Here is a 144179-nt window from a genome sequence, read left to right on the forward strand (position 1 = left end):
GGAATTAATCTAACAAATATGTGAAGGCCTCTTAGAGGAAAAATTATCTAAGAATTTCGAGATTTTCTTAAAAGCCTAAATAAGCCTGATTATATATGCATGTATATACAAATATCTATATAATAACATATTATTATACTAATATATATTCTGTGTTATTACTATGTATTGATATATTAATTTTAAAACATTATATGAAAGTTCATGTAGTTTTTCAGGTTGAAAAGCAATAACACAAAGATGTCCATTATTCCCAAATCAAACTTTAGATCCAATAATATAGTAAAATTTTCAGTAAGGTTCTTATGGAGCTATAAAATATGGTTTTAAATTTTACATGAGAGCATCAAGAGCCAAGAAAAAAAAGTAGCTAAGTACCTAAGGAAGATGATCAGGGAGGGATAACTTGTCCCGACAGAATATATATCCTAGCAAAATATATTAGTAGTTAAGATATTGCATATAGATGTATCAGTATCAAATCAGACAATGTAATAAACCTGAGGCCTAAGGAACAAATCAACACATCTAAGAAACTTAAATACATGAAAGATATTGCATTTAAGGCCATTTCCTATATTGCATAAGGGAAAAGAGGTGCTTATTATTAGAGCTGATAAATGCATTAACAATATGACCTAAGATGAAATTGGATTTGTGAACCACATTGTATAGTCTACCCAAGATGGACTAACATTACTGTTTTCACAGATATATCACAGATATATCACCACTCCTCATAAAAATATGTACATCTTGAAGTAGGACTGTATTTTTTTAATTTAAATTTAATTAATTAACATAGTGTATTATTAGTTTCAGGAGTTCAGTGATTCCTCTATAGTCTTATAAATACCCAGTGCTCATAACATCATGTGCCCTCCTTTATGTCCATCATCCACCCACACATCTCCCCTCCATCAACCCTCAGTTTGTCTCCTATGGTTAAGAATCTCTTATGGTTTGTCTCCCTCTCTGATTCCATCTTATTTTATTCTTCTCTCCCTTCTCTTATGATCCTTTGTTTTATTTCTTAGATTCTACACATATGAGTGAAATCATATGATAATCATCTTTCTCTGATTGACTTCTTTCACTTAGCATATGCCCTCTAGTTCCATCCATGTTGTTGCAAATGGTTAGATTTCTTTTTTTGTGTGTGATGGCTGAGTAATAATCAATTTATATATATATAAATATATATATGATATATAATAATCAATTTATATATAAAATATATATTATATATAAATATATATCACATATTATCACATATATATATAAATATATATATCACATATTATTCATTCATCTGTTGATGGACATCTCGGCTCCATACTTCTTAATTAAAAAAATTTAATAGTCATAAAAATACTCAAATATTAATACTTCTAAAACTCTATCAGATTTTCGGATTTGGACTGGATTAACAGGATGTCATATATATGTATGTATATGGACACTGACCCACAAACACATAATATATGGAAGGAAATTTGGTTTCATAAAGGAACATAGACATACACCATTATGCCTTTATTTCATAATAAAAGCATAATGTACTTTTTATCATAAAATAAAAGCAGAAGTAGAGACATAGAAAAGTTCAGTGTGTTCCTTTGATCTCCCATTATCTTATAGTCATGCTCAGGCTGGCCCAGTTAGATGCAGCAAGGAAAGTTTTCCAAGAGAAATGACTGCATGACATGTTGAGTATTTAGAGGGAAGTTGTAATTGGGTCAGGAAATGACTGGTACATTAGTACCAAGATTCTTCTTTGTGAAAATGGCTTTGTTGAAAAGAGTGTGACTCTGAACCTCAGACTATGGTATTATCAGGTTTTATATTCCTTGGGCTAATCTAGACCTAGAGAGATAGAATATTTCTAAGATGCCATTATGAAGTAAGAAATAAACCTCTGATGTTTTTTTCTTGCACCCTGGGGGGATTCAGAGACAGTTAAGTATAAAGAAATAAAAGGATTAGGGATGTTGGCTTCAAAAATGAATAAAAAAAACATAGAGCAATAGCTGGCATAGAAAGTGTAGCCATTAAAAGAAAAAGAAAGTGTAGCCATAGTATTTTTTTCTGATTTGAGAAATAACAGGAAGACTGTTAAGTGAATAGAATCATTTAGTACAAAGCAAATAACTGATAATATGAGAGAGAATAGAGAATTCTAAATCACTGTTCTTAACAAAAAATAGTAGAATATAGTTTTGAAACTGAACAGTTTTAAAAAGTATCAGTTTTAGAAAACCTAGTGTGTAACAAGCAGTGAGGCAAAATAGTTGGGGAAGTCTCGATAAATTTATAAATGTGAGAGAGGTTGCTATAGGCATTCTCTTCTGATGAATTGAATTTTCTCAATGAAATAGAAAACATTATGGGATGGAGAAAAAGTCTTAGGCATGTAAGAAGGAAGGAGAAGATGTGGAATAGTGGTTTTGTAGAGTGGAAGAACATGTGGAGTAAGGATGTAAATAATATCTTCTGTTGTCATTAAAGTAACATCTGACATCCAAACTATGAATCAAGAATGAAGCTCATCATTATAGTCTTGCAGCTTTCTCCAGGAATATTCAGCCACATAGAGCTCCAAGCATATATCAGAGAAAGAATTGAACTTAATCATATTTTTTTTGTTTTCAAACTAAGAAAATAAGAAAAAAGAAAGATAAAAATGTCCCTGGGCTCCAAACTCAAGAAAGGAAAAGATTGATGATTCTTTTGCCACAAGTAAACAAAAACAAATAAAAATAACACCAAAGCTAAGTTTAAGCCCATTCTATATGATCATTGGCAAATCTACATCAATTGCCAATATTCTGAATTCCATACAATTAGTGGCATTCTCTCACTTCTGTAACTTCACCATCAATCAGCATCAGCCACACTTCTTTAACTATAGTTTATCTGTTGAAATTCACCATTCCTAAATATCTCTCCTTTTGAAATTCCAAATTCTACATAAGTAATATAATTTGCTTCATTCACATACATTGTGTTCCACAAATGCAGTTCTCCCTTGATTAGAATCAATAAATCTAGCTTTATATCTTGTATTTCTTTTGTAGCTCTCCCCTGAGTCCCCATCCCATCAGAGTGACCCAGAAGGGGCCAAATAGCATGGGCATCTGTAGTGAGGTGCAGTACAGGCATCATTATTATGTTAATGCAATAAAGCATGTATAAAACTATTTCTTGGTAATATATAATAAAATGAACAGAGAATTATCTAGAATATAACATTTTCATATTGCTGAGATATAAGATAACAAAATTCTGTATGTACAAGAGAGTGATTATGGTGATTTATCATGAAGTTTAATTTGAGCAGAGTATAGTAAGAAGATTGAAGGAAGTGAGGAACAGTGTAAGGGAGTAGGAGAACAATTATTGGAGCTGAATTCAAAAAAGCAAGTGAAAATATAATGGTTCCCAGGTTAGCATACATGAATTTATGATTATAGCAAGTTTTCAATTGTATGCACTCTGGGAGTGAAAAGCTGAGGTGAGGAGGAGGACCTGATCATATATTGAGCCTAGAACTAAATACATTAAAAATGAAGACAATATCCTGCTGATTGGTGCATCATACCACAAATAATAGGGTTCATGTGTCACACAACCTGACAACATAACACTAAAAACTAAGGGATCCTACTACACCACTGAGGATTAGGAGAAAGATTGATTGGAAAGTGACCATGAGAAGCAAGAGAGACCTCTTAGCTGCATCCACGTTCAATGGCACAAGAATTAAGGGGGGAAGTAGGAAAAAATTTTTGAGAGGGCTTTATGAGAAGTGTTTTCAGGAAAGAAATAGATTTCCAGAGCAGGAACTTGAAGGAAATATCCAGAGTAGTGGTGGAAAATGTAAATCTTTCAAGTAATGGATTGTGAGAAGTTCAAGAGTTAAAGAATACTGGAATGGAAAGAATATTGGAATGGAAAGCAAAGAATATGTATGAAGAATTATAGGGTTAAAACTTGGGAAATGACCAAAAAAAAAAAAAAAAACTTGGGAAATGAGGATTGAGTTGGTGGATCTGGGACTTCTGGAGACTATTGAATTTTGTGTATCTTATATCTCAGCAATATGAAAATGTTATATTCTAGATAATTCTCTGTTCATTTTATTGTATATTACCAATGAATAGTTTTACACATGCTTTATTGCATTTAACATAATAAAGATGCTTAGTAATTATATCTTTATAGTCTTTATCAGAAGAGGTAAAAAAAAAAAATCACCTGATCAATCAGCATTCAGGATCTGTATTGATTTTTCTCCACAAAAGACACCACATCTAGTGCAGGAGATACAACTGGATTTACCCCATGAAACAGTTTATTATCCACATAATTCTTCAAAACTTGTTTTTGTCCTTGCTAAACTTAAGAATTGAAGAGACTTCTGATTGAAATCGAAACCTCTGCATCTGTAATGGTTTTCTGGTAGAACTAAACTTTGCAAGTTCTTTGAACATGTTGTATTGGTATCGATTGGCTACTTTTGTTGGTATGGTGGCACTAGTATCTTCCACTTTACGGTTCTTACCGTGATAGCCTTTTTCTTCATGAGATAGAAACCTCTTGTGAGCATTTTTGCTAATTGCTGAGCTATCAATTCTTACTAACCTTGCAGGAAATGGGACAATAGTAACTGGTGTATTTGCAGACTTGCCCCCCAATCCTGGGGACACTGTGAAGTGAAATTTGGCCAAGACGCTGTCTCCCCAACTCCACCTACTCTTTATGTCTTTTGGAGACAAAACCAACAGCCCTATATAAGATAAGTGCTCTAAATTCTGATATTTTTGCCTGTACTGCACCCCACTACAGATGCCCATGCTATTTGGCCCCTATGGGGAGAGATAGATAGATAGATTATTTGTGTATTCATCAAATACAAGATATTGTTCTGGCTGCTTCCCACTCCACCCCTGAAGCTCCCCTAATGAGTAATAAACAGTTTTTGTCTCTTATTCAAAAATTTGTGTTTCCCATGAGTCTAGGAATATGTTTTCAGTGTGTAGGTCTAATATATCTTTTGTCAAGTTACGCCTGGACGAAGGTTTATATGCTATATTTTGAAACTATTGTCAATGCCATTTTGTCCTCAATTTTTGTTTGTCTTTAATGTTGATAATACAATCAATCTTTATATTTTAAGCTCATATTCGACAATCTTGCTAAACTGTCTTATTAGTTCTATTAGATTTTTGGGAGATTTTTTCAGATGTTCTACATACACCATATGTCATCAATAAATTAAGAGAGCTTTACTCCTTTCTTTGCAAGCTGGTTGCTGGTTTATTTTTCTTGCCTTGTTGCATTGATTAGAATCTCCATTAAAATGTTTAGTAGAACCAGTGAAAATAAATATCCTTCTTGAGCTTAGGGGAAAAGCTTTCAATCTTTACAATTAACTATATGACTAGTTGTACTTGTTTTTCATAATGCCCTACTTTGGTCTGAGTATATTTCCATCCATCCCTAACTTGCTAAAACTTTTTATAAGAAAAAGAAACATTTTACAAGAAAAATATGTTGGATTTTGCCAAATGTTTTTTCTATTTCTATATCTATTGATGTGATCATACCATTTTTACTTCTAAATATTTTAATATGATGAGTTGCAATGATTGAGTTTCAAATATTAAACTAATCTCTTCTCTGGATAAACCCCACTTGCTTACAATGCATTGCCGTTATAATATATTGCTGGATTTGATTTATTAAACTTTCTTTTAAACTATCACCTCTAAGTTCTTAGAAAAATTTTGTCTGTAGTTTAATATTTTCAGAATAATAGACCTGTGAAATGAATTTTTGGAATTATTCCTTCTTTGGAATTATTCTTTCTTTAATTTTCTACAAGAGTTTTGTGTAGAATTGACATTATTTCTCCCCCAGATGTTTGGTAGAATTTACTATCAAGGCTATCTGGACCTTTCTGGAAAAGCATCTCAGTGAAAATTAATCTTACAATAGATACAAGGCCATTCAGTTTATCTGTTTCTTCTAGAATGAACTTTTGTAATTTATGTCTTTTCATAAATGTATCATCTCATCTAAATTAGCACAAAATACAGACGAATCAGCATAAATACCCCTTCTATCCTTTTAATACCTCTACAATCTGCAATGACATCATCTTTCTTATTCCTGTTATTTGTTACATGTATCTTATGCATTTTTCCTGATCAGTCTGGCTAACGGTTTACCACTTGTTTCTGTTTATTTCATTATTTTTCTATATTGATTTGTACTTATTTCCATTTTATTGATTGCTCTCTGTTTGTTATTAATTCCTTCTTTTTGCTTACTTTGGATTTCATTAGTTATTTTTATTTTAGTTTTTTAAGGTGGAAAATGAGGTAATGGTTTTGGGACTTTCTTTTACCATATGGGCACTCGGTGTTGTAAATTGTCATTAAAGTAGTGCTTTAGTACCATTTCTGAATTTTAATATATTGTATTTTCACTTGCATTCTATTCAAAATGCTTAAATATAATTTCCATTTTACCCATGGGTTATTTAGAAGCGTGTTACTTAGTTGTGTTTTTCTTCTTCTTCTTCTTCTTTTACTCAATGGTTATTTAGAAGCATGTTATTTAGGGTTATTTTTCCTACTTATGATGGGGTTTTATTAAATGAAGAACCTTTAATTAAACCTCTTGTCAACACAGAAAGAAAATGTTTTAGATAATCCATCTCATTTCCTTTTCTTGGGCACGTGGTTTTACTGAAGATCCAATTTTCTACATAGACACACATCATGATCATGTCTCAGTTATCACTGTAACAATTTTATTAAAGAAATCATAAACCTGAATTGGAATGTTCCAGTGCCTTCTCAAGGTAAAAATTTCATGTTCATTTGATTCATTTGAAAATCCCCAAATCTAACACAGTTGGTGACATGTAGTAGACACGAGTAAATATTTAGATAAATGAATGTTTATATGACTTTATAAATATATATGCTTTTTAAGGCTAATAATAGTTCAATTATGTATTTTGTTTTAGAAATGATATCCTCTTTTATAAATGTAATGGATTTCTTTAAGTTTCAAATTTGTATTTAAATTCTAGTTAGTTAATATCCAGTGTAATATTAGTTTCAGGTGTAGAATTTAGTGATTCATCACTTGTATACAGCACACAGTGCTCATTACAAGTGCCCTCCTTAATACCCATCACTCATTTAGCCCATTCCTTGTGCACCTCCCCTCCATCAACCCCCAGTTTGTTCTCTATAGTTAAGAGCCTGTTTTATGGTTTGCCCTTCTTTTTTCCCCCATGTTCATTTGTTTCTTAAATTCCACACATGAATGAAATCAAATGGCATTCGTCTTTCTCTCACTGACTTTGTTCGCTTAACATAATACTGTCTGGTTCCATCCACATCATTACAAAGGGCAAGATTTCAATCTTGCCCTTTGTGTGTCTTTATTTGTCATTAGTGGATGGACATTTGGGCTTTTTTCATAATTTGGCTGTTGTTGATAATGCTGCTATAAACATCGGGATGCATGTGCCCCTCAAATCACTATTTTTTGTATCCTTTGGGTAAATACCTAGTAATAAAATTACTGAGTCATAGGGTAGTTCTATTTTTAACCTTGTTAGGAATCTCCATACTGTTTTCGAGAGTGGCTGCACCACTTTGCATTCCCACCAACAGTGTAAGAGGGCTCCCCTTTCTCTGCATCCTTGCCAATACCTACTTTTCCTGTGTAGCTAATTTTAGTCATTATGACACGTATGAGGTGATATTTCATTGTAGTTTTGGTTTGTATTTCCCTGATAATTAGTGATGTTGAGCAGTTTTCATAAGTCTCTTAGTCATCTGTATATCTTTGGAAAAATGCCTATTATGTCTTCTACTCATTTTTAACTGGATTATGTTTTTTTGGTTGTCCACTTTAATAAGCTCTTCACAGATTTTGGATACTAATCTGTTATCAGATATGTCATTTGCAAATATCTTCTCCCATTCTGAAGTTTTCAATACTTCAAAATTGTTATGGTGAGTTTTATGTATCAATTTGACTGGGCCACCAGATACCTAGGTATTTGGTTAAACATTATTTCAGTGTCAGTGAAGATTTTCCTGGATGAGATTAGCATTTGATTTGGTAGACTGAGTAAAGGAGATTGCCCTCCTCAATGTTTGTGGGCATCATTTAATTCATTGAAGATCTGGAAGAATGAATAGGTGGAAGAAGAGATAATTCATTTTTGCTTTCTGACTGTTGAGCTGGAATATTGGCCTTCTTTTGCTCTCAGACTTGAATTACACCCTTGGCTTTCCTGATTCACGGGCTCTCAGACTCCGACTGGAACTATGTCACAGGCTCACCTGGGTCTCAAGCTTCCAGATGACAGACTGTTTGGACTTATAATAATGTAAGCCCATTTATTATAATAAATTTTATAACAAACCTCATAATAATTTCTCTCTCTCTTTCTCTGTCTCTCTCAGCACTATTGGTTCTGTTTCTCTGAAGAAACCTGCTATAGGGATTTTTCCAGAGATTTCTGGTATTGCTTTCAACTTAATTCCATGGTGTTTGACAAGCATACTTCTTATGACTTGAATGTGTTCAAACTTATTGAGATTTATTTTATGTCCCAGAATATGGTCTATCTTGATAAATGCTTGATTTTCATTTAAAAATGTGTATTTTGCAATTATTGGGTAAAATTTTCTATAAATGATACTTACATCATTTTGGTTAGCAGTATTATTGGCAGTGTTGTTCTTCTGTATCCTTGCTAATTGTTCACTTTGTCTCTCTTTTACTAGGGAAGAGTTATTGAAATAATGCTCAAAGTGTGTGGATTTTTATTTATTTCTCCTTGAAATTCTATGATATTTTGCTTCTTGTATTATTTAACTCTGTTATTAGATACATAAACATTTGATCCTGTTATATATTCTTGATAAGTCAGCACCTTTTTCATCATCAAATATAGTTCCCTATCCCTGGTAATATATTTGCTCTGAAATCTATTTTTTTTTTTATATCGAGAGAGCCAAGCAAGCTTTATCTTGAGTAGTGTTACCATCATATAATTTTTCTGTACAAATAATTAGCTGTTTTTTTTTTAAATAAATCCAATCTATTTCCTCTCATGCTTCCAGGTGGTTCTATCTCCAGCCTCAGTTACTTTCTTCACAGGCATGCAATTATCACTACTCTATAGAATATTTCAGGAGGACCCTCTGCGGATCTCTAAAATTGTTTTGCTCATAGTATTTTTTCCCTAGTACTCTGTTATGAATGCTCTAGACACCTGGTCTTCCTAGATTTTCACCTCCATCCTCTCTACTCCGGGAATCATTGGGCCAAGTCTGGATTCCCCCTTGGTGCAACAGAACCTGGAAATTCTCTCATGGCAGTAAAATGGGACAATGATTGGGTTTACTTCATTTGTTTCCTGTCTTTTAGAGATGGCTGTACATTTTTGTTTGATGTTCAAAGTCTTGAAAACTGTGTATCATATAATTTTGGGGGGTCTTTAAGTTGTTTCAGGTGAGAAAATAAACTGAGTACATATTAATCCATCTGAATCAGAAGCAGATATATTGAAAAAAAAAGAAGCAGATATATTGTCCTTTTCCCTTTGTTCCTTCTTCTTTTCCTGTCTTTTCTATTTAAAGTGAATGCAGTTAGTATGGCATTTTAGTTATTCTATTAGTTTTTTAATTATTCTTACACTATTTCTTACAGTGGTTTTAGGGAAAAAATTCTTTATTGAAGTCAATTTAGAGTAAATATTTTTCAGCTTCACTGTAAATGTGAGAAGCCTGATTCAATACAGTTCTACTTAGACCCATGGATTGTTCTATAGCTGTCATGAATCATATATCTATAGTATCTACATACTTTATAAATTCCTCAACATAGGGTAGTATTATTTCATTTAAAGAATAAAACAGGGTAGCCTGGGTGGCTCAGTGGTTTAGCGCTGCCTTCAGCCCAGGGTGTGATCTGAGAGACCCCAGATTGAGTCCGGCATCAGGCTCCCTGCATGGAGCCTGCTTCTCCCTCTGCCTGTGTCTCTGCCTCTCTCTCTCTGTGTCTCTCATGAACAAGTAAATAAATCTTTAAAAAATATATTTTAAATAATGAAAAGCAAACTTTATAGCCTATTGTGTGTTATTCTTATTTATTATTCTTTGTATTCTTCTTTATTTCTGATAAAACTAATTGTCTATACTTTGTTATTTTAGCTCACCCTGGAGATTTTGCTTTCAAATTTCATGTAAATCTGTTTTGATGATGATGAATTCTTTCAGATAGCAGACATTAAAAATTTTTATCATTTTATTCTGTTTTGAAAATTTTAAAATGAAAATGGAATTATATGTTTACATATTTTTTCTTAAGAATTTTAATGATTCCATTCCATTGTGTTCTTTAAGTTGTTTTTATATATGAAAATGAGTAACTCTCTGTATCACTTTTCCTTAATATATACTGTAGTGTTTTTTGTCTAACTGCTTTCAAAATGTTCTCTTTATTTTTATCAGTGTGATATGTTACACCAATTTACCTAGGTATTTTTTTCTGTTATTCTTACTTTGGGTTTGCTGCACTTGTTGTATATGAAAGCTTATGTTTTCCACAAAATTTGGGAACTTTCCAGCCTTTATTTTTAAATATATTTTGTTTTCTTCTCCCTTGTTCTAGAACTCTAATAGCATGTATGTTAAATATTAGATGTTTGATATTCCACATCTTAGTGATGATTTAATCTTTAAAAAAAAAAACAGTCTTTTGGTGAGGTACCTGGGTGCTCAGTTGGTTGAGCACCTCAGTCTTGGTTTTGACTCAAAGCATGATCTCAGGGTCATGAGATTAGCATCTCCCATCAAGCTCCCCATTCAGCAGGTGAAGTCCACTTGAATTCTCTCTCCCTCTCTCTCCTCCTCTCCCCTCGCCCTGCTCACACACGTACTCTCTCTCTAAAATAAATAAAATATTTTTTAAAAAAAATTTAAAATCTGTCCTTTACATTGGAAATCTATAAATTATCATCAGTTTCAATTACCCATTTTTCTGCTGTCTCCAATCTATTGTTCTTTCTATCCACTGGATTTTCCTTTTCGGGTACTTCATGATTTTTTTTCTACAATTTACATTTTTGTTGTTATAGTTTCCATTTCTCTACTGCAGTTACTAATGTGTAAATCCATTGTAAATATATTTTGCTTTAACTTCTTTAGTGCTTATCCTAATCCATTCTCCAATTCTAGGTCAGTTTTTATTGACTGCCTTTTATCATAACTATAGCTTAATGTTTCTCGTAGTGCCTAGTATATTTGCTTGTTTATTTTCTCCTTGTAGACTAAGCATTATGAACATTTGATTTTTAGAAAGATTTCATTCTGTTATTTTCTTAACATATATTAATGATTTTTTTTTTTTTTTTTTGGTCTACTTGATATTTACCTTGACTGGACTTAAATTTCAAACATTGCTTTTCCTGTGATAGGCAACTGCTTAGATCTTTGTTTAGTCTTTTTGGTCTTCTATTTTTCCCTTTAGATTCTTGGTATCTCTCCCATTTATGTGGGGCTTTTGCCTTTTATGATCCTTCCCTTACTAGATTCTTTTCCCTCATTTCACAACAGCTCCAGAAGCTCTTCAATTTGTTTCATCCAGCTTTCAGTTTCAACCAGCAACACTATAGCTTTGTGCTGGATTTCTATTTACCCTCTAGTATGCAGCAAGGGAGGCTATGTTTTCATGTGGAAACTCATACCAATGCAAATATTCCATTGTATAGCTTCCATTTAAGCATCTATTCTTTTCTAGCCATTTGTTTTGTTTTGTTTTCCTTTTGGTTGTTCTCCAGTTCCTTCAGATATTTGGTGGTTTTTTTGTTTTTGTTTTTGTTTTTTGTTTTTTTTTTAAATCTACATCATTCACATTGAATATCTGGAAGCAGAATCCAAAGTCATCTCTTTTTTATTTTGGAAAATAAATCATTGCAGTGCTGTTGTCTCTTCTCAGATCTAAGAAAAGAAATCAGCCTAAACTGTGTTATGTAAACAAACACATAATTAGAATATCACTAAACTAATGTGATTATAATTAATGTAGCACACCTGCAAAGTGATTACTTAAATCAGTTTAAATTAAATGTCCTAGATACTTACATTTACCATTAACGTAAAATCAAAACTTAATGAAGTAATACATCTTATATTTTATTTTGTTTGCAGGAAAGGAATGACTGATTTGAATTTGGAAGTCCCAAAATAGTTATCATTGTTGTGATAAACATTGGCAGTATCTCTAACTGTGCAATGAGTGTTATTTCATTTCTTATATAATTGGAAGTACTCATAGGCTATTAAGAAAAATTGTTAACATTTATGGAAGCAAGAGAAATGTCTTACTTTATGTTTAACATCTCCCCAGAATGGTTAAAAAAAAAAAAAAAGTTGACAAATGATAGAAAAAAATAGGAATGCTCACAGAGTTTGTGCTGTCTCAGGGCAAATGCACAACATATCCATGATTTATATATATTATTATCCTCAAAAAATATTTCCTGATACAAAAACAAGAAAATCCTTCACTTAATGGTGACCTATTTTTACCACTCCTTCCATTACTATTACTAAGCAACCAAAAAAACCTTAAGAAAAAAGATTTGTAACACTTTCACATATATCGTGCACAGTAAGATACCCCAAATGTGTTCTATATATTGAATAAAAATAATGTTTTTGTGTTTGTGTTTTCTAGGATTTACAGAGTTGCCACAACACTATATACCAAAGTTTTCTATCACAATATATTTTACAGACAGTTTTACTTGAGAAGGAATTTGTTCATGTGACAGCCAGAAGATTCCATTTCCTTTTCTTTTCTTTCCTTTCCTTTCTTTTCTTTTCTTTCTTCTTCTTCTTTTCTTTTTCTTTTTCTTTTCTTTTCTTTTCTTTTTCTTTTCTTTTTCTTTCTTTTTTCATTTTTTTCTTTTCTTTTTTTTTCTTTTTCTTTTCTTTTTTTTTTTTTTTTTTTTTTTTTTTTTTCTTTTCGTTTCTTTTTTTTCTTTTCTTTTTCTCTTTTCTTTTTCTTTTTCTTTTTCTTTTCTTTTCTTTTTTCTTTCTTTTTTTCTTTTTTTTATAGAACTCGTACTATGATTTAAGTTGCCTTTGTCTCCTTCCTGATATCAAGTAGTAAGAACACTAATGGTCCAAAAGCCTTCTGTATTCTTTCTGAATACCTCCCAATTTCACACTTTCTTTTGCTTTATACATCCTACTCAACTCCTCTAGTATATTTTATTAATATTGCCTTCTCTTTAAAGAAAAACAAAAACAAAAAACTACGACCATTCTAGCAATCATAGTCTTAGTACCTGGTGGAAATCAGATCCAGATCCGCATTTAGCATAAATTCAGATAGGACCTTGCTACTCAATAATAAACTCTTTAAACACGTCCTGTGTAACATTATAATCATTTGTCATTATTTCCGTATATATTTTTTTCTCTTGATCAAGATTAAAACATAATTTTATGTTAATTGTGAGCATATAAAGAAAAATAACTATCACTAGAATTATGATGACAACTTACTAACAGTAGAGTATGGATCTCAGTTTTATTTTAGTGTTTCTGTTTTGTTTTGTGTTTTGTTTTTAACATTTAACATTTAGCAGGACATGGAAAAAATCAGTTTCTTATGGTTTGTTTCAATATAATCTTCAGCTCAAAATTTTCTATTGAAATCCTTAACACTCAGAAGCCCTGAACCAATAACATCTTTAGCAGTAGCATAATTTTCCCCCTATGTTTTAAAAGCCAAGGTGAGAGTGATATGTATATATGATAGAAATGGAGGTGTCAGTAAGCTGAACATTTTAATTTAGCACTGAATTTTAATAATAATTTAAGAGGTATTTAAAAATGTATATCCATGGTTTTACCAGATAATCAGCACTGTAAGTATCACTGAACTTTCACTTCATTCCTGGATTTTCAATCTGTTGTTAAACCTAACCCAAGCTATTTCTCATCTAATTCTATCCCATGAAGTAGGGAGATAAAAGATAGCCTGCTGTTTTACCTGCAAGACACATTTATCACCAAGGAACTCTCATTCTTTATATTGAACATAATCCAATATTAGCCTCAGATTTTATAGTGTTTTCAAGTGGTAAGCTTTTCAGAGATTTCTGCAAATTCCCTGAATCTTGAATTTTATATTTCTTCAACTTTGGCTTCTGCAATATCAAATGTTATATTTATACCACCTTGCAGTAGTTAGAACAAAAGCTAAGCCACTATACTAAAGACTCATGCAAACTCATTGATTATTGAAGATAATTTTTTTAATTGATATGTAACTGATTTGATGTGAATGGTCCAGGTCTGCATGCATCTCTACATTGTATGAACTCTTAAGGACTCAAGTTTCTTCCATACTTAGCTCCACCTTCTAAGGCATTCTAAGGCATTATCCTTGTCAGGCTGTTCAAAAAAAAAAAAAAATGACATCATTCTATGTAGATTTCTGCTTCTTGGATCAAGAAACAGAGGGAAGTATATCAATGACTTAAGATTCTGGGGTATCACTAGTACTATACATTACTTTTTATTACAGAAAAGGAGAGCTGGTAATAAAGTGTTCCTGGAAAGCTTTGTACCCCAACAATTAAAATTCAAAAGAGGAAAAGGGAAACAAATTGTGTGTGTGTGTGTGTGTGATGATAATGGTCTCACCATAGTTTTCTCCTCTGAATCAGTGGGTATAGAGTATATTTTTTTTCCCATGCTTAGAGTATATTTTCTTTCTTCTGAAATGAGAAGAACAAAATCCCATATAGTTATTCTATCCACTTCAAATTCTAATGATCTGGATGATATGCAAATCTATTAGTTTAGATGTGGCTTCTCATGACCCCCCAAATTTAACCCGCTTTTAATATATAGTAACCCAAAACTAGTTATTCCTCTCAGTATGTAGTGTACAGATAACCTTAAGAAGCAGTGAATTAAAAATAAGAAGACTGGGAAACTATTATTAATTTAATAATTTAATTTAATCCTAATGCTTATAGTACTATCACATTGAGGGTTAGCATTACAACATATGAATTTGGGGGGTACCCAAACATCTTTTATATATTGAATATTTTGCTTTTGCCTTTTGTGAGAATAAATAATATATAATAATATTTGTCTTTTGTACTCTATGACCTCTTTTGAAGTAGGTGTTGGAAAACATGCCTTGCTTTATGATCTTTAGGGTGGGCTATGCATGCCAGGCTTATTATTTCTGTAGCATACAGTTTACAAAACTTAGCCAACTTCTCCATTTGCTTTAAGTCAGCACTATATGTTAGTAGTGGATATAATATTTAAGTTTACTTATTTGTTGTTGTTCTACTCTGTAGTCATATTTTTCTCTCTCACTTCAGGGGAAGCTACCTTATGCCATCAAAAACACTAGATTAAATGGGGAAGGCATATTCTTAATTTGACGTTTGCCACAGAGGTTCCTCCCTTGTGTGTATGTGTGTTTGGTTTAATAGTCTATATAAGCACTTAAAAATATCTCTTTTGAAAATAGGCACATTAGGTTTTCTGAAACTCTGGGCACCAGATCTCTAAATTCAATTTCCTTCTATTACTGTTTAATAACTGGCACCTTTTTGCCTGACTCATTTCTTTATTTTGCTTCTTTGCTAAAGTAGCAAGGAAAAAAACAATTACTGCTAATATTCTAGTTCTTTCTATATACTTTCCCTATAGCTACATGCTCACTAAACACATGGTACCCACTGATTCATAACCAGTAAGATATTTTTGCCACGACATAAGAATTCTAATCAAGTCCAGAAGTCCAATTCTAGTTTTCAATATGTCTCCTTTGTGTCAGCAACTTTCAGCCAATTTCAAATATTTATTTTTTTCATATCACCTGGCTTCTAGGTTGAATTTCTCCATTAGAGTGAAGGGATAACTACCAAAAGAAGAGGACTGCATGTTAGTATCTGAATGAATAAAATTTTATTTCTTTCTCATCCAATGGTCCTGGTTTCAGGAAACCAGATTTCTTTCATTTGAGGTTGCCAACACTCTTTTAGAGTAGGGGCTCACAACATGTGGCCCACAGAATCCAGGGGCTTTCAGAGACATTTACAGAACCTAAGGTCAAAATGATTTCATGATTGTATTATTTTTCAATTTTTATTTTATTTTTTAAAGATTTTCATTTATTTATTCATGAGAGACACAAAGAGAGAGGCAGAGACAGGGAGAAGGAGCCCAATGTAGGACTTGATCCCAGGACTCTGGGATCACGCCCTGAGCCAAAGGCAGATGTGCAATCGCTAAGCCACCCAGGCATCCCTCATGATAGTATTAAACATTATTTGCCTGTGTTGATATTTTCTATGTATATATATGCATGGAACACCATTTTTACTTGAAAAGTAATCGACAACTTAAATACAGCCTAAGTGATTTGATATGTAGTTTTTGATATTAACTTTTCGCAAGGAGAAATGACATTTTTTTGTTGCTAATAATAAAATTGGAGCTTTTAAAAAACTTATGTCTCCCTCTGTGAGCTTAACAACTTTGCAATACTTAAAGACTTTTCTGATGAGATTGGTAGAAATATTTAAAAATATGAATAATTGTTATTATCTTAACAATTATTAAGGAAATGTGTCAATGTTAGAACTGCATAACCTACTAAGACAAAATTTCCAAAAGAATAATGCATAATTGTATCAAAATCATAGATACTTAAAACATAATGTAATAAGGTGGGAAGATATCTTTAATGTGGTTTCTAAGTCCATATCATAAATAATTTTTAGGAAACTAGCACTTGTCAAGTGTTAAAAGATTATCAAAAATAATCACAACTATCTGATAGGCTATTAAAATATTTATCTCTTTCCGACTGCATGTCTGTATGAAATCAAATTTTCTTCAAATTATTTGATCAAAACAATATATGTGATAACAAGTTGAATAAAGGATTAGAAATGAAGGGCACCTTGATGGCTTAGTCAGTTGAGCATCCAATTATTGGTTTTGGATCAGGTCATGATCCCATGAGTGGTGGAAATTAGACAGCTTGCTTGAAAAATTCTCTCTTTCTCTCCCTCTGCTCTTGCTCCTACTTGCTCCTTCTCTCTCTCTCTCTGGAATAAATAAGTAAATGAAAGAAAGAAGAAAAAAAAGAAAGAAGAAGAAAGAAAGAAGAAAGAAGAAAAGAAAGAAAGAAAGAAAGAGAAAGAAAGAAAGAATAAAGAAAGAAAGAAAGAAAGAAAGAAGAATAAAGAAAAAGAAGAAAGAAAGAAAATAAGAAAGAAAGAAAGAAGAAAGAAATAAGAAAGAAAGAAGAGAAAGAAAGAAGAGAAGAAAAAAAGAAAGAAGAAAGAAAGAAGAAAGAAAGAAAAAGAAAAGAAGAAAGAAAGAAAGAAAGAAAGAAAGAAGAAAGAAAGAAGAAAGAAAGAAAGAAAGAAAGAAAGAGAGAAAGAAAAAAGAAAGAAAGAAAGAAAGAAGAAAGAAATAGGAGTTCCTGAGTGGCTTAATTGGTTGGGCATCTTGCTGTTGATTTTGGCTCAGGTCATGATCTTTGGTCCTAAAGTCAAGCCCCAAGTAGGGCTCCACACTCTGCATGGAGCCTGCTTGGGATTCTCTCACCCCGTCTGCCCCCTCCTCACTTGTGCTCGAGCTCGCATGTGTGCACCCCCCAACATAAATAAATAAAATAATTTTTAAAAAAGAATTAGCTATGAGAATTCAGCTTCCTCCTATTAAGCCAAGCATTAATGAGATTTGAAAAATGGAAAACAGTGCTATTCTTTTTCCCAATTTTTTGAGAATATAATTTTTCTTCATAATAATGTGCTATTTACTGTAACACATAATGGATTCATTGTTATTTCAAATGAATGAATATACCCATGTTTTAAGTTTCTCAGTTTTTATTTCTAAAAATGCAGAAGATATTACCCACATAAATACGAGCTCTTGAAGCCCTCGATTTTTAAGTGTGAAAGGAACCAAAAAGTTTGAAAGTATTGGTGTCATTTGTGTGACTGAACATGACTTACATGTATATGATTACTATTGTCAGGAAGGGGAAAGAAAACATGAAGTAAACATACATTTTCTCTTAAAGATGGTAGTTATGAATGGTTTGCATCCTTTGGAAAGACCTTAAATGCATGACCACAACCATCAGTGAGAATCTAAGATAGATATTGTAGCTGAACAACCAAGTTCACCTGCAAACTTATTATTATTTTAGTGGAAAGCTATATCTATCACACATTTTACCACGGACTGACAAAGGTAGGCTTCCCTAATTAGATTCTTCACCATTCACTAAATATATTAGTGGAAAAAGTTGCTTTTTCTCATGACTACATAGTAGAAGTAGAAGGTATTCAAGAAAAAAAAAATCCAAAACCAAAAGGCCTAGATTAGATATTTACCATCTCCAAAATTCTTCATTGGCTGCCCACCCAACAGTCTATATCACTCTCTGACCCCTTGTCTTTCAGTACTTGGACTCACTGACCTCTGGTTCTCCATCAGTGTGATGGCTAATTTTATGTGCAACCTGGCTGGGCCATGGTCCCCAGATACTTGATCAAACATTGTTCTGGATCTCTTTGTGAAAAATTTTTGCGATGAAATTCAAATTTATATCTGTAGGCTTTGAGTAAACACATTTCCCTCCTTAACAGGGCTAGACTTCAGCCAATTATTTGAGAGCCTTAATATAAGAAAAACCCCACCTCCCTATATCCCTATAGCCTATTTTATATCATGTATTATTTTTCAGTTTTCTATAAATTGGTTAACTTCGTTTTCTTCCTGCTTTCCCCATATTCCCTTTTATTTAAAAGAAAGAAGAAAGTTCTTTCTTTACTGATAGGCTGATTTTAATATTTACTGAATTTATAAAAGTTTTGCATTTATTAACTTATTAACTAAACATTATATATATGCAAAAAGACAAAAGTGAAAGAAAATTTTTTTATAAGACTTTATTTTTCTCAGTGTAAGTTTTCTCTTTTTCTCCCACTTCAAATGCATAGTTTGTGTGTATGTGTATGTGCACATATGCATATAATTTTATAGCAAAGGGATCCCTGGGTGGCGCCGCGGTTTGGCGCCTGCCTTTGGCCCAGGGCGCGATCCTAGAGACCCGGGATCGAATCCCATGTCGGGTTCCCGGTGCATGGAGCCTGCTTCTCCCTCTGCCTGTGTCTCTGCCTCATTCTCTCTCTCTCTCTGTGACTATCACAAATAAATAAAAATTTAAGAAAAAAATTTAAAAAAAATTTATAGCAAAGTAATGGATATTATATTTTATGTTATGTTATATTGCATTAAAATTATTTTTCTAATTGATATGTTTTGTAAAAGACTAATATCTCTGTTAAAATATAAATATGTTCAAATGGAATTTAACTGTGTTTTATGAAGGTTCTTTCCTAATACTCTCATTAATATATTAAAAAATCTGTTTAACACACTCACAGTACAAATGTGCATTGAGTGGTATTTAATGTTTCTGATTTCAGAGATAAAATGTGTCTACTCCCCAGATCTATAAAATATAATAAAATTCCTTTTTCCTCTACATTGTCATTTTATTTTGCATAAATTGGATACAATAAAATCTCTAATATTAGAATACTACCTTAAATTCAATGAAAATCTCTTTTAGATTCCATTTGAAAAGTTCCATATGAATAAATAGAAATATGGTTATTAAATCAGTAGCTCAATAGATTTTAAACACAATCTTTCAATAATTAGTGAATTTATAAGTCCAACTGTTTATTGATATAAATATACTCCAAGCAAGGAAGTATGTTCATCTCTGTTCTTATTGTCATTTCTTACTTTCATTTTAACCAAAAATTATGATATATATATATATATATATATATATATATATATATATACATATCACTATTTGAGTAGTATTTTTATTCAGAAGATGTTTCAAACATATCCATCTTTTGTCTGATTCAAGCTGGCAGATGTGACAATTAGCTATTGCTAGTAAAGCCTTCTTTGTAGGCTTTTCGTTTCACTGATATTTTCATTTTACTTGGCATATTCGATGACATATCTATGATTTTATCTCAACTAGATTTCCATATTTTTTGTGATTATCTTCTTACCTTTATCCCTCATATTCAGTATGCCACATTTTGATATACTCTCTTTTCTAAAGCCTTAGTGTTTCTACTTTATGAGAAATTCTCTAATTTTTTTTAGTTCTATAATATTGTAATTTGTTCCTTCTGATATAGGTTTTTGGTTTACTTTGAAATTTGTTCACAGAATATATATTAATCTGCACATTTTGCACATGCTTCAAGTTATACTTAGGGAATTTGTACCCCGTAGAATTTTAGGCATATGACTAAGTCCAGGATTTCATTTTTATAATTTTACTTTGTAACATCTCTCCTTCTAGCTATTTTTCTTTCTTGAACTTCAATTTCTGAAGTAATCAACAGCAATTAAATTGAATTAGGAGATTTCTTAAACTTATTCTTTTTTTCATGTCAGTTTAACAATGCTGTGTTTCTCTCATGTCTTACTGAGACAGAGCTAATTTGCAGTCTACTGTGGCATAAATTTGGATCTCTGATTTAGTAATAATATTATTTTTGGCTCAATTGAAACATTTTTTTTTTTTTTGGCAAAACTCATTCAAAGATAATCCCATTTGGCTGCTGGTTATTTGACATTGATTAGCTTATTTTGTAGCTTGGCAGAACAAATTGAATCTACTATGGAAAATGTATTAACATCATATCATGAACAGATTGGTGATATAATAGTATCAGCTATACAATATCTAGATTGAAATCTAAAAATATTTTCTGGATTCCTTTCTTTGAATTGAAAGATAGATTATTTTAGTCACAGTTTTAAATATAGCAGTTATATCTAAATCGCATATGTTGAAGCCAACTAATAACACCATTTTATCATTTGGTCACTTTTAACATATTGCAATATGTTCTTTGTAAAATTTCTAACAAATTAAAAATACAGAAATCATAAACATACAACTGGATGCATTTTTACAAACTGAACACAAGTCATGAGCACTCAAATTAATAAATCAACATCACCAGAACTTCAGAAATGCCCTTGTACCTCTTCCGATCACTATGTCTCCCAAGGTAACCACTATTTCTGATTTTTAACATTATAGAACTGTTTTAGGACTTTAGTTGAGTGATTTTTGAACATTTGATGTGCTTTGTGTTTTATTTCTTTTCTTCAGCATTATATTTGTAGGTAATAACTGTTATCACTGTATGGAGTTCTAGTTTGTTCATTCTCATTGTTTTGTCAATTCTGAATATTCCACTATGAACATTCTTATAATTGATTTTAGTGAATATGTGTATTTCTGCACACAAAATATATGACTAGAGATAGAATTGCTGGATCATAGCATAATTAGTTCATGTTTTTATCTCTTTACTCTCCAACCAGCATATAAGAGATTTAAAGTTGTTATACATTCTCAGTAATACTTGGTATTATTATTTACCATTCTGACAAATGTGTAGTTGTATATCATTGTGACTTTAATTTGCATCTCCCTGTTGACTAATGAAATGTCTTTTTATGCATTATTTAGCTATTTAGATATCCTCTCTAATGTGAATCACCTACTAAGTTTTTCAGCCTTTTTTTTTTTTTTTTTTTTTTTTTTTTTTTTTACTACTGTTGCTTTGTCTTATTAATGTTTAGGAATTCTTTGTGTATTATTATTATGGTAATAAGTCCTTTGCCAGATACCAGCATCATCTCTGAGGTTTTTGTTTGTTTGTTGGTTGGTTGGTTGTTTTTTTGTTTTGTTTTGTTTTTTTACTATATCAATGGAACATTTGATGACCAGCAGATCTAATCAGTAATACAATCAATGTTATAATTTTTCCTTTTAGGGTAAGTGTTTTTGTGTTCTATTTGAGAAATTTTTGCTTACCATCTGTCATAATGATTCTATTTTATGTTTGTTTCTTAAAGTTTATTGCTCTATCTGTTACTTTTATAGTCACAATCCAAATAAATTCTTATTTGTAAGTGTTGTGATTTAGGAATCCAATTTTTTCCCTGAAGGATCCAATTGCTTCAACACTTATTACTGAGAAGACATAATTTTCTTATTATAGCTATACTGATTATACCATAGGTAAGTTGATTCCATACATAGGAATCTCTCAAGATATTTTTGAGAATATATCAAGATATTTTCATATTTCATTTATTTAATTTCCCATTTTATTTTCATCTTATTAATTTGGGTCTGATTAGCTCATTTATATCTTTTAGGTCTTTTTCAGTTTCTAAGGAAAGAAGGATGAAATTTTGTGACTTATGTTTGTGTATTTCTTATAATCTTTTAGTTTTATCAAGTTTTGCTTTATATGAATTTAATATTTTTAGAGTATATACAGATTTGGAACTTGAATGTCTTCCTTTATTTAGACTTAAAATAAGAGAAATTATGATATTACATTACTTTGTCTATAATTTTTATAGCAGAGACTTAACCCATTAGAATCTAGGTAATAAAAATTAGGTCATTTCCTTATTTTTTATTAGCTAGGCAATATAGATATTATGTATAAATAAAAGATAAAACCTAGATAAGGGATCCCTGGGTGGCGCAGCGGTTTGGCGCCTGCCTTTGGCCCAGGGCGCGATCCTGGAGACCAGGGATCGAATCCCACGTCGGGCTCCCGGTGCATGGAGCCTGCTTCTCCCTCTGCCTGTGTCTCTGCCGCTCTCTCTCTCTCTGTGACTATCATGAATAAAAAAAAAAAAAAAAAAAAAAAAAAAAAAATTAAAAACCTAGATAAATACAAATTCAAATAAATTAATTTAAGCAGAGAAATATATAATATCCTTTTTATTTTATTTTTTTTCTTTTATTTATTTTTATTTTTATTTTTTTATAAATTTATTTTTTATTGGTGTTCAATTTGCCAACATACAGAATAACACCCAGTGCTATAATGTCCTTTTTAGGAGTCTGAATACACATGCTAATTATTAATTGAAATATTTTAAAAGTAATTTTCATTAAAGTATTTTAAAAGATTCAGCAGTGAGAGGAAAACATGCAAGGTAAAAGCAAATGCATTTTCAACAGCTCTCAGTTGGGAAGTGGGTTATGTGTTTAAAGAACAGATTGCACAGCCTGAAGGATGAAGAACAGAGAGGTTTTGTACAAAGTTATGTTAGAGATGCAATGGCCATGAATGCGTGATCTTTCACATCACACTGATACATTTAAAATATGATCTAAAAAACGAAAAGTAAATCAATAAACATTTAAGTTTGGAAGTCAGATACTCCTATTTTTTATATTAAAAACATAAATTGTCCTTATCTTTGGAAGAGATGAGAACAAAAAAGAACAACCAGGGACCAGTTAAAATAAAATAATCTAGGCATGAGAAAGGGTATCTTTACCTGGATGGCTTTGATTAGGTTGACAACACTGGAAACTCATGAAAGTGACTAAATTAAGAATGTATGTGGTGGAAGAACTTTTATGAGAATATGTGAACTGGAGATAGGGATTGTATGAGCGAGAAATATCAAGAATTATTTCCAATATTTTGATATTAACAACCAGATGATAAAGGTACAATGGAAGGAGTGTCTTCTTAAAAATTTGGAGGGCAGGAAGCTCCTTTAAGACTCAGATTAAACTTTTCACACATATCTGTACATATTTTCAGGAAACATTAAGGTATTTATGTCCTTGAAAACTGCCCATTGAACCAGAGTTCAATGAATACAATTATGGCATGTAGTTATTAATAATGTGCTCCTCTTTTCTGTGTTTGGCTGTATAAATGGTTGCTCAGCCATGGATTTTATTTCTTAGCTACTCCTACAGTTAGGGGCAAGTCTGCCATAGGTACCGATCAATTGTGTTGTAATGAAAATTACATAGGCCCTACTGATTAAAAAACTATTCAAATGCAATCGCATTTGCTCATGCACCATGTTTTCTCCCTGCTTTTTTTCCCAGCTCTGTGACTTATTTTATAACTGGAAGCATTTCAACCTCTTAATGCCCTTTACCTAATTCAATAATTCCTACCCTCTTCACCTCTGGCAGTTTGTTCTCTGTATTTATGAATATTTCTGTTTTTATTTTTTGCTCATTTTTTTTGTTTTTTAGATTCTTCATAGAAATGAAATCATATTATTTGCCTTTTTCTGTCTGATTTATTTCACTTAGCCTATTGCCCTCTAAGTTTCTAGAAAAATTAAAAATAAAAATAATATATGATCCAGTAATTCCATTATTTAGTATTTAGCCAAAGAAAATAAAAACACTAATTTGAAAAGATACATGCACCCCTATGTTCATTGTAGCAGTATTTACATTAGCCAAAATATGGAAGCAGCCCAAGTGTCCACTGATAGACGAATGTATAAAGAAGTTGTTATATATATACACAATGGAACCATAAAAATAAAAATAAAAAATAAAAAGCCATAAAAATAATGAAATCTTCCTTCTCTTCTTTCTATTTGAAATACATACATGGCAGTGGCTGTATTTTGACCATATGCTATAAAAACTAGCTTAAAATGATGAAGCAAAATAATGGAATCTTATGCACAGCCCATCTACTCCTCTTAGATTAGACTACTGTGTGAGAGACAAATAAGCTTCTACCTTATTTAAGCCTTCCCCACCCAGTGACTTAAAAAAAAAAAAGGCTATTAGCTAATACTTGTTGAAATATATGAAAAATATTGAGTTTACATGGACTTTCTGAGGAGAGATTTTATAACTTTAATCTGATTTTCAAAGGTCCCAATATGATTAGTTATTCTTGCTAAAAACACTTTGAATATTATATTGGGAGGATGAAATCCTCTCACAAATAGATCACTTAAATGTACAAAGTTCTCTATGGACCATGGAAAAATAAAAACAACATAATAATAACGATAAAACATTGGCAATTAAAGCTGCTTTAAGTGGTAATCTCTTCTTCTATAATTTACTGTAGCAATGTATAAATTAGCTTTGGTTTTCATGTTAGCAAATACAAAATCAACAGACCTTATTCTGAACACAGATGCCTGCTTAATGAATTTGGAACTGGCATTGCCACAGGTGCACAGTCTACGAATGCTTAATTGCTTGTTCTTGCAAAACCCTGGTGCACTAAAGCCAATATGTTTCGCTTGCGTATGTCACTCAGAGAATCTTGCTTTTTCAAGCAAGGTCCCTATATCTTCCACCTGTGCATATCAACATGTTGTGAGAATAAGGTTGTTCTGGATATTGAAAGCAGTAAAAGAGCTTGTCAGTTTTATAATACAGTAAAAGACCAAAGTATAATATAGACTGGCTAATTCCAGGAGCTCAGCTTTTTACTGCTTATGCTGATTCTCACCTAACTAAAATTTCAAAATTTCATATCTGTGATGTCCATAAGAAGTATTGCTAAATTTAGTTCAATAATTTCATTCTTGATCAATGAGGACTAATAACTTGTGCTATTTTTTAGTCTAAATTCCAGATCATTCTACATATTCCATGAATAGTCTATTTTGGTAGGGTAATGGAAATCATTATTAATAAACTTACATAAACATCAGAATAACTTAACATCTACTACTTCCATATTTTCAAGTAAAATGAACATAATTCACTAAGCTTTTAGCTTAACCTAAGTAAGTAAGGTCATCTGGAAGTGAAATTGAGGAATGAAAACAAGAAAATTATATGGCTTCTCAATGGAAATTTTGCTGTTTACTGATCTGTAATGCATTTCACAAAAGAATGATAGCACTGGCAATTCTGTGATAACGTATTAAGACATATTACTGTGTTAAACACATATTCATGTGCATACATTTATGTATATAAATGTCATATAATGTCCATTATGAAGTAATATACATTATGACAAATAATATCCATTAAGTAAGTTGTATGTTCAGTAATGTATAACTAATATCTGTAAATTTCTTACTCTTGTTAAGAAACCTGGGATACTCTTCATGAAGTAGGTTACATCTCCTTTTACCTACATTTCTCTATTTGCTTCTTATTATTGATTTTCAAAACCTGGAAATGATTATGGTACTCTATATTTAGCAGTATACTTTTCTAAGTTATGTTAAAATAATAATGTATTTTTGGCTATTTTTTCTTGACTATGGTTTTAAAGTTAAACCTTAACATTGAAGTAGATCTTTGTAAATCAGATTGAAGAAAGGTTCTAAATTTAAACAATCCAAATTTGAGATACTCAGAAAGAAATATCTCCATTTTTTTGTGTATTGGTTATATTAAGGGTTTTAACTGGTTATATTAAGGACTTTAATGAGAATTCATTGAAATAATATATCCAAAAAACAGTTAACAGAAGTCTAATATATTTTAGTACTAAATAAAAGTATTTTCCCTCATGTATTTTACTTTTCTCACTGGTCAAACACAGTGGTGTGATTTCAACTAGGAATCTCCAAAGATTATTATGGGACTCAAACCAACTTCAGTTGTGACAGATGTATTTTAGGAAACACCAGCCCTATTACCCATGGGTTGCTACTGATGCTCCCCCATTAAAGTGTAAAAGTAGTGAAGAGGAGAATCATCCTACAGCATGATAAAACCTATATAGTGCAAAATGAGAATAAAATCTTTGAGAAACAGAAGTATGAAAGTATGAAACAAATTCATCCCTTTCCCTCAAACACTGTGTTAAGAAATGACAGTGGTCAAACGCAAAATAGAATAATTAAGAGAATAGAGGATCTAAATATGTTAAATAATTCTGGAACAATGAAAGGAAAATATACTGGGAGAATTAATAAAAACAAAGGAAATGTCTACCAATATTGTTTCTCTTTGCTCTTATATAACATGAAGATTGAAGCAAAACAAAATAAGCAAATCTGTATTTCTCATTTATAGCAGGGAGGAAAACAATGCCATCACAAGGTAAGATTTTGTAGGGGTCCAGTTGACAAACACTGAGAGTTTCTGTTCAAGAAGAGATTATATAGTTAGATACTTAGATAATATAGATAATATACAATATTATATAGATAACTACAGGATACTGTGATTTAAATCATGGTTAAAACAATATCAGAATAAAGTCAAGATTATTTGAGGACCTTTTGAAGAAATGAATTATATGGTGAGACTGAAAGATATCTCATTTTTTCCCCTCAGGTAAAGAAAAAATAATTTGCCATGTGTTTTCTTGTTGAAATATCCTTAAAGAAGTTCAATGAAAGTATCAGACAAATTTTTTTAAATTTATTTTTTATTAGTGTTCAATTTACCAACATACAGAATAACCCCCAGTGCCCGTCAACCATGCACTCCCACCCCCCGCCCTCCTCCCCTCCTACCACCCCTAGTTCGTTTCCCAGAGTTAGCAGTCTTTACGTTCTGTCTCCCTTTCTGATATTTCCCACACATTTATTCTCCCTTCCCTTATATTCCCTTTCTCTATTATTTATATTCCCCAAATGAATGAGAACATATAATGTTTGTCCTTCTCCGATTGATACTTCACTCAGCATAATACCCTCCAGTTCCATCCACGTTGAAGCAAATGGTGGGTATTTGTCATTTCTAATAGCTGAGTAATATTCCATTGTATACATAAACCACATCTTCTTTATCCATTCATCTTTCGTTGGACACCGAGGCTCCTTCCACAGTTTGGCTATTGTGGACATTGCTGCTAGAAACATCAGGGTGCAGGTGTCCCTGCGTTTCATTGCATCTGTATCCTTGGGGTAAATCCCCAGCAGTGCAATTGCTGGGTTGTAGGGCAGGTCTATTTTTAACCCTTTGAGGAACCTCCACACAGTTTTCCAGAGTGGCTGCACCAGTTCACATTCCCACCAACAGTGCAAGAGGGTTCCCTTTTCTCCGCATCCTCTCCAACATTTGTTGTTTCCTGCCTTGTTAATTTTCCCCGTTCTCACTGGTGTGAGGTGGGATCTCATTGTAGTTTTGATTTGTATTTCCCTGATGGCAAGTGATGCAGAGCATTTTCTCATGTGCCTGTTGGCCATGTCTATGTCTTCCTCTGTGAGATTTCTCTTCATGTCTTTTGCCCATTTCATGATTGGATTATTTGTTTCTTTGCTGTTGAGTTTAATAAGTTCTTTATAGATATTGGAAACTAGCCCTTTATCTGATATGTCATTTGCAAATATCTTCTCCCATTCTGTAGGTTGTCATTGAGTTTTGTTGACTGTATCCTTTGCTGTGCAAAAGCTTCTTATCTTGATGAAGTCCCAATAGTTCATTTTTGCTTTTCTTTCTTTTGCCTTCATGGATGTATCTTGCAAGAAGTTACTGTGGCTGAGTTCAAAAAGGGTGTTGCCTGTATTCTTCTCTAGGATTTTGATGGAATCTTGTCTCACATTTAGATCTTTCATCCATTTTGAGTTTATCTCTGTGTATGGTGCAAGACAGTGGTCTAGTTTCATTCTTCTGCATGTGGATGTCCAATGTTCCCAGCACCATTTATTGAAGAGACTGTCTTTCTTCCAATGGGAAGTCTTTCCTCCTTTATCGAATATTAGTTGACCATAAAGTTGAGGGTCCACTTCTGGGTTCTCTATTCTGTTCCATTGATCTATGTGTCTGTTTTTGTGCCAGTACCACACTGTCTTGATGACACAGCTTTGTAGTACAACCTGAAATCTGGCATTGTGATGCCCCCAGCTATGGTTTTCTTTTTTAAAATTCCCCTGGCTATTCAGGGTCTTTTCTGATTCCACACAAATCTTAAAATAATTTGTTCTAACTCTCTGAAGAAAGTCCATGGTATTTTGATAGGGATTGCATTAAACGTGTAAATTGCCCTGGGTAACATTGACATTTTCACAATATTAATTCTGCCAATCCATGAGCATGGAATATGTTTCCATTTCTTTGTGTCTTCCTCAATTTCTTTCAGAAGTGTTCTATAGTTTTGGGGGTATAGATCCTTTACGTCTTTGGTTAGATTTATTCCTAGGTATCTTATGCTTTTGGGTGCAATTGTAAATGGGATTGACTCCTTAATTTCTCTTTCTTCAGTCTCATTGTTAGTGTATAGAAATGCCACTGATTTCTGGGCATTGATTTTGTATCCTGCCACGCTACCGAATTGCTGTATGAGTTCTAGCAATCTTGGGGTGGAGACTTTTGGGTTTTCTATGTAGAGTATCATGTCATCGGCGAAGAGGGAGAGTTTGACTTCTTCTTTGCCAATTTGAATGCCTTTAATGTCTTTTTGTTGTCTGATTGCTGAGGCTAGGACTTCCAGTACTATGTTGAATAGCAGTGGTGAGAGTGGACATCCCTGTCTTGTTCCTGATCTTAGGGGAAAGGCTCCCAGTGCTTCCCCATTGATAATGATATTGGCTGTGGGCTTTTCAAGATGGCTTTTAAGATGTTGAGGAATGTTCCCTCTATCCCTACACTCTGAAGAGTTTTGATCAGGAATGGATGCTGTATTTTGTCAAATGCTTTCTCTGCATCTAATGAGAGGATCATATGGTTCTTGGTTTTTCTCTTGCTGATATGATGAATCACATTGATTGTTTTACGGGTGTTGAACCAGCCTTGTGTCCCAGGGATAAATCCTACTTGGTCATGGTGAATAATTTTCTTAATGTACTGTTGGATCCTATTGGCCAGTATCTTGTTGAGAATTTTTGCATCCATGTTCATCAGGGGTATTGGTCTGTAATTCTCCTTTTTGGTGGGGGTCTTTGTCTGGTTTTGGAATTAAGGTGATGCTGGCCTCATAGAACGAATTTGGAAGTACTCCATCTCTTTCTATCTTTACAAACAGCTTTAGGAGAATAGGTATGGTTTCTTCTTTAAACGTTTGATAAAATTCCCCTGGGAAGCCATCTGGCCCTGGACTCTTGTGTCTTGGGAGGTTTTTGATTACTGCTTCAATTTCTTCCCCGGTTATTGGCCTGTTAAGGTTTTCTATTTCTTCCTGTTCCACTTTTGGTAGTTTGTGGCTTTCCAGGAATGCGTCCATTTCTCCTAGATTGCCTAATTTATTGGCGTATAGCTGTTCATAATATGTTTTTAAAATCGTTTGTATTTCCTTGGTGTTGGTAGTGATCTCTCCTTTCTCATTCATGATTTTATTAATTTGAGTCTTCTCTCTCTTCTTTTTAATAAGGCTGGCTAATGGTTTATCTATCTTATTAATTCTTTCAAAGAACCAACTCCTGGTTCTGTTGATCTGTTCCACAGTTCTTCTGGTCTCGATTTCGTTGAGTTCTGCTTGAATCTTTATTAACTCCCTTCTTCTCTTGGGTGTAGGATCCATCTGCTGTTTTTTCTCTAGCTCCTTTAGGTGTAAGGTTAGCTTTTGTATTTGAGTTCTTTCCAGTTTTTGAATGGATGCTTGTATTGCATGTATTTCCCCCTTAGGACTGCTTTTGCTGCATCCCAAAGATTTTGGATGGTTGTATCTTCATTCTCATTAGTTTCCATGAATCTTTTTAATTCTTCCTTAATTTCCTGGTTGACCCTTTTATCTTTTAGCAGGATGGTCCTTAACCTCCACGTGTTTGAGGTCCTTCCAAACTTCTTGTTGTGATTTAGTTCTAATTTCAAGGCATTACGGTCTGAGAATATGCAGGGGACGATCCCAATCTTTTGGTATCGGTTCAGACCCGATTTGTGACCCAATATGTGGTCTATTCTGGAGAAAGTTCCATGTGCACTTGAGACGAATGTGTATTCAGTTGAGTTTGGATGTAACGTTCTGTAGATATCTGTGAAATCCATCTGGTCCAGTGTATCATTTAAAGCTCTCGTTTCTTTGGAGATGTTGTGCTTAGAAGAACTATCGAGTATAGAAAGAGCTAGATTGAAGTCACCAAGTATAAGTGTATTATTACCTAAGTATTTCTTCACTTTGGTTTATAATTGATTTATATATTTGGCAGCTCCCACATTCGGGGCATATATATTGAGGATTGTTAAGTCCTCTTGTTGAATAGATCCTTTAAGTATGATATAGTGTCCCTCTTCATCTCTCACTACAGTCTTTGGTGTAAATTTTAGTTTATCTGATATAAGGATGGCTACCCCTGCTTTCTTTTGAGGACCATTCGAATGGTAAATGGTTCTCCAACCTTTTATTTTCAGGCTGTATGTGTCCTTCTGTCTAAAATGAGTCTCTTGTAGACAGCAAATAGATGGGTCCTGCTTTTTTATCCAGTCTGAAACCCTGCGCCTTTTGATGGGGTCATTAAGCCCGTTCACATTCAGAGTTAGTTTTGACTGATATGAGTTTAGTGTCATCATGATATCTATTCAGTGCTTGTTTTTGTGGATTGTTCCACTGAACTTCTTCTTAAAGGGGAATTTTAAGAGTCCCCCTTAAAATTTCTTGCAGAGCTGGTTTGGAGGTCACGTATTCTTTCAGTTGCTGCCTGTCTTGGAAACTCTTTATCTCTCCTTCCATTTTGAATGAGAGCCTTGCTGGATAAAGTATTCTTGGTTGCATGTTCTTCTCACTTAGGACCCTGAATATATCCTGCCAGCCCTTTATGGCCTGCCAGGTCTCTGTGGAGAGGTCTGCTGTTACCCTAATACTCCTCCCCATAAAAGTCAGGGATTTCTTGTCTCTTGCTGCTTTAAGGATCTTCTCTTTATCTTTGGAATTTGCAAGCTCCACTATTAAATGTCGAGGTGTTGAACGGTTTTTATTGATTTTAGGGGGGGATCTCTCTATTTCCTGGATCTGAATGCCTGTTTCCCTTCCCAGATTAGGAAAGTTTTCAGCTAGGATTTGTTCAAATACATATTCAGGCCCTCTGTCCCTTTCGGCGCCCTCAGGAACAACAATTAAACATAGGTTTTTCTTCCTCAGGCTGTCGTTTATTTCCCTTAATCTATCTTCATGGCCTTTTGTTTGTCTCTTTTTTCCTCAGTTTCCCTGTTTGCCATCAACTTGTCTTCTATGTCACTCACTCGTTCTTCCACCTCGTTAACCCTCATCGTTAGGACTTCTAGCTTGGATTGCATCTCATTCAAGTGATTTTTAATTTCTGCCTAAATGGATCTAAATTCTGCAGTCATGAAGTCTCTTGAGTCCTTTATGCTTTTCTCTAAGCCACCAGTAGCTGTATAATAGTGCTTCTAATTGGCTTTCTGACATTGAATTGTAATCCAGATTTTGTAACTCTGTGGGAGAGAGGACTGTTTCTGATTCTTTCTTTTGAGGTGAGGTTTTCCTTCTAGTCATTTTGCTCAGTGCAGAGTGGCCAAAAGCAAGTTGTATTGGGAAAAGGAGAAAAAGAGAGGAGAGAAAGAAGGAAAGAAAGGAGAAAAAGAAAAAAGAAGGAAGAAAAAAAGAAAAAAAAAGAGAAGAAAAAGAAAGAAAAAAGAAAGAAAGGAAAAAAGGGTGGGGGAAGCAAACAGAAATCAAAAAGAAAAAAAAGAAGAAGAAAACAAAACAAAACAAAACAAAAAAAGCACGGGGTGTGTCTTCTGATTCTGTGTACTTTAAGTCCCTTGACTTCCCCTCGACCTTGTCCGTCTAGCTGGTCTTCTGGGGGAGGGGCCTGTTGTGCTGATTTTCAGGTGTTAGCACTTGGGGGAGCTGCTGTGCCCCTGCCTGGTGCAGGGCTCAGTGGGGGTTGTTTACCCCGTGAGGCCCCAGGAGGAACAACCGCAGTGGCGGGGCCAGCTCTGGAGCCCTGGAGTCAGCCCCCGCAGTAGCTCCGGAGCTCTCGGTCTGCAGGGCCTGGAGGCTCCAGGCGGGGCCGCTGATCTGCTCAGCTGGGGCAGGAGCGTCCTCGCTGTCCTGGGCCCTCCCGGCCTCTGCCTGTCCCGGGGGAGGCCGGATCCTGGGCTGTGTCCCGGCGCCCTGGGCTCCCGGGGCCTGCGCAGTTGGATTTGCGCTCCCGCCCCGCAGCCCCCTCCGCGGAGCCTCCCCCGAGCCCCCCGAGCTGCTCCCGCCCCGCAGCCCCCTCCGCGGAGCCGTCCCCGAGCCCCCCGAGCTGCTCCCGCCCCGCAGCCCCCTCCGCGCAGCCGCCCCCGAGCCCCCGAGCTGCTCCGGGTCCCCCGTGCGCGCTGCAGCCCTTAGGGAGCTCGGCGCATCTCCCGGGGCGCAGGTGTCTGTTAGTGTCCCCGGGAGCCCGAGGGCATCCCCGCCCTCCTGGGTCCTGCTCCACCTCCCCGCGAGCCCCTTTCCGCCCGGGAAGGTCGGTGCAGCTCCTGCTCCTCCGGGACGGGGCTCTCCTGTCCTGGGGACACTCGCCCCGGCCTCAGCCCGGCTCCTCGCGGGCCCCTCCCCCTTGGAGGCCTTTTGTGTCTTTATTTCTTTTTCCCTGTCTTCCTACCTGATGGAAGCGTGAACTCTTCTCACTGTAGCATTCCAGGTGTTCTCTCTTTAATTCTCAGGCCGAATTCATAGATTTTCAGGATAATCTGAAGGTTTTCTAGGTAATTTGGTGGAGACAGGTGATTTGGGGACCCTACTCTTCCACCATCCTGCCCCTCCTCCTCAGTATCAGACAAATTTGGTATAAAAATGGAATGCTATTGCCAAATGGAATTTGGTTATGGAGGAATAAGAGAACTCTCCACTGAGGAACTTTCATTCAAATAAACAATGGATCCTCAGATAAGCCACAGGCAGAACATAATTAAAAATGCTGCCATACAAGCGTTTTAGTTTTGAAGCCTAAGGGCATACTTGTGCTTCCCCCAAAATAGAAAAAGAACTTAATGTTTTAAGAAATGATGGATAAGTGGAGAGGGCAGAGTAAGAGCTATTTTCTCAGACACTGTATATATAGTAAAATTACCTAAAAGTGGGGTGAAGACAATGGAGAGAGCACTTCCAATTTTTAAAAGTTGTTCTTAGCACTCTTAAGCATGTCTTTATTCTAAAATGAAGATGTATGTTTGTACAAAACCTGCACATAAACATTTATAGCCGCTTCTGTACAGATTTTTCATCTGCTTGGGAGATGATTTTTCAATTTTGGTAATAGCCAAAGGCTGGAAACAACAAAAATGTCTGTCAGTGAATGGCTAAACTGAGTGTGGTACATCTCCACCATGGAATATTGCTGAGCAATGGAAGAGAATGAGCTACTGATATACAGAATAACTCAGATGAATTTCTAGAGCGCTATGCCAAGAGAAGAAAAAGGCAATTGTGCATGATCTCATTTATAAAATATTCCTGAAAGGAAAAAATTACAACAATGAAGAACAGATTGGTGGTTGTCAGAAATTAAAGAAAGGGTATAGGTAGAAACTGGGTATGACTATAAAATATTAACAGGAAGGGGTGCGCCTGGATGGCTCAGTCAGTTAAGTGTCCTACTTGTGATTTCAGCTCATGTCATGACCTCACAGTTGTGAGATTGAACCCTAGGTCCATCTTTGGGCTGAGTGTGGAGACTGCTTGGGATTCTCTCTCTCCCTCTCCCCCTACCAAATTTTTTCTCTAAAACAAACAAACAAACAAACAAACAAACAAAAGGAAAAGGGTAGAATATTTCCTTTTGGTAAAGGAAATATTCTACATCTAAATTGTGTCAATGTCAATATTCTAGATGTGATACTTTCTTAGGGGAAACCAGGTAAAGGGTATGCTATTTCTTATAACTACATGTGAATCTATAATCATCATAAAAATAAAATTTAGTTTAAAAAAACTATGTAAAGTTTTCAAGAACATGTCAATATTTGGCACATATTTTGGCCAAATATGCAAACATTCACAATGAAGAGGATATAGGGAACAAAAGATGTGGACACAATTTTTTTTTTTAATTTGGACTAGTGCCTATATGAGAAGGAAGAAAAAAAATTAAAAATGTAAAAAGGAGAAGGAAGAGGGAGATTTTAAAAGGAGTTATGATATATATAAGACAGCATGCTATCAAAGGTAGATTCCCGGGATCCCTGGGTGGCGCAGCGGTTTAGCGCCTGCCTTTGGCCCAGGGCGCGATCCTGGAGACCCGGGATCGAATCCTACGTCGGGCTCCCGGTGCATGGAGCCTGCTTCTCCCTCTGCCTGTGTCTCTGCCTCTCTCTCTGTGACTATCATAAATAAATAAAAAATTAAAAAAAAAAAGGTAGATTCCCAAGCAAAGCATAAAGACAAAATGAAATATATTTTGAATTTTTATGTATTTGTTTTAGTATTCTGAAAAAGAAAGATTGAGTTGAAGAAACACCTGGGGCTATTATTATTGTCTTAAAAAATGTTTTACTTTTACTTCTAATCCCAATCCTTAATCACCACCAGTATCCTATCTTTTGTGTGTAATGATTATTTAGCTTTGCTCATGTGCAAATGCATATACACACACATCCCTTCTCAGATATCTTTACATACACACATACACACTTATATTTTCAAAAAAATCAATCTGTGTATTTACAGTGTGAATAATAATTTGTTGTGTAAATAATAATTTGACATAAAGTAATTTCCTGTTTATTTTTTCCAAATTTTATTTTTATTATCTGCTTTTATTTTGATATGAACAAATGTTCCTTCCTTCTGATTACTACATAATATCCTGTCAAAGCATAGATATAAATTGCTTCATCATTATCCACAACAAGCAGGTAGGTTAACCTCAACTTTGTGCTACTAGACATGATATGGCAATAAACATTCTAATGCATGTCTTTTTATTCCCCTATGCACTATTTCTTTGTAAGTAGTTATATACTTTTCCATATTTAAAAAATATGCTCTCATATACAAAGCTAAAGAATTACTTACTGAAAGATGTGTTTTTTTTAAAAAAGGTAATATAGCATGAGCAAAGTGAATAAGAAAAATGTTATTATAACTAAAGACAAATTGATGAGAAAATAGTAAGATAATGAAACAAATTAGTATTTTATCTATAGTGATTTTACAAAGGGTAATTGGAACAAAGAGAAGGTAGTAACCTTCAGATAAAATCATACAGGTTAAAGAAAAATATTGGGGAGAAAGAAATGTTTAAGGATGCATATTTCATATAAGTGTAGGGATTAAAGAGTATGGTGAAATGTGAGGTAAAAAAAACTGTATTGAAAAATTTAAGAATATTAAAAAACTAGGCCAAATAAACAATATTATTAAAACAAGAACTTCTTACGTTAAATCTAATACCAAGGAAAGACTTTTCTTTAGAGTGTTCTGGGAGTAAAAAAAAAGATAAATCATTTTTTGAATTAGCAATTGTGGAAAATTATATTTCTATTTGGATACAAGTATGATGTTCTAAAAGTTGGGAAGATAGTCAAAGTTGGATTACTTAGGTAAATACTGTGAGGTTTTTTTTTTTAAATCTAAAACTAGGAATTAACTCTAAAAATGAGAAAAACATGTTAAAATAAACAGTAACTTAAATAAAATAAGAAATATAAAACAATTGAGAAACAGTAAAAATATGGAATATCTTTTAAATAATACACCTTCTCTGACAAAAATGATTATGGATTTCTTAAGAATTCAATTAGCATTAAAACAAATACATTCATTTTATACTAAAGTCTGTGAAGAAAACATACCTGAATATAATTATTGAATATAATAATAATTGAATATAAAAGAAATCACAAATATAAGTTTGGGATACATATCCTTTTATATGAATATTTTCCAAATGTTAAAAAAGACAAGATTTCACAGCTAAGCAATCTCTTTTTATGAAAATTAGTACATACTATAATTAAATGGACACAGAAAAACAATAAAGTGGTTTAAAAAAATATAGATAAATTGGATTTAGATGAATAAAATGTAATAAATGTGTTATGCAATTTATAAATACTTCTATTTAAAACCATTATATGAGTGAAATGAAGGGGCACCTGCACCCCAATGTTCATAGCAACAATGTCCACAATGGCCAAACTGTGGAAGAACCTGAGATGTCCTTCAACAGATGAATGGATAAAGAAAAGATGCGGTATATATACAATGGAATATTCCTCAGCCATCACAAAGGATGAATACCTACCATTTACATCAACGTGGATGGAGCTGGATGGTATATGCTAAGCAAAATAAGTCAGTCAGAGAAAGATGATTATCATGTGATTTCACTCATAGAAGAATATAAGAAATAGTGCAAGGGACCATAAGCGAAGGACAGAAAACCTAATGGGGAAAAATTAGAGAGGAAGACAAGAAAGAAACTCTTTCTTAACTCTGGGAAACAAACTGAGAGTTGCTGAAGGGGAGGTGGGTGGAGGGATGGGGTAACTGGTGGTGGGCATTAAGGGAGGCACATGATGTAATGATCACTGGGTGTTAGACTGATGATTCACTGAACTCTACTTCTGAAACTAATAATACACTATATGTTAATTAATTGAATTTAAATATAAATAAAATAAAATAAAATAATAAAATAAGACAGTTATATGACCAGGTGAATTAAAAATAAAATGCTATTAAAATCATATCTGTATAAAATTTAAGATATTTTATTGAAAAAGTATTACACAAAAATAAGTTGAAATCAATTGAACAACCTTTATTTTTATGCTTACTTGACTTTTTTTTCACTTTTAAATTAACTGTGCTTAAGATACTTGAAACTAGTGATTTTAGTTCAACAAAAAGTAAAAGCTGGAATGGACCTATCATTTTATTTTTCTTTTTTCTCTTCTAGAAAATCATCGATTTAAAGTTGTACCTTTGCTGGCTATGTATCACTAGTTAGTTAGCCTTTTCATCCTATTTTCTATCACTCCAGTAATAACAGTACTTAAAATAGCCTTAAATTTGATCTTTGCTGAATCAGGAAAGCAAAGTAAAGTTGGGGAACTGGTTGTGTGTTAATTGAGATGAGGAAAAATTAATTCTCTTCCACTCCAGAATTTGACATCACTTTTCTAAGTGACACCGTAGGAAATGGTCAAAACTGTATTGATCTATTTTAAAAATGTTCTGAAATCATAAATGACTTTATTCTAAAAGTTTTAGACATTAATGATTTTGTTACTCCTTTAGCTTATTAAACATTTCAGAATATCTTGTTAGGTAAAATTATCAGAATTTTACTGTAGCATATGTTAAAATATTTAACAGAATATTTTAATTGTCTAATCTCCAAAATAGAATTGTCATTAAATCAGAGAATTATAAATTTTAGTGCATGGAATTTTTTTTTTAAGAAGAACAAATCTCAAAAATATTCTGCTGGCTAATTATAGCACTTATTGCTAAATCAAAAACATGACAACTCTTCAGTTCTAATATATATGTTTAAGACCCTTTTTGAAATTCTGGGCATTTTTTAAAATTTTTATTTATTTATGATAGTCACAGACAGAGAGAGAGAGAGGCAGAGACACAGGCAGAGGGAGAAGCAGGCTCCAGGCACCGGGAGCCCGACGTGGGATTCGATCCTGGGTCTCCAGTGATCGCGCCCTGGGCCAAAGGCAGGCACTAAACCGCTGCGCCACCCAGGGATCCCCTGGGCATGTTTTATACACATAAGTAGATATTTTTTTCTATCACAAAATATATCGTGAAAAGATACCCACCTTTTTTAAGACCAGGAATACACAGGAGAATTATAAAATTTTAAAATAACCCACAGTGCTTCCTCATGACACCTGTTTACACCTACTTTCCCAGGTTGGCTTGAAGCCAATGATGATTCATGTAGGAATTTTCTCATTTCTGGATAATTTTGAAGGGTCATTTCATTTCCAGAGCCTCCCCTTGGGATAGCTGAGGACTTCACTGGAATTGCATTTTCTCTTTCTGCCCAATCCTGATTTTTTTTTTTTTTTAATGTAACTTCCACAGATGTTGAATCAAGAGAAAGATGGAGATCAGACTAAGGACTGAATGGTAAGTATCCAAGTTCAAAGAAGGTAAATTCTCAATGAGAATAGCTTGATCTATCAAGGTCTGGGTTTTGATTATTAAAGACTAAGACATGAGATGATAATTACTGGATTGATATGCCTGGAAATCTTGAATCTCCAGAGTCCCTTGGACATCATGAACCTAGACAACTGACTCATTCCCTCATTTTGATAACTAGTGCATCTTTTTTCTTTGGAGGATTGCTCATGCAAGGCAGCCTATACTCCCAGAAATTTTATGTATTCTCTGGTTGTTGGTAAATTTCAATAGATTTTTTGATCAAGCTTGAAAGTTTTATTATTCAAACATGCTATATAATTAAATGTTTTTTAAAGATTTATTTATTTATTTGAGAGAGAGAGAGAGAGAGAGCATGGAGGGAAGGAGCAGAGTGAGAGAATGGGAAAGAATTCCAAGCAGACTCCCCAGCCAGCAGGGAGATGCAGGGCTCAATCCCATGACCTTGAGATGATCACTTGAGTCACCCAGGTGCCCTCCTTAAGTGTTTTTCCACTGAAAAGTTAATTATTGAATTTTCTTTTATTCCATTTATCTTGTCATTTCTTACCTTTTAATTCTACATATTTTGATGCTATGAATTTTGATATATAAGTATTTACAAATGATTCTTGTTAAATTGTATATTTAATCAACATGAAATATTGCCATTGGTAATATTGTAAGATCTTTAATTTTAACTCTGTTCTGTCTGATATTAATATTGATTCACCTGTTTTCTTGATAACCTCATTTGCTTTATATATCATTTTTCATTCAGTAATTTTCAATTCTTGTTCTTTTAGATGTCACCCAAACTAACAAAAAATGATTTTTGTTTAACTAAATTTCCTCTGCTTTTAATTTTTTTGTTATTTTTTTAGAGAGAGAAAGAGAGCACATGAGCAGGGAAATGGCAGAGAGCCCAAGGGGGCATTCAATCTCATTACCCTGAGATCATGACCTGAGCCAAAATCAACGGATGCTTAACCAAATGAGCAACTCAGGCATCTTTCAGTTTCCTCTGCTTTTTACGGAAGGATTTAAACAATTAAAACATTATATACATTTTAGTTATTTATAATATTCCCTTTTTTATTTTATTTCTGGAGTGATCTATAAACTTCCTTTCAGTACCCATCCCATATTCTAACAGTCTGAAATTTGTGCGTGTTAACATGACATTCACTGCAAACTCAGAAAAATTTATTCCACAAAAATACATATATTTGCATTTGAGTTTGATAAGAAGTGTATCACATTTTCTTCTTCTATGGCCTGAACTTCCTGCTTTGGGGTTAACCTAAGTGTTTGTTCCATATCCTTGTTCATTTTATAAAGCTATGAAAAATACTTAAGTCAAATTACACTTGAGTAGTACACTTGTACTTGAGTACACTTACTATGAATTGAATTGTCTATCCCCAAAACTGATATATTTAAGTCCTAAGCCTCAGAACCTCAGAATGTAACCTCGTTTGAAAATAGGGTCATTATATATAATTATTTTGAGGTCATCCTGAAGCAAATTGGATCCCTAATCCACAATGGCTCAAGTCCTTATAGAAAGGGACATTTTTGAGCAGACATGCACACAGGAAGAACACAGTGTGAAAATAAGGACAGAAATCAAGGTGATGCTTCTATAAACCAACCAATATCAAAAATTTTTAGCAAACTACCAGAAGCTAGGAAAGAGGAATGGAACAGATCCTTCAAACAGTCCTCAGACAGAACCAGCCTTGCTGGCACCTTAATCTCACATTTTTAGCCTCTGTAATACATATTTAGCCTCTGTAATACTTTATAAACTACTGAGGGCAATATATTTCTATTAAGCCACCAGGTTTATGGTATTTTGTTTGGAAACTCAAGGAAATAGTATACTACTATTTTTAAAGTATTTTTTATCTTTTCCTCTTTGCTTCTTTTTTAGCCTATGTAATTATTGTGTAGAGCATTTCTGTATACACTTCCATAAATACTCCCCTCTCACTTTCACATCTTACTTTGACTATGGAGATTGCCAAAACGATCTTGATAAATGAGCCCATTACCATCACTCTCATCTTACTTCAATTTGTCTTCCACATTGCTTCCCTTTTCCAAACTAAGGCTTATCTAGAATATTGTCCTATATTCAGACATATACGTGGTTTTTACCTCAGTTTTCCACAGCTGATGCAATCTCATCTGTTTCAGTCTTCTGAATTGATTCTAAATCAATGACTGATGATCTGTACTCTCCTCAGCTGATCCTCATAGAAGTTTAGTTTTTGATTTAGGTAATTCATGAAGGTCATATTTTTCAGCATGTGTTACTCTGTTATTTCTCCAAAAGTATTTTTAAAGTTTTATCAAAGAGAATTGGGCATATTTGAAGATATTTTTAAATCCTTTTTCCAGCTGTACATTTTGAGAGATATGTTTTTAGATGAACAAATAGAGGTATAAATCCGATGGTAACCTAGGTGAGTACTAGTTTCTGACTCTAACAATTTTTGCAATTTTACACTTTAGAGATATATAGTCCACCTTTGAACCACAGGGATTTGAACTGTGTAGGTCCACATATGCAGATTTCTTACAGTATAATAATGTAAAGATTATTTCTTTTCTTTTCTTTATGATTTTCTTAACAACATTTTCTTTTCTGCAGCTTATTTTCCTATAAGAACACAGTATGTAATACATAAAACATTCAAAATATGCATTAATTGATTATATGTGTTATCAGTAAGGCTTTTGGTCAACTGTAGGCCATTAGTAAATTTGGGGGAAAGCTAAGAGTTATATGTGGATTTTTGACCATGCAAGGTGGTCAGTGCCCCTAACCTCTGAGTTGCTCAAAGATCAACTGTAATGGCTGACACGTTGTGTTTCGGCGACAGGCAGACAGACGACAGGCAGACGTAAAAGATCAACTGTAATGGATGCTGGCTGAGACTGTCAATAAGATAAAGCTTTCAACTCTATCCCTTGGAACTGCCCATCTTTTTTTTCTTTTCTATTCTTTTTTTTTTCCTTGAGGATAGGTAGGTGTAATTTTAATAAGTTGAGTATAAGTATCAGTCCAGAGATGTGTTTCTCAATCCAGATAAATTAATAATTTAGTGATAGAAAGCTTTGGCATATGGTCATTTTTAAGACAGAACTTATACTGCCAAAGATTTATCTTATTATTATCATGATTATTCTTGTATTCATTGTCAATTTATTTTTTAATTTTTTAAAAAGATTTTATTTATTTATTCATGAGAGATACAGAGAGAGAGGCAGAGACACAGGCAGAGGGAGAAGCAGGCCCCATGCAGGGAGCCCAATGTGGGACTTGATCCCAGGACTCAAGATCACATCCTGGGCTGAAGGCAGGTGCTAAACCACTGTGCTACCCAGGGATCCCCTCATTGTCAATTTAAAGTGGAGAGAGTAAATCAGGAATATTTAGTGCATTAAAATGATAATATTCGAGGACAATTTTTAATACTAATTAATTCACTCTGTTCATAAAACAGAGTCAGTCATATTGAATAACTAACTTGTGTTTTATTTTACTTTTACACTGATTTTTGTATATTAGGGTAAATGTATTAAAGGTATACAAAAGAGAAACACAAAAATTCTAATAATTTTCCTTAATATAAAGATCTATTTTATATATTGGAATATAACTTAACTCCTATAATAACTATTACTCATATATTAAAATATTATTTCAAAGAAAAGGTTTATTAAATTAGACATGTCACTTATAGGCTACAATTTTTTTACCTTGTTATATATTTTTTTATCTATTTTTTTTCTACAATTAAAAGAAGTTCAAATATTTTTGTTTCTCTGATCCCAAAGTCACTCCCAGTCCATACAATGTTTGGCAAAACAAAATTTGTCTACACAATTTCAATACAGTATTTGCAAACTACCCTGTTATATTTTAAATATAGTTTTAGCACTTCACTGTATTCCTAATTGCATAAAATACATATTCCAGTATATATTCCTTTAGGGAGATTTTGTTAGCCAAAGCAAAATGATGAGAGGCATGATGATGTAGATAAATTGGTAATGACAGGTACATTTTTTCTGAATTAATTCTCATGAAAAGGAGACCATAAATAAGACTCTAGGGAATGGTAAGCATTATGTGTAAATCATCTTTCTTAGTCCTTTATTCCATAAGTTTTATAAAGCTAGGTAATATTTATTCAATACACCAGTCTATAACTGAGTTCAGGCTTAAGGAAAATATCCAAACCTCTATCGGAACTACAGTGCTACCTATAGTTTTCGTCAGTGGGAAGCTATTGTGTCAATTTTAATCTGTATTTATTTCTATTGGATTTTTTTAAATAAAAGATTATCCCTTTTGTTTCTTTTGGATTAAATGACTTAGCCTTTTTTTGTGTATGTTTTCTAGATGTTCATGTTTATGTGAATAAATGCCAATAGTATAATTTAAATGAGAGAACATGCACTCTTATATGTCATATTTTTCATATAATTGAAAACTACCATTCTTGAACTGAAAAATGTCTTCCAGTTCATTAACAAATGGTAAGCTGAAATTTATATGTAATACATTTTTTTTTTTTTTTACATAGATTGCTTTGAGTTAAATAAGTCAGAGATAATGTTTTACTCTTCATGGAGTTTTGGGCATTTCAATATATCAATGATAGGAATTAGCTTTGTCTAAGTAGAATGTATCAGTTGGATAAATTCCTATTTCAAATATGCTTTTTTTCAGAGAATTACTGAAGGTTTTCTTTATTGGGAGTACATTCCCTGTGGAATGAAAGTACTTACTAAAATTCTAAGCCCTCTCTAGCTATGGTAGTTCGCTGCTGTGATTGGCATATCTTTCCAAGTTCAGTGATGAACTGAGAGTAACTCTTCCCCTTGACTTTATAATAAAATGATATTTAGTAACAGCTCATTGTAACAATCTAGTCAAGAGTTTACAATTACTTTTACCCTACAGAAGCATGTGAAAATAAGCTGCCCTGGGACCAGGGTAGGAAGACAATGATTGGATGATAGTAATAGGTATCAATTTCTTCTGTCTCAGAACTTAATCTATTTTTTTTTCTTGATGTACCTGATTCTAAAGACTAGATTTGTATATACCATAGCCAGAAAAATAAAATTTGCATAAACTTGTTCAGACTATTTTAAAACCTGGATAGACCTGTATACAAAACTTTTTATATTCACTTGAACAGCGGCAAGCATGTAGTACTCTTGTAAGTCATGCTGAGTGAGATAACTAGAAGGTAACCCAAGAGAGTCTCAATCCGTTTCTCTTTTCACCCACTTCTACAATGTCACCTATGATCTATATGCAAATAATGCCTAAATTTCTTCTGAACCTAGAAACACCAAATATCAGTGAGAGAGGGTGTTTAAAGATGGCACATGCAAAATAGCTGGAAAAAAGGGAGTAAGGAGAGGAAAAAGGATGAACATACACAAGTTGGATTATGACTTGGATTAAAGTTTTGCTGAAGGCAAAGAATAGTTTTTTTTGCTAGTGGGTTAGAAATCTAAAAAAAGATAAAAAACACTAAGGTGGAGAGTGCAGATATCAAGTTCCAGAGCGGGTATCCAAATTTGTATATGAACAAAGAAGTCTGTAGGGACTGCCATTGGAGAAGGTTCTTGGATTTCAGGAACACAAAAAATTAAGTGGCTTTGATATCAGATAGATTGTCTATTCTGTTATTTAAGTCACTCTACATGACAATAGGTCATAGGATTGGAAAGAAAGATTAGGTCAAGTTCTAAACATTTCACTGAAGACAGGTAAATTTAAAGAAATGGGTCAGTAATAGTAAGGACACCTAGTGATGCAAACAAAATTGCGCCTATCTCAAGGAAGCAGTGTTCATTTCAAGAAGATAGAGTAATAGTGGTCTGACATTTTCAGTGAAGAGGAAAAGGAATATGTCTCCTGACCCTGATGCATGTGAGATACTGGGAAATAACCCTTCTCATATTGAGAATACTGCAAGGGAAAGAAAGTCCAGAGTGATGGGTCTTATTTCAGTAAAAGTATCCACTCAGAAAGAACACTCATAGAGGAATTGAGGGTAAAGAAAAGTCTTATAATTATGTAGCATAGTCAAAGGAGGGAAGTCCATGATTTGGAGAGAGAAAGGAAGAGTGTTAGATAAAAGAAGAAGCACAAAGCAGAATGGAGATAAAAGTACCAAAGACGATTTAGCAGAGTGGTAAGTAATAGATTAAAATAGCAAACTGGGGACACTTGGGTGGCTCAGTGGTTGAGTGTCTGCCTTTGGCTCACATCTGATCCTAGGGTCCTGGAATTGAGTTCCGCTTCAGCCTCCCCAGAAGGAGCCTGCTTCTCTCTCTGCCTATGTCTCTGCCTCTCTCTTTGTGTGTCTCATGAATAAATAAATAAAAATATTTTAAAAATAAGAACAAGGGATCCCTGGGTGGCGCAGAGGTTTAGCGCCTGCCTTTGGCCCAGGGCGCGATCCTGGAGACCTGGGATCGAATCCCACGTCGGGCTCCCGGTGCATGGAGCCTGCTTCTCCCTCTGCCTATGTCTCTGCCTCTCTCTCTCTCTCTCTCTCTCTCTGTGTGACTATCATAAATAAAAATAAAAAAATAAAAAAAAGAACAAAATAAAATAGGATACTGAAGCATGGTAGACTTAGAGTCACTTTTTCTCTTAGACTGGTGAATATTTATGCTTTATATAAAAATAAGGCCTATAAGGGTGATCTTGTTTTGTCAGATTAGGTGTTCCTTTCCACTCTCTCCACTGTGGCAGGCACTGATGATGACAGGTGGATGTGAGAGATTGGAACTAAGATCTCTGAGATGAAAAAAAAAAAAAAAAAAAAAAGATCTCTGAGATGTGAACATAAATCTTTGGGTTTGGAGGACAAACAAGTAGGAGCAGTCATGTCAGAAACATGAATGAATGGCAGAAGAGCCATTCATTAAAAAAAACAAACAAACAAACAAAAAAAAACAAAACCTTCTTTTGTTTTTGTTTTTGAGAAGAGTACATAGACCCTAATTGTTTAGTGATTTAATGTTTGATGATTTAATATAAAAGTGAATTTGGTTTTACAAGACTCAGCACAAATGTTCTATATAAATGCCTACTAATTCAAATTTGCCTACAAAGAACCTTAAACCTTATTTAATGATCCCCATTCAGTAGATCAAGAATACAACTCATGATACTAAAGGTCCAACAAGGTTCTAAGTGATGCCAATGCTTCTGGCCCCTGGACCACACTTTGAGTAACAAAAGTCTATATCCTTGTGAGGAACCGGCGGGATTTCTAGAGAACACAGATAACAAAATTTGAGAATACTTTCATTAATTTGGGGAGTCTCACTGTCAGATTACTACAGGGAGTTAAGTAGAAAAGGAGGAAAATAGTACCACCATGTGGATGTTGAGGGGATTACACTGCTGAACATTTCCATTAATGGCTCAGAGGAGAGCGAATAGGCTTGATTAGAAGATAAGAAATGGGGCATTCTGGATGGCTCAGCAGTTTAGCGCCGCCTTGGGCCCAGGGCATGATGGAGCCTGTTTCTCCCTCTGCCTCTGTCTGTGCCTCTTTCTCTCAGTGTGTTTCTCATGAATAATAAAAAAATAAAAAAATAAAAAAATAAAAAAACTTTTTAAAAATTTATAAAAAAATAAGAAGAGGGGATCCGTGGGTGGTGCAGCGGTTTGGCGCCTGCCTTTGGCCCAGGGCGCGATCCTGGAGACCCGGGATCGAATCCCACGTCGGGCTCCCGGTGCATGGAGCCTGCTTCTCCCTCTGCCTGTGTCTCTGCCTCTCTCTCTCTCACTGTGTGCCTATCATAAATAAATAAAAATTTAAAAATAAAATAAAATAAAATAAAAAATAAATAAATAAAATAAAATAAATAAGAAGATAAGAAAGGGTATTTTGAATGGAGCTATGGATTATATTTTATAGGTAGGTTAAGTACCCTAAAAGAGCTGTCAACAGTACTGACTCTTTGATTTTCCTAATCGTGATCAACCAGGTTTGCAATATAACTTAAAAATACGATATTTTTTCATTTTTTTCTGTCTTCTTTTTATTTTTTTAAAGATTTTATTTATTTATTTATGAGAGGCATGCAGAAAGAAAGGCAGAGACAGGCAGAGGGAGAAGCAGGCTCCCATAGGGAGCGGGTTGTGGGACTCGATCCCAGCGCTCCAGGATAACTACCTGAGCCAATGGCAGATGCTTAACTGCTGAGCCACCCAGGCGGCCCTTTCTGTCTTCTTTAAAATAACTTGTCCATTGATCTTGAACTGCTATGCGATTCAAACATATTTATTTTATACTCCTTAGGCAAAGATTTTCTTCTTGTCATAACCTATATTTTAGTTAAAACATATCTTACCTTCCTATAATATTATTGATTTTCCTATGTTTTATACCAAATCTGAATTCTTATCATTTACTCTTCTTAAAATTCTTATGTTTAGTATTTAATGTACTTTATATTTCTTTCAAAATAGCCTGTACACTTTCTACATAGAGCAGGACCTCTCAACGCTGATTGCACATTAGAATTATTTGAAGAAATGTGAAAATAAGTAACTGAAAGCACTGATGCTCTGTTCCCATCCCAGACAGTATTTTAATTGATTGACTCAGTACTGGGAAAATATAAAAATCTCCTTCAATGGTTTTAATATGAAATTTGAGATGAGGACCATGCAAATGTCATATCTTATGAAAGTTCACTGTGTACTCCCTCCTCCTCTACACATTGTATATGAACAGATTGATCTCTAGAGTACTTTAGTAAGTAGATGGCTGCATGCAGCACAGCATGCTGTAAGGCTTCTCATGAATGGGAAACTCTGTACAAAAGGCAATCAGTAACAGCATTGAGAGCTTTAGGTGGTCGATAACTTTCATAAATGCTTTTTGAAGAAATATGTAATAGCTTAGTCGCTCTGTCCAAATAACTTGAATGCTAAATCACAGACAGCTGTGTCCATATCTTCCTCATTGTTTCATTCATGAATAAATACACACAGTAATAAACTACTGTAAATAAAATTAATCACATATGCTTATGCACATAATAGGAGCCTGCTGAATGTTAGGCTGTTATGAATCTATGGATGTGTTGATACAATCTTTGTGTGTAAACATTCACAGATGGGCACATTTTCTCTATTAAAAACACCTGCAAAAGGTTTCTGGAAAAGTTTCTGAAAAACCTTGAATCATTCCAAAATTTATTTATACCACCTGCTGATTGATAGCTTTTATAGAGTTTTTCTTTAGGAAACCAAGCGTTAGAACATTATGAGTAGTTTACTAGGGCCAGCAGAAAAAACGTGATAAGGTGAATATTGCTGTTTCTGTCTTTCCTTCATTCCTTTCTGTATTAATTTCTTCCTTCCTTCACTTTGTCATTCATTACATACAACATAGAAGAAAGAACTCTGTAAACAACTGAACAAAGTACAAATGATTCTGCCTAAATTAAAATTTCATCCATATCACCCATCCTGATGAACAGAATTAAGTGATGTAGAAACTTGAACAATTATTTTTACCACCTCCATCTATTGATCACTTTAAACTCAACTTTCTCTTTCCCCAAGCTCAGCATAATTCTCACTTAGATTTTCAGATATTTTCCTGAATTAATTTAAAAAAAAAAAGAAGAAAGGGACCGTCCATTTAATACTTCTTCACTTTACCTAAATTAATCCCTTGAAACAAGTGCTCTTCTACTCTGGATCTATCATATATTTTTAGATTTACTCTTGACTCATGTATAAATTTGAAGACAAATTATATTTACCTCTGTACAGAAAGGAAGCCCCAAGAAGTTCTTATCCTCCAAAGTTGCTATGGCAATTGCCAACTGCAAAAATAAATCCAATCTGGCAGCACATTAATGACATAATAAACCTTCTCTTCAAGTGCATTTTAAAACCATTTTATAGGTAAGGCTGTACTTGTGCTGTGCTGGAACAAAGCCATGTTTGTTTAAAAATGTGTTTTCATTTTTCTTCCCTCTTTCTTTGAAATTGGCAAAACAAAGAATAAACAAAATATGAATGTAATGCCTGTATTTTATTGAATCTACTTGGCATTCTAGTATCTTAATACACACCTTGAACATATGTCAGCTTAAGAGAGATTATGGCACATCCTTAAATCTCTGGAGTCTATATTATTGAGGGGAGAGTAGAATCTATGAATAAATAGTATTGAAAGATAAGGTGTTGAATTTCATTCTTCTTTGATGGTTACAAATTGTAGTTTGTTCTCCAGCAGAGGAAATAAAAGGACAAATGAAAGTTTTTATTTATTGTATGCTTAGCATAAATATTTGATCCATTAAATATCAATTATGTTACTAATTTGTATGTTGATAAAATTCATTGTGATCTTCAAAATAAACAATAAAATGTGATTAATTATTATAGTTCTAATCACAGTATAAATAGTCATAATGTTTAAGAGCTATGCTAGTACTCATGGATTGGCAGAATTAATATTGTGAAAATGTCAATGTTACCCAGGGCAATTTACACTTCTAATGCAATCCCTATCAAAATACCATAGACTTTCTTCAGAGAGTTAGAACAAATTATTTTAAGATTTGTGTGGAATCAGAAAAGACCCCGAATAGCCAGGGGAATTCTAAAAAAGAAAACCATAGCTGGGGGCATCACAATGCCAGATTTCAGGTTGTACTACAAAGCTATGGTCATCAAGACAGTGTGGTACTGGCACAAAAACAGACACATAGATCAATGGAACAGAATAAAGAACCCAGAAGTGGACCCTCAACTTTATGGTCAACTAATATTCAATAAAGGAGGAAAGACTATCCACTGGAAGACAGTCTCTTCAATAAATGGTGCTGGGAAAATTGGACATCCACATGCAGAAGAATGAAACTAGACCACTCTCTTTCACCATACACAAAGATAAACTCAAAATGGATGAAAGATCTAAATGTGAGACAAGATTCCATCAAAATCCTAGAGCAGAACACAGGCAACACCCTTTTTGAACTCGGCCACAGCAACTTCTTGCAAGATACATCCACGATGGCAAAAGAAACAAAAGCAAAAATGAACTATTGGGACTTCATCAAGATAAGAAGCTTTTACACAGCAAAGGATACAGTCAACAAAACTCAAAGACAACCTACAGAATGGGAGAAGATATTTGCAAATGACATATCAGATAAAGGGTTAGTTTCCAAGATCTATAAAGAACTTATTAAACTCAACACCAAAGAAACAAACAATCCAATCATGAAATGGGCAAAAGACATGAACAGAAATCTCACAGAGGAAGACATAGACATGGCCAACATGCACATGAGAAAATGCTCTGCATCACTTGCCATCAGGGAAATACAAATCAAAACCACAATGAGATCCCACCTCACACCAGTGAGAATGGGGGAAAATTAACAAGGCAGGAGACAACAAATGTTGGAGAGGATGCGGAGAAAAGGGAACCCTCCTGCACTGTTGGTGGGAATGTGAACTGGTGCAGCCACTCTGGAAAACTGTGTGGAGGTTCCTCAAAGGGTTAAAAATAGACCTGCCCTATGACCCAGCAATTGCACTGTTGGAGATTTACCCCAAAGATACAGATGCAATGAAACGCCGGGACACCTGCACCCCGATGTTTATAGCAGCAATGGCCACGATAGCCAAACTGTGGAAGGAGCCTCAGTGTTCATCGAAAGATGAGTGGATAAAGAAGATGTGGTCTATGTATACAATGGAATATTCCTGAGCCATTAGAAACGACAAATACCCACCATTTGCTTCGATGTGGATGGAACTGGAGGGTATTATGCTGAGTGAAATAAGTCAATCGGAGAAGGAAAAACATTATATGGTCTCATTCATTTGGGGAATATAAATAATAGTGAAAGGGAATAGAGGGGAAGGGAGAAGAAATGGGTAGGAAATATCAGAAAGGGAGAGAGAACATGAAGACTCCTAACTCTGGGAAACGAACTAGGGGTGGTGGAAGGGGAGGAGGGCGGGGGTGGGGGTGAATGGGTGATGGGCACTGAGGGGGGCACTTGACAGGATGAGCACTGGGTGTTATTCTGTATGTTGGCAAATTGAACACCAATAAAAAATAAATTTATTATTAAAAATAAATAAATAAAAGCTATGCTAGAATTAGTATTACTACCAGAATAACCTTCTCTGAGTTAGGAAGTAGCATAATAATTCTCAATAAGAGGGACTTAAGGTATCGTTATTCAAATAAGAATATTTGTTCACATGATAACTATCTTGTAAGCTTTTTTCTCAAATGTCTATTAATTTCATCGATTAAAAATCCATGAATGGTTAAAGTACTTAGCTTTAGTTTGTAAAACTAAACATGTAAAGACACTCCGTGTAATGACATGTGTTCTCTTTTATTTCCACACATGAATCAAATCTCATTGAAATATAGTAAATTACAAAGAGGATAAGCCTAGTCAAAATTTAACTCAATTTCTACTTTTCACAAGGTGACAAACTAAATGAATCTCAACCACAAGAGACCAAGATCTTCTAGAATATACTTTCTGAAGATAGAGCAGGGGAAAAGAAGGAAAATGTACTCTGACATAGAAGCAATAGTATTAACAATTATGGCATTATTCCAAGTGCTTTATATAATAATTTAATCCTAAGCAACAACTCTATGGAGTTAGTATGCTATACAATTTTCACTTTTACTATGAGGACACTGAGCCACAAAAATATTAATTCTTTTGCCCTAAATTATAGAGCTAGCAAGCTGCAAGAACAGGGTTTAGGTCCTGGCAATCTGGTGCTGGATCCAATGCATTTTTTCAGGAGGATAGAGATACCTCAAAATAAAGTAATGAGCCATTTGCAGATGCGACCCATTTGGGAGTTATAATTTTGTTGCTGAGGAAATTGAAATATTCCAGAAGACCTCATAATGAGAGTGAGATTTTTTTTTTTTGAGAGTGAGATGTTTTATAGGTAAGTAACTAAGGTAGAAAATATAGAATTTAATTTGTAGATTCCAGTGAATATGAACTTAGAGTCAAATGAGAGCTAGTTTTCTCCCACTAAAATTAACTTTTAATCAATAATTCTAACAATTTATAGAAGCATTCTAAATCATATTAATGCCTACATAATCCTAGTGTTTAGTCAGATCAAGATTTATATGGATGGACACGAAATATACAACCACTGGGAATATTTTAATGGAATATCATCAAATTAGACTTTGTCAAAGTTAGCTTTCACTATTCTGTGGAAATGTTGTCATTCTTTCTTTGTCCCCAAACCCCATTCATTAAATTCATTCTGTTAGATCAGAAAACAAGAGTAAGAAAATTATCTTGAATATATTCCTGAAATATTAACTTAATGAAAAAGAGAGATATAGTATTCTGCAAGTCTTACTTCATAACACAACTGAATTAACTTCTCTGATTTTAGAATCCAAGATATGAACCAAGAAACCTTCACTGAGGAAAGGGAAATTAAAGTTAAAAATATTGTGTCCCTAAAATGGTTGTATAAAAAACTGGGATTTCAATAAAGAGTTTACGTATAATATTGGAGAAAGACACATTAAGACTATGAAGTGTACATGGAAAGAGCAGGTATATGGAATGTGATTTTTGCTTGAATTAGTGTTTAAAAAATTGCTTTCAAAAAAAAACTGCTGTAAAATTTGAGAAAAGCTTTCCTTCGAGTTTCAGATAAACATTTGTCATTGGATGTAAGGCTTAGTGTAAAACACTGAACCCTTCCTTATTGTACTTTAATTTGCTGGAAAACTAGGTCATAATGTTTTGCAAGTAAAATTTGTATAAATTAGAAGGGCAGGAATATCATTACAAGCACTATCCTCAGATTACTACGTAGTGTCGAATATCTTTATTTTGGGTTGTAAAGAATCCCTACTTGGTAGTTACCACTGATGATAACTTTAAAATTGAAATACATTGATCTTATTTGTAAAGTGTTCATCTTCCAGTACTAAAAAATATATACATCCCAAGAGATTAAATATAATAAGGGAAATATCAAAATTAACATTTCATGGTGACATTTAAAATAAATACTTAAATATGTGAGTGTAACTGACTAAATTATTTTAAATACCAAGCATATTTTTTCCTATCACAGAAAGATGAGTTTATATTTAGAAATGTAGAATTTCCTGCTATACACATGCAAAACTATGCTGAAGAAGTTAAGCAAACCATTGAAAGATTTACTATGTTTAGACTTTTATTTTTGTAAGATACACAATATACATGAAAGCCAATACCACAGTAGGAAAAGGAAAACTGACAGTTTACACTAATGTATGATGCTAATTAAAATTTGATCCTTTTTTTTCCATTTAGAACATTTTCCCTTCATATTTAATCCTATAAAAACAAACTTAACTGATTTAAAGAGACTGAAATTTTAGTTTTCATGTAATTTTGATAAAAATGATGCGTGTTGAACAGAGTTCAGCTATATTGTCCCAACACTTGAAAAGTTTTTTAACATATATTATTTTCATAGTCTTTCCACCACTTAGTTACTGTCAATAAGAAATTTGTGTGTGTATGTAGATAAACCATGATCTTTTTTGAGATCTCTTTTAAAGTTGGGAAAAAATAAAAAATATTTCTTAGTTTCATTTGTATTTTCTATTTTCATCTGCAATACAGACAAACATTAAAATGTGATTGCCCGCATGTATAAATATACCATACTTGCCAGTTAGGATTCAGTTATATTCTTCTATTCCATTTGTAACAAAACAGTTCCACAATTTTAGATTGGATAGCCATCCTTCCTCCAAGAAAGCTATCTGTTTTGGGGGCACCTGATGGCTCAGTCAGTTAAGGATCTGCCTTGGGCTCAGTTCATGGTCTTGGGATCCTGGGGGCAAGCCCCATGTCAGACTTCCTGCACAGCTGGGAACCTGCTTCTCCCTCTGCCTCTGCTCTCCTCCACCCATCTGTTCATGCTCACACTCACTCTCTCAAATAAATAAATACAATCTTTAAAAGAAGAAGAAGGAGAAGGAGAAGGAGAAGGAGAAGGAGAAGAAGGAGAAAGAAGGAGAAAGAAGGAGAAAGAAGGAGAAAGAAGGAGGAGAAGGAGGAGAAGAAGGAGAAGAAGGAGAAGAAGAACCACCACCCTAGGTGTTTTTTAGTGACTTGGAAACCTCAGTCCCTGAAAATTACTTGAGAATCATCATTTTCTTCATCTGATTAAGTATCCTTACCCAGAGGCAATCGCCTATTTTGTTTCATTTTTTGTTTTTTGGGTTTTTTGAATGAGACATGAAGGGAAATTTACTGTGGCCCCTGGGGATGAATATTTGTTGATATTCTATAGAAGCTAGATGGCAAGGCATAGCACAAGAGGCTGCTATCACTCATTTAGCCACTATAAGGAAAGTTAACCTTAGAATATAGAACATATATTACAAGATGATTAAGTTACAGAAGAGTCCTTTTTTGATGTTTTCTAATCTAGATCAATAAAAAGTTGACCCAGTACATAGACTATTAAGTTATTGAGTCAATACACAATTTTTCTAGTCTATTTACATTTTTTTAATTTACATAGAAAAAATTTGTCATTTGTAGCTAAAAGCCAACTTTTTTACATTATCGTATAATGGAAAGTGATAACATCTCCCCAACAAACTCTGTAATTTAGGAGGCTTACCACAGGTGGAGGTGAAAATCTAAAAATTTTCCACTCACTGTTTTTTATAGTGGTTAAGTTTATACATATAAAAATCTTTTAAAAAATTTAATTCTCTTGGTTAGTCCATAAATTCCTTGAAAGTGCTAATAAATCACATATTTTGAAAGAAGAAAATCAAATATTAAATTTCATATTCTAGATATTATCTGTTAAATTTAATAGGAGTTTTAGAAGGTTAAAGTTAATTGATGATAGCATTTATTTACAATTTATTTTTTCAGATTACAATGAAAAATAATTCACAACTTTCTTAACTGAGAAAGTGATTCTTTTGTATGGCATTGGTCCATTAGCAGCTTTACATCATAGTATCATAGTAACATGTTGCCTTCCAAAGCCTGTATTTGCAATCTTTGAATTTAGTATAACTTTGAGATTGATACTGAAATTGTCATGGATATTAAGGATGTATTAGATCCATGTGTATTGCTCTTTAAATTTGTATAAACTTGTAGAGTCTTTTCTCTTTAAATTTGTATAAACTCGTAGAGTCTTTTCTCTTCCTTTGTATTTACATATTTTATCACATACTCTTGCAAGATTCTGGTGATCGTTTGGAAGAATAAATACATCACACTTGTTTGTTCTAGACTTCAAAAACATATCAGTTATTAAGAAAAACTGGGCTAAAATAATATTTTTTGTTTTCAAACTGGTAGCTGTAAAGCTTCTGATGATATTGACTTCAAGATGCATCCTGATTGTTGAAATATTAAAATATCTCAATTTAATAAAGACAAAGGGATGTATTTTAAAGTCAGAATGTAGGGCAGCCCAGGTGGGTCAGGGATTTAGCACCGCCTTCAGCCCAGGGCATGATCCTGGAGACTTGGGATCGAGTCCCACGTCGGGCTCCCTGCATGGAGCCTGCATCTCCCTCTGCCTGTGTATCTGCCCCTCTCTCACTGTCTCTCATGAATAAGTAAATAAAATATTTTTTAAAAATAAAATAAATAAAATCAGAATGTAGTGCTTACATTGTTTTAACAACTTGAACTTTGCAGAAGCAAGATTGCATAACTCCTAGCTTGGTGTCATGCCTTCCCAATATAGAATTCAGACAATTAAAATGTTTTGTTATTTCCAAAACATGAAATTAGCTAAAGGAATATTAGAAACAAGTTGAGTTATGTATATACAAACAGAACTGTTTGTTTAATTACATTTACTTTTATGTGAATTAATACCTATTATCATAAAATATAATCCTAATATTCTTTTAGTTAAAGGATACACTTTGTGTTATTACATTTATGAAAAACAAAATATTTACATCATATATTTCCAATAAGAATTATATTTTTTTTTTTTTTTTTTTTTTTTTTTTTTTTTTTTTTTTTTTTAAGATTTTATTTATTTATTCATAGAGATGCAAGATGCAGAGAGAGAGAGAGGCAGAGACACAGGCAGAGGGAGAAGCAGGCTCCATGCAGAGAGCCCGATGTGGGACTCGATCCAGGGTCTCCTGGATCAGGCCCTGGGCTGCAGGTGGCACTAAACCGCTGCGCCACTGGGGCTGCCCTCCAATAAGAATTATAAATCTAGAGATTGTAACTGTTTAATTACCAGGAATTTCACCCTTAAAAAATGAAATGACTAAGTTGTATGTAAATGTGAATATTGAGAACATCTTTAAATGAAAGAGTACATATGAAAACCTATATATATAAGTAATATAACTTGTACTAACTAAATATGGCAAAACATGCTTTTTAAATAATTTATTCATTTAATACTGTTTGAATATTTTTGAATTTATATGCTTTCTTCTCAGGGCTTTTCTAGAATATAAACTTTGGAAATAAATTTTTTATTAAAAATGGTATATTTAAAATTCATTCGCAAAATCACAGGTTCGATAGCAGCATTTTTTTTTTCAGTTGTGAAACCCATTGATTTGGAATCCAACCACCTGCTATACCAGATGAGCACCTCTTTCTCTTTGAAAGGAGAATGCCTCAATCTGCTTTGGATCTCTTTTCAGCTGTCTTCTCTCCCACTGCTTAGTATCTATTCTTTCTCTTCAATATGCAATCAGATCTCACATTGGGATTTTTCTCATTTTTACAAACATGTCCTCAAATTATGTCATCCAAAAATCAGTCGCAACAGCAGCAGCAGCAATGACAACAAAACGTTCTGAATACCACTCCCTCCCATTACCAGCCTACGTCTTCCTTTAGAACCAATGTTCTCAAAGCATTTACCTGTTTTTACTGGTTTTATTCTGTCATATACATATCTTGCAATGACTACAAGTGTTTTCTGTTTCAATGACCAAAACGATTCTCATTATTAAATCAAACCATAGCCACAGTGTCACTAAATCTAATCTTCATTCTACCCTGACCTGTAGCTCCTTGAATTCTCATTTGTCTTCTCTTTGACAAATTTTTTACGATTTTTCTTTCTACTTCACTGAACACTCAGTCACATTCTCTTTTGCAGACTTATTTTTAATTCTAAATGCTATTGTGAATTAAGCAACTGCAGGTTTAGCACTAGGAAGATTTCTCTTCTCAATCTGTTTTCTGCCATAACAATTTTACTCATATCCTTGGTTTTAAAATGCACTACAGACAGGAAACTTACAGATGTATATCATCAGTTCTGATCTCTTCTCAGAACCATGATGGAACATGCTTGTTTGGCATCTCTGTTTGGATATCTTAAAAACACTTCATACTCGACATTCTAAAGCATGAAAAAAATTTACATTTCCTTATATAAACATCTTCCAGTGTTACCTATTAATAAAAGATATCTCCAACTATTCTATTACACAGGAGTCTTAGGAGTTATATCAGAAACTTTCTCTTCCTCCCAACTCCTGCCAAAATCCAACCCAACATCAAACCCTAATGACATCATGATCAACATACATCTATTAAATCTACCCGTTTCTCTTGACAGTTCTCTCTCTCTCTCTCTCTCACACACACACACACACACACACACACACACAGCAGTCTCTCGCAAACACATACACATACACAGCAGTCCAAGTCGTCCTCATGCATCTTCTGGAATATTAGTTATAATCCAATTTTCCTTCTTCCAAGTTATTTCTGCATTCAGAATTCTAAAGTGCAAGTGTGACCATGAGACTAAGCCCTTCATTGACTCTTTAATGCTCTTAGACACTCTAAAATTTTTTTAAAGATTTTATTTATTTGAGAGAGAGAGAGAAAGTGAGAGCACAAGCTAGGGGGAGGGGCAATGGGAGAAGGAGAGTCAGTCTGTCCACTGAGCAGGGAGCCCAAGGTATAGCTTAATCCCAGGATCCTGGGATCATGACCCAATCCAAACGCAGATGCTTAACCTGACAAAAAAATTGTTAATATTTGTCTTGAGGTACTGTGTAGCCAGACCTCTATTTGCCTCCAGAATCCTCTCATGATTTGATACCATGATCAACACACACTTTAAATTTATTTGATCATGTATTGAATACATTTAGAAAAATGGATAATTCATAAATGTATATTTATATAATTTGTCACAATGTAATTATACAACAGCCAAAATAATTTTGAGAAGCCAAACATTAAGTGCAATCAAAAACTGTCCTTTTTTTTAAAGATTTATTTATTTATTCATGAGAGACACACAGAGAAAGACAAAGGCAGAGGGAGAAACAGGCTCCCTATGGGAGCTTGATGTAGGACTCGATCCCAGGACCCCAGGATCATGACCTGAGCCAAAGGCAGATGCTCAACCACTGAGCCACCCAGGCGCCCCAATCTAAAAACTTTCTCATGCTTTCTCCAGTCACCATCTGACCCTGTCCTTCAGAGTAACTATCTTATTAAAAACGTGATAAACGGTTAGTTTTCTGCATTTTTTAAAACTTTTTATTTTTTTATTCATGAGAGACACAGGCAGAGGGAGAAGCAGGCTCCATGCAGGGAGCCCAACATGGGACTCAATCCCAGGACTCCAGGATCGTGCCCTGAGCTAAAGGCAGGTGCTAAACGGGTGAGCCAGCCAGTCATCCCTACATGTTTCAAATACATGTAAATGACATATTATACCATATTTTGTCTCTGGCACATTTCACTCAAGATGAGATTCATGTATGTCACATGAAACAAAAGTTTATTTTCTTTGTAAATTATTGATGGTTTATTAGGGTTCCTTTGATATTATCACAAATATTAAAACTAACATTCTTGTACATGTCCTTTAATGCACATATCCATTAGTTTGCTTTATTTATACAAATAGGAGTGAACTTTTGAGGATGTAGTATATTTATACAGTCACCTTCACTCATGTTGACAAGCTGTTTCCAAAGTGATTTTACTAATTTTCCTTCCTATTTTAAGTATATGATAGCTTCTGTTCTATAATCTTTCCAATTTTTAGTATTTTTAGTCTATTTAATTTTAGCCATCCTGATGAGTGCATGAATATATCTTAGTGTAGTTTTAATTTACACTCCCTTGATTAATATGTATATTGGCAGTTATATGATTATTGATAATTTGCATATTTTCTTTTATAAATGGCTAATGCAGTTAGGGAAGTTAACTTTTATTTCTGATTTGCTAAGAGTTTTGGTCATGATGGGTAGGAAGCTTATAAAGTGCTTTTCCAGCATCTATTAGGAGTGATTGTGTGGTGCTTCTTCTTTGTTTTATTGATGTGATGAATTATATTTGACTTTCAGAAGTCAAAGCCATTCAGAGTTTCTTAATACAAGTTTGGATTCAATATGCCAATATTTTGCTTATGATTTCTACATTTATGTTTATGAGAGCAATTGGCCTGAAACATTTTTTTGGGGGGGTAGTATTTTCAGCAGGTTTTAGAATTAAGGTTATTCTGGAGTCATCATGTCTCATGTGCTCTTTTCCATTTATTTTTTCTCTCTTCACATGGTGACTTTCATGTTTTTTGTTGATATATCTTGCTGGTCACAAATCATCTCAATAATTCCACCATCTATTGAATTTTTTATTTCAATTATTTTACTTTCCTGAATTAACTTTTCATTATTTTTTCCCTTTTTCTTTTCTTTTTTGGTGATAGAGGTTAAAACATCCACCAACCCTCTGTATTCCCATTTTCTGATCCCAAATATTTGATATTTGACAAAATTCTCCATCCTTTAACATCTATTTTCTTAAGAATTTTTGGTTTTGTTTTTGTTTATTAAAAGCTAGATACTTCGCATGGTAAATTGTGTAGAGGTAATTTAGTGTTTCCAATATTATTTTCTTCCAAAGATTTAATTTTGCTCTGTAGCATGACATTAAAGTATATGCACATCTGTTATAATTTGGGTCCATTTGAATCTATTTATTTATTTATTTATTTATTTATTCATTTGTTCGTTCATTCATTCATTCATTCATTCATTCATTCATATTTATTCATGAGAGGCAGAGAGAAAAGCAGGCTCCATGCAGGGAGCCCTACACGGGACTCAATCCGGGGTCTCCAGGATCATGCCCTGGGCTGAAGGCGGCACTAAACCGCTGAGCAGACTGGGCTGCCCTAATTTGGGTTCATTTGAAGCTCCATTTCAGATTTTGTGACGATTGACTTATAGCTTGTTCCACCTTAAAAGGAAGTCTGAGGTGTGGTGTTTACCAGTATTTCTACTACTTGGCAAACCTTGAATTCTAGCTGTTTACTGGTCTTAGCTAGCCTTTTCTGCATGGTTTTTAATCCTTTGGCCCTGGTTACTAAATACTGATGTAGAACACTGGGTTTCCTTCAGTGTCCCTTATTACCAGAAACTAACCCCCTCATATCCTAGCTACTTTGATATTCCTCAACCCCAAGTTTTATGGCCACAGTGTAAAAAACCCCCCAAACCACATGTGAACCCCTCAAATTCCACTAGCTTTAGATTTCTATTGCTTTTTATCTTTTGGGACTCAGAGTGATTAAGAATCAACAAATATGTGAAGGGATAGATCTCCAAAACTGGCAATGTTTATGTCAATGTATGTCTCTTTTCTCCAGAATCCTATTCTCTAACACATTCACATTGTGTGTGTGTGCGCGCGCGCATGCGCCTGTGCATGCAAGTGCTGGCACATGAGTATAAGTATGTTTTCTCCAGCTTTTCTTAACTGGATTAGATGATGCCCACTTGCATTGGGAAGATGAGCTATACTTAATCTATTGATTCAAATGCTAATTTCCATCAGTTACACTATCACTGATAGCATGAACCCAGAAATAATGTTTTACCAGCTCTCTGTTCATTCCTTTTTTTTTCCTCTGTTCATTCCTTAGCCCAGTTAAATTGACACATAAAATTAATAATCACAAGGCTTTCTGAAAGATTGACACATTTTTTGGTTATTCATAAAGGATAACCTATCTTTTACCATTTGACCATTATATAAACTCTTCTGTTTCCATGAAATAGTCTCCTCCCATTTGAGTTCTTCCTACCACCTCATCCAGTAAGTTATACTTTTTTAATACTTATTCAATTTGTTCCCTGTACTTGTCTAAAAAGTAAATGGTATATGTCTATTATTTTAATGGTATATAAATTAAAATAACATTTTGCCATTTGTAATGTTATTAATATCCTTATACTGTGCTAAATGATGCAAAAATCTGTATGCTTTAAATGTGATCACCTGCCACTCAAACTATTGTTTTAATTTTTAAATTAATTTTTAAACCAACAAATTAGGTATTATTATTATTACTTAGTCAATGTGTATTTAGTTTTAACCTTATTACCATCAAATTTCTTATTGAATATCATACCTCTTCTGAAATACTTTTCTCTTATGAAATGAAAGTATAATACTGATAAATGCCCTCATATTTTGTTAACCAGAAATAATTTTGCCCTTGCTCTTTAAAAACTCACTCTTTGGGCTAAACTTTTTCTTTTTTAAAAACTTTTATTTATTTATTCATGAGAGACACAGAGAGAGAGAGAGGCAGAGACATAGGCAGAGGGAGAAGCAGGCTCCCCGCAGGAAGCCTGATGCAGGACTGGATCCCACCCAGGACTGCAGGATCACACCCTGAGCCAAAGGCCGACACTCAATCGCTGAGCCACCCTTTGGATCTTAAACTTTTAATCTGGTGGTATTTCCTTTCAAATGTGTGTGTGTGTGTGTGTGTGTGTGTGTGTGTGTTTTCATTATTCCTATGGATATAATTGAAAAGAGCAGTCTTTTTAATTTTTTTTTTTTTTTACTTTTAGGTGATCTTTTGTTTTTCTGACTGCTATTTTATCCTTTATGTTGGTGTTTTTATGTTTTTCTTTGTTTCATTGCAAATTTTGTATTTAAGTTGTACATGTCTTGGCAATTGTGAAAGAGGCTAAGTCTTTTTTAAAATAATCTCTTTAATAGCTTGTATTATATTTTTTTACTTCTATAATTATTTATTTTTAAAATAGTCTTAGACTTTTTTATAATGCTTGTTTTTAGTTAATCTCAAGAATTTTTAATTTTTATTTAAATTATACAGATTCACCCCTATTGTATTCTCTGTAAAACTTCCAAAAGCAAACAAGTTCTGTTTAGTTTTCCTATTGTCCTTCATTCATGTTTTTTTAAAAATGCATAATGTGTATTTTTGACATAAACTCAAATGCTCAGGAAATTAACCTGAATTAACTTTGAGTCTGGTTTGAATGTATGCTTTTCCAGAGAGGATTGAAAGTGCTTCCTCAAGTTGGCTAAGTGTACCTGAGAATCAGACAATTTTAAATAAAAATGTCTCTAGGAATTTTTTTTAATAGCTAATAAAAGTTAATTTGAGCCATCATATTTTATGAGTTGGCTTCTCCACAGATTAAATACAGGTTGTCTCTCCCTCTATTTGATACAAAAATTAGGAGAGGAAAAAATTTTTTTAAAGATTTTATTTATTCATGAGAGACACAAAGAGAGAGAGGCAGAGACACAGGCAGAAGGAGAAGCAGGCTGCATGCAGGGAGCCTGAGGTAGGACTCGAGCCCGGGTCTCCAGGATCAGGGCCTGCGCTGAAGGCAGCGCTAAACCGCTGAGCCAGGGATCCCTGGGTGGCGCAGCGGTTTGGCGCCTGCCTTTGGCCCAGGGCGCGATCCTGGAGACCCAGGATCGAATTCCACGTCGGGCTCCCGGTGCATGGAGCCTGCTTCTCCCTCTGCCTGTGTCTCTGCCTCTCTCTCTCTCGAATAAATAAGTAAAACATTAAAAAAAAATAATAAATAAATAAATAAATAAATAAACAAACAAACCGCTGGGCCACCCGGAAAGATTTTTTAAGACACTTTTTTCACAATGGGTTTATTTTTCTCTTCAGCTTTACAATGAAGATGTTTCTTTTTGTGATCTTGCCTTTTTACAGGCTTCGCCTATTAGATCCATGAACAGGGATTATCTTCTGGGTTATTTTCCAGCACAGACTTTAAAAAAAATATGTAAATCTACCTTGGTTTAGCTGATATCCTAAGGTTAAAAGCTGGCTAGAATAGAGATAGATAATACTATACCAAATATTCTGTTTACTTCATATAGCATAAAAATGTTATGGAGATACCATTGATCAACCAGGAGTCATATTATCTTGGATCTTGTATGTTTATGTAGGTGTGGCTGTGTGACTCAGTTCAGGACAAAGGAACATGTGCAAAAGTGACATGTGAGAATTTTAGACCTAGAGCTTGAAAGTCTCCCACACAGACATTTAACCATTCTCTTCTGTCTCCTGGATCAATGTTCATGAATTGACAATGGGAGCGCCAGAAGATTTTAGGATCCTTGTTCCCTGATCATCACCTGAAATGGAGCCCCCATACTACTGATGTAACTCTTCATGAACAAGAAGTAAACTTTCTTGTGTTAAGTCACTGATATTTTATATTTAACTCTTAGAATCTTAATATTACTTTATCTAATCCATAAAATTATAATTTGCATTTTTAAAATAGTAAATGTGGCAATTCCTTAATGGCAGGTGACAACTGCTAAGAATCACAGAACATGTTGGGTGAGACTTCATAGAACGTGCAGATTATAAAATTAGAACACACACATAGAGATCTATGTATTAGTCATTATTGTTGTTTCCCAGTATTTCTGGTTCACCCCCTTCTACATAAATATGTTACACTTTCTGATCCTTTTGTGGTTGGATGATGTCATGGAATTAATCCTTTCAAATGAGTTACAAGTGAAAGTGACATAACACTTTGAGACCAGACCATTAATGAGCTGGTTTTGGATCATTCAAAATGCTCTTTCTATTTCTGCCACAATGACTGGCAATATTTCTGGTAATAGTAATATTATCAGCTTTGATCCCAGACTAGATGGAAAAGCAGAGCAGGACTTAAAAACCACACAGTCATTTTACATATGCTATCAGTAAAATAGAAATTTTTTTGGTCTTCCATTGTGGTATGAAGTTGTTTGGTTCTACAGAATTAACTGTATATTTTGGTTCTTTTTTTTTTTTTATATTTTGGTTCTACACAGTTATCTGCAGTGTATTCATGCTAAACAATGGTAAAACACATGTGTGAGAAAACACCTGTTATCTGTGGAAACTTAGAAGTTGGAAAGTAAACCAAATACCTACCAATCTAAAACTCTGGAGAAACTTGAAAATAGTGGGTTAGAAGGATATTGGTTGCAAATAGCTGGATTTAGCAACATATTAGATAAAAATTGTTGAGATCCAGAGGATTTGGTCATTTTATAAGCTAAAATGAAATGGAATAAAGTTCAATAATCTTGTGCCAGCAGAGCTGCAAAAACTAATTGATTATAAACCAAAATTGTAAGTAGTGGACTCCAAGTTTTTAGTGAGTGTCCACAATGTGTAAGAAACATGCCTTTTAAGAATCATAACATGGAATAATCACCAAACTCTCGCACTGAAAAGTTTTATGGAGGGGAAAAAAACAAAAATAAAAATTTTCTAATGTATTGTCTTTGAGATTTGGGGTTTGGTAAAGCAGTTAGCTGATTCTAACATACTAAGCCCTTTTATTCCCATACTCTATTTATTTAGCTTCTGATTAGTCCTTATTATCTTGCCAAGAAGCGATATATTTTCAATAAGCTCTTATATTTGTATTTTAAACAGACATTGGCTTTTTTACTGGCAGAATTTTCCAACACATATAAATTATGTTAACTTATCATTAACTTTGTTAACATAGCAAATCATGTTAATCATCATTAACTTCCATGTTAATGGAAGTAGAAGTCCATTCCTTCAGATTTTAGCAAATAATTCCTAATTCAGGGAAACCTTCCCAAGTTTTACTACTTGATATTCTATTCCAGTGTACTAATTATTTAAATTTAACTAAATAGCTTGCAGTTACTATCATTTAAATTTAATCAAAAAATTTTTTAATGTTAATTTTTATTCTCCTGGTTTTTTTTAATAAATGTATTTTTATTGGTGTTCAATTTACCAACATACAGAATAACACCCAGTGCTCACCCCATCAAGCACCCCTCTCAATACCCGTCACACATTCACCCGCACCCCCCTCCCTCCTTCCCTTCCACCACCCCTAGTTGGTTTCCCAGAGTTAGGAATCTTTATGTTCTGTCTCCCTTTCTGATATTTCCCACTCATTTCTTCTCCCTTCCCTTATATTCCCTTTCACTATTATTTATATTCACCAAATGAATGAGACCATATAATGTTTTTCCTTCTCCGATTGACTTACTTCACTCAGCATAATACCCTCCAGTTCCATCCACTTCGAAGCAAATGGTTGGTATTTGTCATTTCTAATAGCTGAGGAATATTCCGTTGTATACATAAACCACATCTTCTAATCCATTCATCTTTCGATGGACACCGAGGCTCCTTCCACAGTTTGGCTATCATGGCGATTGCTGCTATAAACATCGGGGTGCAGGTGTCCTGGCGTTTCATTACATCTGCATCTTTGGGGTAAATCCCCAACAGTGCAATTGCTGGGTCTAGGGCAGGTCTATTTTTAACCCTTTGAGGAACCTCCACACAGTTTTCCAGAGTGGCTGCACCAGTTCACATTCCCACCAACAGTGTAAGAGGGTTCCCTTTTCTCCGCATCCTCTCCAACATTTGTGGTTTCCTGCCTTGTTAATTTGTCCCATTCTCACTGGTGTGAGGAGGTATCTCATTGTGGTTTTAATTTGTATTTCCCTGATGGCAAGTGATGCAGAGCATTTTCTCATGTGCATGTTGGCCATGTCTATGTCTTCCTCTGTGAGATTTCTGTTCATGTCTTTTGCCCATTTCATGATTGGATTGTTTGTTTCTTTGGTGTTGAGTTTAATAAGTTCTTTATAGATCTTGGAAACTAGCCCTTTATCTGATATGTCATTTGCAAATATCTTCTCCCATTCTGTAGGTTGTCTTTGAGTTTTGTTGACTGTATCCTTTGCTGTGCAAAAGCTTCTTATCTTGATGAAGTCCCAATAGTTCATTTTTGCTTTTCTTTCTTTTGCCTTCGTGGATGTATTTTGCAAGAAGTTACTGTGGCCAGGTTCAAAAAGGGTGTTGCCTGTGTTCTGCTCTAGGATTTTGATGGAATCTTGTCTCACATTTAGATCTTTCATCCATTTTGAGTTTATCTTTGTGTATGGTGAAAGAGAGTGGTCCAGTTTAATTCTTCCGCATGTGGATGTCCAATTTTCCCAGCACTATTTATTGAAGAGACTTTCTTCCAGTGGATAGTCTTTCCTCCTTTATCGAATATTAGTTGACCATAAAGTTGAGGGTCCACTTCTGGGTTCTCTATTCTGTTCCATTCATCTATGTGTCTGTTTTTGTGCCAGTACCACACTGTCTTGATGACCACAGCTTTGTAGTACAACCTGAAATCTGGCATTGTGATGCCCCCAGATATGGTTTTCTTTTTTAAAATTCCCCTGGCTATTCGGGGTCTTTTCTGATTCCACACAAATCTTAAAATAATTTGTTCTAACACTCTGAGAAAGTCCATGGTATTTTGATAGGGATTGCATTAAATTTTTTGCCCTAGGTAACGTTGACATTTTCACAAGATTAATTCTGCCAATCCATGAGCATGGAATATTTTTCCATCTCTTTGTGTCTTCCTCAATTTCTTTCAGAAGTGTTCTATAGTCTTTAGGGTATAGATCCTTTACCTCTTTGGTTAGGTTTATTCCTAGGTATCTTATGCTTTTGGGTGCAATTGTAAATGGGATTGACTCTTTAATTTCTCTTTCTTAGGTCTTACTGTTAGTGTATAGAAATGCCACTAATTTGTGGGCATTGATTTTGTATCCTGCCACGCTACCAAATTGCTGTAAGAGTTCTAGCAATCTTGGGGTGGAGGCTTTTGGGTTTTCTATGTAGAGTAACATGTCATCGGCGAAGAGGGAGACTGACTTCTTCTTTGCCAATTTGAATGTCTTTAGTGTCTTTTTGTTGTCTGATTGCTGAGGCTAGGACTTCCAGTACTATGTTGAATAGCAGTGGTGAGAGTGGACATCCCTGTCTTGTTCCTGATCTTAGGGGAAAGGCTCCTAGTGCTTCCCCATTGAGAATTACATTTGCTGTGGGCTTCATGTAGATGGCTTTTAAGATGTCGAGGAATGTTGCCTCTATCCCTACACTCTGAAGAGTTTTGATCAGGAATGGATGCTGTATTTTGTCAAATGCTTTCTCTGCATCTAATGAGAGGATTATATGGTTCTTGGTTTTTCTCTTGCTGATATGATGAATTACATTGATTGTTTTACGAGTTTTGAACCAGCCTTGTGTCCCAGGGATAAATCCTACTTGGTCATGGTGAATAATTTTCTTAATGTACTGTGGATCCTATTGGCTAGTATCTTGTTGAGAATTTTTGCATCCATGTTCATCAGGGATATTGGTCTGTAATTCTCCTTTTTGGTGGGGTCTTTGTCTGGTTTTGGAATTAAGGTGATGCTGGCCTCATAGAACGAATTTGGAAGTACTCCATCTCTTTCTATCTTTCCAAACAGCTTTAGGAGAATAGGTATGGTTTCTTCTTTAAACGTTTGATAGAATTCCCCTGGGAAGCCATCTGGCCCTGGACTCTTGTGTCTTGGGAGGTTTTTGATGACTGCTTCAATTTCCTCCCTGGTTATTGGCCTGTTCAGGTTTTCTATTTCTTCCTGTTTCAGTTTTGGTAGTTTGTGGCTTTCCAGGAATGCGTCCATTTCTTCTAGATCACCTCATTTATTGGCGTATAGCTGTTTTTCATATGTTTTTAAAATCATTTGTATTTCCTTGGTGTTGGTAGTGATCTCTCCTTTCTCATTCATTATTTTATTAATTTGAGTCTTCTCTCTCTTCTTTTTATAAGGTCGCTAATGGTTTATCTATCTTATTAATTCTTTCAAAGAACCAACTCCTGGTTTTATTGATCTGTTCCACAGTTCTTCTGGTCTCGATTTCGTTGAGTTCTGCTCGAATCTTTATTAACTCTCTTCTTCTGCTGGGTGTAGGATCCATCTGCTGTTTTTTCTCTAGCTCCTTTATGTGTATGGTTAGCTTTTGTATTTGAGTTCTTTCCAGTTTTTGAATGGATGCTTGTATTGCGATGTATTTCCCCCTTAGGACTGCTTTTGCTGCATCACAAAGATTTTGAACGGTTTTATCTTCATTCTCATTAGTTTCCATGAATCTTTTTAATTCTTCCTTAATTTCCTGGTTGACCCTTTCATCTTTTAGCACGATGGTCCTTAACCTCTACGTGTTTGAGGTCCTTCCAAACTTCTTGTTGTGATTTAGTTCTAATTTCAAGGCATTATGGTCTGAGAATATGCAGGGGACGATCCCAATCTTTTGGTATAAGTTCAGACCTGATTTGTGACCCAATATGTGGTCTATTCTGGAGAAAGCTCCATGTGCACTTGAGAAGAATGTGTATTCAGTTGAGTTTGGATGTAAAGTTCTGTAGATATCTGTGAAATCCATCTGGTCCAGTGTATCATTTAAAGCTCTCATTTCTTTGGAGATGTTGTGCTTAGAAGACCTATCGAGGGTAGAAAGAGCTAGACTGAAGTCACCAAGTATAAGTGTATTATTATCTAAGTATTTCTTCACTTTGGTTATTAATTGATTTATATATTTGGCAGTTCCCACCTTCGGGGCATATATATTGAGGATTGTTAAGTCCTCTTGTTGGATAGATTCTTTAAGTATGATATAGTGTCCCTCTTCATCTCTCAATACAGTCTTCGGGGTAAATTTTAGTTTATCTGACATAAGGATGGCTACCCATGCTCTCTTTTGAGGACCATTTGAATGGTACATGGTTCTCCAACCTTTTATTTTCAGGCTGTAGGTGTCCCTCTCTCTAAAATGAGTCTCTTGTAGACAGCAAATAGATGGGTCTTGCTTTTTTATCCAGTCTGAAACCCTGCGCCTTTTGATGGGGTCATTAAGCCCGTTCACGTTCAGAGTTACTATTGAGAGATATGAGTTTAGTGTCATCATGATATCTATTCAGTCCTTGTTTTTGTGGAATGTTCCACTGAACTTCTTCTTAAAGGGGAATTTTAAGAGTCCCCCTTAAAATTTCTTGCAGAGCTGGTTTGGAGGTCACGTATTCTTTCAGTTCCTGCCTGTCTTGGAAGCTCTTTATCTCTCCTTCCATTTTGAATGAGAGCCTTGCTGGATAAAGTATTCTTGGTTGCATGTTCTTCTCATTTAGGACCCTGAATATATCCTGCCAGCCCTTTCTGGCCTGCCAGGTCTCTGTGGAGAGGTCTGCTGTTACCCTAATACTCCTCCCCATAAAAGTCAGGGATTTCTTGTCTCTTGCTGCTTTAAGGATCTTCTCCTTATCTTTGGAATTTGCAAGCTTCACTATTAAATGTCGAGGTGTTGAACGGTTTTTATTGATTTTAGGGGGGGATCTCTCTATTTCCTGGATCTGAATGCCTGTTTCCCTTCCCAGATTAGGAAAGTTTTCAGCTAGAATTTGTTCAAATACATATTCTGGCCCTCTGGCTCTTTCGGCGCCCTCGGGAACCCCAATTAAACGTAGGTTTTTCTTCCTCAGGCTGTCGTTTATTTCCCTTAATCTATCTTCATGGTCTTTTAATTGTTTGTCTCTTTTTTCCCAGTTTCCCTCTTTGCCATCAACTTGTCTTCTATGTCACTCATTCGTTCTTCCACCTCGTTAACCCTCGTCGTTAGGACTTCTAGTTTGGATTGCATCTCATTCAAGTGATTTTTAATTTCTGCCTAAATGGATCTAAATTCTGCAGTCATGAAGTCTCTTGAGTCTTTTATGCTTTTCTCTAAGCCACCAGTAGCTGTATAATAGTGCTTCTAATTGGCTTTCTGACATTGAATTGTAATCCAGATTTTGTAACTCTGTGGGAGAGAGGACTGTTTCTGCTTCTTTCTTTTGAGGTGAGGTTTTCCTTCTAGTCATTTTGCTCAGTGCAGAGTGGCCAAAAATAAGTTGTATTGGGAAAAGGAGAAAAAGAGAGAGAGAAAAAAGGAAAGAAAAGAGAAAAAGAAAAAAGAAAAAAGGAAGGAAAAAAGGAAAAAAGAGAAGAAAAAGAGAAAGAAAAAGAAAGAAAGGAAAAAAGGGGGTGGGGGAAGCAAACAAATCAAAAAGAAAAAAAAAAAAAACTGCGGGGGAGTATCTTCTGACTCTGTGTACTTTAAGTCCCTTGACTTCCCCTGGAACTTGTCCGTCTAGCTGGTCTTCTGGGGGAGGGGCCTGTCGTGCTGATTTTCAGGTGTTAGCACTTGGGGGAGCTGCTCTGCCTCCTGCCTGGTGCAGGGCTCAGTGGGGGTTGTTCACCCCGTGAGGCCCCAGGAGGAACAACCCCAGTGGCTGCAGCAGCTCTGGAGCCCTGGATTCAGCTCCGGCAGGAACTCCGTCTGCAGGGCCTGGAGGCTCCGGGGCGGGGCCGCTGATCTGCTCAGCTGGGGCAGGATCATCCTCGCTGTCCTGGGCCCTCCCGGCCTCTGCCTGTCCCGGGGGGGCCGGATCCGGGGCTGTGTCCCGGCGCCCTGTGCTCCCGGAGCCTGCGCTGTTGGAATCCCGCTCCTAGGGCCAGGCAGCCCCCTCCGCACGGAGCCTCTTCCTCTGCCCGAGCCCCCCGAGCTGCTCCGGGTCCCCCGTGCGCGCTGCAGCCCTTAGGGAGCTCGGCGCACTCTCCCGGGGCGCAGGTGCCTGTTAGTGTCCCCGGGAGCCCGAGGGCATCCCCGCCCTCCTGGGTCCTGCTCCACCTCCCTGCGAGCCCCTTTCCCCCGGGAAGGTCGGTGCAGCTCCTGCTCCTCCGGGACGGGGCTCTCCTGTCCTGGGGACACTCGCCCCGGCCTCAGCCCGGCTCCTCGCAGGCGCCTCCCCCTTGGAGGCCTTTTGTTTCTTTATTTCTTTTTCCCCGTCTTCCTACCTGGATAGAAGCGCGAACTCTTCTCACTGTAGCGTTCCAGCTGGTCTCTCTTTAAATCTCAGGCTGAATTCGCAGATTTTCAGGATAATTTGAAGGTTATCTAGGTAATTTGGTGGGAACAGGTGATTTGGGGACCCTACTCTTCCGCCATCTTGCCCCTCCTCTCAATTTAATTAAATTTACCATTTTTCTGTGTTGGTATTTAACTTCTTAAATACCAAACTACTTCACTTTACTATAAGATCAAGGAAACAAGCTCACTTGCTTGCCTGGTTAGTTAGCTAACTTCTGTATCTGCTGAATTTAGAAGATTTCTTATGATATGGAATTAGATATTATTTTATCTCTTAATTTACAATCTTTTTTATTATAGCACTCATTCATACAAACTACTTAAACTTAATTTAAGTATGGGAAGAGGGCTTTCTGATATGGAGATTCCAACCCATATTTTGGAAGAATGACAAAAAGGTTTTTAACATGTTTAATGATGCCAAATAAAGTCAATTATGATACCAAAATAAAAAATATTCAGGGGCACCAGGGTTACTCAGTGGTTGAGTGTCTGCCTTTGGTTCAGGTCGTAATCCCAGGGTTTTGGGATTGAGTCCTGCATCAGGCTCCCCTCCTGCCCTGCCCTACCCCGAGGGAGCCTGCTTCTCCCTGTGCCAATGTCTCTGCTTCTCTCTGTGTGTCTCATGAATACAGAAATACAAGCTTAAAAAAAAATTAGTTCAAGAAATATCTATTTGTCACATTAACATTCTAGGAAATACGTAGAGACTTATGGAGGATAATGTACCAATAGGAAGACATAGTATCAGAACTCAATTTAATTAGAGAAGTCAAAATTAATGCATGATAACTCTTATCCAAAGTACAGCTTAGCAGGCAGATTTGGAGTCATACAAAATGGGAAACCCTGTCGTTACCCTATCATTGCTGACCCAAGCAAACTGGGAACTCTATATTGCTTAATGACATCAGTGTAAAGTAATATGAGTGAAAGGGGACTTATTCCTGTGAATCCCCCCCAAAAAAGAAAAAAAAAAGCATTTTTGGTTGTTGTTGGTCTTGATTTAGAAAAATATGCAGAAATACTAGAGGTAAAAGTTATTACAGGTACACAAACTGGTACAAGAAAAGGCATTTTAGAGGCAAAAATATAGATTTCTATAAGCAATGAAGGGTTTATTTAATACATAAAGATGGATAGTCTTACAAGACTGATATTATCCTCTTTTTAAGTTTGATGAAATAGACTTGAGAAATTAAATCTCATGCACAAGTTTACACAGATATTAAACTGCAACACTGTATTCTATTCCCTGTTGAAAATCTGTTTGGTAATAAAATAGGTTGTATGAGGACACAATACAGGTTGTAATGAATCTGAATGCTAACTTAATAAAAGAAGACATAATTTTTAGTGGAAGGGAATAAAGGGGAAAGGAGAAAAAATGAGTGGGAAATATCAGAAAGGGAGACAGAACATGAGAGACTCCTAAATCTGGGAAACGAACAAGGGGTGGTGGAAAGGGAGGTGGGCAGGGGGTGGGGGTGACTGGGTGATGGGCACTGAGGGGGGCACTTGATGGGATGAGCACTGGGTGTTATGCTATATGTTGGCAAATTGAACACCAATAAAAAAAAAGAAGACGTGATTTTATAGATACTATTAATTCATTTAAAATATAATTAGAAAAATGCTATGTCTTTTCAATAACAAGATATTTATAACATATTGCAGTAAGCCACAATCACATAAGATAATTGTATTGGAGGTAAATCTTAATGTAAAAGGGTGATATTCTCATTAGACATGGTTGATCTTGTGGGATTTGTTACTTCACTTTTCTTTGGAAAAAATATGTTCAATCAGTGAAAGCTACAGATGCTAGTGTTGACAAGCAACAATTATGGATAAGTCAGAGTAAGAAACTCTCCTCTGTTAGTAGCCTACCATATGCCTCATCTAACACTATATGAACTAGATAAAAATTAGGACAAAGTAATTTCTCAAAGTGACTAAGACACTTTGGTTAATGTCTTTGGTGTCAGTAACAGAATAACAAACATACATGGAAAAGTGCATTAAATAATGACACAATAAGGTAATTGATCTTGAAATAATGCATGAATTGACTTAAAATGTCGCCTTTTGTTCAAAGGCTTAATAATCATTAAATATATTATGTATTCCTTAAAGCTGTTTTTAAACTGTGTAGTATGAACCATTTAATTGAATATACACAAAAAGTAAAAAATAGTTTCTAAGCTATTAAGAATTTTTTCTTTTAAAAAACGATTATATCGGTGTGCCTGGGTGGCTAAGTTGGCTAAGCATCTGCCTCTTGATCTCAGCTCAGGTCAACATGGAACCCACTTAAAAAACAAAACAAAACAAAAACCTGTATTATATCAAAAGTATCCAATGTATCACTAAAAAGGGGGAATATTCTCAATTTTAATTCCTCTACTTACCTAAACTTTCCCTCTTCCATATCATTAGCACTGTGATAAATTGTTAAAAGGGTACTTGAGTTATCACAATCTGCAGTTATTTTCTTCTCATAACTCTATGATATGCAAACCCATTGTCCTGCTCCCACATTGGTTTGCTACACTGAAAAATCATAGCCACTTTATCTGACCCAATGGGAAATTTTCAAGACCATATTGACCATATCTAAAATGTGGTCATTTTTGTATGCTTATATGAGATGCTTTGACTCTGTTCTCTTATATTAAATATTTATTCCAATCTCCTGATTTTTTTTAACTTTTATAATTTAAAACTAATAGTGTAGCAGCACTGTAATTTTGAGATTCCCATATGTCTGGCAACCTAGATTTTAAATACTTAAATATAAAATGTTCTTTGCTTCTCTGTTTTTACATTTCCTGTTACTTTTTGTCCAGTGTTTCTCCTAGACATTCTTTTGCAGCTCAGTTTCATGAATGTAATCTTACTATTACTCTGGAATATTTTGTACACATTTTCTAAAGGTTTTCTCCACTGCAGCCAGTCCCCTGGTTCGTGCCTGTTCGTTAAGAGTTTATTTTTGTTTCTGGCATATCTTGTTAAGATGTACGTAACTGTAAAATTAAATGATGTAAAATGTGTATGCCAAGTCTGTTAGGTGGGAGGGCCATTAAGTGCTTCCTTAGAGGGAAATGCTCGCACAAAGGCTGGAAGGGTGAGTAGCTGGCCTCCCAAATTTGGATAAGGCCCCCTGTTGAGAGAGAAACCTGCTTCTGTTAAGGAATCGGACTTGCACCTGCCAGGGGGCCAGGCAGGAAGCACACTTGAGCAAAGCTGGCAGGTGGGACTAGGAGGGACTGCTATTAGGCAACCAGTAGCCACCACTGGCTACAGCTGAACGCTATGCAAAAATACCTAGTGGTCACAAGATGTTCTGATTTTTCCACTGAGGTTAAGTGGTTTGGTTTGTTGTTGAGTTTTTTTTTTTTTGTTGTTGTTGTTGTTGTTGTTGTTGAGTTTTTTTTAACATGAAAATCACCCGAAGCTTAAATGTGGCAACTAATTAAAAAGCTATTTTCAACGTTGTGCAGCCCCAAATGAAACCCCTCTGTGGACAGCCAGTAACTTCTTGCAAGATACATCCACGAAGGCAAGGGAAACAAAAGCAAAAATGAACTATTGGGACTTCATCAAGATAAGAAGCTTTTGCACAGCAAAGGATACAGTCAACAAAACTCAAAGACAACCTACAGAATGGGAGAAGATATTTGCAAATGACATATCAGATAAAGGGCTAGTATCCAAGATCTATAAAGAACTTATTAAACTCAACACCAAAGAAACAAACAATCCAATCATGAAATGGGCAAAAGACATGAAGAGAAATCTCACCGATGAAGACATAGACATGGCCAACATGCACATGAGGAAGTGCTCTGCATCACTTGCCATCAGGGAAATACAAATCAAAACCACAATGAGATCCCACCTCACACCAGTGAGAATGGGGCAAATTAACAAGGCAGGAAACCACAAATGTTGGAGAGGATGCAGAGAAAAGGGAACCCTCTTACACTGTCGGTGGAAATGTGAACTGGTGCAGCCACTCTGAAAAACTGTGTGGAGGTTCCTCAAAGAGTTAAAAATAGACCTGCCCTACGACCCAGCAATTGCACTGCTGGGGATTTACCCCAAAGATACAGATGCAATGAAACGCCGGGATACCTGCACCCCGATGTTTCTAGCAGCTATGTCCACAATAGCCAAACTGTGGAAGGAGCCTCGGTGTCCATCGAAAGATGAATGGATAAAGAAGATGTGGTTTATGTATACAATGGAATATTCCTCAGCCATTAGGAACGACAAATTCCCACCATTTGCTTCGATGTGGATGGAACTAGAGGGTATTATGCTGAGTGAAATGAGTCAATCAGAGAAGGACAAACATTATATGGTCTCATTCATTTGGGGAATATAAAAAATAGTGAAAGGGAATAAAGGGGAAAGGAGAAAAAATGAGTGGGAAATATCAGAAAGGGAGACAGAACTTGAGAGACTCCTAACTCTGGGAAACAAACTAGGGGTGGTGGAAAGGGAGGTGGGCAGTGGGTGGGGGTGACTGGGTGACGGGCACTGAGGGGGGCACTTGAGGGGATGAGCACTGGGTGTTATTCAATATGTTGGCAAATTGAACACCAATAAAAAATAAATTTATATATATAAAAAAAAGAAAGCCACGGGCATAAGCAAGGGCAGGAAGTAAAGGAACCTCACAGTAAACAAGCAAACCACCAGCTGTTTAAAAAACAAACAAATAAATAAAAAGGAGATGATGAAAAGAATGAGACAGAAGCCATATTTGAACGATTAAGTATGGAACTGTTTAAGGAATGATAAATATCATGGCCAACAAATTCAAGAATCTTGAATATCAAAAAAGGTAAACACAAAGTAATTCACATCTAGACATATCAAAGCAGAATACTGAAAATCAAATACACAAGCAAACTTATAAGCAGCCAGAGTTATAAGACACAGTAATTTCAAAGTGACAATAGAAATATTGATGGGAAAAAAAAGAAATATTGATAGTTTTTCTTTACAGAAAATCTTAGGAGTGTAGACACTGGAATGATGTATTTAAAGTACTGAAAATGACAACAACAACAACAACAACCATGTCTGCATATTACCAACCTAGTATTCTGTACCTATCTAAATAGCTCTCAAAAGTAAAAGTAAGTGAATATATTAGTAAAGACCCCTAAGGTCAGGAAGAAGTCCTATCTTCAGCAACCAGTCAAGAAGAAATATAAGGCATCAAGATTGGCAAGGAAGAAGTCAAATGTGCACTATTAATTATCAAAGAAGAGTCAAATATATTCAGATTATGTTGCTGACAAATTAATAGACAAATGCAGTTGTATATCATGTATATTTATTAATGACTATTGCTAGATGTCAGTTCTCCTCGCATTGTTATACTGAGTCAACACAATCTCAGCTTAAAACGGCTTCATTTTTGTGAAAATTTATAAAATGATTCTAAATTTATATATAAATAAAATTGATCTAGAAGAGCCTAGACAATCTGGAGGAAAATTCAAGTTGGAAGATTTATTCTACCAGATTTCAAAACTTACTATTACACTCTATTAAAGTGGTGTCATTTTGTCATCAATACAAAATAGATCACTGGAACCAAAGAGGTTGTTCAGAAATAGATTTACATGTATATATATATCAATTTTGTTTTTTTAACAGACAAGGAAAAAAAACAGTCATTTAAAAAAATATGATGATGGAGTGATCCAATAACCTTAGGGAAAAATAAAATAAACCTTTTGTTTCTATATCATTAAACAAAGCCATGTCTATAATGATTATTAAATCTGAATATGTATTTGCAAAATGTTTTTACTGATAAAGTATTAATTAAGGAGCTACCCACATGTTCTTGAGCATAATACAATTTTCAAGTTTGAAAATATGTTTTCATTATTCAGTGGTCTATTAAAATATTAGAAGAATCCAGCAAAGACATTCTATTTCTCCCCGAAGGAAACATGGAAACCACAGAGTGGTTTTTTTAGCTCAGTTTCAAAATAAACATGTTTCTTATAAACATAGAATGATGAAAGTAGAACAGTATATAGTCACGCAAATCTTGTTGGAAGAAATTATCAAGAGGACATGACTTCCGTCCAGTTGACTCATGCATTGGACATGGTCAATCAAAGTCTACTTACTGTTCTCCCCCTTCCTAGGAACATGAAATCCACCCTTCATTCCATAAGTGAGCCGTTTCATGAATGCAGCTTTGAGAGAGCAATGTGTAATTGAAACCGCCTGGTCTGGATATGTGACTGAACCCCATTAAGGTCTCTACATAAGATCTCAAGATTCTATCAGGAAGGCTCAGAGATCTTCTTGTCTTGTGGCCACAGAGAACACATCTCTTAAGTAAATTCCCTTTCTTATTAAAACTGCCATGTCACATTCTGGAATGGATTCTTTCGTCAGTTTCTTCTTGCCCTCAGCATAAAGGGGCTACTTTTGAATTTCATCCAAACTCCCCAGGCTGTGAACCAACAGATCTGTCCCCTCCAAAAATCAAAATAATTTTTGAGATGTTTCTGTTCTTAGCTTATTTATAAAAGGAGTTGTGAGATTTCAGAAATATATATTTATAAAATGCAACTTATTTCACATGCTTATAATAACAAGTGGAAAATATCTTTGGCTACACTTTGGTGTTTCAGATAAGTTTTTCTTATTAGGTATTTACAAGAATTAAATTATATGTTGAGTTTCACTTTAGCAATTCTTATTGTTACATTGGGTAAAATATATTGGGGGGAAAAGAGTGATTACCTTAAACAATCTTTAAAATCACATCAAATAGATAACTTTGCGTATTGTTGATAATAATGGTGTCCTGCATTTTCATATCTAATTCAAATGCTTACATATTTTCTAAATCATTTCAATAGTTCAATTTGTGATATCCTGCTATAATGTGTGTGGGGGGGTTAGATCTTTTTAATATATGGACATACAGCTATAATTTTATCTATGAGCGTTCATTTAGTTGCAACTCAAGTTTTGGTATGTATGTATCCCTTTTCATCTCAAAGTATATTCTAATTTTTTCTTATGATTTCCTCATCAACCATTGGTTATTTAGAAATGTGTTATGTAATAATCACATAGTTTTGAATTTTTGTTTTTATTTGCTGTGCATTTTTAACTCCATAGTCTTGTGGTGTGAGAAATTGTCCTTTAAATTAATTGAAATTTAATTTAAATTTTAAATTAATTGAAACTTGTTTCATGGACTAGGATTTGGTCTATTCTGTACTATGCTCCATGTATACTTGAGACCAATCTCTATTCAATATTTTTTATTGATGTCTCTTCTACTTTGTAGTTTATAGTTATAATTTAAAGGCTTGTTAGGTCTTCTATTTCTTTGTTGATCTTGTCTATTGTCCAATTACCAATTTAAAATTGGATGATGAAATCAACTATTATTGGGTCATCCATCTCCCTCAATTTTGCCATGTATTTTGTATATCCCTCAATCTTCATATATTTAGAGGCTTTGGTTTTATGTGCATATATTTTTGTAATTGTTAATCTTCCTGATGGGTTGCCTTGCCATTTTTTTGACATTTAAGTATTTATTTTTTATTTTCCATTTTTTCAAGTTTTTATTTAAATATTTATCAGTTAACATGTAGTGTAATGTTAGTTTCAGGAGTAGAATTTACTGTTTCATCTCTTCTGCACAACTGTACAACATCCAGTACTCATCACAAGTGCCCTCCTTAATAACCATCACCCATTTAGCTCATTCTCCTGCCCACCTCCCTTCAGTAACCCAGTTTTCCTCTATAATTAAAAGTCTCTTATGATTTTCCTCCCTATTTCATTTTTTTCCCTTTCCCCTATATTCATCTGTTTTGTTTCTTAAATTCCACATACAAGGGAAATCACATGGTATTTGTCTTTCTCTGACTTATTTGCTTAGCATAATATACTTTAGCTCCATCCACATAGTTGCAAATGGCAAGATTTCATTCTTTGTGATGGCTGAAAAATATCCCTATATATATATACATATATACATATACATATATATACATATAGTAGTATATACATATATTCTTCTTTTTAAAAACAATGTATTTATTTATTTGAGAGTGAGAGAGAAAGAGAGAGAGAGATTGAGGGAAAGAGTGAGTGGGGGGAGGAGCAGAGGGAGAGAGAAGCAGAGAAGCAGACTCCCTGCCAAGCCCAGATCCTGATGCAGGGCTTGCTCCCAGGATCCTGAGATCATGAACTGAATGGAAACCAATAGTCAGAGGCTTAACTGCCTGAGACACATAGGTGCCCCTAATACCACCTCTTCTTTATCCATTCATCAGTCTATGGACATTTGGACTCTTTCCATAGTTTGGCTATTGTTGATAATGCTGCTATAAACATCGGGGTGCTTATATCCCTTTGAATCTGTATTTTTGTATTCTTTGGGTAAGTACCCACTAGTGTGATTTCTAGAATGTAGGGTAGTTCTATTTTAACTTTTGGAGGGAACTCCATATTGTTTCCCAGAGTTTTGCCTTCTGTTTTGAAAGATAATTTTGCTGAATATTGTACTCTGTACCAATAGTTTTCCTTCTCTGTGCACTATGAATGTTATGCTACAATCTTTGGCCTCTATCATTTCTAGTGATAAATCAGGTATTACTTTCATCAAAGTTTTCTTATATGTAATGAAGGTATTTCTCTTTCTGCTTTAAGATTTCCTTTTGTCTTTGTCTTTTAACATTTAAAAAATGTTATTTAGACCCTAGGGGAGCTTTTTTTTTAGTTGTCTCTTTCCCTGGTTCTCTCTCTGACTGACACTCTAGCTTTAAAAGTAGAGAATTATGCTGGAACATCAGCCTCTGGTTTTCTTAGGTAGTCTTACCCAACATGCACCCTCTACCTTGTAAACAGTCTAAAACAAAGGCAGCGAAGATTCACTATTCTCTGCCCAAGGCAGAGCTTTTGTCTTATGATCAGGTGCTCTGTGGAGGAGGCAAACTTTCAGCTACTCTTGCCTGGATTAGAGTTTTTGAAACATGAGGCTGATGGCAATGAGAAATGCTGGTGGCCTGCCTCTACAGGAGAGTCATCAGCTTTGGACTAGTAGCTGGAAGAAAAGAAAGTCCTGTCTTCTTGGACACCACTGCCCAGAGTTGGTTATGCTGAAATGGTGGAGTGAAAAGCCCACCACGACTCAAATGCATAGACCATCACTGTTCTTAATAAGATTTAATACATTTTCTTGATTAAATATTTCTTCCTTTGCTATATCACCTTCAGATAGTTTCCAGATACTTTCTTCTTTTTTACAAGTTTTTATTTCAATTTGTTAGTTAAAATATAGTGTAATATTAGTTTTAAGTGTACAATATGTGATTTAATACTTTCTTACAACACTTGGTGCTCATCAGAGCAAGTGTACTCCTAATCCCCATCACCTATTCCACCCATCACCCCACCCACCTCCCTTCTGGTAACCATCAATTTGTTCTCTATAGTTGAGAGTCTTTTTCCTCTTTTTCTCCTTTGCTCATTTTTTTTTGTTTCTTAAATTCCACATATGAGTGAAATCCTATGGTGTTTGTCTTTCTCTGACTTATTTTGATTTGTTTAACCTAATACTCTTTAACTCCATCTATGCCATTGTTAAGTAGTAAGATTTCATCCTTACTCCCAGATACTTTAAATAGCTCATCTTACATACTTTTTAATAATTATGATTATGTTACTTGAGAGACACTCCACATAGTTACTCATACTGCTGGTAAGGAATTTGTCCTAAAATTTCTTATTTTAGTTATCTTGAAAGACTTCTGATACTGGAAAAAAACATGATACCTGATCAAGAATATATCCAAATGTGTTTAAGCAATAGAGATTATTTAATATATTTCCTTAAGGAGCAGCCCGGGTGGCTCAGTGGTTTAGCACTGCCTTCAGCCCTGGGCTTGATCCTAGGAACCTGGGATCAAGTCCCACGTCAGGCTCCCTGCATGGAGCCCGCTTCTCCCTCTGCCTATGTCTCTGCCTCTGTGTGTGTGTCATGAATAAATAAATAAAATCTTAAATATATATATAGTCTCTTAAAAACAAGTCAAATATTTTAAATGGTATAATTTCTAATTGAATAATGATAAAGTTGTATTTTATTGCTGTATTAGAATTCTATTGCCACTGTAACAAATTACCACAAACTTTGTGGCTTAAAATAACACAAATGTATTACCTTATTATCAGGATCTCAGCTAAATTGGAAGAGAGCTGAGCTGCCAGGTGTTGGAGTAGCTGATTCAAGCAACAAGCCAAGAAGGAAAGAGATAAGTCTTTAATCTCTTATTATGATGATGTAAGAGGCTGCAACTTGGGAAAATATGGATCCCCTGTCTTTTTCCCTGTGGAGTTTTGCACCTGTCTAGAGTCAGAAGAATTGATGCAGATGTGGGTGTCATCTCACTATTGAGGAACTCTCTAGAAAAGGGTTCAGCAGTTTTATGGACCCTGGAATCTGTCCCTTGAGAGAGAGGACTAGGAATGCAAAAGTACCGAGTACTGCGTTACAGTGAGAGAAAAGATCTTCAAGATTTCTCCCTCCTCCCCCCACATAAGAAGTTCCTGAAGAGGATCTTTACTGAAGGTCTCAATTAAAGACACCTGAGAATGAAGGCATTTAAACTAGGAACATATATGTAGAAGAGCATAACCAGCCAAGATTACTTGAGTCCTTAACTGCATTTCCCTTCAGACACTGAAATGCACTGGCTGTGCCCAGTGTTTGTTGTAGGAAGGCCACTTTCTTCATGAAACCTGCCCAGTAAAACTTTTGTAACTGCCTGTAATCAGTCCTGAAAAATTATACGTAGACTTTTAGTCAAGTGCCAGACTCTTCAGTTATGTTTCTGTACATCTGAAGTACAAAGTTGATTTTACTGTCCTAAGATCAAAAATTCAGCTGACTTGTGTTCCTTTTGAAAAGCTTTTGGAGATAATCTGTTTGTCTTTCAAGCCTCTGGAGACCACTTGCATTCCCAGACTCCCTCCCTCCATTTTTTTTTTTTTTAAGATTTTATTTATTGATTCATGAGAGACACAGAGAGAGAAAGAGAGGCAGAGACACAGGCAGAGGGGGAAGCAGGCTCCATGCAGGGAGACCGATGTGGGACTCGATCCCAGGTCTCCAGGATCAGGCCCTGGGCTGAAGGCGGCGCTAAACTGCTGGGCCACCAGGACTGCCCCCTCCCTCCATTTTCAAAGCCAGCAAGAGTGGATCAAATCTTTTCACACTGTGTCACTCTGCTCTTGCTTCCATCATCATATATCTTCTGATTCTGACTCTTCTACTTCCCTTTTCTACTTTGAGGACATTTGTAATTACAATCAGACCACCTGGATCATCCTAATCTGCCCATTTTAAAGTCAACTGATTAGCAAACTTAATTATGTTCACAACCTTAATTCTCTTTTACCATATTATTTTACATATTATATTACATATATTACATACATTACATTACATACATTATGTTACATATATATTACATATATTACATAATATTTTACATATTATTTTACATACAGGAGCCTATAAAAGAGTGTGGAGATTTGGGGGCCATTATTCTGCCTATCATAGTTGCAGATCTCAAAACTGTTTAACTGGCCCCCATAATCTTTCAAAATAACAAACATAGCCAAATTACTAATTTAAATCATCACTCACATGAGGTTTCTATTCTCTTTACTCATGTCTCACATAAATATCCAAATTAAATATCTGTCTTACAAGTGATTATGTGATATTGTCTCAATGGCCTTTCTCCATCTTTCTCTCCTACTGCTAAATTTTACCTCTTTGCGAACAGATCTTTAGACTTTCTTTATGGTTACTTCTATTCTCAAAAAGCTCAATCTCTAATTCCACCTCAACATGGTTGTTGGTTTATTTAACGGACCAGTATGTGGTCTCTGTGAATGAAAACACATTCTGCTGTCATTTGTAGCTTTCTGCAAATGTCATTATATAAAATTGGTTGAGAGCCTTTTTCAGAGTTTTTTTTATCCTTACCGATGATCTTGCCTACTCATTCCATCAACTGCAGATAAAAGTGTTAAAATTCCCAACTATAAGTTTGAATTTATCTATATTGTGGCTCAGTTATTTCTTTTTTGCTTCATGTACTTTGAAGCTATTTTGCTAAATGTATAAATATTAAGCTTTATTATGTATTTTTGGTGAAATGATTACTTTGTCATTATATTTCTTTTTGATTGACATATAGTTGACACACAATGTTACATTAGTTACAAGTGTACAACATAGTGATTTGACAAGTCTATATATTATGCAGTGCTCACTACAAGTGTAGCTGCCATCTGTCACCAAATAATGCTATGACAATACCACTGACTATATTTTCTATGCTGTGCTTTTTATCCCTATGACTTATTCATTCCATGATGTAATGTCTCTTTTATCTCTGATAATAGTTCCTTGTATTGTCTGTTATTACTAATATGAATAGAGCTGCTCATGTGTTCTTTTGAATAGTTTTTGAAGTTGTTTTTTTGAAAAGTCTACCTTTTTCATCTTAAATTTTATATATCAATGTGTTTCTTTTTTTAAAAAATTTTTAAATTTTTTATTTATTTATGATAGTCACAGAGAGAGAGAGAGAGAGAGAGAGAGGCAGAGACACAGGCAGAGGGAGAAGCAGGCTCCATGCACCGGGAGCCCGACGTGGGATTCGATCCCGGGTCTCCAGGATCGCGCCCTGGGCCAAAGGCAGGCGCCAAACCGCTGCGCCACCCAGGGATCCCTATCAATGTGTTTCTATTTAAGCTGTGTTCCTATGAGATGGCACATAATTGAGTCTGCAATCTATGCAATCATTTAATTGGCATGTTGAGATAAAATATATTAAATGCAATTCCTCATGATTATATTAAATTATAACATTTTGTTTGAAGTTAATACACTATGTTTTCTCCTCCAAGTTTTCCATCTATGTTTTGATTCATTGACAATTTTTTATTCAATATCTAATATTGATTTATTAAGTAATATTACCTTAAGTAATATTATACCATGTTACATAAAACGTAATAAACTTACCACAGTATGATCTCCCTCTCCCATGATTTGTACTATCCTTCCATACATCTGACAGGGCAAATGTGTACCCCTAAGAACAAAAACTGTCTAAATAACTTAAAATTCCCTTATGAAGTAGTAAATTATATATATGAAAATAATTGGTTAAATTTATTCATATCTGTTGTAATTTTTACCCCCTCAGAATTAATATCTATTACAAATAATTTATATTTGAAACATAATGAATCAAGAATATTGGTAATGTAGAATTTTTTTTTCATTAGCATATGCAGTTTCAAAAATTTGGGGAAAAATAACTCCACTTAAATAAAGGCGAGGGGATCCCTGGGTGGCTCAGCAGTTTAGCGCCTGCCTTGGCACAGGGCGCAATCCTGAAGACCCGGGATCGAGTCCCTTATCGGGCTCCTGGCATGGAGCCTGCTCCTCCCTCTGCCTGTGTCTCTACCTCTCTCTCTATCTTAAGTAAATAAATAAATCATAAATAAATAAATAAATAAATAAATAAATAAATAAATAAGGAGTCATATGATTCTAAGTGGTTTAAATACATTGGGTGATGAAAATTTAAGAGTATACTATGGTTACTAATTGCCAGAAGTTTGGGACTGGGACATGTAACCTAAGAGGCCCTTGCTTCTAGGAACTATTGTACTTAAGGGCCAGATGGATTTACTTGATGCTTTCTGTAATTGTAAAATTAGCTTCATAAAGCTTCATAATGTCAACATTTTTTTTCTTCAAATCACTACATTTGATTTTGCTTAAGCATTTTCATAAGTCTGAATTTTTATTTCTTTCTATAATTTTTATTTTATCAGCTGTGTATCTACAGACACAATAACAAATCAGTAGAGCCTTTTGCATATTTTTCTAATTTTTTTCCTTCATAACAATAGTCTCTGAAGATATCCACGAGTCCTAATTGCAGAAAGAAAATTATAGTGTTTATAAAATAAAATAAAATGTTCAAAATAAAATTAATGTAGAAATAAGAATTAGAGGGGCTCTTGGGTGACTCAGTCGGTTAAGTGGCTGCCTTCAGCTCAGGTCATGATCCCAGAATCCTGGGATGGAGGGATGCATCAGCTCCCTGCTCAGTGGGGGGACTGCATCTCCTTCTTCCTCCATCCCTCCCCCTGCTTCTGCTCTCTTGCTCTCTATCTGCCAAATAGATAAATAAAATATTTTTTTAAAAAAGAAGTGACAGAAATTTGCACTCAGGACCACTTATTTGGACTCATGGCTATTTATTGTTTATACGAGTTAACTCTAGAAATATTGCATTTATCTGGATAGATCATACACATGGGCACAACAGGGTTTTAGCATTGCTGTTAATGCTCAGTTTATTAATCTGGTATATATTTTTATAGATTTTTAATAATAATTCATTAAGTTCCTGTTTTTTTATTTAATATGTGTTAAATATTTAATACATTTTTATTTTAAAATTATAGATTATAATTCCTTTGTCTAAAAATCTTAACATATTTAATGTGTGGTCACACAATTGCACAACTTTGATAATATGAGTTTTAAAATGAAAAAAGAGGACTAAGGTATTTTTAAAACCATTGTAAGTTATTATAATACAGTTACAATATACTGTTTCCCAATGATTGTAACCAGGAGTGAAGAAAAAAAAAAAAACTATGGAGATTTTATAAATTCTTCCAACTCAATTGGCAAGAAAGGAAATGTAACACTGTGGTAAGGTAGTTTTAAAGCATTTGCAGAATTAAATGGAGGAAAAATAAATCTTCCATAAAAACAATAGTTAGAGTTGAACTGAAATGAACATTTAACTAATTTAATTGGAAATGCACAGACTAATGAGTTTTCAGGGAATAGTCCCTAACAAAGAAAGACCATCTTAGTCAAATAGTGTGGGGCAAGATAATGAAATATATTATATTACTAAGAATATATGTCATGTGAGACAAGTTGGAATCAGGTCAGTCAAAGCTGTGGCACTTCTTTTGGTCTTCAGATAATGCTGAATGTTTAAGAGATGCTAAGAGAATAGAGACATGATAATTGATATCAGAATTCCATTTGTGGTATTCTTCAGCATATAAATTTGTATATATATTTACACTAACATATGAAAGGGTGTGTGTGCATGTGTGTGTTCCATGATCTGTAATATAAATTTAATAAATATCAGTATGTTAGTTGACTGTCTAGTTTTGCTAAATCCACATAACACATATAAATCTCTGTTAATCTAAATATTTTTGAAGTTTTGTTTCAAATTATTTTTATAAACCAATAGCTTTTTAATATAATTGCATGACATTTTATAAGAAGTAGAGCTGCATAAATTTACAAATTTGAGTTCTTGGACTATGCATATATTTTAATAACAGCATAGCATAGACTGAAATAGTTGAACTAAATTTTATATTTGTCTGAAAAATCAGGACCAATATGATATTCTCTAGTTTGGGAGCAGTTTCACACAATAGGCACAACTGTAGGTCAGCAGTACGCTTCTGACTGGACAATCACAGTGCTTTAACGAATATTTCTCCATCCTGATGAATTACTCTTCTTTATTTTGGAAGTTTATTTCAGTCTAAGTAACTGAGATTGATGATGATCCTCTATCAGCCATCTGTTCTCACTTGCCATTACCACAGCATCCTAAATTACTTTGAATACTTTTCAGAACATTTTACAATGTTCATGTTTTAGCTTATTCCAGGATGCATACTATCTAAAATCATGTGGGGTTCAATGAAACATCACACACAAAAAAACCCAGTCACAACCACCATTTTTATTCTGCAAATATTACACATCAAATTTTTGGAAAATATTAAAACCGATTCTGTAATCAGAATTCATAATTCCTTACTCAAAAGGTGTAGAGAAATTAGGGGCACTATGATATGATCTTTGAGTAAGTATAACACAATCTATGTAAAAATATGGTTAATTATATGAATATTTATACATACATGTACTTGCAAGCATGCATGCATGTAATGAATTACCACAACCTTAGAGACTATTTCCAGCTTCTAGAGGTTACCTGAACTCCTTGTCTATCTTTCATCTATCTTCAAAATCAGCAATGGCAGGTGGAGTCTTTCTCATGTTATCATATCTCTGTTTCTTTGCAAACAGAAAAGTTTTCTTACTTTTTAAAAACTTGTGATAAACCAAGCTCATGTGGAATGTCCATGAGAATATCCTATCTTTAGGTATTGGTATTTAAGATCAATCATATCTGCAAAGTCACTTTTGAGATGTAAGTTGACATATACAATCCTGAGAGTTATAATGTGAATATCTTTTGGGGTCACTACTTTGAGTAAACTGCCCATGGAATATGAGATCTAGCTAACAGTAGGTCCCCAGGTGATTTGAAAGTGCAATCTGGCTAGAGAACCACTTTTTTTTTTTCTTTTTGAGAATTAGTTTTATAAAGATTATTGCACGACTCAAAGTGACTAGTTGAGGACTAGATGGACAGAAGTTTGGTCAGGAGAGCAAAAATGAGAGGGTGCAAAGGAGGAAAGGCACTTTGAAATCCACTGGCAATAGTGGATAGACAAGAATCATGGCCAGTTGACACCATCCTAAAACATTGCAGAAGTTCCCCAAAGGCCCAGGCTTTCTACGGTGGCTACCAGGCTAGAGGTTTTCCAGGTACTATTAAATCAGACTGTCATTTTCAGGAGGTGGAAGATCATAGGCAGGCATGGGTAGCCTTTCAGCTACTGCTTTCTATTTGTATTTTTGGTGTTTCACCCTAAAAATGTGCAGTTGGGAAAATATACATAAGGGAAAGTGCACGTGCAGTGAGATTTTATTCTAAGAGTTGTCTCTCCTCTCTTTTTCTAGTCTCCTTTATAGCCCAGAATTCCTATCTTTGTCACCCCAGCCAAGTGAGTCTTCTACAATCCCCAAACTACTGCTTTCTTTTCAGTCTGTTACCCTGTGTGAGGATTGGCAAATTGAGGAAAAAAAGTGTCTTCCTCTTCCTCTTTAATATCTCTGCTACTCCTTGACTTTTAAAAATAAAAACAAAAGCAAAACATTGTCATCACTTTATGAATTATCCTTAGCTTCCTGGTAGTGGGAGAGTTAGTCTGTTTTAAACTATCATGACCTGGAGCAAAAGTGTATATGCTTATGTTCTTGACATAAGAAAATACAACATTACTGGCATTTTTAGACCTTTCTCAGATAATGAAAGTAGACTGGAATACTGTACTTTTTTCTTCCTATTAATATGATAAAATAATCATCTATATTATTAGATATAGAACACAAGACTTGATTGCTATTTATGTAGTCATAATCATGTATATTTACTGATATACTATATCAGTATAGTTTCTATTTTAAGTGTTTCTCTCTCTTTTATTTTTAAGATTTTATTTAGGGGGATCCTTGTGTGGCTCAGCGGTTTAGCGCCGTCTTCCTCAGGGCGTGATCCTGGAGACCCGGGATCGAGTCCCACATCGAGCTCCCTGCATGGAGCCTGCTTCTCCCTCTGCCGATGTCTCTGCCTCTCTCTCTCTCTCTCTCTCTCTCTCTCTCTCTCTGTGTGTCTCTCATGAATAAATAAATAAAATCTTTATTTATTTTTAAAATATTTTGTTTATTTTTAAAAGGCTTTATTTGTTTATTCATGAGAGAGAGAGAGAGAGAGAGAGCGCGCAGCAAGCTCCAAGCCGAGAGCCCGACGTGGGACTCAATCCCAGGTCTCCAGCATCACGCCCTGGGCAGAAGGCAGGCCCTTAAACCGCTGAGCCACCCAGGGATCCCCAGGTGTTTCTCTTTTCATTTAAAGTTTCTCATGACCACCTGGAAGAATTTTCTCTCTGCAAAGATATTTGTATTTCCATAACCAAAGATATACTATTGATGAATTATCTCACTTTGTCTGAAAAGCTTCTTTTTATTCTGTTTGAAAAATATTTTCTTTGGTAGAGAATCTAAACTAGCTGGTATTTTTATTTTGCTAAGAAAAATATCATTATATTGACTCTGGCTCCCATTGTTCCTAAGAAATCCAATTTCAAGGCAATGGTTATTTGAAAGGAATCAAACTTCCTGGTACTAATATTTAAATTTCCACATTGTCTTGATTTTCATAAGTTTTTCCTAATAAATGAGTATTTGCTGCTTAGTATTTTAAGGCTTTTTGAAACTGTAACTATGTATTTTATACCCTTTTATATTTTCATAATTTAGATTAGGTTTTATTGGGCCGCCCTGGTGGCCCAGCAGTTTAGCGCCGCCTTCAGCCCAGGGTGTGATCCTGGAGACTCAGGATCGAGTCCCATATGTCAGGCTTCCTGGATGGAGCCTGCTTCTCCCTCTGTCTGTGTCTCTGCCTCTCTCTCTCTCTCTCTCTCTGTGTGTCTCTCATGAATAAATAAATAAAATCTTTAAAACATATAGGTTTTATTTATTTTCAGCTATATCTTCCAGTTAATTATTTCCTTGACTAGCTCTTCCCCCTCCACCTTTTTTTTTTTTTTTTGGCATATCTTTTCTTTTCTTTTGGCATATCTTATACTTTGAAGTATAACACCAAATGAAATACTTTTAAATATATAGAGCATGACACATTTTTACATATGTAAGAATCTGTGCAGCCACCACCTAATAAAGATATTTAGCATATGTAACCCTCAGAAACTTCCTTTATGCACCATCTCAGTCAAAATCATATGAAAGGTAACAGTAATTTTTATATTAGTAATCATCAACTACTTTACTCTTTCTCGAACTCATATAAACTCCCCCTCCAAAAGTGAGAGATTTAGCTCTCATTATCTATCATCTATTCACTTTATTTTTCAATTGCAGCATACATGTATAGACAGCATTGTCAAAATTGTTAGCAAGTACCTCCTTTGCACATAAGTATATCAACTGTACAGTGATTATGTGCAGTTTAGTTTGCCTCTACCTTTACAGATTCTGTTTTTTTCCAAGGTTACTTAGGTCAGCATTTTTTCTTCCATCATCTTCAGTGAGGTGGTTTCATACATGCATAATAAAGTTAAATTATTTTTTCTTATTGTGTATTCCATCCTGTAATTTCCTAACCTACAAAATGATTTCTTTTCATTTACATACATTAAAGTTCACTCAGTGTGATGTAAGTTTCCATGGGTATTGACATATGCTTAATGTCATGTATCCATAATTACTATATTACCCAGAATAGTTTCAACTAAAAATATCCTGTGCTTAATCTATTCAACCTCCCTTTTCTCTTCCCACTGGTGGGATGGCAACCATTCATCTTTTTACTATTTCTATAGGTGGGCTTTTTCTAGAATGTTATATAAATAGGATAATATAATACAAGTCTTTTTAGGATTATTTTGTTTAATTTAGCAATACTCATTAAAGATACATCTATGTTTCTGCAAAATTTGATAGCTCATATTTTTTATCACTGAGTAGTATCCCCATGTATGAATGTAATAGTTTTTGTCTTTATATATTCATTTATTCAAGGATATCTTGATTTCTTCCAGTTTGGGGTGATTATATATATAAAATTAACATAAACATCTACATGCAATTATTTGTGTTGATGTAAGTTTTCAATTCAGTTACATAATACCTAGAGGTATAATTAATGGTGGGACTATGTTTAGTTTTGCAAGAAACTATCAAATGGTCTTCCAAAATGGCTGTACCGTTTTGCATTCCCTTGACAATGAATGAGAGCTCCTGCTGCTCCACATCCTTGCCAGCAATTGGTAGTACAGTTTTTTGGTTTTGTTTGTTTATCCATTATTTTTGTTGTTGGTTAGCCATTTTAATAGGTGTGTAGAGGGTATCTCATTGTTGTTTTAATTTGTAATCTCCTTTTTAATTATATTTTCATATGTTTATTTACCATTTCTGTATCTTCTTTTTGAAGTGTCCAGATTTTTTGCCCACTTTTTAAAAGATTTTTTTTAAAGGTTTTATTTATTTATTCATGAGAGATATATATATAGAGAGAGAGAGAAAGAGGCTGAGACACAGGCAGAGGGAGAAACAGGCTCCCTGCAGGGAGCCCGATGTGGGACTCGATCCGGAGTCTCCAGAATCACGCCCTGGGGAAGATAGCGCTAAACCGCTGAGCCACCCGGGCTGCCCTTTTTGCCCACTTTTAATTGAATTGTTTGAGTTCTTATTATTGAATTTTAAGTGTTCTTTATGTATTTCAGTTACAAGTACATAAAAATATATGTGTTCAGCAAATATTTTCCCCAGATCTGTGGTTACCTTTTTACTTTTTTCGATGAACATGATTTTAATATTCTGTTATTCTAAGTCTTTCAAAATTCTGCATTATTGTACCTGATAGAGGATATTTTATATTCCTTTTTTTAAGTCTCCTTTAGATTCTGAAAGCTGAATTTCATCAATTATGGAAACTTCATGTATTTTCCTTCACACGTTAAAATTATTTCCTCATTTATTTTTACCTGCTTTATATTTCTGGAATAATGGAACTTCTATTAGTCTATTATTGTAACTTCTAGAATTATTTGCTATGTTTATAATCTTCACTCTTTTTATTTATTTGGTAAAATATGTGTTTTATCTATCTCAAAGCATCTATTATCTTCATATATACATCACCTCTGTGCAAATGCAATATCTTTTTATTCTATAAGTATTAATTATTATTTTAGTGTCACTTTTTTTTGCAAAGATTTTATTTATTAATTCATGAGAGACACACAGAGAGAGGCAGAGACATAGGGAAAAGCAGGCTCCCAGCAGGGAGCTTGGTGTGGGACTCAATCCCAGGACCCCAGGATCATGACCTGAGCCTAGGCAGATGCTCAATCATTGAGCCACCCACGTGTCCCTTGAGTGTCACTTTTATTCTTCCCTATATATCATCTTTCTTTCTGCTTACTTCAACTATATATTAGCTTTTCATATTTGATTGATGCTTTGTTCAAATAAACAATTGTCTATTACTTTTGAAATGATATGAAATGTTTATTTGAAATGCTATATATTGCCTATGTCTCAAAAAGAAATTTTTGATAGCTTTTTTTAAAAATGTTTGATAACTTTAATCAAAAACTACAAAATAGGGGATCCCTGGGTGGCGCAGCGGTTTAGCGCCTGCCTTTGGCCCAGGGCGCGATCCTGGGGACCCGGGATCGAATCCCACGTCAGGCTCCCGGTGCATGGAGCCTGCTTCTCCCTCTGCCTATGTCTCTGCCTCTCTCTCTCTCTCTGTGTGTGACTATCATAAATAAATAAAAATTTAAAAAAAAAAAAAAAAAAAAAAACTACAAAATAGCTCAATGTTTTGTGGCCTGTATCTTGGCTGTCATTGAAACTTCTGATTCAATCTACTAGCCATCACTGAGATATCTTTTTATTTTTTTAAATGTCCATCTTTAGTTGGCTTTTATTTATTTCATTTATGTTTTTTATCAGAATATCATCTTTATTCACCTATTCTTATTTGATTTGTGCAAAACATTTAGCTTGCTCTCAGTGTATTGTTAACTTCCTTCCTATCGACAAGGTAGCAATCTTCTAAAAAATATACATATTTCTCTTGAGGAGAAATAGGACAAAGGAGAATAAAGAAGAATAAAAGAAGGAGGAACAAAAGAAACAGAAGGAAAAGGGGAGAAGAAGAGAAACGAGAAGATAAAGGAAGAACAAGGGAAGGAAAAGGAGAAGATATAAATATAGAAATTAAAACAGAAGTAGTAGAAGGATGAGAACTTATGGTTATGTAGAGAAACATTTCATATGGGAATTAGCTTCTTAATATACACAATTATGATTAAAATATACCTATCTCACAATATATTCAGTGTCATAAAAACCTTAGAACTAATTGAGTCACCACTTTACAAATACAATGCCTTTACCAAAATAATGAAAAAGATTCATAATTAAATTTTAAGTAACTTTATCTTTGGGATGTTTAATTAACACATTCTAAATTTTTCATTTTTTTAGAGATGAACATTTTTTATTAAATATATTTATTTTGTAATTGCTTTGTGGGTGGAATTATTGAAATATCACCAAGCCAACCACTATTTTTAAATGTGCAATAACTGGCACACTTGGGAAATTTATAGATTCAGAAAAATAATTCAGATACAAAGTTAAAATTCAGGAAAACAAGAATATGAAGAAATGGATGATTACTGTGTAGGTTTATTTTTCCTGTTTTAGTTATCTAACAAATTTTATCCTAAAATATAAACTAAACTAAATATTTTAACAAAGATATATATATACTAACTAATTGCATATAAAACAATTTGTTTCATAAGTGGTCCAACTTGTGAACTATAAATTTTGCTTATAAAAATCAAAATAATTTTTTTTTCTAGAATATATTAGAGACACATCCACAACAACATATTTCTTTCATTTCATTTTAATTTCCTGTATTAATACTCTTTTAACTCAACAAAATTCTAAAAGGAAGCCCTTTGAGGCTACACTAATCTTACCTATATATATTCATTGGGATAATCCACTATATTTTTTCAAACTCTTCAGGAAATATGCTGATAATATTGTTAAAACATATTTAAAAGATTAATATATTAAATATATGTAAATTGTTAAACTTCCTCAGAATGAATTAATGTAATTTGAAAAATTATTTAATAATGTCAAATAAATAATTTGGCTATGCTTGGCTTTAAATTATATTAGGGAAGTATTTTGAGTAAAATTCTCAAATTTTATATGAATAACAAGTTAGCCAAACTAAATTAATTCAACTTAAAATAGAAAAAGTCTATTATAAGAAGTTTTTTCACATATAGTTAATTTAAAAATCAACTCTTTCAAACTTCAGTGTCGTTTTGTATATTGGAAAGGTGCTATTAATAATCAAATCTGAAAATGCCTTGTGAGAGACTGCCTCTTCACCCTCACATACTCAACAAAAGATACTGTAAGATATTTTTGGTAGTATGAAGACAAAATTGATGAGGGGACTAGGAAAGATAATGAACCAATTCATGATACTTAAAATTGGGAAAGATTATAAGAAATCTGCCCCCATCTTTTCCATTCCTTAACGGAATAATGACTTCAGCTACTTTACAATCTATTATAGCTTGATATAATCAGTTATTCACTTTTCCCTGAATTTTCATCATTTCTCTTAAAAACAGTATTAAAAATGTTACTCAGCATCTGTTATTTCATAATAATATTGTAGGCTTTCAAAAAAAATATTTACCAGAGGGTTATCTCCTCCAAAGAAACTATTACCCATTTTTAAGACATAGAAAAATATTACAATCTTTTTCTCTGAAAATGGCATATCATTTGCATGTTTTTAAAAATATATTACATAATGGACAGCATGATACCTTACAATATTTTAATATCTTTTAAAATATATATATTGTATATATATGTATATATTATATATATGTATCTGTAAGTCATTACTCTTATGATCTGGTTAAAATTTTTTTATCTTTGACCAAGAATTTAGAGTACCAAACAGTAAGATGCAAATATTAGCATGAGAAACCTGCATTAATTGAAAAGCCTATTCAGATTGGAGGAGGCTATCGTCACCAACATAATTCAGATATATCAAAAGTTATCTGTCCTTCAGATATCCTTCAGAAATCCACATTTTGGGAGAATTACCAACAATCATAGCAGAGGCAAAAGAAAGCACGAAATTCTTGAAATTAAGCCATGTGAACATCAGTTCTTTTGTTTTACAGATTCATAAAATGAGACAAGTCCAGCATTTTTAACATGTGCAGATATTGGGCCCCCCAGAAAACTGTTTTTGTATTAATCCAGAACTGAGGAAAAAAAAACTTTTAAATGTAGAAAGCATAAAGAAACAGACCCAACTCCAAAAAGAAAAATAAATTTTATTTTTTTTAAATTTTTATTTATTTATGATAGTCTCACAGAGAGAGAGAGAGAGGCAGAGACACAGGCAGAGGGAGAAGCAGGCTCCATGCACCGGGAGCCCGACGTGGGATTCGATCCCGGGGCTCCAGGATTGCGCCGTGGGCCAAAGGCAGGCGCTAAACCACTGCGCCACCCAGGGATCCCCGAAAAATAAATTTTAAATAAACAAATAAATTAGTAGAAATTTATAACACAATTATACAGAATTATTTAGGTGGTTAGATTTAAATATTACCTTTTGAAGATTACCATAAGCAACTGAGCAATACATAGTTCTTTTTAAGTGAGGGGGTTGCTATTAAAATTCAATTTTTAAATGATTATATTACTATGCTAATGGAAACATGATCATTTCAAATAACTTGGGTAGAAATATTAGTAAGATAGTAAATTCAGAGGTTGCAGCAATAATATATGAGAGTCTTATTTTTCACAGCACTATACTGCCAAATTAAATCTTGGATAGAAATTGATGTTCCATTTGATTCTATAATTATTGACTTGGCCACAAACTTGCTACTCACTGAAGATAGTTATGAATGATTGCCCAGCTGTTGCTGGCAGGTAGAGAGGCTGAAAATTAAGCAATAGTTTCAGCTTCCTATTGAAGATTCTCTAAGAGAATGAAGCAAAGTTAGTACTTGTTGGCATATTGAGACTTTCTTTTAATAACTATATAGATTTGGCTATCTAAATGCAATTGTTTATGGTTGAATGTCACTAACTGAAGGTTATAAAGCGAGCATGCTATTTCCAAATTGAAGATATCAGGTAGTCTTATATTTTCCTTGCTTATTATTAAAAAATCTATATTTTAATTGGTGAAAAATTCTTAAAAATGAATGACTCTTTTGCCCATGAACTAAAAAACAAGCAAAATACAGTGTTATTAGCATAAACTAAGAATTACATTAACATTATATATTTTTACAAAACATGTGAGCGCAACCTAGTATTTCCTGCAGTGATATGCTTGTCATTTTTGTAATGTGTGGTGAGTTAAACCTTGCTAGAAAAGGGATGAAATTCTGAAATGTAAGTAAACCCAAAGTATGTTTAACAGTATAGGGTGTAGACTGCCTTAATTAGTTAAAATACATTTAAGGTTTAGTTCTTCCTTTTTGGGGGGGATGAAGAAGGAAGGAGGGGAAAGAAGGAGAAGGAGAGAGAATCTTAAGGAGGCCTTACTCCCAGTGCAGGGCCCCATTCAGGGCTTTGATCTCACAATCCTGAGATCATGACCTGAACCAAAATCAAGAATCAGAAGCTTAACCAACTGAGCCATCCAGGTGCACCAGTTAAAACACATGTAAAATTATTTCATGACTTTAAGTCTGGAAGTTAATGTTTCATGAATCTGTATATCTATATTCTAATATTGGTAATGATTTTGCTGTAGCAAAAATAAAATGTCTTTCTGCCTATGGTACTGAAACATAAATGTATTTTTATATATAAAACTTAAGTATTAATTATAAGAAATATGGGTTACAATGTGAAAGAGCATAAAGTAAAATAATTAGGAAATAATCTATTTATGCTATCATTTCATAATACCAGAACAATAGATATTACTTTCTCTTGGAATTCAGTGAGCTTAAAAGAATGTGCCTCACCAGAAGTGGTTTAGGTCTTAAGATATTTTGGATTAAAGTTTGTGATTTAAAAAAAAATATGTTAGGACTACATGGAGTTGATTAGTGGTCTACTAGTTATTTTTACAATAAACATAATCATTAATTCATTGCATTTTCAGTAAGTCTTCTATTTAACTTCCAGTGTCCCTACAAGCCAGCATCTAATTCTTGACAAAAGACTCTGAGACAGAAGCAACTTACACTTCTATCTGTTTATGGTACTCATTTGAATGATGTATTCATGAGTTGGCAGAGGTACAGCCAGATAGCCTGGCATAACTGATTATTATGTCTTAGCAAATGAAGAGAGCCCTAGGGCATTAAAAACTCTCAACTATTAATATTGGTTTTGCCACAAGGCAGTTAAATAAACTGACAGTTTGGCAGAGGCATGACTCCTTGCATACTCATCTACTGATTACTTCTGAAATATCATTAATATCACTAAGTTTTCAGTTACTCACAATTCAATTTAAAAAGTCAGTCTTGGGCAGCCCAGGTGGCTCAGTGATTTAGCGCCACCTTCAGCCCAGGATATGGTCCTGGAGACCTGGGATCCAGTCCCATGTCAGGCTCCCTGCATGGAGCCTGCTTCTCTCTCTGCCTCTGTTCTGCCTCTCTCTCTCTCTCTCTCTCATGAATGAATAAATAAAATCTTAAAAAATCAAAATAAAAAAATAAAAAGTCTTATTTTATGGAAACAAAAAGTATAAACAGATTATCTTGATGCTAATAGGATGTCATATGTACTTCAATTTATCAGGTTGAATACTTTAACAAAAATAATAAAAATATAGTAAAACGTGTTTTTCCCCTGAAATTAACTGTACAAATTGCCATAATTTTTCCTGTGAAAATGGCTTATAATTATAATAAAACCATAATTAATAATTACTTGGACTGTGTTACCAAATTTTAGAGTTTAGAACTGTATACGGTTTTTTACAAAAAGAACTCAAACTTAGAGACCATTAAGATTTGTAATTGATATAAATCTTGTTCAAACAATAAATTATTTTTCATAAAATATGCTTTAAAACAAGAGGGCCTTGTATTTTACAATATATATTTAAAATTGTTGCATTAAGAACACCTTTACTATATGATGTTAATATTCTAGATAATAGTTAATCCTGCTTAAATGTTGGTGAGAAATTGAAACTGAAGAGTTTACTTAAGTATTAAAGAGTGATAATTTAAGAGCCAAAATTATTTATAGCTTTCAATAATTATAGTTACACAATTGTCAAAAGAGTAAGAACAGTATTGGAATCAATCATCTGAATTAAATTTTACCTACATTTTATCATACATACATACATTCCTGTAACTGAAAAGTACACAGATATGTTAGCTTCAAGAACTCCTGGATCTAGGGGCTTAAAAATATGTGGCAGTGGGTTGTCTCAAAAAAATAGCATCCAACATGCAGCTCTGCCTTCCTCAGAGTTGGATCTTTCCTTGCCACTTGGCTCTCACCAGTAGTGGCGAGGGGTTACCAGCAGCTCCAGCCCAGTGTGCTGACACCTCTGACAAAAGGGACTTTGCAGACCTGACCAAGTTAAGGATCTTGATATGGGAAGATTATCCTGGATTATCCAGGTAGGCCTGATGTAACCAGAGGTTCCTTGTATGAAGAACTAACAAGCCCCAAAGGCGGCAGCAGCGGCGGTGGAGGGCGAAGCCAGACTGCTGCATGTTCTTTACTATCATTCCATTTTATTGCCAAATAGTATATTTTTAATGATTTTATGTTACTATTACTGGCCTAATTTATCTTACTAGATAAAACCTCCAGTACAGTGTTGGATAGGCAAAAACACTGCCTTGCTCCTGATCTTAGTGGTAAAGCATTCAGTCACATAACAGTAAGTATGAAGCTAACTGGATTTTTTGTTATATGGTCTTTTATTCCTACTATTTATTCCTAGTATTTGGTATATTATCTTTTATTCTTAGTTTTTTTTTATAATGAAATTATGTTGGATTGTATCAAATACTTTTTCTGTTGTGATGTTCACATGTTTTTTGTTCTTTATTTGTTTACGTTAATAGATTTTGCAATGTTCAAGCAACTTTGCATTCCTGGTCATGTGTGTAATTCTTGCTATGTGTTACTTGATTCAGTTTATTGTACTTTATTGACAATATTTGTTTCTACATTTATAACATTTATAAGTGATATGCTTGTCTAGTTGTGTTTTTTTTCTCTGATATTTTCTTCTGGTTTGGCAATAAGGTAATAGTCTTCTAGAATGAGTGGGGAATTGTGGTTTTTCTGTCCTCTATTTTTTTGAAAGAATTTGTGAAAGATTGGATAATAATTCTTTAAATATTTGATAGAATTCTGAGGTTCAAGACATTAGACCTTGTTTTTACTTTATGGGAAGTTTTAAAATTACTTAATTTCTTTATTTGTTATGGTTCTAATAAGGTATTTCTTCATGGGTCAGTTTCCATAGTTTGTGTTTTCCTGGGAATTTTCATTTCTTCTGTTATCTAATTTTTGGCATAGAGATGTTCATAGTATTTTACTTTTTCATGGTCAGTTGTAATGCTCCTCTTTTATACCTGATTTTAGAAATATGAGTCTTTTTTTTACTTGCAAGCATAGCTAAGACTCATATATTACCAACTTCTTTTGTGTTAAATACATATTATCTGTTGCACCATTTTATTTATTACTGATTATTTTACTCTATTTTTGGACCTATATTCTTAGTGGTTGATCTTGATTGGTATTAAAGGAAACATTTTAGCTTGGAAAATACTAGATCAGATTAATACTACATAATTTCAATAGTTACTAAGATTTTCGCCAATATAGGCCCATTACTTTCCCCTTCATTGTGCCATTTTTGTCATACATTTCATATCCTAACACGATATTATCCTTTCTGTACAACTTTTAATTATTGCTTTACTCAATCTTTTTATTCAAGTAAAATAAGGAAGAGTTACAAACAAAAATATATTTATTCTTTTATACTTACCTGTGCTGTTACATTCAGAGTTCTTCATTTCTTCAATGTGTATCTGAGTTTCTCTCTAGTATCCTTTTATTTTAGCTTGCAAGAGTCTTTAGTATTCCATGGAAGTAGATCTGCTTATTTTCTCAACTTTGTTTATCTGAGAATGTCATAATTTCCATATATTTTTAAGGCAATTTTGTAAAATATGGAGTGAATGGTTGGAAAGGCTATAAGTGAAAAAACACTGAGTTAAATTAAATTAAAAAAAAAAAGTACATCAGTCAAGGTTCTGATAAGGAGCTTTTGGCAGAAGAACTTGGGAAGTGCTTTAGGGAGGGTCCATGATTAGGAGGCCTCTGAAAGGAAGTGCATGGGCTAAGAATGCAGCACACATGAGCACGATTGACCCTGTTAGAAGAGAGGGAACCAGAGGCCTTCAGTGAAAATCCCTCCAGAAAACTACAATGTACTACTTATGCAGCAGGTTTGCTGAGGGGAAAGCAGTTTCCACCAGTGAAGCATGGCATGCAAAGCTTTGAAACTGCCTATGTCAAGCCTAAAAGATCACATGTAGAGTTGTCACCTGAAGCCAGACTTTTCAGCCTGCTAACTGACCTTGTTTACACTCTTTACCTCTACAATGCATTTTCCCAAAAGCAGCCAGAGAGATATTGTAAATGTGATTATGTCATAATCCAAACACCTTCTAACATATAGGTTCTGTAAGGTCCTTGCTTAGCTCTCAGATTTCATCACCCCACTCTAGTGATGGTGGCCTTCAGTGTGTTCCACAGACATACCAAACTCACATCCATCTAAATGTCTTTACACCCTTCTGCTCAGAACAATATTTTCCCATCTCCTTACATAGTTTTCTTGCTTTCTTCATCCATGTCCTGGATAAAATACTACCCTGTCAAAGTAGACTTCTAGGACTATATAAAAGAGCTCAGCAGTTCATTACCATGTCTATATCTCTTATTGCTTTTATCTTCATTAAGCATATTTATATAATATAAATATATATTATTTGTTAACACTGTATTGTCTGTTTCATGAGACTATTGACTTCAGAAGGTTGAAAGTTTGTGTAACTTCTTACTGAATCCTTGTTGCTTAAAACAGTGCCTTACATATGGCATATGCTTAATAAAAGTTAGATGAATAAATGAATAAAATGAGAAATACAGGTTCACGTTATTCTAGTTTCTCAAGTCTTAATGTACAACAATTTGTTTTCTCAAAATGTCCAATAAAAGCAAAAGAACTGAAAAGGAACACAGAGAAAAGATATGATGGAATGGAAGATACAGAATATTCCCATCTAGATCTCTCTGCTATTTAATATGAATACATCATCAGCATAACATATTGAACAAATAATAGTGTTCAGCAAGAAAATTCACCACTATCATAGGGCAATTATATTAAGCTTGACACTTTTAGTATCACCTCTTCCCTAGGCTCTTAGGTAACATATACAGTCTCAGAAATAAACTTTCCTCCAGTTCCTTCAAATGTAGTATTTGTAGGCCTTAAAATCATCATCACATTTTGTTACATGGCCAGGGTAGACACAGGTAGGCACACCCATCAAGTGGGCAGTGATTACAGCTGAGGAAGAAAATCACCTCATACCAATAGTACACTCCATTTAAAGATATTGTTAACTCATAACTGCTTTATCAGTTAAAAAATCCTCTCAAATTTAACTCCATATTTTATTAATCATCAGAGTTTTGCAAACTTTACTACAAAGGGTCATATAGGGGCAGCCTAGATTGCTCAGTGGTTTAGCGCCCCCTTCAGCCCAGGGTGTGATCCTGGAGACCGGGGATCGAGTCCCACATCAGTTTCCCTGCATGGAGCCTGCTTCTCCCTCTGCCTGTATCTCTGCCCCACCCCCACTGTCTCTCATAAATAAATAAAGTCTTAAAACAAAACAAAACAAAACAAAACAAAAAGGGTCATATAGGAACTACTTGAGGCCTTATAGGTCATACAGTGCAAGTCATAACTACTCAGCTCTGATATTATAATGGGAAAGCAGCCATAGATAACTTGCAAATGAATGAGCATCATAGTCTCCCAGTAAAACTATATTTACAAATCAGATTCCAGACTGCACTTGTTCTGAGGGCTGTAGTTTGCCAAACTCTACTCTACATTATCATCAACTTCACAGTGATAAGTATTGACTTGCATTTTATTCCATCTGTTACTTCTCTCTTACTTCTCAAATTTTTCCACTTTCTCCTCCTGGTAAATTACCAGAAAATTATCCCAAATTATTAAACTCTGCTTTGTAGTACCTACAACCTGGCTCTCCCAAGGGTACCCTTTTAACATTCCTTTCAAATGAAGGTGCTATGTTATCCCATTTGACCTATACCTCTAAATCGAGATTGGCTCTGGTTACACCTTGCTTCACACGGCTGCTTCCAAACTGTTGGTTTACTTTTTAAAAAATTAATTGATTACTATAAAAAAATTACTGTAGAAAGGAGACTCTATCATTCAACTGTTCTATTGACTGTTCTTGGTTTATTATCTGGAAACCTCCAGACCATATGCTCTTTTCATCTAAGGTTTAAGCAATTTTATTCACTGTCTTTAATCCAATACCCTGTGATTTTACCATTTAGTTGACAACTCACTCATTACCCTGAACTGTCTATAAAATGACTGCCACATCTTCAATTCTTCCCCACTGTACTGTCTAGCCATCAACTCTCAGGAACACATGGAAACTTGGCATCAACAGTAGGAGTCCTAAACGCAAAATCACTTAATTACTTAACCAAAGCTTATTACTTCTTAAACACAACTTTCTGACTTTCAGGTTTTATTTTTCAATGACTTCAAATGTTTTTATAATTTATGGATCTAGACTCCAATTCATGGAATTAGGATTATCTGTCAGGTAGCCCTAACATTTTGCTCACTTCTCTGCTCACCCAGTTTATATTCTGTAGCCAGGATTGCCACCTCCTGCTCGTGTATTCATTAAGCCATCTTATCCCTCTGTCTTCTGTTGCATGTGTGTACAAACCCTTATACTCCAGAAGAGCCCCCCCTTTTTTCCCTTCACTTGAACTTGGGCAGTAGAGTTCTTCTGGAAAAAATCATACAAAAGGGAAGGGGAAAGTAGCTCTAAAAATATAATTCTGTACTAATTGAAACTTCAAGAGCCCCTGGGAAACATATTATTTATCTGTGTGCAATGAACTCTATCACAATTTTTAAATACACCAAGCATTTATCACATTCTTTAAATCACAAAGCCCTCATTCCCTTTGTTTCCTCTACTTCCCTTAGGAGAAAGGTTAATCTCTAACTTCCACACCCTGGTTTACAAATGTGCAAAATTACTTTTACTAGATTCACTCTATTTCTTCTTTCCCTCCATTACATTAAATGATGTCTCTCATCCTAAAGTCAATCCCTTCATCCATCCTTTGAATGCCATCTCTTCTGATTAGATCTTACCGATGAAATGGAAATGTACTCAACAACTCAACATTTAAAAAGCATATATCCCTTTGTTTTGAATCTCACATTAATCTATCTCTTCCCTTCTCTTCACATCCAAAAGTATAGAAAGAGTGGCTATGTGTGTATCTGTAGTAGCATTTTATTGCTTGCCTGACATATTCATTTCCCCTTCTGCTGGCAATCACACTGAAAAGTACTAGTGCTGGCTCTGTAAGAAATCAAGTAATGGTAGAAGAGATTAGAGCCAAAATTAGAGGAAATATAGGCATCTGGTCTCATAATTTGAGGGCCTGAATTATACTTTAACAGAAGATTTGTCAATCAAAATTTTAATGATGTCAGTTAATAGATAATCCTTTTTTAAAAATCTGTTTGAATTATGTGCTAATTACTTACATCAGATATTCCTAAATATAGTTGAAATTATTTTGTCATTTTCTCATTTTATTCATGCTTCAATGGAGTACTCATGAATTATTTCAACGAAACAGCTCTTGCTATGCTCACCAAACACTGCTACATGACAAAACCAAGTAGACTTTGTAAGTTCTTTGTTTCATTTAACCCCTCAGCATTATTTGAAAGTGCTTAACATGTCCTTCTTAATATAACACAGGAAATTATGGAAAAGCAGACTATATATGTCTTTTGTAATAGTGAATGCTATCCCCTGAGTTTTAAGACTTCTTGAAGAAGTGTCAACAGAGGTCTCAGGGATGTTGACTCTTTGATTCAATAACAAAAACAGCAAAAAACTTTCCCAAGGTGCCAGCTCTCTTTTAGTACTAAGGCATGAACTGATTTAGTGATATGAATAATATGTGCTACATTATTTACTATGTTTCATTCATAACTTAATTTTGATCAGCTTGTGTACTTGTTATTTTTTTGTGGGGGGGGGGGGCAGGTATTATCAATGACAAGAAATGAGTACATATATTTCCATGGATATTTTGAACAATTTCGATGATGCTAGAGAGTAGATAGCTTGAGCCTGAAAGTAACTTTTTTTCAAATGTAGGTTATGTGATGTATTCTAAATAATTATAGTAAGCTTTTTAATTTGAAGTTATCATTTCTGTGTGTGTATGTGTTCTTTCAGAGGGACAGAAGGATGCCCTAAAAAATATACAGGATGAATGATAAAAATCAGGTAAAAAAAAAAAAGAAAGATTGATAGAAAACTGTTAAATCTCTGGGAATACATTATATCCATCGAAAAATTTTAAGTACCCCTATAGTGATTTTGATTATAAATAATCAAAGGATAAAGATAAACTTGTTTAAAATTCTGATGAGAGTGACATTGGGAGTGTCAATGGTGGAGTAGGGAGGCCTCAGTCCTCATCTCAAACAAAAAGAACAATTTTAACAATAATCCACATGTGAGTAGACCTTTATGAGAGCTCCAGAATCCAGATGAGAGGTTACAACCTCAGTTGAGCAGAGGAAGGAAAAAAGGTGCATCAAAGGGTTAGAAGAACAATTTTAATCGACCTCTCCCCCAAGCCCGTGCAGTAAAATGCCAAGTGAGATTCCCCTCATCCACAAGTTCTCCTGTGGAGGAAAAGAGAGCAATGTGAGCATCTGACCTCCCAGCATTTCAGGGCTCTACCCAAGAGGTCTATATCTAATGCACCTCACCCCATAGACTGAGGGAACCAGAAGGACTAAACTGCCTGGGGGTAACAAAGAACGAAGAAAGAATGAAGAAAGGCAGGAGGCCTTAACAACTAGAACATGAATCTCAACAGCTGGCCTGAACCCCCAGTGCTACAACACAATAGCTAAAACACACATGATGCAATTAAAAATGGCCTACATAACTGAAAATATATTTTTTCCAAAGAAGACATAAATGGCTAATGGGTATATGAAGAGGTGTTCAACATCACTAATCATCAAGGAAATGCAAATCAAAGCCATAATAAATTTCATCTAATACTTCTTAGGGTGGTTATTATAAAAAACAAACAAATAAAAAACAAACGCAAATTGATGAAAATGTGGAGTAAAGGAACCTTTGTAGACTCTTGGTGGGAATGTAAGTTGATATTTCCACAATGGAAAACTGTATGGAGAATCCTCAAAATATTAAAAAATAAAACTACCAAAAATTTAAAAAAATTTAAAAAATTAAAAATAAAACTACCATATCATCTTACAATCCCACTTTTGGGTATATTTTAAAATTTGTTGAGAGAGTAGGCCTTATGTTAAGTACTCTCATCATACACACAACACATACACACATAAATAATAACTAAAGATGATGGGAGAAAACTTTTAGAGATGATGGATATATTTATGTCATTAATTGTGATGGTTTCGTAGGTGCACACTTATATCCAAACTCATCAAGTTGGATACATTAAATGCATATGGCTTTTTGTATTTGGTCATACTTCAGTAAAGGGGTTGAAAAACTATTGATGCTGGACATGTTAGTGAATCTTATGTAGGTAGTTACAAAATATTTAGATGCAAAGTGTGGATATAAATATTTTAAAGTGTCTGATTCATAAAATAATGTGAGTCAAGATTATCAGTTATGGGATTTTCCATAAATCTTAGTAAAAAAGATAAATTCTAAAGTAAGACTGAATAGTTTGATATGGCAAGGAATATGATACTCTGCCAAGAATTCACACTAAAATTTATGGTGGAACAGATTTTGTGAAATCATTAAAAGCTATTCATTCTGTGTGATGATGTTGTTGTATTGGATTTATTGTGTGTAAAATGGTTCCGTATGCTAATTTAAATGGGTGAAGGTTCTGCCATGGAGTCTTTATGCATATGTGCATGAATATTTCCTTATGTTATGCTTGGGTGTACTCCAATCTCATCCAAGAGTGAAAAATGAACTTTGGGTGAAATTAGAATTGCTACCAAAACACTGATTCCATCGGATATGAAAATTTTTACATATGCCTTGAGTAAAGTGAAAGAACAATTTGTAGACTTGAAAAATGTAAGCTCATTCACAAAAATAAAGTAACACACATTGAGGGCTTGGCATTATGTAGATAATATTTTATGGAAGGAGCAACCATAAGTTGGCATTTGAATGTTAATGTTTATAAATTTTTCAACAGCTTTGTAGTTTGAACATTTATACTTTGATGTGACACTAAATCACAAGATGTAAGGAATATGTTATAGCTATATGATAAATAAAGAGGAGGAAAGATTGAATTGCTGAAATTATGAAGAATACTTTATGAAGCTCTTGTACGAGAGTAACACTAGTAGGTTCTCAGAGATATGAAGCTTAAATTAAAAATGTAAAACAGATTACTACTAGACCATAATGGTGCTTTAGCATTTCATCTTGTGGAGCATTCATGTTAGATTTTTTTTTATATTAAACAATGCTTTATCATTGATTCATACTTATAAAAATTGGATTTAAAAATATTCTCCATTTATAATCATTTGCTCTGTGTTTACCAAGTACCTTATTATGTACAATAGTAGTATTTTCATGTAGAAAAATATTATTGTTCAAAGAGTAGAACCAATTGAAACACATTGTTCAGAAAATTAAATATTCTTATTACATGACCTTTCAGTTATTTTACTAGGTAGTTCCCTAAGAACCTACAAATACTTGGATAGCACTTTTCAAAAATATTGAGGTTCTGAATAGCAAGAAAACACTGAAAAACTGTAATAAATTGAAAAAAAAAAGATGACAACTAAATGGAGCATGATACCCTGGGTTAGATCCAGGATCAGAAAAAGATATTATCAGTGGAGAGTCTGGCGAACTATGAATAAAGTCTAAGGTTTATTTAATAATATTATGCCAATGTTAGTTTCATAGAGTTTATAATTTTACCATGGTTATTAAATTTAACATTACGGGAAGGTGGTTAAGGGCATAAAGGAACTCTGCACTACCTTTTAAACTTTTTCTGTAAATATAAAATTATTATAAAATAAAAGTTTAAAACAATCACCAAGCTTCAACCTTTGTAAAAGAATAATTTGCAACTTGATTCTTTATAAACATGCTATTTTGCTTTTCTGCCTTTTCTTCCAGTTTAGAAGTGTCATCTTGACAACATGCTATCCTGATTTTCTTATTCACTGTATTGTCTGTCTTGCCTCCTCTAACGTAAGTTACATGACTGTAGGAGTTTTGTCAGTTTACATCACTAGAATTTGGTAAATGTTTGTCAAGTTGTATTATTCAAGCTAAGCATTCTTCACTTTCAAAATAAGTTTTGGATAGAAATATTGAAATATTTTGAGGGGCAAAAAAAAATGTTGCAAAGTCCTAGTCAAATATGCTGCAATGCACAATATATATCCATTCTTAATTTTTTTCTGAATAATAAATAAATTTCCTATTTTTTTAATTGAACATCAGCAATTTCTGGCCATATTATAGACTATTAGTTATGGTTTTCATTATGGCCGCTTTTTGCCTATTTCAAAGAGATAGTTAACTACATTGCTATTGGTTTAAATGATTAAATTATCATTAGTTATAAGATGTCACATCACATTGAGTAATGAGAGAATGGAAGAGTAGTTATGTCTAGATCATGTATTATTTAGACTAAAACTAGCTTATTATTATAAAAATACACTTACTTTAAATTTACACTTACTTTAAATTTATAATAAATTATTTTTCATGCTAAAACTTTTATATATATTTATTTCTGGAGTTTTATGATGCTCATCTGACAGCAAAATGTTTTTTGATAGAGCTTATGACATTTTGTTGTCTACACAAATCTTTGACTTTTCACCCATACTTCCTAAAATTAATTATGTTTGTTCTTGTTTTAGAGCATTTAATAGCTTATGAAGATATGATTTGTGGATTGACTGCTGAATGTTAAAGTTTATAAAATTGTCTCACTGATGAATTCAGTGGTAAATTAATAAAGAATGATAGAAATAAGATGAGAAATAAAACTCTAATAAATAATAATAATTACTTAAATTCAGTGCAGTATTATAAAATCTTAATTTTCTCAACAATTATATTACAATCAAATAACAAGGGATCTAGTTAATGTCATAAGTGATAATTAAGAAATTGGGAGTAGGGTTTTAAAAGTTTACATGTACCGTTTTTAAATATGTTATTTTGAAATAATTTTAGGTTTATAGAGGCAATGTAAAAGAGTAAGAGAAAGTTTTCATCTAATCCTCAACCAGTGCCCCTAATGTTGATATCATATAAGCAATAGTACAATTATAAAAAATAAAAAATAAATAAATACCAGTACAATACTGTCACCTAAACGGGAGAGGTTATTAGGAGTTGCCAATATTGCCACTAATGTCATTTTCTGACTTTGGATCGCAAGATCTAGATTACAAGATCCAATCCGAGGACTCCACATGGTTTATAATTATCCTATCTCCTTAATCTCCTCTAATCTATAACAGTTTCTCAGACTTTCTTTTTGTCTTTTATGACATTGACACTATTCAAAAATAAGTGTCAATTACTTTGACAGGTGTTTTGTACTTGACATTGTCACTCAATTTCTGATGTTCTTTCATGATCAAATTGAAGTTATATATTTTCAGAAATAATATCAGAGATGATCCGCACTTCTTATATGTCACTTCTAAACACTAGTGACATAAGCCCAGATAACTTAGACTGATGCCTGATATTTTTCTTCCTTTATACAATTTTTCATTTTATAATTAATACATATTTTGGGGGAGACACCTTGAGACTTGTAAGAAACAAGCTCACCAGAAATGATGTTTATGTGCAGTTCTTTGAGTCTTTAACCATACATTATTTACTGAAGTTATTTGGGTCAACTCTTCTCCAACCTCTCAAGTGCTGGTAACACAAGTAAATTCATTGATCAGTCTGCATTTCATTTTGAAAACCCTGTACACCATGATTAATTTTTTCAAATACAATTCACTGTGTTGTGAAATTCTATAGATTTTGACAAATGTATAGGGTCATTTTTTCCACCACTACAATAACATATAACATAGTTTTGTGGCCGCTCCAATTTCCCTCCATCTTTCTCTTTTAGCCAGTCCAAACTCTACTTCCAGCCTCCAGCAAACTGATTTCTTTTTCTATTTCTGTATTTTTGCCACTTTAGACTATCATAGAAATTTAATTATCCAATAAATTTTTCTTATGGGTTAAGCTTCTTTAGCAAAACAAAAATGAAAAGTGAAAGTAGCAGCTGCTTTAATTTCCTTTACAGGGATGCCTGGGTGGCTCAGCTGTTGAGTGTCTGCCTTTGGCTCATGGCATGATCCCGTCCCCTCAGATGGAGTCCCACATTGAGCTCCCTAGAGGAGCCAGCTTCTCCCTCTGTCTATGTCTCTGCCTCTCTCTCTGTGTCTCTCATGAATAAAATCTTTTTTAAAAATTTCCTTTACAGTTCCACCTAGTGTTAAGATTTGATGATTTAAGTCATTCTATTAAGTGTGCAGTGATACCTCCTTATGGTTGTAATTTACATTTCTCTGGTGCTTAAGAGTGTTTAGCACTATTTCATATGCTTATTTGTTCTTGTTTTTTAAAGATTTTACATAAGGTGTGAAGAATGTGTAGGTTTCTTTTATTTTGTCTATCTGAAGGTCCAAATGTTCCAGTGAAATTTCCTTGAAGAGACTCTAATCTGTTGAAATGCATTTTCACCTCTGTCAAAAATTACACCTTTTTTTTTTTTGATGGGTCTATTTATGAAGCCTCTATCTACTCTGTTCCATTGATCTGTGTGTCTATCATTTCAACAATACCATTTTCTCTTGGATATCATAGTTTTATTCATAAGTTGTGATACAGGTAGGAAGAGATATACACATTTGTACTTTTGTTTTCAAAATTGTTTTATCTACATTGTCTTCCAATCTATAAGCATGATATATCTTTTTATTTACTCGGGTTTTCGCTGGTTTTTTTCATCAGTATTTTGATGTTTCATAATACATATCTTGCAAATATTTTTATTAGAATTATATCCAACTATTTCACTTTTTGATCCTAATACAAATGCTATTTTTTATTTTAAATTTCAGTTTTATTAATGTTAATTCCATGGAGATAGAATTCATTATTGTATATTGACATTTTTATTCTTCATCTATTCTAAAATAACATTGATTTTGCTGTGAATATTAGTTTCTTTCTTCTGCTAGTTTTGGACTTAATTGGATCTTATCTAGATTTTTAAGGTAGGTTTATTTATTTATTTGAGAATGAGAGAGAATGAGAGCGTGAGTAAGAAGAGGGGCAGAGGCAGAGGGAGAGAGAGAAAATCCACGAGAAGACACCCTGCTGAGTGCAGAGTCCTATGTGGAGTTCAGTCTCAGGACTCTGAGATCATGACCTGAGTATAAAACAAAAGTCAGATGCTTAACCAACTGAGCCACTCAGGTGCCCCATTCTTTTTTAGGTTCTTAGGCTAAAAGTTTCTATTATTGATTCAGGACCTTCCTTTTTTTTTTTTTTTTAATATTTTGTGCTTGCATGCTTGCATTTTCCCTTAATCACAGCTTTGATTTATCCCATAAATTTCAATATGATATACTTTTTATTTTCATTTAGTTCAAATGATGTTTTATCTTCCTTTTACACTTTCTTTATGATCCATGAATTAACTATAAGTGAGTTATTTTATTTCTAAATGCTTAGAAATGTATAGGCAGCACTCTGTCATTGATTCATAGCTTATACTATTTGTGATCTGAGTTTTGTGTGGTTTCTTTTAAATGTGTTAGTGAATGGTACATGTGCACTTTGGGATAAATATATATTTTGCTGTTAACCAGGTGTATGTCAATTAGGTAAAATTGGTTGATAGTATTCTTCAGGTCTTCTACATCCATACCAGTTATCAACCTACTTATTCTATCCATTACTAACAGAGGAGTTTTGAAGTCTGAGATAATTCTGGATTTGTTTATTTTTCTTTAAATTCTGTCAGTTTTTGCACTATCCATATTGGAACACTATTGTTAAGTGCATACATATAGCACTTTAGCTTTATTTTGGTTAGTTTGAATGATTTAACTTTTTCCTATCTTTTTACCTTTTCTCTGTATCTTTCTTTATATTTAAGTAAGTTTCCAGTAGCCAGCATATAGTTGGATTTTTTTCTAATCCAATGTAACAGTCTCTTTTATTTGGTTTACTTACATAATTCAAATTTAGCATGATAATTGATATGATCAGAATAAGTTCTTCCAATTTGCTAGGTATTTCCACTTTTCTGACTTCTCGATATATTTTTATGATTCTGTTTCTTCTCCTCTATTACATATTTGTACCTCATTTATTAAATTTTAAAGCAAGCAGAGCATAAAAATCTTTTGTATATGCTATAAATATAAAATACATTGTAATTAATTTTGCCTTACTCCATTACCTTTCAGGGCAATTAAACCAATTAAAAGATCTCCTTTGCATCATTTTCAGTGTTCTACATTTCTTTGTATGGAAAGAACTTTCTATCTTTGAATTCTATTCCTTGTGAATAAAGACTTCCTTTACCATATCTTATAGATTAAGTCCGCTGACAAGAAACTCACACTTTTGTTTTACTTTTACTGTTTATATTATGAACTATATTGCATTTAATCTATATCAATTTTGGGAGAAATAAATCTCATAAAAATCAGAGTTTAAATCTGTCATCATATTCTATCCATCCACTTAACATAGTTATTTGTTTTTCTTAATATTTCATATTTTTCAACATAGATATATTGAAAATTTTAGTAATAGATTTTATGTCTTGTTGATGTTACATAAATAGCATATTTTGTCACTTTATATACTTTCTATTCAAAAACACCACTAGTTTTTAAATTTTTGTATTTGAATCCAGCAACTTTATTTGCTAATTCTAATTGTTTATCTGGTTTGTTTGTTTTTCCTCTGTAAAAATTTTTAGGGAGATTCACTGGTTATTTTTAACACTGGCAGTATTGTCCAGTGTTTATATTCTCTCTTTTTTTGGGGGGTAGGGGTTGTCAAAATCCAAATTTTGGCTTTGTCAAATTACTCTATGTTTTAACCAGTACCTTGTATAAAGCCTAGCATATGGCAATACCTTGATTAATGGCTGTTAAATTGAATTGAAATAACCATCTTTTGAAATTGTCTTTTTCATCAAAGAACTTCTCAGCACTGACTTTGTCAGGCTTCAATATAAACTCTTGTAAATATGTAGGCTACAAAGATGAAAAATATAATCCTATCCTCAAAATTTCCAACCCAGTAGAGGAAAAAAGACAAACGGGTAGTAATAATTAGATTTGGCAAGTGATCTGCTAGAGCAGAATTCTCAACATTGACCTCACATTAGAATCATCTAAGAAGCTAAGAAGAAATCTCATGTTCAAGATCTGAAACCAAACACTATGAATCAGAATATGTGGGAGTGGTTTCAGGTCATTAATATTTTAAAATGACCTAACCAAATAATCTTACCATGTAAAAGGTTGAGAAATACTGTGCTTGAGGCAGGCAAGTTGATAATAAAATCCAGTAATTAATTAAATTAGTTTTGTTATTTGTATTTTTCAGATTTTTATACATTTAAGAAATTTATATTTTTCTGTTCTAGTCTAATATTTGTCTCTTCGACTATTTAGTTCAACTTTCTTATACTATGCATACAGATTTAGACTCATTTTAAATATGTCAGATTAAACACTTTATTAATATGACTGTCTTTAGAATGCTTCTTGCTATAAAGTCTACTATAGATGTATTAATATAATTATACCAGTATTAAATTGTTTAGTTCATGCAATGAGGCACCATTTTCTTTTCTAAGCTTTCAGTTTTCTATTATTTTGCCTTCCACTTCACTAATTTGGTCTTATATGTTGAATGTGCTGTTATACCCATATGTTAAGTTCTTTATTTTAGATCTTATAGTTTTGTTCCAGGATGTCCACTTGAATATTTTTGTACCATCCGAAGAGTGTTTGAAATTTTCCATTTTTTTCATGTATTTTCATTCTTTATTTTCTATTTAATAAATCCAATCTTTCTTGATATACTAAAATTTACTTAATGTATATGAATTGTTTTCACTCTCTATCGTTATAACTCTAATATCTGATTATCTCATTCTTCTTTGTTGTTGTTCTGTTTTTGTTTTAATTTGTTTTTTTGTTCATGGTATTGTATCTCTCGGTGTGATTGCTTAAGTTGCAGACATAGCAAAAGAAAAATTGTAGAGGCATTTTGTATCTCCTTTGAATGAAACTTTATTCTGACAGTAAAGTCGTTCTTCTCCTTGTGGCCAGATATCAGGGTTGGCACAGGCCTTACTGATTACACAAGCAGGGAGATGACTTGAATCTTGTCTTGTGAAGATTGGGTTTAGTTCTGGTTCAGTCTTACCCTTTGTCTCCAATTTAAAAGTCTGGGTGTTTGGTAAGGCTCAGCAGCATTTAAATCTTAGTTTCTAATATTTTGGTTCCAAGAGCCTGTGAAGACTATCCACAACTTCTTAGTATCTCAGCCACAACTTTAAACTAAGAAAGTGCTCCTCCAAAGGTGAATGTGAGTCCATGTCAGTAAGTTTGTCACTATAGTACTCCCTTTATCTCTTTGTTTGCTCCTGCAAATCCCAGCTGTCCCATGACCCAAAATAATCTAGTTTGCTATTATTAGAGGTAGAAATCCCTCTTGTACTTTGTATATTGTCAATATTTTAAAAAACTATATTCCTATAAATAAAATATGCCATTCTGTTTGATTCTAAAGATGGAAAAAGGGATCCCTGGATGGTTCAGCAGTTTGGCACCTGCCTTCAGCCCAGGGCGCAATCCTGGAGTCCCGGGATCAAGTCCCATTATCAGGCTCCCTGCACGGAGCCTGCTTCTCCCTCTGCCTGTGTCTCTGCCTCTCTCTCTGTGTGTGTCTCTCATGAATAAAAAAATAAAATCTTAAAAAAAAATAAAGATAGAAAATATAAACATTTATAATATAAACATTACATTATATATGTACATATCCATAATAATATGGTTTGTAGAGTTGGGAATTCTACCTTACATTACTAAATTGATGTCTCTTTAAGTATATATATTTAAAAAATAAGCTTTAAAATTTCACACCTTAAAGGATTAGTCTTTTTATTATACCCTTAATTAACTAATATATTAATTTATGTATGTATGCATGCTTTGTTACCTCGGTGCATTACTTTTCTACCAGAGAAGAATTTGGCATAAAAGACAGTTTACAAGTTTTAAAAAACAATTATTCTTCTCATTTCTATTTTTTTCTATTTTTTTCACTCCCATCACTTCTTTTTTTTTTTTTTAAACTATTTTTTTTTAATTCATTTATGATAGTCACAGAGAGAGAGAGAGAGAGAGAGAGAGGTAGAGACACAGGCAGAGGGAGAAGCAGGCTCCATGCACCGGAAGCCCGACGTGGGACTCGATCCTGGCTCTCCAGGATCACGTCCTGGGCCAAAGGCAGGTGCTAAACCACTGCGCCACCCAGGTATCCCACTCCCATCACTTCTTATCCTCATTTCCTCCTTAACATTTTCCCTTCTTCATTTTAATCTTTACCTTCTTCTCTTTGACCTTGTTTGTTTTATTATAAGTGTTAATGATAATAAAGGAAAATGTTTCTTAATATTGCAAAGTGAAATCTTAATAGTGCAAAGTGAAATCTTGCTTAGATGACTATACACTAGTGGTAAACAAATATTATTTCTCTAGTTCATTTGCAATGATAACTTACGACTCTATTTTGGTAGATGATGTCAAATATTCCTTCAGGAGAATATCCTATTTTTTTTCTAGTTTTATCTTTTACTCAAAGAAACAGTTGAAAACTTAGTTTCTTTTTTTTTTTTTTTAAGATTTTATTTATTTATTCATGAGAGACAGAGAGAGAGAGAGAAACAGAGACACAGGCAGAGGGAGCAGCAGGCTCCATGCAAGGAGCCTAACGTGGGACTCAAACCCAGGTCTCCAGAATAACGCCCTGGGCTGAAGACGGTGTGAAACCGCTGAGCCACGTGGGCTGCCCGAAAACTTAGTTTCTTTGGGCTACAGTTATCTGAACTTTAAAATGGGTTTTTTTGGGATACCTGGGTGGCTCAATGGTTTGGCACCTGCCTTCGGCCCAGGGCATGATCCCAAAGTCTCAGAATCGAGTCCCGCGTCGGGCTCCCTGCATGGAGCCTGCTCTTCCCTCTGCCTGTGTCTCTGCCTCTCCCTCTCTGTGTCTGTCATGAATAAATAAATAAAATCTTTAAAAATAAATAAAATGCTTTTTTTAATCCTTAAATTTCCTTTAAGTTCTATAGTGTTGTCATTCAAATCAAATATTATATATAAAACTCTTAAAATAGATTTACAGTACACTTGTTATTGATTTTTCTATATTCTGTAACCAAGATGATTACTGTGGTTTGCACTTTTCTATAACGAAAAACTATGCCAAAGTAATTGTACAATTGATATGTGCATATTACTGTATATGTATCAACTAAAGACAGCTCATCTATTAAACATAAGATAAAAATATTAAATCCAATGATTTATCTTAATATTCTTCTTTATTATACTGCAATGTTTCAAAAATCAACAAATTTGACTTAGAATTTTGTAATCATATATGATTCTGAGCACATTTATGCTTGTGACACTTCCATAGCTAAAATAAACAAAAGTGGGCAGGTAACATAATGGAGTTTCAATAGCCCGGTCATTAATTTATTCTTCTTGAGATAAGATAAATTATATTAGTTATATTCCAAATATAGGAAAATAGAGATGACTCAATTTTTAGTAGGTCATAAGAAAGCAGAGACATTGTGTATAGTTAAGTAGATTAGTGTTAGAGAATCAGTGTGTTTTTCTAATAGTATCTACCACAAATATCACTCAAAAGTGGTTTTAATTGGTATATAAGGGTTATTTCTTTGTTGTTGTTGTTGTTGTTGTTATAAGGGTTATTTCTTAAGTATTGTGTTTTCCACTGAGATTTCTCTTTGAGATATCACCTACCTTGATCTTTATATATTAGGTATTGGATTTAACTTCTAAATGACTATTGATCTTTTCTAAAATAAACACTAAATAAAATATAGCCTTGTGTTTAAACAATGTATCAGACTCTGAAAGCAATTTCATTATCAGGAGCCAAATAATCCTGAGAAATCTTACAGTAAGTGTTACTGATTGGAACTGATTTCATGGAACAGATATCCATAAAGTTTGATGAGTATATTCAGTTAGATGCATGAGTTTTAATACATTAACCTTTAATGTGTTTCTTAAATAACACACCTAACTGCTGGAGATTCCTTAAATATGCACACACTGGTTTTAATCGCAAACAGCAAAGGAAAAGATATTCTACAAAGAAAAGTTTCTAAATTTAAAACAAATATTTTCTCCCTTTGAACCCCAAGTTAACCAAACTTGCATATTTGTGCAGAAAAGCCATCATGCCAATTTTTCTGTGTTTCGACTGTCAGCAGTTTGTAGAAAAAAAATCAGAAGTGTAATGAGCAATCTTATATTTTAGTTAAATCACCCAGATGTTCCCTCTTATTATAATTTTTCCCTGGGAATAAGAAGAACAGGTGGTTGGTTGTATGCTGGCAAAAAGAAAAAGGAAAGGATGATTTTTTCAAAATTCTGTAAATTGTCCCAAGTCAGTTATTCCAAAAGTCACAACTCTTCCAACAGGAATATGTTTCTTTCTAAGCTGCTTAATTCTGCCAAATTCTATTTCAGCCTATTTCATATCTGGGTCTTTGCCACAAACACAAACTGTTCTGTGGTCAGTGTGTTAAAACAATGATCCAGAAAACAGTCTGTTTGCATCAGTTTTAACCCAAAATATATTCTGTATTTCTTGCTAAACTGCCATCTCTGTGGTTTAAATTCACTGCTTAAAACTTTGAAAATTCAAGTCCTTTCTATAATATATATGTATTTTTTTTTATTTTCTATCTTTTTGTTTTTACCTTTGCATCACAGAGAATCTGTTCAGTACCTAAAAAAAAGGCTTATGATCCCCAAAAAGATAACAAAATCTCACTTCTAAATGTAACAAAAATCTTTGAAAATTTCTAGTGTTCTAGCTTAATATGCTAAAAATATTGTGGTTGAACTATGTGAGCAAGTAATTTATCAAAAGCATGCCATTTTGTTTATTAAGTAAGAATACTCCTTTTAAGAAATGGAAAATATTTGCTATTTAACAGTGTCAAATTTAATGTTAAATACTAAGATTTGAATATGCATTAAGATTTTGGTTTATATTTCTGATAACTTTATATCTGGACTCTGTAAAGAGTTTGTCTTTCTCTGGGAAATTGATAAGTGAGATGAGTGGAGTTTTTCTCTAAACACACAAAAAAAAAAAGAAGAAAGGAAGGAAAGGAGAGAGAGAAAGGAGGGAGGGAGGGAGAGAAGGAGGAAGGGAGAAAGTTAACAGTATAAGTAAATTTTAAAAATAACAATAAAAGCAAACTTTTCCCCTAAAGGGGAAAATAGTAAGTATTTTAGATTCTGTGAGCTATAAGTATAATAGCTCTTCAACTCTTTGTTTCATAGTTATGAAAGCAGTTGTACAAAACTTATAAACAAGTTAGTGTGGCTCTGTTCCAATACAGCTTTATCTACAAAAGCAGATTGTGGGCTGGATTTGCTCCATAGTCCATTGTCAGTCTCAAGAATAAGTGAATGTGATAGAGATTTGCATGTGCTCAATGCTGAATGTATTTTTTGAATGAATGATATATCTCTTTTTTGCATTAATTAGTTAATACTTTCTTATGACCATTTTTATCACCTTTAATACTATTTACTATTATAAAGATATTTGCAATTTAAAAATAATTCATAGAGAAAACTATTAAATGTTGAAATGTGACAAGGGAAATAGGTAAAATTCTGTAAAATACAATTTTTTAACCAATAAAAATATATGAATAATTCAGGTCAACTTTGTTATAAGACCTGCTCATTTGCCACGTCATTTAAAGATATTGATTTGGACGTAATGACCACTTAGTATATAATATATTTATGAACTTGATTTAAAATGTATTTTCCACTAGAAAAAATAATGGTTAAATGCACTTTTATTATCGTCTTAACTTCGATTTTTTTCTATATTTTATTTCTATTTGCTTAATTTGCTGTGAAAGGTGTGTTTCATATTTGTTCTACCTTTAGTTTCCTACCTTAGAAAATTATTCAAGAAAGAGAATAGGAACAGGTATCATATATATAAACATGAGAGAAAGAGAAATAGGAAAGGTAAACATCAAAATTATAATTCCTCTTGATTCTCTACAAAAGATAAACCCACATTTTTATTTTCTCTATTCTTAATTTAAAATGAAGGCTTTAGCTTAACTATAAGTAATTAATGTCATTGGATATTAAGATTTTAATAGGATGACTAAGTTATTTATCAAAGATGTTTCACAATTATATTGATGTTATAATTTATCTTGATGAATAGCATATTTTGTGCTTGTGTAACGGCATCATGGCTTAACATTTCATCAGGTAAAAATAGGAAAAAAATCTTGAGACTTATGCATTGTTTTAAAAAAAATGTGCAAATCATCTGATATGAAAATTCCTTATACAGCTATCACAAATGTCCATGGTTTTTAAATTTTGGTGCATACTGATTCCCTCCTAAATTAAAAACAGAAGTCATGAAGGAAAATTATTTATAGATAAATTGAGTTTTGATAATTCTAAATTGTTAGGTATTACATTTTAGGAAATTACATGTTTAAAAAAATTACATGTTGAAAAGTTAGAAATTTAGTTTAACAATGTTCAAAACATAAAGCCAGCAAGTGCATATGTGTGTATGATAGTAGATCAAGCTTCACGGTCATTTTTTTCTATACAGCAAATTATTGTTTAATGTTACCCTAAATAATTCAAACTTTTCCTATCGATTTGTAATGCTACTTTATCAAATATAGACAAGTCTAGTTCTGAGTTTATATCCTGTTTTATTATTCTATTTATTCCTCACATGAAAACTACATTGGTTCAATTATTATGGCTTTAGGTTATTCGTGTATGCCTTTGTAAGCTGTGTGTGTGTGTGTGTGTGTGCGCGCGCGCGCACGCGCAGGTACATGTGTGTATAGCTATAAGTACAGCCTTTTATATATGTGACTGTAAGATAAATATAATCCTTTATTCTTTTTAAAACATCAACAGTTATTTATGGAATGAATTTGTCTATATCTATATATTAGAATGATTTTATGAAATTTATAAACAAATGACATGGAATGTTTCCCAGTGTATTCAGTTACTTCCCCAAATACATTTTTAAATTATAAAGATTTTACTATAGAATTATTTTTGCATTATTGCTTAAGAAAATTTTGTGAACCAATCTTTATTGCAAATATTTATTGCATTTTTTCTAAATATTCTAATTGTTTAGCACATAAAAAAACTATTGATTTTTATAGGTTGAGCTTATATGCAGCATATGTTCCATATTTTATAAATAGTTTGTTCATTCACTTTCTTCCCTAAGTAACAGTGTCATCTATAAATAATGACATTTGTTCCCCCCTTTTTTTATGACACTGTTCTTGCCTTCTATATCTTCTATAGTGATATAGATACTGTTATTTATAGACTACATCATTGACCAGAATCAATTATTATTTCTGTCCATGATTTGTACAGTATACAATGATTTGTTCTTGTCCTATTTGAGTACTAGGACTGTGATTCCATGCAAAATAGGAAACAAACAAAATGTCCCAATGATTACACTTCCATCCACCTGGAAGCACTTGTGAACTGCAGTGCGGTTAGGGAAAACCAAGCAGAAGACTGAGTTTAAATATTGGAAAGGCTGAGGTGGCTGGAATTTATGGGGCCAAGTAGTAGAAAGAATCTGCATATGCAATTGCAGCACTTAAACTTGTAATTGAAACTCCTTGAGACCAGCAAAGATACACAGAGAAACTGTGGGCTAAATTCTAAAAGGTCACATAAATTTTAGAGCTATTCAAGTGCCAATATGCAAGAATAAATGTATTTCTAGACATTCAGGAAAGACCTCCAGAAGGATCAGCTTAGTAGTAGTGGAGCTAAACTGGCCCTGCTTATAAAGGCTAAAATTGATCTGCCTCCCAAAATTTAAAATTAAATCATAAATGTATCCAGCTGATTTCCAAATAGCCTAATTGTCTGCCTAAATATACTTCAGAACTTCTGAAAGTAGGACACGTAATCAGAAACTCAAATATTTGGCAATGTCTATCATCCACTAAAATTATTAAATATAGACTAAAATCAGAGTAATGTAACTCTAAGGGAAAATTAGTCAATAGAAACACATTTTGAAAAGTCAATCATGTTTAAATAAACAATCAATGATTTTGAAAGGCTATCATAAATATGTTCAAATATTTATTTTTTTTTTAATTTTTTTTTTTAATTTTTACCTATTTATGATAGTCACAGAGAGAGAGAGAGAGAGGCAGAGACACAGGCAGAGGGAGAAGCAGGCTCCATGCACTGGGAGCCCAACGTGGGATTTGATCCCGGGTCTCCAGGATCGCGCCCTGGGCCAAAGGCAGGCGCTAAACCACTGCGCCACCCAGGGATCCCTGTTCAAATATTTAAAGGAAAAATACATGAACAATTAGGAGAGTATTATAAATTATTTTATTTTATTATTTTAATTTTTTTAAAGATTTTATTTATTTATTCATAGAGACACAGAGAGAGAGAGAGAGGCAGAGACAGGCAGAGGGAGAAGCAGGCTCCATGCAGGGACCCCAATATGGGACTCGTTCCCTGTCTCCAGGATCACACCCCGGGCTGCAGGAGGCGCTAAACTGCTGCACCACAGGGGCTGCCCTATAAAATTATTTTAAAGGACCAAAAGGAACTTTTAGAGATAGAAAACACAATAAATTATATTTTAAAAATTACCAAATGGGCTAAAGAGCTTTGGGCACTGGGAAATAAAAAAAAAATATGAAGACACAGTCAGATAAAATATCCTGAGACTTCCAATGTGCTAGACTCAGGTGCAGCAAGCAGCATTTCAAGTACTCAATAACCACACATGGTTTTGAAATACTAATTTGGATAGTGCATATTACAAAGCATTCTTTATCATTACAGAGACTTCTACTGGAAAATGCTGATCTGAAATAAAGCACAGAGAGAATATGTCCAAACTAAATGAATGAAAAAATAATTAAATCCCCCCAAATAGCAGGATAATTAGACTGACATCTACAGCAAAAGACATTATAACCTAAGTCACTGAAAATCAATGTAAAGGAGAAAATTGTAAAAGATTCAAACAAATAAAAATCCATTGCAAAAAAATTAATAATCACAAATTTTCTTGTCAAAAACAATGAGTTCAAGCCAGAACACAAGGGAACAACATATTTAACATTTTTTTTTTTTTAACAAGCTGATAAAAAGGGGTTAGGAAAGGGAGAGGGAACTCTGTTGACTTAGAAATTCACACCCTGCAAAAATTCTTCCAATAATAAAGCAAAATAAATAAAATGACACAAACACCAGCATCCAAATACAACATAATTTTTCACCCCAGAAAATACAATATTAAAAGACTAAAATATTTTTTAGACATAAGTAAAATGACAACATACAAAACTGTGGGAAAAAGAACAATGTAGATCAAGTAAGCATACGGCTATAGAGTTTATTTTCCCTTTATAACACTACTTTATGAAATAATGACACCAAAGAGCTAACTACCATCTTAGTTCTTTCTGGCTAAAAAACTATGTAAAAGAGGTAACATGAGCTTATTTGAATTTTAATGAATCGGGCATCTTGGGGTAGAATAAAAGCTGTGTGTCTATATTACATTTAATATCAATGTCTTTAAAGATATGTCTGTTTTAATTAGACTAATAAATTTGTTTTTCTTTCTTTTTTTTTAACTTTTTCCCACTATGACTTTTTTTTTAAAGATTTTATTTATTTATTCATGAGAGACACAGAGAGAGAGGCAGAGACACAGGCAGAGGGAGAAGCAGGCTCCCTGCAGGGAGCCTGACATGGGACTCGATCTTGGGACTCCAGGATCACACCCGGGGCTGAAGGCGGCACCAAACCACTGAACCACCCGGGCTGCCCCTAGTTTTTATTTCTGCAAATTATCCTAGATCATATGAACTTGAAAAACACTGTTGTGCCCAAGATTGCGAATCCGAGAAACCACCAAGGAGCCGACACTGATGCAAACACACAAGGGTTTATTTACAAGCTGAGCTTGGGTCCAAGTATACCCGCCACAGGGGAGCAGGGACTTGGACCCCGAAGTGGGTGACAGCTGAGTTTTTTATAGGCTGGTCTAGGGGATTTTCAGAAGGGGTAGAGGAATTTCTCAAGTTCTGTTTACATTCTGATATGGGGCTTAAGGGCATTGAGCTCTGTTCTCATTCTAATATGGGACTTTTTACCACCGGCGTGGGCTCTGTTGTCTTTCTGATATGGGATTCCCTGCGAGGACATTGAGACATTCTGCAGTTTTTCCTATAAAGTTTAGCTCTTATTCACAGGGGCCTAAGATGGCTGTACTTGTGCTAATGCTAAACTTGAGGTGGAATGGCCTTGATTTTTCTCGGCCTCCACAACATTTGAATTAGTTTCTATATTTCTGAGAGTAGAATTGATTTCTATGTTTGTTTGTTTTCAAGCCAATTAAATCGAGCTCTTTGCAAATTAATTTCAGCAATACCATCTGAAGGTAACAAAAAAAAAATCACACATACATAGATATACATCAGCCTACAGATAGACACAGAGTTCTTAGAGCTTTCATTTTAAATACCCATGAGATTGATATGAAAATACAAAATTCATTAGTTTATTAAAGAACAGTTGGATCCAAATTGTGGTTACTGCAGTTAGAATAAGCTAAGGTTACTTGCTCAGATGTCTAAAGCTAAATATTTATGAAAAAGGGACTAAAGATTTTTCATGGACTTGGTTTTCAAAATAACGTTTCTTTTTTTCCTCCCTTCTCTGGCTAGAATTACCTTGATTCCTAGAGAAGATCAGAAAGAATGCTTATATTTCAAAAGGCATAGAGAAAAACAATGCAAGTTCTACCAAGAAGGGCTTTTGTTCCCCAAATGCAGATCTTTTACAATATCTGCAAGCCTTTTGAGATCAATAGAAAAAGTTTTGAGTTTGGTAAAAAGGAGAGATGAGCTTTGGATTATTTCTAGAGTCCCACTTCTGTTCTTGTAAAAAGTTGATTTGTAAGACAAATACAGTAATTTCTAATTCCTCAAAGAATTGGATTCAACCTGAATGATGTCAAGACGATGACACACCTATCCAACTACATAATACTTGCTTTGCTTTTTTATATTAGGGAGAAGATCTTTAAAATGGAATTCAAATAATTCCTATATTCTAGATTTCAAACTGTTTACTTTTGGGATGTTTTAGTAAATCTTCTACAAAGGTTTCATTAATGTTTTTCTTTCCCTCTATGAACACAGTTACATTTTAACTTAGGAGACAAGAACTGGAAAAAAAAAAGTTCCTATAAGCCTCTGAATGTCAGGCTTCACAGTATACCCAGTCCAGCTTCTAAGTCAGACCCAGTTTGCCTCCAGCTGGTTTCCAGACTCAGTCCTGTTTCGAAGTCAGACACAGTGTGACCCTGGACTTAATTCGATTTCTAAGTCAGATTCAGTCTGACTCTGCCCAGTTTCTGGACCTAGTACAGAAAAGGAAATGTTCGAATAAGTCTAAATGTTTATAGTGCAAAAAACTGCAGCGCTAGGATCTGAGAGGAGGAACTTACCCACTACCTCCAGGGGCTATGAGAGCAACAGTAACCTCAGGGGGTTGGGGTGATGTTCATGGCATATCTTCACCTGCTCATTGCTTCCGGGTCATCAGGGTCTCCAGTTCTTGCTTCTAATACCAGAACTTTTAAAAGATTAATTGAGGCATATTTAAAATTTTAAGAGTTTATTTAGGCAAAAATCAATTTGAATCAGGCAACATGCCACCTAGCAGAAAGAAAAAAGCTCCAGGGAACTGTACAAAAAGAAAGATTTTTATAGGCAGAAGGGAGAGGGAACAGGAAGTTAAGCTAGGCTACCATTCGTCTCTGAAAAAAAAAAAATTATGCTAGGCAAAAAAGTGGATTGATTATTTCAAGGTTACTTTTCTTTAGGAGATGGAAGGAGTGTACTAGGCAGGTTACCTCCCCAGTGCTGATCAGGAGATTCTTCTTTGACCAGTTTAAGATTTTATTCCTAATATAATCAAAATTCTATTTAAATCTTGGTTTGGTGACATGGGGCTTAACATAAGTGACTCTATTTTTGACTAGTTGTCTTGTTTTTAATACTATTAGCATTAATAAATAATGATAAGTTCAGATAAAATGCTAATTGCAATTTTTAGATTATTCAAATAACAGTAAGGACTTTGGAAAGTATGTTAATGACATTTCATTTTCATCTCCATAAATGTCATCCTATTTTTAAAAGCCTGCAATTCTAAAATGGATATAAAGATATACAATTGTCATAGTCCAAATGTAAAATATACTTTGAATATGTATGATTGTGATTATAGTAAATAATTATTTCAAGTATTCGAGAAAGACATAATTTCATTTCTGCCCTCATCAAGGGCAGAAAAATGAATGAACTATATTCTTCCCTTAGTGCCACAGTATCATCAACATAACACTTTCTCCTTTAAAAAAATATTTATTTCCTTAATCTTATCTCCTGCCCACCTCACTATCCTAGGCAGCCATTCTAATTTGTTTAATAGCTATATTTTTTTCGTGTGACCATTTTGTACAGTATGTGTTGTTGTTGTCTGTATATATATCTTTAATTTATATAAATGGAATCATGAAAAGACTTCATTTTTTTTAAAGTGTGTGTGTGTGTGTGTGTGTTTTCCCACTAAGCTCTGTTTTGAAGTCCATACAGGTAGTTTTACGTCTATCATTTCAAGTTGCCAATTAGTATTTCACAGTATGGTTAAAGAAAAAAAAAAAACTATTTAGGATATTTGTTAAAGATGGTAAGGGAAACTTAACTCAAGGGGAGCTATTGTAACAGGTATAGGGAGCATTGCAAATAAGATCCTGTAGTGTGGAAGAGAGAAACTGGGCTCAACTCCAAACACAAGGAAAAGTGGAAACTTGTAGCCATAGAGTGAGGGTCAGTGGATATAAACTTACTAAGAAAAAGCGTCAAGAATAAGGGGATATTTTAGCTAAACCTTCCAAACATGATTCCTACTAAAGACAGGCCAAGATGGTTAGATATCACTTGGAGAATGGTGGAAGATAAGGAACCCTGTTAGATATTGAAGACGAGTAGCTATGAAAGATAGGGGATTCTGGCTAAACTGATTTCGCATGATTTTTGCTAAAATTGGACAATGCAGACAAATACTGAAATCCAGAAGTTGAGGCTAAGTTGTAAAAGAATTCAGAATAGCTTGAGTAGAGTCTGGTCAGGGAGGGAGTCTGTCAGTTTTCATACATTCCTTGGATGTGAGCACCTAGATAAACTCCATCTTCATTATAACACAATGCTATAATGAAAGTTTAGTTATGTTCTTAATCTGTATTTATGAATATTATTTTGAAAGCATACCTAGTTTTTGAACCAGAGTAAGTTATTATTATTTACTTACGACAAATGATAACCATTGGGTTCGCTTGTACCCCAGTTCTTACCCACAGGACATTACAATGAAAGCTAGTTCTCACCCTTTACATAGGTTCATATTTGAGGCAAGAAACCCACAAACATAAATTTTCTTTGCTTATTGGGTTGGGGGTGTGGGTGGGGTGGGCTGCTGTCAGCATTCTCCTTCGGAGAATGTTATAAGTACCAGGAAGTTATATTATGAGCTTTCTCTTTTGTGTTTTGGTATGTAAATAGGTCTGTAATGGGAAAGATAAGACTAACTTCTCCAGAAGTCTTCCCTTTTGAAATGTAAATGCCTATGTAAATACCTTCTGAGTCTCTCCAGTTCTCTTTGTTCTTCATCCACCCATTGAGTTAGCCCAGGTCTATGGTACTGAACTAGCTTACCTCAAAAGAGGTAAGAGATAAATATTATCTTTTAGATGGGAATAATTACGTACACTACTAGGGAGACAAATGGCTAGAGATCAATTCATGTATTTTTTGGTTTTGGTTTTGTTTTTTAGATTTATATTTATTTATTTATTTATTTATTTATTTATTTATTTATTTATTTATTTATGAGAGACAGAGAGACAGAAAGGCAGACATAGGCAGAGAGAAGCAGGCTCCATGCAGGAAGCCTGATGTGGGACTCCTCCTGGGTCTCCAGGATCACGCCCTGGGCTGAAGGCAGGAGCCAAATGCCTGAGCCACCCAGGCGTCCCTCAACTTCTGTTTTTATGTGAAATGTAAAATGTTTCTGGGTATGTAAAAAGAAACCTTTTTTATCTTCATAGTGCGTCAATTTCTGTGGCTCAGGAAGCTGAAACTTAATAGCAACACTGAGAAATCCAGGAAAGATTTTTTTTCCCCACAGGTATATATAGATTCTCATTGAACTTTTGGAGAATTTCTCTATGTTATATATTCAGGAACTGGATTAATGGATTATGTTTGTTTTGTAAAACTGCCACACTAATCTACAGTTTTTCTGTCTACCAAAATCCAGGGAAATTCTTGGCATTATCTAGCTTTATAATGTGCACCGATTTAATGCATATAGTAATATTTTAATTTGCATATCATATATAATCAGTTTCAGCATCTCTGAATGCTTGTTAGCCTTTGGTATTTCTTATTAAATCTCTTTTCTATTTCTCTTTGAGTCTCTTTTTAATGTTTCTCTACTAACTTTGGGTATAGTATCCAATTAATTGAAGAAAGTCTTTTTTCTTCTTTTTTATAATCTTATGCTTTTGAGTTTTTGCCTATGACATTGTTATTCACAAAAAAATAGTCCCTAATGCCATTCTCATATCTCATATTCAATTAACCTTATAGCTTTTATTTTTAAAGATTTTATTTATTTATTCATGAGACACACAGAGAGAGAGAATGAGGCAAAGACACAGTCAGAGGGAGAAGCAGGCTCCATGTAGGGAGCCTGACATGGGACTCGACCCTGAGTCTCCATGATCACGCCGGGGCTGAAGGTGGCACTAAACCGCTGAGCAACCCGGGCTGCCCAACCTTATAGCTTTTCTGTTCACATTTTTGCTAACTCATCTCTAGTATATGGGGCCATGTAAAGATTGTTTTATTTTTCTTTACATATAAGCTTTTATTTTGAAATTTTCCTGCTCAAAAATATGTCAGCTTTCCAATGTTATTATATATTAAATAATCTGGGACTGTCACTCAATTGTAAACAGCGGCACTCGGGGTGCTTGGGTGGCTTGGTTGGTTAAACCTCTGACTCTTGATTTCATCTCAGGGAATTACCCAGGATCATGAGATAATTACCCTGCATCAGGCTCCACACTCAGGCCAGAGTCTGCTTGTCTCTTTCCCTCTGTTCCTCCTCACACTCCATCCCACATAAAATATGTATATTATATATATATGTGTGTGTGTGTGTGTGTGTGTATAAAATATATATATGTCATTGCAACAACCACTTGTGGGAAGATTATATTAAAATCAGTATTTTCACTTCATTTATTTTAACTTTCTAGTAATTCTTAGGGTATTTGTAATATATTTTCTAAAAATGAAATCTGTCTAGAAAAAAATATGCATGTTGTTAGTCAACAGATTTTGAGGCATGCCTGTAGTACATGTATATATATATATTGCACCCAGTTAAATTATATTTGAAATCTAGACATTTTATGCTACAGAAAAATATCATAAGGATGTCTATCTCTCTTGCTAAAAAGTATTTATAATAAAAAAGGTGAAAATGTGTAATTAATTATAAATCTATGCTATTTGAGATTCTTTTGCCTTTGTATAACTCTGAAATTGTCCATTAATAAAGCTATTACTTATGGGATAACCTTCTAGAAACACATGCTCATTTCTTGTGATCCTTTTCCTTAATGAGATTAACTGTTCATGTTTTAAAATGAATAAGAGAAAAAATTAATGATTTCAAGGCATATTTTATACAATATCAAATACTGTTAGAAAAACATATTTGAGGGACGCCTGGAATGTGGTTGAGTGTCTGCCTTCAGCCCAGGGTGTGAGCCTGGAGCCCCGGGATCGAGTCCCACATCCGGCTCCCTGCATGGAGTCTTCTCTCTCTGCATATGTCTCTGCCCTCCCTTTCTCTTTGTGTCTCTCATGAATAAATAAATAAAATATATTTTTTTAAAAAGAAGAAAAACATATCTGAAATCATGATGAGCACCCAATATTTTAAATTTTATACTTATATATTCAATTCTTTTATTTAAATAAAACATACTCAATCATTGGTACATTCTAGGCATTGTTCTATGCAAAACTGGGGCTGGATGGATATCATACTTGTTTTCATGGAAAGTTTAAGTGATAAGTGAATAAATATTAAGCTAATAGTCTTACAATGATTGCTATTGTGATAAAGTCTATGAAGGTAACCTATGCGATACACCCAAATTCAATTTAGAGAAACCCTGCCCAATTTCGAGACCTCCCATTCCTCACTATTCCAACCCTGACACCTTTTCTAGATTGTTTCTCTTCCCAATTATTGAGGTTCAAAAGCATTTTTATAAAAATATCAAATCACTTCTGGTTTTAATCTTGATTTTAAATTATATGCACATGCTGATAAATCATGCATTTATATTTTTAATGTGATTTAGTCACTATATTCTACTATCTCTTTGGAAGTCTTCTTAATCCCATGTTTAATATATCCAAACAGAAATAATTAACCTCATTCCTAAATCCAGTATTAGTAATAAGATATTCATTCATGTAGATGTAGAAGCCAGAATTCCTGAAGTTATCCTTGACTTATACTTTTTTCCTCATACTCAATATTTAATCCACAAATTTTATGAGCATAGCCATTGACAATTAATTTCTTCACATCTATCATGCTAGCTCAGGCCATTTATGTAGCTGCAGTAGCCTCACAGTTGGTTTCACTGTTTTTTGCACTAAACTTTCTAAATTCTGTTCTCCACTCAACAATCCATATGTGTATACAAATTGTCCTGGATAAGACCTAATGACTTTAGCTGGGCCTACTAATAAGAAGTATATAAAATATACCATTTTTTAGCTAACCCCTCATTTTTTTTTAATTTTTATTTATTTATGATAGTCACACAGAGAGAGAGAGAGAGAGAGAGAGAGAGAGGCAGAGACACAGGCAGAGGGAGAAGCAGGCTCCATGCACCAGGAGCCCGACGTGGGATTCGATCCCAGGTCTCCAGGATTGCGCCCTGGGCCAAAGGCAGGCGCCAAACCGCTGCATCACCCAGGGATCCCTCAATTGTTTTTTAAATCACTGTTCTAACACATTTTGCCTTGCTGGATTTTTTTTTTTTTTAATCCAGCAAACTTTCACATATACTCCAGCCTCAGGGACTCAGTGTTTGCTATTACCTCTGCCTGATAATCTCTTACTAATTGTCTGTTTTCCTCACTCATCTTGTCATGTGCCCAAAGACACCTTCAAAGAGGTCTTAGCTTTTCTGTCTAAAATGCACTATTCTCCAATTTCCATTACCTTATCTTGCCTCACTATACTCTCAGAACACAGGATACATGATGTTAAATTTATATTTATTTGCTTATTTACAGTCTCTCTTTCTCTACTATCTTAAGCTTCATGAGGGTGAAGACTTTATTTTGTTCTTCTATACATCTCTTGGCATATAGTAGAAACTCAGTATGTCCAGAATCCATGAATTAATAAATCTTCAGCTGATAGAAAAAATAGAACTGTAAAGATTTGATCATAGAAGTATCATAAAATAAATTAATTGAATACCAGTCTACATTTTGAATTCAAAGTTGGAAGAGAAAACAATAAAGAATAAAATGATAATTAGAATCTTAGCATTTAGGCAGTGGTTTGTTTTCAATATCATTACTACTCTTCAAAAACAAAAGGCATACTCTGCAAAAATATAAAAATAGTGGGAAAATATAGAAATATTAGGGATTGAAAACAGAAACAATATCCAGTATATTAAGTGATTTGAAGAATTTGAAATATCTTGAAAAAATAAGACAATGATACTTCTGATGACCATAATTAAATTTATATACTTTTGAATAATGCAGGTAATATTGGGTATTTTATCCAATTTGCTGATGGTTGAACTATATAAGATTAGATTTGTATTTGTCAATGCCATTGTTGAGAATGGCAAAATTATATTCATGTCTGTGAAGACATCATAGCTTATTTAAAAATAAAACATTGACACTTATCTATTTAGTATGTAGTTTATTCAAATAGTCTTAAGCACTAAGTATCTCAAACTTAGTCAAGTCAATAATGGCATATAAATAATCTAGTTGATTGAATCACATATTACAAGATATGTAAACAGTGATTTAACCTAAACATATAATTCCTTAAAAAGTAAAACCTACTAAGATTTTTTTTTTAAAGATTTTACTTATTTATTTATGAGAGACACACAGAGAGGGGCAGAGACATAGGCAAAGGAAGAAGCAGGCTCCAGGCAGGGAGTCTGATGCGGGACTCAATCCCAGACCGTGGGATCATGACCTGGGACAAAGGCAGACTCTCAACCACTGAGCCACCTAGGCTTGTAAGAATTTTGCATGAAAATATAACAAAAATATCTATCAAAAAAAGAAAGTAGGAGTAGAAATGTTAAAGCAAGTATTCTTTCAAGAACATTGTTTAAACACTAACTTATTCATTATTTTTATCTGGGTTATAATGCAATATCCCTTACTTTCGCTTTTCCATTAGCTTAAGGTTTCATTTTTGGAAAAGTATATGAATCATGTTTATGTTTTATTGTTATGTGGCCATAACTTTTGAAAGAGTGTGCTGGTCCAAAAGGATTTTCAAAAACTGATTGGAAGATTATACTACAAATTATGATTATGGACTAAAGTTTTCTCATGATCTTCTTTTTCCAAAACAAAAGAACAACAACAAAAAATAAAAAGTGTATCTGCTTGCAGAAATCATAAGACCCTGACTATAGGCGTTTCATACTCATGCATTTATCTAGAAAAAATATGTTTGTTTTAGAATAGAATGAAATTTAGACATCATTTAGTGCTATTTGTCCTTTTTAATGATGAAGAAAAACACCCTATCTGAAATTTCTTCTCAATTCATAAGATCTCTTCTTAGCTTAATTACAGTTGCCACATAGTTTGTTTAAACGTATCCCTTAAAAAAGAAACTCAATTTTCTGCTAAAATATCCCAAAATTCATCCCTTTTAATTAGATATATTTTTAAAGACAAGATTGTTTTATTCACCATTAGAAATCACTATTAGTAAAACTATATTATATTCCAGGAACCAGAAGTGAACTAATAAAAAGTCCAGCAGAAGATAATAGAGATGTGTGGAGTTGCCAGATTGAGTCAGAATCCCAACAGTGGTTCTACATTATTTTATTTTTTATGTATTTATTTGTTTGTTTATTTATTTATTTATATTTTTATGTGTGTTCATTTTAATTACTGATAGGTCCTTTGAGATTAGCACAGAAAATAGGGGAGAAATGTTCCCTTATATTAAATACTGGGATGACTCATAAATAATACATAGATTTTTCCAGTTAGTACTTGCATTTTAATTAGTCACCTTCTGTCATGTAGTAATGCACTTATACATCTGTTATATTATGTAATTACTAGAAGCACCTCAATGGGTAAAAAGCATATAAAATTGCAATATCTGCAATGCAAAATTTGAAAGTTTAAAGGAAGATTTTTCACTTTTGTAGATGTCTACCATATCACTTTTAAAATCTGAGTTTAAATACAAAAATTAAATATTTTCTTTATTCTTTCATCTGTGCAAAATTCACTGTGGCCCATTTGCGTTAGAGATGAATACCCAAACTTGAGATCTCGCACCTCCTAACTGAAGAGTCATATTAAGATATAAAATCCTTTGGCTAGAATTAAAAGTTATATATTCCAAATAGAAAACCCAGAAATAAAGTCACCCATAATATATGGTCAGTTACCCTTGACAAAGCAGGAAAGAATATCCAATGGGAAAAAGACAGTGTCTTCAACAAATGGTGTTTGAAAACTGTGGACAGCAATATGCAAAAGAATAAAACTGGACCACTTTCTTACACCATACAGGAAAATTCAAAATATGTTAAAGACCTAATTGTGATACCTAAAACCATAAATATTCAAGAAGGGAACAGAGGCAGAAACTTTTTTTTTTTTCTAGACAGGTTCCCTGAGGCAAGGAAAACCAAAGGAAAAATAAACTATTAGGACTGCATTAAAATAAAAACAGCAAAGGAAACAATCAGCAAAAGTAAAAGACAAGGCACTGAATGGGAGAAGATATTTGCAAATGGCATATCTGATAAAGGATTAGTATCCAAAATACATAAAGAACTTCTGAAACTCAATAAAGAACTTATAAAACTCAATGCTCTAAAACCAAAAAAATCCATTTAAAAAATGGGCAGAAAACATGAACAGACCTCTCTCCAAAGAAGACATGCAGATGGCCAAAAGACACATGAAGATGCTCATCATCACTTACCATCAGGGAAATGCAAAGCAAAACTACAGTGAGGTATTGCCTCACACTTGTCAGAGCAGCTGGAGTCAACAACACAAGAGACAACAGGTGTTGGCGGGAATGTGGAAAGGGGTAAACCCTCTTGCATTGTTGGTGGGAATATTGTGTAGCAACTGATTATTATATGTATTATATAATGGAAAATTTTTCAGCTATTAAAAAAGAAATCTTGCCATTTGCAACAACATAGATGACTCTTTATAATGCTAATAGAAATCAATCAGTGAAAAACAAATGTATGATTTCACTGATATGTAGAATTTAAGAAACAAAACAAATGAGCAAAGGGGAAAAAGACAAACCAAGAAACAGACTTTTAACTATAGAGAAAAAACTGATGGTTGTCAGAGACAAAGGGGTGAGGAAATAGGTGGAATAGGTGATGGGGATTAAAATGCACGTTGTGATAAGCACAGGCTGATGTACAGAATTGCAAAAACACCATATTGTATTCCTGGAGCTAATATAACACTGCATGTAAGCTAACTGGAGTTAAAACTTTAAAAGTTACATGCTAAAAAAAAATAAAAATAAAAAAATAAAAGTTACATACTTACAGAAATATTACTTAGTATGTTTATCAAAGAATATTAATCTCATGGATTATATAAGTTTGCTTAAAGATATTTATCAAAAATTTTAACTTTTTTTATTGTTTTAAATTGCCTGAATTACAAAATAACAAATTCATAGATCTAAAAAGTTTAAGCAACAGAACACTAGAGAAATAATGGTTAAAAATCTCCCTTACCCCAATCCTTTTAACGTCAAGGACCAACCCCCCACCAAAAAAATCCCAGGACTTCTAATAATTTTTACTCTAATACTCTATCATCTATCACTCTGAATACATTCAGAATGATTCTAGAATATTTTATATTAGATTGGAATTATAGTGTCCTTGGAATTTATATAGAAGTAAACCATAAAGATGTATGAATTTTTTCTGCTTTATTTTTAATATCTTTACATTCCTCAAGGATAATTGTTTCATTAAAGTTTACTGATCATTCCTTGACTTAGTTTTCCAGAGAATGTTTCTTTTTTTCCTTTAGATTAGGTTTGGCAACTAAACTTGTTATACATGTGGTAGGCTGATAATTGAGTAAAGTGGCCTGATTTAACAATGTCTATATTCCTGTATTTACCACAGTATTGTCCTTTTTTTTCATAATGCACAAACCTCTATGCAAAATTTGTTTTTTTCAGATGTTTATAGGGATGTAAATTTGAGGATTTTTTCACTTTGGTCCTTATTAAAATCTAAAAATAATGCAAGAAAAATTTCTGCATTTTCACTTGACCACAAGGTCAAGAACAAATAGGGAAAGGGAGTAATGTGGCAAACTGGTGCCTACATGTCCCATTCAAAATGTGCAGCAACTACTTAGCTCCATGGAAGAATGCAATTCTCATATGGTTGGATTTTCTATATTTTTAAGATAAGCTATTTTCTATCTTTTTAAGATAAGCTATAGCTATAAGCTGATTTTGAAAATAAATTATAATTTAAAACACTGCATATAATGTACAAAATAATACTGATCTTGATTTTCAAGTTCATTAAATGAATAGAGTTTAACAATATTCTCAAATATATTTTTAAATTCCACAGTATCGATATAAAACTTGCAGTATTCCTGATATGTTTTGGTCTTTTTAATTTTTTAATTTTATATTTTAACGTGGTCAGAATTGCCAAAATTATATCAGTTTTATTGATCTTTTATTTTTATATATGAAATCTTATTATCATGTATTCTTATTTTTGTATGTGAAATTGACTTACTTTAAAACACACTCTGTAAACTTTTGCAGTTATCTTTATTAATCTCTGCCTCTCTTCCTTGAAAAAATAAATGACATATTTCCATTTTCAACTGTGATGGAGTAGTTAGTAGAAAACAAGTGCTCTTGAAGATTAGAACTAAAAATGCTAAGGTAAATAAAATGAAATATTAATTTGAAGTGTTGGAGAATTTTTTGAGAAAACTATAATTTAATGGAACCAAAATCACTTAAAATACTATTGCATAATGAGTGTGTCTGCCAGTTTTATTTTGGCTCCATGTGCCAATTTTAGACTACAGAGGTAAAAAGCTATGAACAGAGAGTTGCCAACAGGAGGCAATAATCCATCTGAGCTTTTGGCAATAATGTGGGCCTGTATAAAAATATATAATGCATATTAATACATATGTGTATTAATATATATGCATAATGTATATATCTTATATCTCTGTGTGTGTGTATATATATATATATAGGAGGGGCGAGATGGCGGAAGAGTAGGGTCCCCAAGTCACCTGTCCCCACCAAATTACCAGATAACCTTCAAATCATCCTGAAAATATACGAATTCGGCCTGAGATTTAATGAGAGAACAGCTGGAATGCTACAGTGAGAAGAGTTCGTGCTTCTATCAAGGTAGAAGACAGGGAAAAAGAAATAAAGAAACAAAAGGCCTCCAAGGGGGAGGGGCCCGCGAGGAGCCGGGCTGAGGCCGGGGCGAGTGTCCCCAGGACAGGAGAGCCCCGTCCCGGAGGAGCAGGAGCTGCACCGACCTTCCCGGGGGAAAGGGGCTCCAGGGAGGTGGAGCAGGACCCAGGAGGGCGGGGGTGCCCTCGGGCTCCCGGGGACACTAACAGGCACCTGCGCCCCGGGAGATGCGCCGAGCTCCCTAAGGGCTGCAGCGCGCACGGCGGGGCCCGGAGCAGCTCGGGGGGGCTCGGGGGCGGCTCCGCGGAGGGGGCTGCGGGGCGGAAGCGCGAATCCAGCAGCGCAGGCCCCGAGCACAGGGCGCGGGACACAGCCCAGGATCCAGCCTCCCCCGGGACAGGCAGAGGCCGGGAGGGCCCAGGACAGCGAGGACGCTCCTGCCCCAGCTGAGCAGATCAGCGGCCCCGCCCCGGAGCCTCCAGGCCCTGCAGACGGAGTTCCTGCCGGAGCTGAATCCAGGTTTCCAGAGCTGCCCCGCCACTGGGGCTGTTCCTCCTGCGGCCTCACGGGGTAAACAGCCCCCACTGAGCCCTGCACCAGGCAGGGGCACAGCAGCTCCCCCAAGTGCTAACACCTGAAAATCAGCACAACAGGCCCCTCCCCCAGAATTCCAGGAGAAGCCAAGGGACTTAAAGTACACAGAATCAGAAGATACTCCCCCGTGGTTCTTTTTTTTGTTTTGTTTTGTTTTGTTTTGTTTTGCTTTTTGATTTGTTTCCTTCCCCCACCCCCTTTTTCTCCTTTCTTTTTCTTTCTCTTTTTCTTCTTTTTTTTTTTTCGTTTTTTTTCTTCCTTTTTTTTCTCTTTCTCTTTTCTTTCCTTCTTTCTCTCCTTTCTTTTTCTCCTTTTCCCAATACAACTTGCTTTTGGCCACTCTACACTGAGCAAAATGACTAGAAGGAAAACCTCACCTCAAAAGAAAGAATCAGAAACAGTCCTCTCTCCCACAGAGTTACAAAATCTGGATTACAATTCAATGTCAGAAAGCCAATTCAGAAGCACTATTATACAGCTACTGGTGGCTCTAGAAAAAAGCATAAAGGACTCAAGAGACTTCATGACTGCAGAATTTGGAGCTAATCAGGCAGAAATTAAAAATCACTTGAATGAGATGCAATCCAAACTAGAAGTCCTAACGACGAGGGTTAACGAGGTGGAAGAACGAGTGAGTGACCTAGAAGACAAGTTGATGGCAAAGAGGGAAACTGAGGAAAAAAGAGACAAACAATTAAAAGACCATGAAGATAGATAAAGGGAAATAAACGACAGCCTGAGGAAGAAAAACCTATGTTTAATTGGGGTTCCCGAGGGCGCCGAAAGAGCCAGAGGGCCAGAATATGTATTTGAACAAATTCTAGCTGAAAACTTTCCTAATCTGGGAAGGGAAACAGGCATTCAGATCCAGGAAATAGAGAGATCCCCCCCTAAAATCAATAAAAACCGTTCAACACCTCGACATTTAATAGTGAAGCTTGCAAATTCCAAAGATAAAGAGAAGATCCTTAAAGCAGCAAGAGACAAGAAATCCCTGACTTTTATGGGGAGGAGTATTAGGGTAACAGCAGACCTCTCCACAGAGACCTGGCAGGCCAGAAAGGGCTGGCAGGATATACTCAGGGTCTTAAGTGAGAAGAACATGCAACCAAGAATACTTTATCCAGCAAGGCTCTCATTCAAAATGGAAGGAGAGATAAAGAGCTTCCAAGACAGGCAGGAACTAAAAGAATATGTGACCTCCAAACCAGCTCTGCAAGAAATTTTAAGGGGGACTCTTAAAATTCCCCTTTAAGAAGAAGTTCAGTGGAACATTCCACAAAAACAAGGACTGAATAGATATCATGAAGACACGAAACTCCTATCTCTCAATAGTAACTCAGAATGTGAACGGGCTTAATGACCCCATCAAAAGGTGCAGGGTTTCAGACTGGATAAAAAAGCAGGACCCATCTATTTGCTGTCTACAAGAGACTCATTTTAGACAGAAGGACTCCTACAGCCTGAAAATAAAAGGTTGGAGAACCATTTACCATTCGAATGGTCCTCAAAAGAAAGCAGGGGTAGCCATCCTTATATCAGATAAACTAAAATTTACCCCAAAGACTGTAGTGAGAGATGAAGAGGGACACTATATCATACTTAAAGGATCTATCCAACAAGAGGACTTAACAATCCTCAATATATATGCTCCGAATGTGGGAGCTGCCAAATATATAAATCAATTATTAACCAAAGTGAAGAAGTACTTAGATAATAATACACTTATACTTGGTGACTTCAGTCTAGCTCTTTCTACCCTCGATAGGTCTTCTAAGCACAACATCTCCAAAGAAACGAGAGCTTTAAATAATACACTGGACCAGATGGATTTCACAGATATCTACAGAACTTTACATCCAAACTCAACTGAATACACATTCTTCTCAAGTGCACATGGAGCTTTCTCCAGAATAGACCACATATTGGGTCACAAATCGGGTCTGAACCGATACCAAAAGATTGGGATTGTCCCCTGCATATTCTCAGACCGTAAAGCCTTGAAATTAGAACTAAATCACAACAAGAAGTTTGGAAGGACCTCAAACACGTGGAGGTTAAGGACCATCCTGCTAAAAGATGAAAGGGTCAACCAGGAAATTAAGGAAGAATTAAAAAGATTCATGGAAACTAATGAGAATGAAGATACAACCGTTCAAAATCTTTGGGATGCTGCAAAAGCAGTCCTAAGGGGGAAATACATCGCAATACAAGCATCCATTCAAAAACTGGAAAGAACTCAAATACAAAAGCTAACCTTACACATAAAGGAGCTAGAGAAAAAACAGCAAATAGATCCTACACCCAAGAGAAGAAGGGAGTTAATAAAGATTCGAGCAGAACTCAACGAAATCGAGACCAGAAGAACTGTGGAACAGATCAACAGAACCAGGAGTTGGTTCTTTGAAAGAATTAATAAGATAGATAAACCATTAGCCAGCCTTATTAAAGAGAAGAGAGAGAAGACTCAAATTAATAAAATCATGAATGAGAAAGGAGAGATCACTACCAACACCAAGGAAATACAAATGATTTTAAAAACATATTATGAACAGCTATACGCCAATAAATTAGGCAATCTAGAAGAAATGGACGCATTCCTGGAAAGCCACAAACTACCAAAACTGGAACAGGAAGAAATAGAAAACCTGAACAGGCCAATAACCAGGGAGGAAATTGAAGCAGTCATCAAAAACCTCCCAAGACACAAGTGTCCAGGGCCAGATGGCTTCCCAGGGGAATTTTATCAAACGTTTAAAGAAGAAACCATACCTATTCTCCTAAAGCTGTTTGGAAAGATAGAAAGAGATGGAGTACTTCCAAATTCGTTCTATGAGGCCAGCATCTCCTTAATTCCAAAACCAGACAAAGACCCCACCAAAAAGGAGAATTACAGACCAATATCCCTGATGAACATGGATGCAAAAATTCTCAACAAGATACTAGCCAATAGGATCCAACAGTACATTAAGAAAATTATTCACCATGACCAAGTAGGATTTATCCCCGGGACACAAGGCTGGTTCAACACCCGTAAAACAATCAATGTGATTCATCATATCAGCAAGAGAAAAACCAAGAACCATATGATCCTCTCATTGGATGCAGAGAAAGCATTTGACAAAATACAGCATCCATTCCTGATCAAAACTCTTCAGAGTGTAGGGATAGAGGGAACATTCCCCAACATCTTAAAAGCCATCTATGAGAAGCCCACAGCAAATATCATTCTCAATGGGGAAGCACTGGGAGCCTTTCCCCTAAGATCAGGAACAAGACAGGGATGTCCACTCTCACCACTGCTATTCAACATAGTACTGGAAGTCCTAGCCTCAGCAATCAGACAACAAAAAGACATTAAAGGCATTCAAATTGGCAAAGAAGAAGTCAAACTCTCCCTCTTCGCCGATGACATGATACTCTACATAGAAAACCCAAAAGTCTCCACCCCAAGATTGCTAGAACTCATACAGCAATTTGGCAGTGTGGCAGGATACAAAATCAATGCCCAGAAATCAGTGGCAGTTCTATACACTAACAATGAGACTGAAGAAAGAGAAATTAAGGAGTCAATCCCATTTACAATTGCACCCAAAAGCATAAGATACCTAGGAATAAACCTAACCAAAGATGTAAAGGATCTATACCCTCAAAACTATAGAACACTTCTGAAAGAAATTGAGGAAGACACAAAGAGATGGAAAAATATTCCATGCTCATGGATTGGCAGAATTAATCTTGTGAAAATGTCAATGTTACCCAGGGCAATATACACGTTTAATGCAATCCCTATCAAAATACCATGGACTTTCTTCAGAGAGTTAGAACAAATTATTTTAAGATTTGTGTGGAATCAGAAAAGACCCCGAATAGCCAGGGGAATTTTAAAAAAGAAAACCATAGCTGGGGGCATCACAATGCCAGATTTCAGGTTGTACTACAAAGCTGTGGTCATCAAGACAGTGTGGTACTGGCACAAAAACAGACACATAGATCAGTGGAACAGAATAGAGAACCCAGAAGTGGACCCAGAACTTTATGGTCAACTAATATTCGATAAAGGAGGAAAGACTTCCCATTGGAAGAAAGACAGTCTCTTCAATAAATGGTGCTGGGAAAATTGGACATCCACATGCAGAAGAATGAAACTAGACCACTCTCTTGCACCGTACACAAAGATAAACTCAAAATGGATGAAAGATCTAAATGTGAGACAAGATTCCATCAAAATCCTAGAGAAGAACACAGGCAACACCCTTTTTGAACTCAGCCACAGTAACTTCTTGCAAGATACATCTACGAAGGCAAAAGAAACAAAAGCAAAAATGAACTATTGGGACTTCATCAAGATAAGAAGCTTTTGCACAGCAAAGGATACAGTCAACAAAACTCAAAGACAACCTACAGAATGGGAGAAGATATTTGCAAATGACCTATCAGATAAAGGGCTAGTTTCCAAGATCTATAAAGAACTTATTAAACTCAACACCAAAGAAACAAACAATCCAATCATGAAATGGGCAAAAGACATGAACAGAAATCTCACAGAGGAAGACATAGACATGGCCAACATGCATATGAGAAAATGCTCTGCATCACTTGCCATCAGGGAAATACAAATTAAAACCACAATGAGATACCACCTCACACCGGTGAGAATGGGGCAAATTAACAAGGCAGGAAACAACAAATGTTGGAGGTGATGCGGAGAAAAGGGAACCCTCTTACACTGTTGGTGGGAATGTGAACTGGTGCAGCCACTCTGGAAAACTGTGTGGAGGTTCCTCAAAGAGTTAAAAATAGACCTGCCCTATGACCCAGCAATTGCACTGTTGGGGATTTACCCCAAAGATACAGATGCAGTGAAATGCCGGGATACCTGCACCCCGATGTTTATAGCAGCAATGGCCACCATAGCCAAACTGTGGAAGGAGCCTCGGTGTCCAACGAAAGATGAATGGATAAAGAAGATGTGGTTTATGTATACAATGGAATATTACTCAGCTATTAGAAATGACAAATACCAACCATTTGCTTCGAGGTGGATGGAACTGGAGGGTATTATGCTGAGTGAAGTAAGTCAGTCGGAGAAGGACAAACATTATATGTTCTCATTCATTTGGGGAATATAAATAATAGAGAAAGGGAATATAAGGGAAGGGAGAAGAAATGTGTGGGAAATATCAGAAAGGGAGACAGAACGTAAAGACTGCTAACTCTGGGAAACGAACTAGGGGTGGTAGAAGGGGAGGAGGGCGGGGGGTGGGAGTGAATGGGTGACGGGCACTGGGGGTTATTCTGTATGTTAGTAAATTGAACACCAATAAAAAATAAATTTAAAAAAATATATAAATATAATATGTAAGTGTATATATATCTTGGACTTGCCAAAGTAGCAGAACTCGATTGGCTTATCTCAGGGCTATGAGAAGTATAGCGAATGTGGGGAATACATGACTACATTTTCTCAAACATATATAAGGTCAGGCTTTAGAAATCTGAAGAGAGGTCAATTTCTGCTTCTAAGAAGATAGACATACCTTTACCAATTCTTCTATCTATGGACAACTAAAAACCCTGAAAACTATACATTCAAACAAATATATAATGACTCTGAAAGATGTATAGAAGAAAGCAGGCCAGCAAAGGACCCAACGAACAGCATGTAGTTAATTTCCTGAGTTGGCTTATTGCCTTATAACATTCTAGTCTTAGAGTGGAAGAACCCAGCAACTCAGCAATGCCAAAAGAGGTAGACAAAAAGGCTCTACCAAAAGCATAATTTTTCTAATCAAAGGACAGGAAACGGAAAAGTAGCAAGACAGAAAACCTGGAGAAAACAAATATAAAACACCACACACGCACACACACAAACACACACACAAATTCTGATCCCATGCTCCTCCATGCCAACAAAAGCCAATTGAGAAAACCCAGATTTTCACCCTCACTTGGCTTTAACTAGGTACCTTACATCTACCAGGGGCTGTCTTGGGAGGGAGCTAAGGAGTTGAGACTTTGATCCCCACCAGGTAGTAATATAGTGAGGGCAAAATGGTTTTCTTAAATATGTGAATTTAGGTCAAATGAATATATATTAGAAAAAATCTTAACCCCTCCACAGATACAACATCTATTCTAAATGGATTATAGACCTATATGTGAAGGTAAAACAATAAAGTATTCAGAAATAATTATGGGTCAATATGTTTATTAACTTTGAGTAGTAAACATTATATTAAATATACTGTTAAGTTTACTAGTATATTAAGTATACTAGCTTTCAAAAGTATACTAGGTATCAAAGTATACTAGGTATACAAAGTATACTAGGATACCTATTAGGTATACTAGGTATCAAAAGAAACCCTTGATACATTGAGCTACTAAAATCAAGAATTTAAGTCTTTAAAAATTGCCATTAAGAGAGTGATTTGGCAAGCCATAAAGTAGAAGAAAGTGTTTGTATTACATAAATCCAATAACATATTCCATGTAGAATATGTAAAGAACTAAAATAGAACAATAGAAGAACAACACACTATGAAGGAAGGAGAAATAGCTCATATGGGATAAATAATCAAAGCTGGTGCTATAGGCAACAGGGCCTCAGTTATCTGGGACCTCTAAAAGTTTTATCAGAAGTTTTCCAGATAGTTTTCTGGCAGATGGGAGGTTGGATCATATATTCTGTTTCATTCTCCACTTAAAAAAAATTATAATAGGGCAGATGGGGTTAATTGCCTCACACTTTTGGGTTGCACTTGTATCCAGGGAGAAATAGTTCTCTTGATGACAGAATATGTTGGGGAATATATTTGTGGAAATATACATGGCAATGCCTGGGACATTGTCAGTGAGAGAAGAATTGGACCAGTCCTTCACAGCTGAAGCTCAAATCAAAGTTTGAGGGACATGAATGAAGAAATCTGCTGCATCATCAATTTAGGGCCAGTGCTAAAAATAAATGAACTAAGAATAGATGAAGAAATAATTTGAAAGATTATCCTGGACTGTAATGTGAAAGTGGGCAATTCGTACATTTCCCCCCTCCTTTGGGCTAGCACAGACATCATTTAACTATCCATGAAATGAAGGGTGGTGTGTATATTAAATCACTGTTTCTATTTTACATTAATTTTATTATATAGTATGTTTTTTTCTTTTTTTAAGATTTTATTTATTTATTCATGAGAGACAGAGAGAGAGGCAGAGACATAGGCAGAGGGAGAAGCAGGCTCCATGCAGGGAGCTTGATATGTGACTTGATCCTGGGACTCCAGGATGATGCTCTGGGCCAAAGGCAGGCACCAAACCGCTGAGCCACCCAGGCGCCCCTATAGTATGTTATATATAGTATGTTATTAAGTATTATCACAATTACATAAAATTTTCTATAGGGCACCTGGGTGGCTTACCCAGGTAAGCATGAGACTCTTGATTTCACCTCAAGTCATGATCTCAGAGTCAAGAGATGAATCAATCTTCTCTCTTGGGTTTCATGCCTATCATAAGATTCTCTCCTTCTGCCCTCCCACCATGAAAGCACTCTAAAATTTCCAAAATAAAATTTTGACCATATACAAAAGAGAATGAATGATTCTGAACAGTAATATAAACTGACATTTAATATTTATCTAAACAAAGACATACACATATCCTTTTGTTAGTTAACATTTCCTGTTTTAACTATGAAAATATTTGACATAATTAAAAATGTGGAAAAAGGATGGAAGTTTAGCTTTTGTATTTCCCCCACATAATTTAAAAAATTACATACACCATGTATGTACATGAAACAGAATTATAGAAAAAATATTTTCTAAATACAATACATTAGGGACATTTTGTTAAAATTCAATTTCAGTTTCTTCTGTGGACATTTTCCTCATATTTTATTCTTCATAATACATTGATTAATTTTATTTTCCAGAATAATAGTACTTAAAGCACAAGATAGTTGCCGTGACATTTTATTAAATAATAGTTAGACTTTAAACGTTTTGTAGAAATAACCCAGTGAACTTTACTGAAATTAAATTCATCTCCCAAAACATTTGCATTAAAGAAATAGTTGTGACAAATTTGTGATCTAAAAAATAATACAATCTTCAAGAAATAGTTAACT

At 34.3% G+C, this 144179-nt stretch overlaps 2 long non-coding RNA genes across 2 annotated transcripts; both read left to right on the plus strand.

Moving 5' to 3' along the window:
- Nucleotides 1-26028: 26028 nt before the first annotated feature.
- LOC118353108 (uncharacterized) lies at nucleotides 26029-82235 on the plus strand. The gene is made up of 3 exons (XR_004811365.2): nucleotides 26029-26104; nucleotides 38882-38926; nucleotides 81375-82235. It is a non-coding gene; the product is annotated as an uncharacterized LOC118353108 (long non-coding RNA).
- Nucleotides 82236-103618: 21383 nt separating this feature from the next.
- LOC118353109 (uncharacterized) lies at nucleotides 103619-109620 on the plus strand. Its single transcript, XR_004811366.2, has 3 exons — nucleotides 103619-103812; nucleotides 107319-107393; nucleotides 109483-109620. It is a non-coding gene; the product is annotated as an uncharacterized LOC118353109 (long non-coding RNA).
- The last annotated feature ends 34559 nt before the right edge of the window (nucleotides 109621-144179 follow it).

This window comes from Canis lupus, chromosome 32 (genome assembly GCF_003254725.2).
Source record: "Canis lupus dingo isolate Sandy chromosome 32, ASM325472v2, whole genome shotgun sequence".
In the NCBI taxonomy this organism is placed as follows: Eukaryota; Metazoa; Chordata; class Mammalia; order Carnivora; family Canidae; genus Canis; species Canis lupus.